Raw genomic sequence first — 113,505 nt, forward strand, 5'->3', positions numbered from 1 at the left:
TGCTGCAGCTGGCGGCCGGGGCTCTGCAGGCGCAGAACTTGGAGCTGTCGGGCGGCGGCCTGGGGCCCGAGTGGCAGGTGCTGCTCCGGCGGGCCGACGCGCTGGCCTTCGGCGGGCGGCTGCACGAAGCGCTGCCGCTCTACCAGCTGGCGTCCCGCCACCAGCAGCTGCGGGCGGAGCAGCTGGAGAAGCTGGTGGAGTGCCTGGCGCAGAGCGTCCGGATCAAAGAGGGGCTGCCCGCCGCCGCCGGGAGCGGCCCCCCGCAGCCCCGCGAGTGGGACGTCTTCGGGTGCCGCAAATGCCAGGGCTTCCTCTTCGAGCCCGTTTCCTTGCCTTGCGGACACACGTTCTGCAAAAAGTGCCTGGAGAGGGACCGGGCGGCCGAGTCCCGCTGCGTCCTGTGCAAGGAGGAGGGCAGCGCGGCGGCCGGGCAGCTCCTGCGGGTCAATGTCATCCTCAGCAACCTGCTGGCCAAGTGGTTCCCCTGCCAAGTGAAGGCTTCGCAGCTCCGGCACGAAGGGAACCTCCTGTACAAGGAGAAGAAGCTCCAAGCCGCCCTCCAGAAGTACAACGAAGCGGTCAGCCTAGGTAACGGCTTCCCCGACCCGGCGCACCCCCGAGCGCTGCGCTGCCCGCCGCTCCGCCCGCGACGGCGGGGGACACGATCCGTCACCGGCCGAGGCTCCGCCGGTGACCGGCCCGGCCGGGGCAGCGCCCCGCGCCTGCCGCTGCGCCGGGGCCGCGCTCCCGCCTGCCACCGGCTCCCCGCGGGGGGCGGCCGCCGGCCGGGCCGGGCCCCGGGAGGGGAGGAGGGGGGAAGGGGGATCCCCGGGGAGGGGTGGGGGCTCTTCGGCCCGCGGTGAAACTGGGTCAGGAGAGCAGCGGTTGCGTAAGCTGAAGCCCGCGGTCCGGCGGGGCTCCCCCCGGCCGGCGCCGTTGTGTAACCGGCGGGGCCAGGCGGGAGCGGCCGCCTCGGCCGGGGCCCCCCGCCGCTCCCCAGGAAGGGGCTCTCGACGGGCGGGCCCGCGGGGCGCAGCCCGGCCCTGGCGACCGGCGCCAGGCACGGAGGAGCCGCTTCTCGGGCAGCCCGGGGCGGGGGCAGCGGCGGGGGGCCGCGGCCGGGGCCGGGGCCGTTCAGGGAAAACTTTGGATGCGCCCGTTTCCAGCCTAGTGTGAGGAAAGGCAAGTAACGCTGCTCTCGGGAAGTGGAGAGTAAAGGCGAGGTGCTGCGGGTAAGAGTTTGGTTTAAACGAGAGAGTGCTCCGGACGCAAGCGTACAGCCCGCACCCAGCACACGCTTTGCCGTGATGCTACAACCGGGAGATCACGTTATCGGCGCTGCCGCGGCGCTACCGGATTCTTGTAGTTGTCACTTGTTTTCCTGTGTTGAGCTACGGCACGAAAAGATCCCTATGTATCCTTTAAAAACTTTGATGCTAAAAATTTTGAAACTCCTCCCTGCAGTATGACAGCATTCTGCTTGCCGCCTTAAATGTCTTCTGTATGTTTCTATCAACCGTCTGATCCTCAGAGCTGGTAATTTATTGTGTGAGCGTCTCGGCGTTTATTTATGCAATGTTCCCTGCAGTTATATAATACATAGCTGACATTTTGTTTGGAGTTGCCCAAAGAGGTTTCCGGATTTCATTTAGTACATAGTTACCTAAAAACTAGATATTTTGTGGGTTTGTACAACTGGAAAACACCAACATGTGGGTTTAAAAAAAAAAAGAAAACAAAAAACCAAACCTTATGTAACTAATTTTTAATTTACTTCAGTCAAACAATTTTTCTGTTTCCTACAGCTCCAAATGACCACTTACTATATAGCAACCGGTCCCAGATTAACTCTACCTTGAAAGCTTGTGAAGATGCATTGCACGATGCAGAAACAGCATGCAGGCTCCAGCCTTACTGGCTGAAAGTAAGTTCTGACTCCAGTTGTACTTTGTTTTAAAACCTTGATACTACACCGACAGAAAACTGTCAGACAGCTGAATCTGAGGAAGGCTTTAAGTCCTGTAATTTCTTGGATGCCTGTGACTTAGACATTTAACCATAATATTCTTGAGCTTCATGGGGTGAAGGAGGAGAGTGGTAATCCTGAAGGCTAACGCTCTTGTCATTGACCCGGATGAATCTCAAGTTCATGAGCTCTGTAAAATTTGAATGCTGTGCTTATATAAATCTACCAGGATGTAATGATTATTTTAGGAGATTAGTGTAGGGGAAGATTTTCTTTCTCCAAGATCAGCTGGGCTCAAGGGCTGTGAGAATCATACTTGCTTGAGTTAGAGAATATCCCAGTTCTGCCTCTGAGAGTTTTCAGGACAGTTGTGGTTAAAAACCCAGACACTGGTGGTGTCTAGGTATAAGAGACTGTTACAGTGATTCTCCCTGCCTAACAACTTCTTCTCTGGAAAGATCTGTTGTAATTTCATCTTGCTTTTATTACATATTCTTATGACAAAAGAACAACAGCTGCAACTATGGATGTGTTTCATTGCAGGGTCACTTAAGGAAAGGACAAGCATTAGCTAATCTGGGGAAAACAGAAGAAGCTTTAAGAGAGTTTCTATTCTGCCTTGCTCTAGATACTGGGAACAAGACAGCCAAGTCTGAGGCACAAAAGGTGAGTTCCCTGAATCTTTTGGAACTGCATCATTGTTTTCAGTGGCCTTTTGTAAAGGAGGCTAAGAATTTTTCTTCTCTCCTCCCTCTCTCTCATTACTTCAAAGAGCTGGATGGAGACAGATATCCAGGCGTTGTTCAGATTTGAGTGATGTGTATTGCTTACTTGAAGACAGGGAGGCAGCAAGAAAACATACTCAGCAGGTGCTACGTGGAAACAGTTACAGTGTTAGCATCAGCAAATCTAAAGTAAAACCGAATTCTTAATAACTGCCATGCACAGACCATTGTGATTCTCTGTAGTCAAATTTCTAATCTGTTTCCTAGCCTGGCAGTGTGTTACCAATGACAGAGTGCAGAGGAGGGGGGGAGTTGCTATTGAATGTTGGATCAGGCCGTTGACTGGCAGAATGCAACACGCAGCACCCGTCAAACTCCACTTGGGAGCAGCAGCTCTCTTCCTACCGCCAGTCGTGCTGAGCCGAGTATCAGTGTGTGAACGAGGCGTGAAAGGAAGCAGTCAACAAAAGAAGAGCTGGTTTAAAATAGTTTTTAAAGGTTGCTAATAATTAATGCTAAATAAGCAACAAAATGGATCTGCAGTGAGGCTTATTTCAGTAGCAGCCTACAATGTGGTTGTGTGGATTCTTAAATGGCTTTTGTCAAAACTGCCGTTTTGCACACCCCTCAAATCTCTGATTCCCGTGAATCAGTGTTGTGACATTTGACCTTTGTTTTTGTTGTCGTAGCTAAAAGGCTCAGTGTCGCAGCGATAGTTTATGGTAATGAAAATGTAGTAGTTCTGTTTTTCTTGCACTGAATTTTCTTTTATGGCAGTGCATTCACACTTTTCTCCATCACTGGTGGGATGGGAACTTTGAGGTTTGTGTGCTGTAATACATAAAGCTTTCTAAAAGCACAGTAGAATTCTTACAGAAAAGCACTGTTGATAAAGGTAACAGAAACCTGGATGGCTGTCGTGCAATCAAGTTTTTATCTCATTTTGCATATGGTTGAAATTTCCATCTCCTCTGAGTTTTTTGGCACTGATATTTGGCACTGTTGGTTGGTTTTGTTGTTTTGGGTTTTTTTTCCCAGTAGGTTCCATGCAATCTTTCACTGCCATTGTGTCATGATTTGTTCTCATAGTCATGCTGGGAGACTTCCTGTGCAGTAGAGCAAAAAGAGCAGGAACAAACAGATATGTTTCTAAATTCTGATTCCAAATAGCCTTATCCAAGACACCTAATTTCTGAGCAGCGGGGTTCTGGGAAAAACTAGGCTTCTTATGACTCAAAGAATTACTCATGCACTCATCAGACACAGAGTTCATCCATGATGCAATATTCTACTGGGTCATTTCCAAGGCTGTTTGCATAACAATGACATACTACATTTTACTAAATTCTTTGTGTGCAGCTGTGATGTTCTGCTTGTATTAACTGTCTGTCTGTGTTAGTTTTGACATAGTGTGATCCTGTGGAATCCTTTTTGGCTTGAAAAAGAAATCTTGGCTGTCACATGGCTTCCTCAGGCATCAGCAGGATCACCTCAGTAGTATGTTGAAATTAGTTTTTGAAGCGTGAATCTTCCATTCAGCTCTGTTTCTTTCCTTAAATAATCATCTGATAAACTATGTCGCAGAAGTGGCTACAAGCTGCTACTTGAAACATTCACTTATTTTCTGATAGCAAATGAAGAAGTAGCGTTTTTCTACTGCCTACTTTTTTTGTATTCTCACATAAGTGAATTTAAAAATAGCTACAGTTTACAATATCAGAGACATTTACTTAACTGAACTTGGATTAAACCTGTGAGATGAGTGCTTTCTGTACTAGTAAACTCCAGTGAAAGCTTCTGATGGGCAGCAAAAACCATATTTAAAACGTTAGTAATTTCTGGTGAGCTCTGAACTGCGGGACAAAGAGGACAAAGGCATGTGTGTGTCACATCACAGAGAATGGTTAATAACCTTATGGGCTTATTTAACTCTGAAAGTGTCTCTTGCTGTCTGGCCTATATTGCATTAGCTCTTGCACTTTTTGTTCTTACCCTAGTTTAAAGGGCTCTTTAAATGGTTTTAACAAAATCAAGGATGCTTCTTTTGGTTATTCCCTTACTTGCTTTTTCATTTAGAGGTTGCAAGGAAGGAACTAAGCAGTGAAGTATTCTGTTTTATATCACAGCTTCTACTTAGTTTGTTTTCACTCATCCCGGGAAATGCTCAGGAACACTTACCCGATATCCTGCAGCTGTTGTCACATCACTCTAGATTAAAGGGGAATCTCCTAAATTCAGTGGGATCTGGAGGCACCAGCCATAACCTACAAAGGTTGCTCAAGGTAAAGATCAAGTCTGACGTGTGGTTCTTAATTTGTTGTGTGTTGTATGTTCACATTGGGAAGCCTTCTCTCCTTTTCACCTCTGTGAGACAGGGGGATACCTTTTCTCAGATTTTTACTGAGTTTCAGAAGATACAAAACAAATGTTGATTTACTGAAGTCTCTTTATCGGATGACTTTCTCTTGAATAGAAGTCCTCAGTTGTTGTTCTGATAAATTTTATGCCAGAGTTGAGTGGGTTCTCTTCCTCTAACTGTCTTTAGCTCTTCCATGTAGTTGGTAGTGGGAAAGGGTCTCTGAAGATTGGATTGAGATACCCTCAAAAGCTGTGAAACGCTAAAATCTAGAGTTTCAGCTTGAACTGTAACTGATGATGTCAGTGACAAAATCACCCTGCATTCAGATGCTATACACTGCTTAGAGGTTATTTTAGAGCCACTTAAGATGTATTATCCAGTAAGTTTGGTTTCACAGCTGTAGTTTTGTAATGGCTGTAGAGTTTTACATTCATGGGTTTGTAAGGACCACTTCTGCTTCACCAGAATCTGAACTTGGCGGATAAGTTTTGCCTATACTCTATATGTAGGAGAAAACTCCACTAGTCATTACAAACAAAATGGTAGGTTTTGAGCAGCCTTGTTGAGACTGATAAGAACAAGCCTTCTGGAAAGGCTATTAGGATATTCTGATGAGAATTTTTTTTGTCTGACCCTTTCATGAAGTCATTTGAGGGACAGTTCACTCATCTTTGTGCATGTTACACATCACCACAGCTCTTGATCACAATCCACAGTATCTGCTTTCAGGTTCATCTGGGGAGTTGATGTGACAAGCTGATAGGTGATGTTCTGTGCAGTGGCTGCCCACAGGTGGTTCTGTAGCCACAATGGGATAAAGACTGATTGTTTTATCCTTTGCAAAAGAAATCTGTCTCACTAAAGGAAGCTCTGTGCATTTTCTCTGTTCTAAATTCTGCGTGTTTATATTGCTTCCTTAAAATAAGCTCACATTGTTTTGGTGGTTTTGATGGTTAATACCATCATTATGATATAACCAATAGGCATTTTTCCATAGGTTAAGGGATAACAATATATTTAACCTGAGATCTAGCCATATTTCTGCCTGAATCAAGTTTCATGACCAAGCTAGAGAGCCACACATCAGGGCTGAAAATATTCACTGCCATGGCAGGGCTTGGAGGGGTGGGGAAATAGTTTGCTTTTTTTCTTCCCGTTAAAATCAGGCCCTGACACAGCAATTCTCAAACTGTTGCTTCATGACCTACAAAGCCCTTCCTGGTGATGCATAATATTAAAGACTTGTGACAGGTTTGGGATTTTTTCCTTACCAAGTTGTTGGAAGATTGGTCTAACGTCAGTCCTCTCTTCACACAGGTAAATGTGGAACAGAAAAAGGGTTTTCCCGTTCAAGAGGAACCAAATGTAACTACATCTGGTAGTTTGAGGAAATCTGTACAAATTACAGAGAGCAAAAAGGACTGCTCAGAGGATGAGAACAAACTCATCTCCATGCCAGAGTCTACCTTTCTCTTTTCCGAGAAGTGCAGCCTCCTGAAAAGGAAATGCTGCTCAGAGGAGATGCGAAATGCTGAGGTACCCTGCAAACTGATGAAGAAAGGTATGTTTACACACAGGCTAAGTTCCATGGCACGCAATCAGTGGAAATTTTGCTTTTATAAACCTTAGAAGAAGAGGGTCCAAATCACCTTTGACTTTTATATTTTCTCTTTGGCCTAGTCAGGGCATGATGTGGAATCTTTGGGGGGGGGGGGGGGAAACAATTATGTTAGTCTAAAAAGAGGGCTAAGAAGGTTGGGTCAAGTGCTTGTTTATCAGCACAGCCCTGAATCTTTTAAGGAACATCAGTGTTGCGCCTGGTCTTAGCTTTCTGGATCAATTAAAAAAAAATTTAAAAGCACAAACTGTTTGTTCATGATATCTGGCCTTGTTTTCATGCTGTGGGATGTATTTACAATGGTATGACACAAGAATTTGTCTCACTTTAGACTTCCAACACTAATAAAAAATGTTTTTATGTTAATTGTTAATGCAAGGCTAAATTCAACCCTCTAAGTGGGTATAATGTCACCAAAATTAAGGGGAGATATGCTGATTTGTGCCAAGGCTGCATTTGTGCTTTGCATAGAAATTACTGTAATGATGCTTAATGGTTCAGTAACGTACAAGTGTATACAATACACATTTAAATATCAGATGCTGCTTGTAGATACATGGAATACCATTGTGTTTACACAGTTCTGTTCAATTACGCTATAATATGTTTTTTGTTATTGATAGATACAGTTGATCTGAAGGGAAATAGTACTGGACAACATATTCCATTTGAATCTGTGGATCCATCAGATCTGGACTGCTCCCTGTGTATGAGGTACCCCTTGTTTTCTCATTGATGTCTTTAGCCTTTAGGCTCTATCTCTTTCCCCTTCATGACCTAGAGATTTTTCTAGCTTATTTGGTACTTACCTTTCCCTCTGACTTGAAATGAGTTTTTATTATAATTGTTACTCCAGTGATGCATTTCTAGATCTCTGGTTCTGAACACTGTTGATGAATAGGAACTTTTTGACCTGCTCTAGGCTAGTAATTGTTTCGGAAAGGGCACATAAGGTCACATGAGGATTAAGCGTGTTAGTGAGGGTGTCTGAAAGATTTCCTCTCCCCACTTACACGTGCCCACCCACTGACACATATTGTGCATGAAACCACAGTTTGTCCCATGGAATTTGTAGAGCCACGTATGATGTTATATAATGCACGAAATAGCTAAAGACACCACATTCAATGAATATTCCAAGTATGTAAAATAAATACTGCATGTAAAATAAATACCGTGTTGCTGCTATTGCAATAGGAGGATCTTGCAAGCAAACCAGAGCATGTTTTTCCTCTACTGCTTAAGAGGTGTGTTCCTTAGTTTACCAAGGCCATTGCTCTGTTTGCTTGATGATCTCTCCTTCCAGTTAAACAGTAGTTGTTCTTGGTGACAGCAATGACTTGATAAAACATGGGGTTTATCAAGTTTTAGATGGAGTTGTCAACTACATCTGTTCCACTCCTTGTTTTGTAAAAAACACTTTAACTTTGGCAAATACACATGTAGAGTTTTGTTACTGATTTAGATGGAAATATTGGGCAGGTGTTTAGAGGGGTCTTGGCCTCTGCACTGAGTAGAGATTAGGTTTGTCTTTTGCATTACCCAGATTTATCAGTAATGAATGTTGGGGTTAGTTTTGCACTATATTTTAAATTCTTAAATAGAGATAGCCTCTTCCTGGATTTATTTCTGAAAGCCTGGGCTTTGAGAAAGCTGGATTTCTTTTTGTTGTTTGTATGCAGGGAGGGGCAGAGAGGGGGCAGGCTTCAATTTTTCAGACAAATTGAAAACTTTGGGGCAACAACTGCTGTGTTGTCTGATTTGCTTCTGCTTGGAATAAATCAGATCTACCCCTCTCCCTCTGTCTGCCTACAGCTGAAACGTGCTCCAAAAGTTTACACAGCTGTCAAAACACTTGATACTGCTAAGAGCAAAACTTTCCTCTAACAAAGCCACACAATTAGTCTTAGCTGGTTTTAATGAGTCTGCATGTTTATGATCATTATGTCCACAAAGCACTTTTCAGATGTTTTTAATAAAATTAATTAGGCCTACTTCCTCATCCTTTATGTTAAATCAGAAACAGCCAGGCTACAATACATTTGTAAAGGAATTAGCTCAAGGATTGCTGATTCCCTTACTGTCTAGAGGATGGTGATGATGGTCTTGTAATTGCCATCACAGATGCAGGCCTCGCATCAAGAAGGATGTTATCTTTGTAACATCACTGCAACAATGAAGGCTGAGGGAAGCTGTCACAAGATCTTTTCCTGGCTATTAATGCAGATTGATTATAATTATTTCCTGCCGTGTTCTTCACAAGTAGTTTAGGGATTTGGATCCTGAGTTACTTGAACTAATTACCTAGTAACCTACTGACCTGTTCACAATTAACTGCAGGAGCTGTTATTAACCTATTTGTCTGACGGAGTGGCCAAAATGTTATTGATCTGAATTCACTCCAGCAGCAAGCAGAAAATGAAAAAGGAATAGTCAAAGCAACATACTCTTGAGAAATAAAGGAGCATTACTCAGCAGGAGTGAATATTTAGTGTTAAGATAGTTTAAAATGATGTCACGAGAAATCTTGGTGTATAGTGCTTCTTTCTGCAAGTCATGAGGCTTGGTCAAGGTCCCCTTAGAGTTGTCAGGAAAAAGCTGCTGCTGGCTTTTGTGAGAGCTAGAGCACAATCAGGCATTTTAACAGGAATTTCTTGTCTTTATGCTAGCATTTCAGATCAAGTCACTCACTGCTAAATAATTAGATATGCAAACCAGTGCTTAATGAAACATATTGTAGAATTCAATACTTTATGTAAACTTAAAGCAGTAAGGTAGCTAGCCTTGGTGCAGTGAGGTTTCTGTTCATGGAACAATGAGGGCTTTCAATTATACAGTCCAGTTGCAGTAAGATAGGTGAGGTATTTTAGACACTTGCTCATATGTTCCCTTGCTTAAATGTCAATATTTATAGTAACTAATGACATTTAATAAACTGGCTATGGTAATTTTGTTAAGAGCCAATTATGTTCTTAAATATACTCGTTAAAGATGCTAATCAGTATGAGTTTACATATTTATAATTTGCACATGTATAATAAAACTTAGTGTATTGTTTTGATAAACCAATATTTTAAAGTAAACTTATTAATTCACTTATATTATAATTAGACTAATATTTGAAACCTTAAAATGCTTAGACAGTATGCTGTGAAATAAAGCATATGCCAAACAATTTCTAGTTTTGAATGTTTTCTATTTAAAAAAAACTAATTTCCATATTATTTAGGTCTCCTTAAGGTACTTACTGGCAAGGAAAAATTACTTTGCAATTTCACATAATCATAATAAGTAAAAAGTCCTTACATGAAAATAAGTGTCACAGAGGTACTTGAAATGGGTAGAGTATCATGATACTTTGAAGACCTGGCCTTATATGTTTAAATATTTGTCTAGATGAAACATGACCCTAATATCACTCATTTTCCAGAAAAGCAGCAATTTGAAGGTTAAAACCCAACTATTCCAACAAAACTGCTTTCCAAGCCCACATTAGAGTTGGCAATAATAGTTTATTGCAATCACTTATGTGGGCTATTACTGGAAATAGCTATTTTGTGCTTACCTCTACACATACAAGTAATCCCATGATTTGCACAGTAATAGTTGTGCAAGTATTGCTCTGTTTCATTGGAATGTCAGATGGTCCAACTGCTGCTTCTATTTATTGCTCACCTAGAAGAAAATTAAATCCTAGCTTGTTGGAAGTTAATGACAATATTCTCTCACGTTCACTGAAATCAGAATTCATGGGCTGCCTTTCATGTTAAGTGGCAATATGAAAGTCTAAGCTGAATAAATACAAAAGTTGCTTGAAGAAATGAAAAGCGAGGAACAGCTTTATCCCAGGAGTAGTTAAGTCAATTAGTGAATGAATACAGCTTTTTTTCTGATAACTTTTTCTTTTGCTTGGGTACACGATATTGTTGTCTTTTTGGTTTGTGATGTTTCAATCCAGGCTCTTCTATGAACCTGTCACTACACCTTGTGGACACACCTTCTGTCTCAAATGTCTTGAGAGATGCCTGGATCACAACCCAAAATGTCCACTGTGCAAGGAAGGACTCTCAGAGGTAATGATGCTTGGATTTTCTCAGCGTAAATTTAAGGGCACAAGATAGGATCCAGTAGCACCTTCAGAAACCTTTGATATTTCCCAACTCAAAAGAAATATTACATAACTTAAGAATGTGACTTTTTAAAATACTCCTGTGACTTACAAAGCACAGACAGTCTCCTCTGTTCAAACCTTAGAGTAACCTGTACTTAGAAAATCTGTAGGTGATTTTACCTCCCAGATTTCCCAAGATGATGACTGTAACCTAGGGAATAGTTCAATAAGCAACTCTTTAGTGGCAGTGCAAACTTTAAAGATCATTTCGATTTGCTATAGAAATAAGCAAATGGAGCTAACAAATGTGCATAGGCACCATGCACTTTGAAATGCTAAACATTATCAATAACTGCTCGCGTGTGTCTTTACTGCAGTGCTTGGCTATGAGGAAATACTGTAAAACAGTACTAATGGAGGAGTTAATAGCTAGATATCTTCCAGAGGAACTCACTGAAAGAAGAAAGATTTATGAAGAGGAAATAGCAGAGCTTTCCAAGTATGTAATCCATTTATGTAAAATCAAACCTTTAATACTGTTGCTGTTAGCTAATGAGTGACTCCTGCAGCAGTGGAACATGAGCTAAGATGCTGAAAAGGAGCTTCTTTCTTGGTATCTTGTGATTTCAAAGAGAACAGGGTCCAGGTGAAATTGTGCTTTGAGTTAACATAAAAACTGGACACTGATAAACAATAAACAGAAGTAGAAGAAATCCAGAAGGTTGCTTTATAAACAGAGTATAAAGAAATGTGGTTGCTTTCAGGGGCTCTCCATGAAAGCCACAGAGGGAGACAATTGGTGGAAGTAGTCTCACAGGCTGGGGGGTTGGAAAGTACTGGATAGGGAAGAAATAGGATTAAAGAAAATCAAGTAAACAAAAGCAATAGTAGAGATGCATTAATGCTATGACAAGCAAAACCAGAAAGCATAACTAAAAATTCTTCTGCTAGTAAGTGATATATCACTTTCCATAATATCTAGTCAATTAAGGGGAAAAATAAATTTAGTTTTTACTTACTCTGTTAAGAATTTTATTCTAAATATGTTATAGTTTCTGTTTTAAAAAATAGTAATTTTAAAGGATATGTTTATTGCATAAAATGTATTTTATACCTTGTCGGTAGTTTGGTAAAGCATCATATCTGATTTGTCCTTCCTTTTTTACAGCCTGAATAAGAATGTTCCTATATTTGTCTGCACAATGGCTTACCCTACAGTCCCGTGCCCTTTGCACATCTTTGAGCCGTGTTACCGCCTGATGATTCGAAGGTGCATGGAGACTGGCACCAAGCAATTTGGGATGTGTATCAGTGACCCAGTAAAGGGGTGAGTGAGCAGCACGCTCGGACCACGTGAGGTACCCCTCTGAGGCTGGAGAGGGGCAGAAAGCCCATGGCTGTAACATCTGTGATAGCTTCCCGGTAGAGAAAGTTTCTTCCTAATCATGCTGGTAAAAGACATTGAGAAGACTGAAGTTTCTCTCTTGAGCACTTAAATTCTAACATGTCTGCTCATTTTTCCTGAAACACACATAGCCAGGGTGTATTACATGAAGTTGAGCTGCAGATCTCTTGTAGTACTTGAAAAGGAAGTGTATTTTCTACTGTTTTGAAATCTGAATGCTTTGGCACAAGAAATCAAATTGAAATGGCAGTAAGGTGTGGTGGGTTTAGTTTTTTTAAATTATGAAAAGAATAGCAAAGCTATTGGGATACACTTATACCTTCACTGTTCTGCATATAGTGGAGGCTGCAGAGGTACAACAGGACCTTCACAAGGACTGGCTGAGCGTTTACACTGAGCCACTGCAGTCAGTCTTGGGTAATGACCTTAATGTCTGTCTCTGTATTTAGCTTTCCTCCCTTTTTATGGTGTATACCTACAGGGTAAGTATGCACCATAAAAAGTACAATGTACACAAAATACATACCTACAAAGGAAAATCTGCTGAAATTGTGGGAAAACTTTCTTCTTTATAGATTTCATAGTCCTTTAGTAATTTTAATATTCTGAATTTTACTTGTTCTTCTGCACAAATTGACTGAATTTAGGATTATGGAGAATGTGGTTCTGAGCTGTATAACTTTCAATTTCATAAGATGTTCCCTGTATTCCAAAACATGTGGTTAGTGTTATAATCAGATTAGACAGCCTGAATCTTCCTGATAGTTTTGAAAACAATTGTGGAATAATTTGAACTACAGCAGGTCAGTACTATGAACAATAGAAATGAGCTGACACTGGTAAATACCTTTGTGGTAGGGACTGGCTGTGTATGGCAGTTCTGTGGAGCTAAGGGTGGAGAGAATAAGACTTGTTTACTTGCTTTTGTTCTGATTTCAATAGGTTTGCAGATTATGGCTGCATTCTGGAGATAAGAAATGTTGAATTCTTTGCTGATGGTCGCTCTGTTGTAGACAGCATCGGCAAGAGGAGATTTAAGGTGATACAGCACAGCCAGCGTGATGGCTATAATACAGCAGATATTGAGTACATTGAGGATCAAAAGGTAAATTTAGAAATATTTAATCTGTATTACATGTGAAATTCTAAGCACATATGTTTTCAGTGAGTTTTTTTTTGTAGAACAGTTTCTAATAAAACAAATTTGTGGTATTTACTAAGTGCTCATGGTTAAAAATGGGAAGCGTAATAGCTACCACAAGCACACAATGTGCACCGCCCATATACTGAAGAGTGGTTTTCCTAGATGTTTTTAGCAGAAGACAAAGCTAAGTGAATCCAGGATGAGGTCTTACCGCTCTTCTAGACAGAATAACTGCAATTTATAAAGGGGTGGAGGGGAACCTGCCTCCGTTTGCATGGAAGCCATTTAGAACACTCACCTTTGGGTAAGAAGGAGCAGGATTAGGTCCACTACACCTTCAAAATTATTTACATTAATTCTTATTTTTAAAAAAAGCTATGTAGGCAGTCAAAGTATTCTGGGTGATCTAGGAGCTTTTGGTATACGACGGGAAGATAAAATGTCTAATCTGAGGAGCTGCTAATAATTTTCTTTAAAAAAAGCTTTGCATAATCTTTTCTTGTGTATTGTATGATGTTTATGTAAATGTTTTTTCATATAGCAATCCAGAAGGTTCTTGTTCTGAAAATAGATTTCTTTGATTTAGAATATAGGGTAGGAAAGTAAAGGATTTGATAGACTGGGATGGGGAAGCAGAATATGGGACACCAAACTAGCTTTCAGGATTTATCCCAGAAGTCCCTTGGCATGCTTTTGTTTCTTTTCCTTTCCCCTACCCACCCCAGAAAATCCTAAAAATTAATGTTGTGCCTTCCCCAACATGCAGACTAAACTAACAGTAACTTTCCCCTTCTTGTTACTCATCTCAGGTGCAAGGACAAGAGTATGCTGCATTACTTGTTCTCCATGATTCCGTCTATGATCAGGCATATATGTGGTTTAACTCCCTCAAGCAAGCACTCAAAAGTCGAATTCTCAGTCATTTTGGTCAAATGCCAGCTAAGGATCCTGACCCACAGGTATTGAGAATCTGGCTTATGTAACTTTTAGAGACAGAAATAGCAGGGATATCCGATAAGCCGGGAGGCATTGTGTTTTAAGATGAAAATATGAATACTCTTCATTTACCCTGCATAAGCTAAGTATCTAAGTTATGTTGCCATACACCAGTGGTAGCACTGTTGCAAACAAAAAGCTCAAATTGGTAATTTCCTGAGACTACTTAACCGACTGGAGTAATCCCAGGAGACTTAAGTGCCTTTTGGCCTCTGCTTCCCCAGTTAAATGACTGAGAGAAAATAGACAAGAAACTTGGTACTCTTCTTCAAGGACTACAAATGGTAGGGATCCTAAAATAACAGAATATAACAAAAAAAGCTAAATATGAAGTAGTGTCATAAAGTATGAAGGGAGGCAGGAATCCCAAAGAACTGGGTCAGTAATAACATAGGGAAAAAAATACATTAAAAAACTAGAAGGCCCAACCTAGAAACTGTTGCTAGAAATAGAAATGCATCTTGTTTCTGCCTTCCACATCCTATTTTTAGGAAAGGTTGCAATTTGTTTCAAGCCAACCTGTAATCACAAGCCGTTAGGCTGGCAATGAAATGACCTGCTTGCTAGACAGTTATCAAAATACTGCGTTTTCAAAGTTAAATCTTCAAAAACAAGACCTTAACAGATACACGTATCCTAATTTGTCTTTTTTTCCCCCTTACTGCAGGCTAACCCTAACGGACCAGCCTGGTGCTGGTGGGTCCTAGCTGTCCTTCCACTTGAGAACAGAGCTCAGCTCCCTTTCCTTGCCATGAAATCCCTCAAAGACCGCTTGAATGGCATCAGACGTGTCCTTACATTCATGTCTCGTACAAGATCACGGTGATGGTGAGAAGGAGAGCTGTGAAGTCTCCCACAGCACTTGACTGTGGACTGTCTCTTGTAACTTCATCTAACTGCAATAATGTCTTACAGATTTGAGTGTCAGGATGCTTCAAGCCTGAGTTTCAAAGAAAATGAGGTATAAAGAGCAAGGGATGTTTATGGATACTTCAGTAGTTTCCATCTGGAACTCTGAGATGATTATTCAATCACTGCACTGCTAAATTAATAACAAATGTGATAGAACAAAAAGTGATCTTGTTTGCCATAAACCTTTTAAAAAGCTTAAGGGGTTTTTTAATTTATTTTTTTTTAGTGGATAAAGGATAAACTGTGCAGTTTAATGTGAAGCAGAAATAATAATGTTAATGCATTATTTCAGTGAACTGCAAAGTCTTTTATTCCAAATGGTTCAGGTTTTATATAGCATTGTGTAAAATAATGTTCACAACTTCCGTTTGATAATTTATTTTTGCACTATGATTTTTTTGTTTCAAAATGTATATTATTTACGTGTTCATTCTCTAAAGGAAAGTGAGCTGCTCTATTTATTTATAGTATTTTTACCCTGTATTTATGACTGGGGGCAAAATGATGATTCTAGCAGTGCACGAGCAACTGCTTTGATAATTTTTCAGATATTTGTGTTCAAATACTCTTAATGTTTTTCTACTTATCCCCAGTTCTACTGTAGCCTAAGAAGGATTTTTTTTTTCCCCCCCTGAAACAGCCTGCCGTGAAGTCTTTGAAAACACAGATTATTTCTGAGATAATTCAAGCACAGTTGCTGGAGCTTGATCCTGTGCTTGCAACAAGGTTCCTGATATCACAGAATGGTTAAGCACATGCTTAACCTTAAGCCTGAGCGTTAAAGCGTTTGGGTAAATTCAAGTATTTGATCAGTTGATGTCGGTGGGAATTGGCCGTAGAGGTGACAGAAGGATCTATCCCCTAATTTTTCAAAGAACAGATAATAACTTGAAGTTGAATTTATATCCCAACTCTTTCTTCCAAGAATGAATAATGGCTACAAACAACTGTGAAGAAAGAGCCACGATATATGAAAAGCGGCTTCTAAAGCAAACTGGAAGTACTGATTTCATTGTAGGTTACTGCATAGTTTATTTTGTTTTTTTACATCAACTCTTGTTGCTGTTAAGATCAGTTTTATTTCTTTTAATTGTTTGGTGGTATTTGGCTTTGGAGTGTGTGTATGTGGGGGGGAAGGGGAGTGTTATTTTGAACTGTAGGACTCAGAGGGCAGTTTGTGTCACATGAGAAGGAATATGTTGTAATAAATGCGATTTATTTCACCCCAATCTTCAGGTTTCTGTTAGCTTCAAATCTCTACCCAGCCATTGCATTTCTCTTAAGAGATTGGGTAGTGTTTACTAATACGAATTAACTCCTAAGGAAAACAAGTGAACTGTAGTGTGATTACTTCTAGCTATAAAGCAGGTAAAAATAAGACAGAAATGATAATAGGAATTGGGTTTATTTTTTTCATTTTTTTCACCAAGCGTTCATACTTGTGTTGCTGCTTTTACTGCTTTCAGTGTACTGCTTTCCGGGACTGATCTTGCCTCTGTCCGACTTTGACTTTCACTGATGTCAATATGAGCAGAACTGGGCCTTTTATTCTAAGCTACGGTTTTCCTTTTCAGTGGGGAAAAAATAGATTGAATTGAGAATGTTATGGAATGCTACAAATTTCTTTGTTATCTTACCCTGGATAGCACACTCTGCCATTCCATGCCTTTATGAAAAAATGCAGTACAATTTAATGTCAATTTTGTGTGTTTTTTCCATCATCATCTCATCAGAAATATTTTAGTTAAAAGTAATTTCCATATTGTTAAATTTTCATAAAACTGCCTTTGTTCCCCCTCTTAAATTCTATAGAACTTTTCCATAAGGGTACCAAAGAAACGAATGGAAGACAAACATGTTTCAACTTTGTGATGCAAATGGAATATGTATCCAGTGTTTGCACCGAGCTACTTTAGAAATGCTAGAACTTATTTCCATACTGCTAGATTGCTGCACTTCTTCCATAGGTGGTACTTTACATGCTTCTCTGTAAACAATGTGTAGAAATACATACATGTTCTGGACAACGACGAGTGTATGGTGGCTGACACCTGCTATGGCATTTGTCTTCATAAGTCAATAACAAAGTGATTTCTACTTGTTTGGAAGTGAAGCTGCATTAAATCCAATTCTTACTTAAACCATCATGGATCATTGCATAACATAAGGGGCCCATATTGCTCCCATAGAAAAAAGCTGTCACTTTGTTACTCTTAACTGTGAGAAAAGGAACTTAAATATCTATTTTGAACTGTTTTCTCACTGACATCATTGTTCTTTTTTCCTGCATGCTATGTCTTCTACATACTCATATTCTGCCTATTTTGTTGACTTAGAAATTGGCATGGAAAGAATCCTTGATTTTTAAAAGTGAATATTGTCTTTTCTATTAGCCTTGAGTAAAGCTGCCAGAATTTCCTAAGCAGAAACTTGTGTACATGCCCTATATCATGAATGCCCAGTGCATTTGTGGCAGCCTGGAAACACTGGACCTACTGCATGTAACGCATACAGTTGATCTGCATATGCACAACAAATCAAACACACCAAGAACGTTCATCTGTACATGTACAGTGGTATTCTGTCTGGGACTGCTCTGTGGCCACACATCCTAGATTAATGGCTAAAGTCTTCAAATTCCATCAGAATAAAAAAAATACTGAGAAACAGATTTGTTAGAGAATATAAACATGTCCAGGAAAAGCTCTCATGGACTAACCTCAGCCTTCAGTGAGTTGAGACGGTAAAGTTTCAGTAATGTGTTTTAAAAGCCAAAAAATCTAGTTATGCCACAGTATTGGCTGGGGGTTTTTTCAGGTTGTATTAATCAGTACGAGGATGTAAATGCAACATTTATTACAGGCATGAATAAACAGCTGAATAGATTTTAAAATACCTTCACTTTATAGCAATGGCATTGATCAGATGAAATACTAATTGGGGGACTCTTTTATTTAAGCTTCTCACATATTTCTAGACACCAAACCCAGTCCCATAACTAGTTTTGTTCATCTGTCTAGAAAAAAAATCTCAAGCTTGTGTTTCCTGTGTGGCCAGAAGTATTGATTAATCTGTTGTGAGGGACTAAGTAATGCACAGGCTTCCTGCTACTTCTTCAAATAAGTCAGTTTCCATTGACCCTAGATCACTGAGTTAGCATTACTAAAATCAATATAATTTTTTTTCATTTCCAAGGAAATGAAATTTGTTCCCCTTCTAAAAAAAAATATGGGGAGAGGAATACAAAAAGCAAGTCTTCTGTAATGGGGACAGAGAGAACCAAGAATAGATCAAACTATAACTGAGTCAGTGCCAGTCTCTTGGGCAGTATGACCTAAACATCTCCTAGAGGTTTCTTGAAAGTTTTAGACTTGCATTTGTAAGATAGGGTTTTGTTAATTGGAAATCTCTTTCCTTTTCTGTAAATTAAGTATTTAACAAAATACATTAAATAACAAAGACTGGGTGTATTGCCTTTCCAAATCCCTGTACATCTATGTTATATGATTTCTAATTAAAAACAGTCAAAGTTTTCTACAGGCAGTAATACTAATTTTTCATTCCCATATATAGACAGACTTACGACACTCACAATAACTTTGCTTTGTCTTATATGCTCCTTTGTCTAGCAACAACTTCAGGGGATATGTTCCCATGAAAAGACCTTGGCTAGCATGACTTGGTTGAACGTAAATCTGAGACAGGACTGGATTAATCAGGAAAAATCATGAAACCTGACAGCAAACTCAGACACAGTTGTGGAAAGCAGTTCAGTAGTTTTAATAACAGAATGATAAAATAATGTGATAAGACTTAGCATGATAATGGCCTAAGTGACATTCTGGTGTTGTAAAAGTTCCTCTTTGTTTTTGTTTTTTATTTTGTGGTCATACCTTATCTCCCATTACCTTGTAGCAATAAGAGATGCCAGCTGTCATGCTAAATGGCTGACCTATTGCTTGGCCAGTCCTTCTGTCCTGTATGTCTAGTTGCTAACGGAACACCTGAACCATGGATTTCTTAATCCAAAGATTATTTTAATCTAAAAAAAATCGTGGATTTGGTTGTAGCAGGTCTGGTTTAATCTGTGCTGTAGAGAAAGAGCTTTATAAAATTAAGTTTTGTTTTAGATGGTCCTTTCATAGGATCACAGAATCCCAGCTTGGAAGGGACCTCAAGGATCACCTGGCCCAACCTTCCTTGGCAAAGTCTAGACAAGATGGCCCAGCGCCTGTCCAGCTGAATCTTTAAAAGTGTCTAATGGTGGGGAATCCACCACTTCCCTGGGGAGAATAGTCCAGTGGCTGATTGTTCTCATTGTGAACAATTTTCTTCTTAATTTCTACTTGGTGCTGAAGTTTTACTGGTGTTTAAATTAATGACAGACAGGAGTTATATTTAAATGCAGTGTTTAGGAATGGAGAACATGTTCACAAACTCTTATTTAAAAAAAAAAAAAAAGTGTAAATGAAGCACAGGGGTTTTGTGTGTAAAAACCCAACGGGACTACATGCACTTAGGGTAGCGCTCCCCCTTCTCGAGTCCTACATCAGATGAACTCAACCCCTGCTTAGTTCTCATTTAATTTGTCAGCTTCACAACCTAACTTGTAACTGGTGCAGCACATAGTTTAGGATCTGGGGTTTATTCCAAAGCCCAGTAAATCACTGGAAGTCTTATAGCACAGAATAATGGTAGTTTCAGCAAAGTCACTATTCTGAAACACTTTGCTAAATAAATATTGTCTGGGTACAAGAAACTAATCTGCTTAGACAGGATTAAAATGGTGGATAATAAAAACCTGAACTATTACATTGACTTACTCATCCAGGTATCATGTGAAGTGCTTACTAATGTTGGAGTTTCATAAGGTCTAAAGTAACCCTCACATAGAAGTGCCTGTATTCTGTTATTGCCATTCTTGAGCTTTTTAATAGAGTCATAGCCATATATTTTATAAATATAAACATATGCACCTTTAAATCTTTACATTCAATTTGCAGAACAAAGGTTTACAGAGCAGAAGTGTAGCAAAACCAATGTAATAGCTTCTATAATTCTCTGGTGAGGAACGGGAGAAGTACAAAAATGAGGAGCAAAAGACTATCTGTGTAAGATGTCTTAATTTGGCACCATATACTTGTCCAATTTAATTCCATCAAGCTATGTGGTTACAAGAGTGCCAGAAATATATCTATCAAGCCATTTTAAATAAAAAGTTTTGTGGACTTGTATATTCCATTTGTTTGTAAAACATCCTTTTGTGCACTGTAATGAACTTGAAACGAAACTTAAGTTATACTCTCATATCACTGAACAGCGTACTGTTCAGCTACCTCTACATAAGGTTGAATTAACTTGTTTTTTCCAGATTTGTTCACATTGTCATATAAAATATATTTTAAAAAAAAATCATAGTCCAAAGAACCTGTATGTGTTTGTAGATGTACTTATAACTATGTTGTACCTACAAAGTCTGTGTGGAGAGTTGTTTGCTAATTAAAATTTTTGTGTTCTTTACTCTTTGGCTTGCATAACAAAGAACTACAGAGGTGAACAATTATTACATGTGAGCTACTTTTTTAGGTGTTTCAGATGAAGGAACAAAGAACAAACCCTAGATCCTGCAGTCACACAGCAACACTTGGTGTGAAGGAACCAAACCATAGAAATGAAGTTGTCCAAACCTCATAATTTGTAAAGGCCATCAAGTGCTTTTTTTTCCTCTTTGCTGTAGTAAAGTAAGACTAATGGGAAGTGAAGAGGGCCTGGCTTACAGCACGACCATGCATTTCTCTGGACTTTGGTACCCCTCATGCATTACTGTTTGCTTTACAGGTTTCTGGGGTTTAAAACTATAACCAGGATGCCTTTTCACTTACAGTCTCAGGCAAGACTGAATCCCAGCCACATTTAAGCTGCATCTGTGAGGTGATGAAAGGACTATTTTCAGTTAAGATCCCTTAAAAAAGTTCCATAGAATTGTCAAAGTCCTTAACTTCTACAGAAAAAGCTAGAGAATAGTTTTATTCATAAACCTAACATTGAGAGGAGTGGCTCCATATCTTATTCTACTAAAAATGTGTATGAGTTGCCAAAATTTTTATAAGTTACATATGTATGTTCCTTTTGCCTTGTCATTTAAGCAAGATGTGGCATGCTTGTGACTTGCTGCCTAAGTCCCAACCATCTCTGGTATCAGAGATTGGCTTGCTGGTCTCTTATGTAAGCTTGTTCAGGCCCTGTATTTATTTTAGAATCCAGGGCACAGGCTAAGACTGTATATGGTAAGTCAACAACTAATTATGTCAAGACTGCTGTTTTCTATAACAAAATACATTTGCATCTGAGTAGAGGATGTGTTTTGGTTGAAGTGCTTTTCCATCAGGAAATAGTAAATAGCCAAAACTGAAGCTTTGCTTGGGAACACGTTGATTTAAACTATTCCTTTAAAGTCATTATTTTAGTTTTGAAAGCTTTAAGAATGGTTATAAAAAAGTGGTATTTAGATGCAGTATAAAGCAGAGAAAATTTTAACCAAATATAGAATAGCAAATTATTTCCCAACTACTTGCTCACTGTGTTCTCATTTTATAACAGTGTACCTACACAGATTTATTCAAATTATATTTTAAATATTCTAAAGTCATCTACACTTACATAATGCTTCATATTAAAATGATCATCCAAAACTGATCTCTATCATATAAAGCAGTTCAAGGGAAACTATTTATTCTAGTCAGCCTTTGCTTCCTGGTATAGTTCCCCTGACACAAGAACCTGCACTGACTTCCCTGCGACTTGGATCAGGGCTGTGTGCCGAGCTGAGCAAAGGCAAGGACGTGCCACACCATAGCCCCTGGCTGTTACCTGCCACAGCTTTGACAGTTTTGTCATTCAGCTGTAATACTGCTTTTTATTCTGTAAAGAAGATGCCACAAAATCCTGGAAGATCTCTTAATGTGCTGTGGTTCTCTGTATGACTGAGTGAAAGGTATGGCAACATTTTTGTCTTCAAAAGATGTAGCTGACTTCTTAATTTAACAGTTATTTAGGCTTTGCTATAGCAGTCGTGGATTGGTTGACTGGCCTTTACTCCGTACTACTCACAAGCAGTAACAGTGTAAAGTATGAATCCTCTATCATCCTCCTGGCCACACATACAGATGAAGGAAGAACAGAAACTATTACTCAACTATTGCAGGGTTTAAGTGTATTTCTAATTTTCAAGCAGATTTCTATCAGCAGTCACTAATACCAAGTTCTCCAAAAACTACACAATAGAAGAATAGATTATGTCATGCTTATTAGTAAACAGTAATGTCATGGTTTTAGCTAACCAGATAAATTGTATATCGATACCAAAAATTAATATATGGACCCTCCCTGAAAAACAGAGCACTGACATAAAGAGCAAGATTTGCTATGAAGATTAGCCTTCAGCTGCCACATACTTTACTTAACAGTTTATATCTTTCTTATGATAGGATGGCTTTCAAGTTGTTAAAGCAGAAAAATTACTGGCTGAAAGAATCTATATAATGAAAGCCCGCACATGCTGTCAATACTGGTTTTATGCCAGTGTAACATCTTTTGTTTCAGTAGATCTGCTCTTGATTTATAATGCCATAAATGAAAGGAGAATTAAGCTATTTATGTAAGTGACTTTATTTATATAACTGACTTATGCTGTGTTATGTGATGGAAAAGAAAACCAAGCACATGCCTTTTTTGTTTTCCATGAGCTACAGAAAAATTTTGTTAAAGTAATGCTAGTACTAGTTTTCTCTATGTGACATATTAGAAATCCAGTCTCATCTGCATGGAGGTTTTATCATGAGTAGAATACATGGCAAATAGATGACATGATAATGTGGAAAGATTTTAGCAAGTCTGCAGACAGTCTAGAAAATGTGAATGCTGAACATCACAATTTAGACTGTAAGTTAGTTCAACAAAGCAATTGTTATTCAGGCTCATCCTTGGATGAGTCAATGATTTGTACTGTGACTATTAGTACTGAATGTACCATCTAAAATTCATTTTGAAAGATTACTGAAGCATTAATGATTTAAAAGTGGTTTCTACAAGTATTTTTTATCAATGAGAAGCCAAAGCACTATTAAGGCTAAGGAGCATATACAAGGATTTTCAACATAGCAGAATTAGGGGTTTATTCACATGCTTTTACATTGTTTTTTACTCCTTGGTGAACGATGACTATATAATATTTAGGAAATCAGGGTCAGTAGAGTAAATGTTTCTGTAGCAATTTGGCAGACACACCTTTCATAACTCATAAAGTCACTACTGGAAAGGCACAACTGGGTCACAGAAGTGCATGGTGGGATGCTGCTTTCCAGTTATGCAACCAGGGTAACTAAAGGTTAGAGCAAGCACTTGAATAACGAGCTTTTTGCCAGAAAGAGTAGAACAGAAAAACACAGTGTTTTTAAATGCTGGCTTCTGAGCAGCAGCCGCCTAACGTGTCTAGTTAGGAGTCATCAAACCGAAATAGAACCGGATGCGTCAGAACTTTGAAGAATGGCAGTTCAACATCCCCAAAGAAAAATACATCTGCTTGTGTTCCAAAAGCAGATCCTACCGGTTCTCTCATTCCCATAGATGATACTAGAGCCATTTGCAGCGTGCTGCTCAGCTTTTGCTCCCGGCCCACTGTAAGTGGCTTCATCACTCATCTCTTGCCTTTTTACTTTCTCCATCATCCAGCAACATCTTCAGTTTTAAGGAATTCCACAGTTTGCCTCTGTTCTCTTTCCTGCTTCTATATGTATGTTACTGGATTAATTCTCATAACTATAATTATTGCAGAATTCTTACCTAACTTCTGACAGAAGAAAGAAGAGAGAAAGGAAGTTGTGTTTCCACACTATAAAGATTTTCCAAGGTTTGAAGGGCTAGGACCATAGCCCAGGGGCACAAATTATGACATTAACTAACAAAGAACTCCAACCAAGTTTGGGGATACTAGTTACAAAACCAGAACACTATTGCAAAGAGACTAAATAAATGGTGCTCTTTTAATCACAATTACATCTCCTGTTACAGCTGCACGCCAGATAAATATATTAATCAAAATGACCTCATTTTAGGCATGCGTGGCAGTGTGTTATATAACCATGTTAAGTATGCTATTTTATTTCCCTCCTGCCAAGGAGAAGTGGTGTTTGTCTTACAAGAGTTCCAAATAAGTCTGGTTATAAAGTGATGGGGAAAAGAACAGGAGGGAGAGACGAAAGTGAGAGAATTAATAAGCAAAATGACTCATTCCCCAAGTGCAGAGGTGATGTTGCACTCCACTTAAATCTCAGTTGCTCTATAGGAAGCTAATGTTGCCACCAGCAGTCTCAGTATTCCTAACATGCCCAACATTTCTCAGGATGGGAAAAACAGATGTGTTACAAGGATGGAAACTACGTTTTTTCAGACCTCATGGGTTCACAGCATTCCCGTTTTGTTTTCAAAGCTGTTTGTGAAGGCTGCCTCCACAAACAAGGAGTTTGCAGAATCCCCTGCCACTCTTTTTGTTGCTCACTTCTTTGGTGAAAAGTGGAGTTCAATTAATTCTTTTCTAGTGCTACTAATGATGCTTTAAACAAGCTCAAAAGCACCCTTAAAAGTAGAATACATCCCCCCCCACACATAACAAGGCTGAGACTCATCTAGATTTATCCTGCACTACAGAAAAAAGGACCAAGAGGCGTACATTTTTGCAATATAAGATCACTCAGCCAGAGAACTCTGATAAGTGCTGAAAATGTGAAAAACAAATGGCAGGGTATGCATTTCCCATTTGCTCAATACACACACATAAAAGAAACACTGTGTAGGCTTCACTGCAGCATACCAGTGCGTCCAAAACTCAAAGGTTAGTTACATAAATGATAAGGCGTGGGCTTAAATGCTTCATTCAGCTTGTTAATTACTTGCTTTGTGGCCTGAGCCAATGTTCTGAAACAGGTTCATCCAATATTGTGTTGGTTCCTCTAAATTTTCCTTTAGTGTATTAAGTGCTGGGAACAATTTGTTGCAATACCTAGGAAGAGTCTGTTTTCTTTTCAAGCAATTTACAGAACAAACTTACTCAGACTTAATCCACAGATGCTCTTCAAATGTCCTTGCTATTTCAGAAAATTATGAAATTTAATTCTGAGAGCATTCTCTTTAAATAAGGGAACTTCTGGCTGCATAAACATATAAAAGAACACTTCTTAGTGTTCTTTTTAATCTACGCATCCAATGTGTGGAAATGAATGGCAGCGTGTTAAAAACCTCTCAAAATAAAATACTTAATATGTCTCTGCAGAAAACTAGTAGAAGCTATGTTTTAATAGTAGATAGAAATATTTCCACCTTCAATTCAGTTAACTGGGATACCTAGTCGATGAGGCTCTTCAATGCTGTGCCTATGAACAAGACTTCATTAATGAACAGCCTATCCTAAGACAGACAGACCACCTATCTGTTTCATGAGATGTGCAGGCAGGAACCAGAGGATTAGAATTCCTTAGCTCTGTGGAAATAAATCATATTGTATTTGGAGCAAACTGCAGTTTTACCATGAGATATCTCATCAAGATTGTACCTGGGAAGCCCATGTAAGATTTACTTCAAACAACAGAATTTGTTCTAAAACTAAAACTTCATAACTTGCCTTGTTTTCATCACTGTACACTTGCAGACATCTTGATTTCTAACTCAGACATGGGCTAAGAAGCCTACTGAGACTTTGAATTTAACAGCTACAATGAAGTGGAAGCAAACTGAATGCAAACATATCAGAAGTTTTTGACTACCAGAATTTTAAAAGACCGTAATGAATATCCTTCAAACCTCACCTTTCTATTTCTACATGAAGGCTTCATCTTTTTCCTCTATGATAAGGATGCCACTTAGAGATTTCTGAGTCACAAATGCAGATTAGCATTTGGATTTGAATTACAAGTCAAAAAACGGAGGTTGACTGAAACAGAAATCTCATCCGGTCCATTACACGGACCGACTGCAAAATATAGGTTGCAGCTGCAAATCTGGGCTGAAGCTATTTGGCAGTATGCACTCCTGTGTGAAAGGTGATGAGATTATCACATTGCCACTCTATGTATAACCTTCTTTCTACATCATTCTCCAGATTTTTCAGGAGTATTACTTCTGAGGTTTGTCATTCCCTTTGGTTCTGCATTTCATATTCTTTTCCCTACTTGTACTGGCTTACTTAACTTTCCACATTTCGTTATTTCCTGCCCATGGGCCATATCATATCATTTCATCAATATTTCATCAGAATGACTCCCTGCTGGAATCAGTATGGATTTCTGCTTAAAAATTGATACTGCAATATGGCCCCACATTTCTATCCTTATGCACCTGTTCCTCTTGAGTTACAATCCCTCTATGTCTTAATACTTCCATTCTTCACATTGCTCAGAACATCGGAGTATTCTTAACTGTATTTAAACTATCAAATGAATACAATTTCTGACTTAGAACATGTATAAAAATGCCCTTTCTGTTAGCAAGTGAGACTAGACCACACTGTTTAGCTGATTTCACTACACAGATCACTTTTGTCTTCAGGCTAAACATTGTTTCTTCAAATTGAAGATGAAAACTGCAATTAAATATAGGCCACAGATGTTCAGGATGCAGAGGACAAAAATATAGGTTTCATAACTCGACGGTTATGCAACCAGTTGCTTTTCACATATTAAAATGAACATTTAATTTTATGCTCTTATTTACCCTTAATCTCAACACAAATAAACCTGTAAGGGGTCCTTAATATGGTGAGACTTAAAGAAAGATGTTTATCTATTTTAATCATTGATACTATTTTCCTCAACATGTTCACTGTTTTCTAATTTAACTAGAGATCCCCAAGTACTCCAACATCCAGTTCTCCATTGCATTAATGAGACATCTAAATAACTTCGAGGATATCAGCCTTCATTTTGTCACAGATCCAGTAGAGGCAAGGTCATTATATATAAATGGTATTTCCCTTACCTACTGAATCTCATTTAAAGTGTCTGCCCTGATAGTCAAAGTCCTCTCCAGGACTGGCTGCATGACACCCTGCAGCAGTGAAAGTCTCATCTAATACAGCATAGTCATAGATGCAAGAGACAAAATCTTTAGAGCGGCTGAATCGAGACTATGGAATTTAATCCCTTAGCACATAAAAATGATCAGGGGACTAAGCACTTTCTGTACTTACATAAAAATTCTTTTCTTCTATTTACTTCCCTCTAGTAAATCACACATTAATTCTGTCACGCAAAAATAAAGCAGCAAACCAAACAACTTGTTCTGTTTGCTGACTGTAAATGGAGAATGCAAAAATGAGAGAATGTTGTTCTTACAACTATTTATACTTTAAGCCTGGTTTTCTACGGAAACTTCACTTACAATATGACGCTGCCTGTCCATCATCTCTGATAAGTTTTGAACAAGGTGGCTGATTTTTAACCCATTTTTTTGACATATCTACCACCTCCTTTCAAATATGAAACTGCCAGCCAGGCACCCAACATGCACGCACACACACCCCCAGAGGAGGCGGTGAGCTTCCAGGGGGCTTTGGACTCGCTGCAATGTGGAGTGGACAGCACAAGGGATGGGGGGACAGATGCGGTGGGAAATATGGAAGGGAAGGTACACAACTCTATATGAGAGCAAGCTTCTTCGGTTTCAGCATTCACAAAATGAACTTCTTAAATATTTAGGAGGCACTTGGATACTTTGGCAGCATGAGCACAGTTCACAGAATGAGAAAAACAAACAGAAAGGCTTGCTAGGTATTTATCTTTTTCTTTTTTTTTTTTTTAAACTAAGGCCACAAAGCAGTAACTTCATAGTAAAAACAATAATAGGAATACAACAGGTTTGCCCAGAGTCGATAAAGGCAGTCATTCCCCAAACAAGTCATTTTTCGTGATGAATGAGATAGGCCATGTAGGTATCTCAATTTGTATTTTACATGACAGTGAATATGCAGAACTGGTATGCTTTCATTTCTAAGCTAAAGAAGTTTAATCCAGACACAACACAGAGCCTCACAATACCATTCTGCAGCCATTTTAGAAGCAGGATTGCACTTTGGAGAATGCAGATAAGAGCTAAGAGCCTAAGATTTCTTAGAACAAAATCCATGTAAACACCTAGAAGTGCTGTTGACCCTTTTGCAATGTCTGAGGAGCTTGAAAACTCCACAAACAAGACACTTAATAAACTTGAATTACAGCTGCTGGTATAAAAACCTAATGTGTGCATCTGTTCATTCTGGGTCCCCACAGCCTTGCAAAGGCAGAATCAGTTGTTCCCAACCCCTGAATAAAATCTTCATTAATCTCTTCTAAGAATCTGACGAGTCATTTGAGTTTGTCAGGTTCAGCCAAGCTACATGAGTCGGGTCACACGAGTCAAGAATAGAGTTTCACTGGTAACTTAGAAAGAGAGAGACAGAGAGATGGTTGTTTTAAACCCCCTATAATAGCCAGTCTGAATCTGGCAGGCCAGTTCCTCTCCACAGCACAAAGCAAGCTTCTCACAGTTTCTAAATGAAGCACAAAGTCCTTAATGCAGTTACTAAATGAGAAGTGGCATCTCAGTGGGCTGCCTCAGTGGATTAATTTTAAATGCATAATTCACTATAGACCCACATAAACCTTTATGAATAGAAATAGAGGTTATATAAGCATGTTCTTACAGCATATACCGCAAATTTAAAGGCCAGTTTGAGTATAAATCAACTCTATCTTTTATTAATATTTTCACCTTCCCATTGGTTCATTTCTCTAGCAAATGTGCTAATCAGATTACTTTGCTCACTCATACATTGAGATGCCTAAAATAAAAACAGCCGTTCATTGCCAGAGACCAACTTTTTTCCTCAATCCTTTAAGAAAAGTTTACGTCGGGCTTGTTTTGTGGAGGCAGGTTTCATCAGTGATAGTTCACCAAAGGCACTGAATGTGAAACATCATTTCACATTGGTCAAAGTTAAACATCCACTAGTCCTGCAGGGACCTGCACGTTTCATGAAGACTTGTCTCACAACAGCAGAAAAGATGCTGGACAAGCTTCTACAGAAAGCCAGTGCTAGGAGGCAAATTTGCCCTTTTATGTCCCAGGAAACCTCCTTGGGCAAGTTTAACAAGGTATCAGGTAAGAGCAAAGTAGGACACCTCCTAAAAACAAGGCAAAAGCTCTATGCCCATTCTCTGCCTTCTCTGGAGCCAAAACACACACACTCCTCAGGGAAACCAGAATGGAAACCAGCTTCCTATTTTCAGCCCTTCCTAGCTAGACAAAATTGGCTTGCCAGCTTTAGACACACAGGCACTTTGCTACTTCTGCTACAATAAATGGTCTCAGGTTCATCAGTTTAGCTGTCATTTCTGTGCTTTAAGCATACAGCTGTTAACGGATCAAGTCAAAGACTTCAGAAAGCCAAAATAAATTAAAACCTACCTCAAAACTATTTTTCATGTGGTAGATGAACCATTTCCCATAAATCAATTTCTTCGAAACCAATAATGGCATACTTCACTGCACTACAAAAAAAAAAAAAAAAAAAAAAAGATTAGTTTGGTGATCCCAGAAATATAGTCATCATCTTTTTAGCCAGGGATTAATACTGCCTACTGCCTTCAAGCAAGGTAAATCCCTAGCCCACTGAATGCCAGTTTTGCAAAACTGACTGGCAGCTTCACCAGTTAAAAAGCATGTCCAAAGCGTTACTACAATTTATTATTAAACATAATCAGATTAATTAAAGTCTGAATGTCAGACTTGGGCTAATAGTAGAAATATTTATGATTACGTGTTGATAGTAGCAGCTATTCTGCTATTAGGCTGGTTATTAACAGACTGAGTCCAAAGTGAACATAGTTTATAAGAGCTAGAAAACTGCACAGGTTTAAAAACAAGAACAATCTTCCAAATGTCACCAAGCTCTGAGGAAGTTCAGATCCAGATCTGAACCAGAGCAATGCATCCGAATTACAATTCCACAACACAGAGAACCAAAACCTTGGTTCATATACTTGTTGAACTCTGGAGAACTTTGTATCTAGCTCAAAACATAGCTTTCTATCTTGGGTCCACCACCAGTGTAAACATAAATGAAGAACATGCTGTGATGATTGTGGAAATGCCTACGCTGTGTTTTGCAAGGAGTTGTGAGCTTGCTCTGCTTTCTCTCAGAATCAGGCAGACGTCAGGCAGTTCTAACTTAAAAGCCATTACGCCACAGGCACGGTGTTGCATCAGTAATCCTGTACAGCAGATGACGTGTGGTGGCACGCAGCCTGATGCCAACTCACATCTCCACAGCTTTGAACATGAGCCGAGTTAGCTGTGGTTGGCTTATGAAATAGGATCATAGAATCATTTAGGTTACAAAAGACCTTTAAGAGCATCAAGTCCAACCATAAACCTAACACTGCCAAGTCCACCACTAAACCATGTCCCTAAGTGCCACATCTAAATGTCTTCTAAATACCTCTGGGAATAGCGACACAACCACCTCCCTGGGCAGCCTGTTCCAATGCTTGACAACTCTTTCAGTGAATACATTTTTCCTAATATCCAGTCTAAACCTCCCCTGGCACAACTTGAGGCCATTTCATCTTGTCCTATCACTTGTTACTTGGGAGAAGAGACTGACCCCCACCTCACAACAGCCTCCTTTCAGGTAGTTGTAGAGAGGGATACAAGCCTCCCCTGAGCCTCCTTTTCTCCAGGCTAAACACCCCCACTTCTCTCAGCTGCTTTAGACCCTTCAGCAGCTTCACTGCTCTTCTCTGTACACACTCCAGCACCTCACTGTCTCTCTTGTAGTGAGATGCCCAAAACTGAACACAGTATTCAAGGTGCGGCCTCACCAGTGATGAGTACAGGGGGACCTTGCCTAGTCCTGCCGGCCACACTATTTCTGACACAAGCCAGGATGCTGTTGGCCGCTTTGCTGACTCATGTTCAGTCAGTGTTCACCAACACCCCCAGGTCCTTTCCCACCAGGCAGCTTTCCAGCCTCTCTTGCCCAAGCCTGCAGCGTTTCACGGGGTGGTTGTACCCCAAGTGCAGGACCTGGCACTGAGCCTTGTTGAACCTCATACAGTTGGTCTCAGCCCATCAATCCAGCCTGTCCACATCCCTCTGTAGAGCCTTCCCACCCTCCAGCAGATCCACACTCCTGCCCAACTTGGTACCACATGCAAACTTACTGAGGGTGCACTCAATCCCCTTGTCGAGATCACTGATAAAGACATTAAACAGAACCAGCCCCAGTACTGAGCCCTGGGGGACACCACTTGTGACCAGCCACCAACTGGATTTAACTCCATTCACCACAACTCTTTGGACCCGGCCAGCCCAGCAAAGAGCACACCCGTCCAAGCCATGAGGAGCAGCCAGCTTCTCCAGGAGAATGCTGTGGGAAGTGGTGTCAAAGGCTTTACTAAAGTCTAGGCAGACAACATCCACAGCCTTTCCCTCATCCACTAAGCAGGTCACCTTGTTGTAGAAGGACATAAGGTTTGTCAAGCAGGACCCACCTTTCACAAACCCATGCTGACTGGGCCTGATCCCCTGGTTGTCCTGTACATGCCGTGTGATGGCAGTCATGGTGACCTGTTTTATAACCTCCCCTGGCACTGAGGTCAGGCTGACAGGTCGTAGTTCCCCAGAAGCTCCTTCCAGCCCTTCTTGTAGATGGGCATCACATTTGCTAACCTCCAGTCAACTGGGACCTCCCTGGTTAGTCAGGACTGCTGAGGAATGATTGAAACTGGCTTGATGAGCACTTCCACCAGCTCCCTCAGTACCTCTGGGTGGATCCCACCTGGCCCCATACACTTGTGTATGTCTCAGTGGTGTAGGAGGTTGCTAACCATTTCCCCTTGGATTATGGGGACTCCATTCTGCTCCCTGTCCCTGTCTGCCAGCTCAGGGGGAAGGGTACCTGGAGAACAATTGTTCTTACTATTACAGACTGAAGCAAACAAGGCGTTAAGTACCTCAGCATTTTCCTCAGCCTTTGTCACTGTGTTTTCTCCCACATCCAATAAAGGATGGAGATTCTCTTTAGCCTTCCTTTTGTTGCTAATGCATTTATAGAAACATTTTTTATTGTCTTTTATGGCAGTAGCCAGATTAAGTACTAGTTGGGCTTTGGCCTTCTAATTTTCTCCCTGCATAACCTCACAACATCCTTGTAGTCCTCCTGAGTTGCCTGCCCCTTCCTCCAAAGGTCATAAACTCTCCTGTTTTTCCCTGAGTTCCAACTAAAGCTCTCTCTGTTCAGACAGGCTGGTCTTCTTCCCTGTCAGCTCCTCTTTCAGCACACAGGGACAGCCTGCTCCTGCACCTTTAAGATTTCCTTCATGAAGAACGTCTGATCTTCCTGGACTCCTTCTGCCCTTCAAGACTGCCTCCCAAGGGACTCTGTCAACCAGGCTCCTAAACAGGCCAAAGTCTGCCTTCCAGAAGTCCAAGGTAGCAGTTTTTCTGACCCCCCTCTCCTTACTTCTCCAAGAATCAAAACCTCTTACCATTACATGATTGCTGTGCCCAAGATGGCCTCCAACCATCACGTCACCCACAAGTCCTTCTCTGTTCACAAACAACAGGTCCAGGAGGCACCTTCCCTGGTTGGCTCACTCACCAGCTGTGTCTGGGAGTTCTCTTCCACACACTCCAGGAATCTCCTAGACTAGTTCCTCTCTGCTGTATTTTATTTCCAGCTGACATCTGGTAAGTTGAAGTCCTCCTCAAGAACAGGGGCCAGCTGCTTACAGAATGTTTTGTCTGCCTCTTCATCCTTGCTGGGTGGTCAGTAACAGACTCCCACCATGATATCTGCCTTCTTGGCCTTCCCCCTGATTCTTACCCATAAACACTGAACCCTACCATCACCATCACTAAGCTCTAGACAACCAAAACACTCCCTAACATACAGGGCTGCCCCACTGCCTCTCCTTCCTTGCCTACCCCTTCTGAAGAGTTTATAGCAATCCACTTCAGCGCTCAGTTGTGGGAGTTATCCCACCATGTTTCCACAATGGCAACTCTGTCATAGTTCTCCTGCTGCACAGTGGCTTCCAGCTCCTCCTGTCTGTTGCCCATGCTGTGTGCATTGGTGTAGATGCACTTCAGTTGGGCTATTGATCCTGCCACCTTTCTGGGGGGAGAAGCCCTAATTAAATCTCCCATCTTGTGAAAGTTCAGTGGAAGAAATGTCTGCAGTGACATCAAGGAACTCAAAGAAGCCAACAAAACAGTATTTTTGGTAAGAAACAGCTATTAATTGCAATTCAAGTTCTGAAAGGGCTACCTAGGAAACACAGATATTTATTCAACAATTTTTTCACTATAGACTATCAGACAGTGTGAATTTGGGGCAATTTCCCCCACCTTCAGCATAGTTCTGGCATAGCTAGGAGGAGACTTGACCACAAACTATTTACTGAGATTTATTTTTGAGCAATGCAGAAACAAAAAGGCCCAATTATAATCTTATTTAGACCAAACTAATTTCATTGGCTTTAGTAGATTTTTTTCCTGACTGACAGAGCTGTTCCTGAGATGTGAAAGAAAGCACAAAGCACCACTTAGCACTGAAATCCCTGTTATTTTACATTTCTTTGGAAAATTGCATAAAGTCTCTTGTTTAAATCAGTCCCTGAAAGAAAAAAATCTTTGCTGCAGTACTGTGGTTACAGACCCATACTGTTAATAAAAACGAATGCAAAAGCCTAGCAAAAGCATCAGTTCTGTCTGGAAAGTTGTTGGGTTTATCTGCTCAGTCAATACAAAAGTGTGTGCGCACACTTCTAAAATTCCCATTATTAAACAGAGTGAGAAGACTGACAGGCTGCCTGTCCAAGGCAAAGAAATCACATGTTCCAGCAGCTCTGGCTCTGGACATTGCCAGCATTGCTAGCTCAACTTCTTTAATGCGGTAAAAGCTGCAAGAAATTAACTGTGAAGACCAGGTTATTCCACAATGGCCTTGGTTACATCAGCACAGCAAGGGAAACACTAGGGAAGAGTAAACAAATGTCAAGGCTCTGTGCCTGTGAGACAGCTGCCGCCTGCAGAGAGCCTGCAGCGAGCCGAGGCACTGATCTCAGCCGGGCAGAGCACAAGCAGCACCCGGGCAGCACAGGCGCTGCCACCCTCCCGCAGCAGCACAGCTCAAGGCTGGCACAAACCGTGAGACTCTGGTATGCACAGCAGCTCACAGCACAGGGCTGGGGCTGGATGTGCCAGCCCCCTGGTTCATCCCGTTGCACCCAAGCCAGGTTTCAGCACTGCTGGCCAGAGCAGAGGAGGTGAAGCAGGGAAGGGGACATGCTCTGATGCACCTGAAGTCTCCACAGATGGGTCCAGGCATTCCACTGCTCCATTCCAGCTCCCTCTGCTATGCCATTAACTTTCCAGGGATACAAACTGTCCTAAAGGAGTAGCATGCTCTAAAAATAAAAAAAGAATTAGTCATGGCAGTATGTCTGTGTCATTTTGAGCCACTGCCTTCAAAGGAGAAATCCATAGGAAAAAGGATGGCATAAGATATAAACCAGCATTAACAAATTACATTCCCACCCTATTGCAGTGACCTTAGTGAAGTCACAAATGAGACTGTCGCTACACATGAACTGAACATATTGGGCCAAACCAGTGGTGTGCAGTCATACTGCCACCTGTGCTGCAGGAAACCTACTGAACAAAATTAATTAAACTTACTATGAAAAACACCAGAGATCATGTCTGGACAATGACTGGCAGCAGCTCACTCATGACAGCCCTTAAATCAAAGCTGCACAAACATTTCTCTTGCTGTATCGCAGTAGGGAACTTCTGTCTGAAAGTAAAGCAAAATGTACTGTGGAGCAGGGTGCCTGTTGGCACGGATGCAAGCACGCTGCGTGAAGCAGCTACTCTTCATTTGGATTTAATAGACTCTCAAGAGTGACTTATCAAACTTGGCTTTAAAAAAGATGCATTTCCTTGGAACTTCTGACTGACGTCATCAGCTCCTTCAGATAACACCATCTGGGGGTGCATTACCTAGGAATAAGTGAAGACCTTCACACGCAGCAAGTCTAAACCAAACACGTCTCCTAGAGGCGTTAGACTGATCACTGCCCCAGAGCCACACCAACCTGGTTACCAGACTTGGATTCCCAGGAGCGAGTGGTAACACCCAACCTTCCCCCCATCCAAGGGTAGGTGGACTCGATGGCAACATTACACTTTGTCACAACAGCCCGTGCCTTTTTAACCCCCAAATTATACTGCTTGAATTTATATGACATGACTGACTATCAAAAAAATAACACTTTTCTGAAAGACTTAATTCCAGTTTGTTTAAACATCTCCTAAAAGGGACCAAATCCAATCTCTACTGTGGCCAGTCAAGAATCCGTATTCTACCTTTCAATAGGCCAGACATAGTCAGTCCAAGCCCCAGCCCATACTGATCCATGCTAAGGTACTTTGCAGAATTTGGCCTTCAGTAGCAAGTCATGCTCTGAAACTATTCAATAAATAGCAAGTAAAAGGTGATGTTGATTCTTTTAGCATTTTACATGTAACGTACATTTCCCAGTTGCTATTCTACCACAATATATAGTACTTCTCACAGCCAAAGCTCTTATTTTATAAATAATGTAAAGTAAGGAGACAGTTATTTTTATAGGGGATCATAACACTAAGAATGCTTATGTAATAAATTGCCCTATCAAAATGGAAAAAAAAAAAAACAACAAACAAACATAAAATGAGGCTCTGTTCTGATGTCCTTTCATGCAAGTACAGATCAGGTCACTCATCTAAAACAGATATATATTCCTCCTCTTTGAAATATGTATGATTCAGGATCCAAAATGAGTAAATGTCTCTTGTGTTTAAAACACAGCTCTAGTTTAATGTAGATGTATCCTAATTTGTACATCTAAATGTGACAGAAAAGTCACATTATTTACTCCTGTATGAATGAAACATACTTCCACAGCTCACGAAGTCCAGTGAAGCTAGTTCATCCCACATGCTGAACTGGTGCACCTCCGGGGGGCACTTCACGCCTCCAATGCTCCTCAGTGACTGTCACTTTACCCCATTTGCCCACATCACCAATGACGCAGGTATTTAGCACAGCAGGAACAACGCACTCACTAGGAGCCAGCCAGAAACATCTCCTCCTGCTTTGTTAGCTCTCAACGGTGCAGATGACATCATTAGGGAAGGCTGCTGCATGTAATTTAAACTCTATGGAAACACAACAGAGCCCCAGGACTTCGACCCTTTCCCACACATTGCTGCAGTGGCTACAGAGAACCTACTATGTAACTTGGAAAAAGTTACCTCGATGCCACAGAAGCATATTCCTGAGCAATGTGGAAAGCTTCTAATTTTAAAGCAGTTAACCCCATCCTTCTCTGTTGGAAAAATACCTGCAAATCAAAACTCATTTGAAGCCAGAATGGTGTAATAGGGAAAATGTAATGAAGTATTGGCTTAACATAATGAAGTATTAGCTTAACAAAGTAGGTTAGGGAGAACTTTGAACAAGGCATTGTTGCCAGTATTGATAAGTATGCAATCCTGGATTTGTCAGCTTTTCCTCAGATTTCTGTAAAATATGGCGGACTACAAAGCAAGTTAAGTAAAATGTGGTTTTGAACCCACAAATGAAAAGTAAGAATGTTTAGAGAGAGAAGCTGTGGGGTTTTTAACAGAACTATTTAAGGCAGATAGAAGAAAGGCTGGAACAAGAGTTTCAGGTACTAAACAATCTTTTCCATTCAGGTTATTTACATCAATCAGTCCCTTCTTGCTGCATTTTTATTTCTACACCATACAAAATAGTATCAATGAAATACTCCACACCTCAGTCACTTCCATACCTGTTTCTTGTTTAGTGCCTAACCTGTTTATTGATCAGTCTAAGAACTGACAGATAATAATCCTGTTTAGATAATCTGCCTCTAGATTTTTCTTCTTTTAATTGCCTCTAAAAAATAGCTTCTTTATAAATCTCTCCTAGCACAATAATAATAGCATCTCACATTTTCCACAGTCAATAATCTGCCCCTCAAGTCAGGGGAAGCTGCTAAACTTTGGCTCAGTTCACTTCTGAGAAGCTGCATTTTTAACACACAGCTCACACAGCAGTTCCATTTAAAGCACTGCACTGCTGTCGCCTTGACCAGCAGGTCACAACATGCTTTGACTTACAGTGCAGTCAAGGTGCTCACCTGCTTAACGTGGTTCAGAATAAGGAATGAGGTCTGGTAACAAAGAGTCACCTCTCCTGGACCAAATAAAGTGGAAATGTATGGACTGCATAAATGAGAGAAAAGGAAAATGGATGGCAGTGGGGATCTCTGATGTATTTCCATTCATTTACAAGAACATATAAAATTCTGCTTCCTCATGTGCAGAGAGAAGAGATGCATGAAGAGCTTCTCTACGTAAAGGCCCCTTTCAATACCTTTCCCTAGGCTTAGACACGCCCCCCTATGGAAGAGTAATGTCAGTTGTAGCTTCCAACTCCAAGGCTTTTGTCTCTCAGCTTGAACTGCATTCTTCCCCAGTTATTCACCTTCATCCAGCCATGCCCCTGCATCCATCCAGCTGGAAATACATGAGCAACCTTTTTGTTCTGGGCAGGTTTTTGTCTTCCAAGTTCAGAATTTACAGTTTATGTCACCTGCTTACTTCCATAAAAGACATTTAAAAAACATTTTCAATGAAAAACAGCGGTTTCAGTGAACCTCTGCAGCAAGAACTAGCCCAGACTGTAACAACAGCCTGTAACAAATATTGAGGCTTTGGGTGCAATACTTCCTGACAACATGGAAGAGACAGAATGCAACTGCAGCAAGCAAGAAATCAAGGTCAGAATCCTGAACAGATGCTCAGATTCCCCAAATATGAGAGGTTTCACATCATCATTACTAACATTTTGGTGACAGTTGATGAGAGAAGTTTGTCAAATCTTACAACTAGGATAAATATCTCATAAAAACATAGGCTAACACACACTAGAGGAAAAGACAAAGAGAGATGTTTGCCTTATTTATTAGGCTGCTAATCACATCCCTCATTACCAGTATCCTTCAGATGTGTCACCTTCCAGTAGCAGTTCTGAAGGACAAAGCATCTTCACAGGCTAATGTCTTTTCTGTATTGATCTCAAAAGCACTTAACAGACCAGGTGGCACAAACTCAGGAATTACAGCTTTTCTAAGATGAGAACTTCTACTATAATATTTCAGAACAAATTGTGTTTAATATTTTAGACTACAGCACTTAAAACCACATAAGGTAATACTAGGTAGGGGCCCCTCTCTATCCGAACTTTCTAACATGAAAAGGGCTAGTGTTTAGTGTTTCCAATATTGTTAGTCTTTCCTCACTATCCTGAGTCTTTCCTTCTAAGTATGGCAATTGAAATGAGTAGGGGCTCCTCAGCTATATCTGAACTTTAGAATTTATTCTTTGGGTCTATTTGAGGACATGTGTACACATGATTCTTGCAACAAAAGTGTTGTCAGAGTTGTGGTAGAGCAGAAGTGTGTAGTTTTGGGAATTTTTGAGTCTTTTTCCCTCATTTAAATTGACTCATTCCCTCTTGTCCACAAACCCACTTAATTACAAGTAGACTCCCAGCTGGATGATAACATAAAAGATTCTGGTTTAGCTCAAACCTTTACAGCTGACTGTTAAAGCAAAAGGAATCTTTGTAATCTACAGCTAGGTGCATGCCAAGTTGCTGTTTGTCTCTCTAATCTCTTCTGTAAAATCACTGGATTCTACATCTGGCTTGGATGAAGATCAACCTCTAGCCAGGCAGCAGTTGTTCCAAGCAGCAGTTAAAATGCCAAACTGCAATGCTCTTTTTGGACCTGTTCACATACCTTCCTGCATGGCCCCACTGCAGGACTGAATTCACCATGTAACTTACCTCTCCCCGTCATTGTCACCAATTCTCAGGGGCTTCTTGCAACAACAAGGCAGGGGTTTTTCCAATACTTTATAGCTCCAAAACCTCCATCAAATCTCAAACAGAAATATACCTCTCTTTCAGACCTCTCTGCATTAATGGAATAATGCATAATTCTCTGCATTAATGAAAGTCTCCGTTCTCCTCACTGTAACAGAGCATACAAATGCATACTGAAATCTGCTTTCTGCACACCGAGAACCCTTCTGCGCTCCTCGGGGACGGCACCAGCACCCTCTGCTGTCACACAGCAGCACCAAAATCAGCTGAAACCGGTCGCTGTACTGCACACAGGGAACTTCAGGGACAGCTTTCTACATCCTCCACTAAAGATCCCAAGACATAAAACCTCAGTGATACTCAGCAATGAACTCTGCACTTCAAGACAGCTTATTTTCAAAGACAGTGACTATGTCTAGAAATAATGACTCAGAATGAGCTTATTATATTGGTTACTTGCACTGACTGAACACCTAAAAACTATACTAGGACAACATAAAATCAAAGCCATACTAATAGAGCTACCAACTTCTATAAACACATCAATAAATCACTAATATTTCCATGTGTAACTTAAAACCCCATCTTCTAAACTCTTGTGATTACAGGAGACTCAGTTTTTACTTTTCCTCTACATGCTTTTTGTTCTCTTGGCTGCAGAGATAAACTTGAAAACATTCATTTCAGAAATCCAGAAGGCAAGTAAATTTCAAATGTAGCATCACAGGTCCTCATGTGGTTTTCTTATTTTTTAAAGCAACCCCAAAATGTCCCATAGCAGCTGGCTAGCGATATCAAAACACATTCAAACAAGTATTTACAAGGCTTCCTGTGACCACAAGCCTTCAAGCCAATCCTGTACTGAAGAATAAATAGCTCCAGAACGAAGGGAGAGCCATCAGCTCTCTGGTGATGTTTTAAACTTTTAAATAGCTAGATTTAGAAAAATTCATTAGTCTGACCAACTGTGTTGATCAATCCTAGGCCACACAAAATAATTTCAAAACACACACTAGAGGAAAAGACAAAGAGATAATTTCAAATTCTATGCAGTATATCCATATATAGGGTCTGTATTGACCAAAGGTCTCTTTTTATTTTTTCCTTAATGAATGCGGGCCATCTATCATTCTTCTTTTCCCAAGAATTATATCATCACCACCGGCAACAATATTTAATCATAAACCAAATATGGGAATGGAATACAAAAGGGGTTCCTTCAAGACAAGGATTACAAAAACATATATACATACTAAACATAAAAGACAGAAACAACATTAAGATCAAAAGCAAATACAGGGAAAGAGAGACTATAGTATCATTTGCAGTACTTTGGGTGAAGGATCACAATCCACACTAATAAAAAGTTTGCTGAATATAGAAATGCACGTATTTTACACAAGGTCAGTAAGCTTGTGATGGGATGGCAGCTGTACAAAACTTCAGGAATCAAAACTGAGTATGTTCATTTACATTACACTCAAAAGTTTCAGAGAAATACAAACATTTCAGTCCTTTGTAAAAGAAGATATGCTTCCTAAAATAGAGAAAAATAAGTAGTAAAATTGGTGTGGATTATCAAACCAATCTGAAACTCTTACTCTTTCTGGTGTTAGTATAAAATAAACAGTATCTATAGCTTCAATGAGCCTACTTGGGTGAGTAAGTTTCACCTATATATTAAAAAAAAAAATAATCACAGTCTAGATCCTAATTAATACTGTTTTCAAATTGCAAGAGCTATATATTAAATTCAGGCCAAGACTGGAAGATTAAAGTCTTGCCTCAGCTGACCTGCAACCAAATTTTCTGTTTTGCGGTTAATTCTACCACTAGATAATATTTTCCTTAAAAATACCTACCAACTTTCCAGCTAAAAACTGTCCATCAGTCAAGTCAGCCTTCAAATTTTGCACTGACTGTAAACAAAAACTACATAAATGTGCAATGCTGCAAAAACTGAAAAGGACCCTAAGTGCCACTGCCACTTAAGCCACTAACATCACTTTACAAAGCTTCTTTTTCAAACATCTGCTTCCTTCAAAGTCAATAGCAAAACTTCTGTCACTTAAGTTATTAACTTGAGTGTCAACTTAAGGGACTGCAAGGCCAGGCCCTGAGAGAACAATCCTTTCCCAGCTGCACATTCTTAGACTGATGTTGAGTTACTCGTTAAAGACTGATCAGGCAAGGAGAAAAGCAGATGCCCCTTTTATCACTAATATTAAATACAACTGACTAAATACACATCCACATGAACATGGAGAGTAGAGTAGCATTTGTTGAAAACAAGATGACACCTTCTAGGTAGCAAATAGTTCCCATCCCCAACACACTCTTTAAGAGAAACAATTAGCTGAGGAATCTCACAAAAAATAAATCCCTATTTGCCATAATTAAAGAAAGCACTTCTTTTGGTAGAATGCCCAAATTATCCCAGATTTCCAAAGGTGTAACCAAAAGCAGAGTATATGCTAGAGTGTGGTGGTTTTCCAGTGCATGGGAGAGAACAGGTACGTGGCTCTGGGCTATTCCAGCAGGCACCACTGAGCAAATCACAAGACCCACAGTGTTGTGACTTCAAACCACCCAAAGCCAGAGTTACTCCAACTCACAATTTTGATCAGATCTTACAGCTATCACAAAACAGATCCATTAACAATCAGAAGCAAAGTCAGACTGCCCATCCCAGAGCAACAGAGAAAGAAGTGTGGTGACATCAATGCCCATGAGTCATGATGTGTCAGTGTGCAGCATTATATCTATTTTATAGCATACATTAATTTCTTAGCCAAAACCACACTGCACAAAATACTGTATGGTCTGTGGAAACTTTAAAAACATTTTGCAAGGGAAATGTTTCAAAAGCCTGAAGCACGTCTTCTTAGAATATCACTGACAGATGTGTAAGGATATAACAAACTGATCAAGTTTTCCTACTATTTGGTAGTAGGAAGTGCTCAGCTTCCTAACACTTCAAATTAAGCCTGCAACAGCATTTCTTCATTGTGTATTTACACACAACAGTCTGATCAAAAGTTTTAAGGCTCTTATTTCTCAAAAAAACGGTCACAGTAAAGAAGGGATTAAATGGAGTTAACGCAGCTATTGGCAATACAAAGAAGGATGCTCATGTCGTTTCTATTGTACAATCTGGGGCATTTCACTCCATGCTTTGGCTTTCTTCTTGGCCAGGGACAGCCACGGTGGTTCAGCAGTGCTGCATGGTGCCATTGGCAGGTTAGAGGAGTGTCTTGCTTCCTTTTCAACAGCAGGAATCACAGATGCTTCCTGAGCAATAGGTCCAACTTTACCTGCCAACAACAAGATATCCATCACTCATCAGAAGGCTAGAGAGTTAAACACTGAAGTTCTGCCAATATTTCCTTCACACTAAAGCAATTGTTTTATAGCCCAGAATGTCTGTGACTCTAAGTCAGAGGAATTGTTAAACTGAGTATTGCTAGCACTATCTGGTCCAGCTACAACAATGGCCAGGACTAGCTATTGTAATGGAAAAATTGATACTAAGCTGTTAGTGACTAATCCGCCCATAAAAGAATCTTCTCAGTCTCAACAAGTGTCTAAACTCTGATAAATGAAGAAGTTCTTCAAAATTCTTCAAGTATGTGCAGACTATAGCCCCAGGTATTTTTATAATTCATATTCTTGGCTAACTCATTTCTTAATCTTTTCGAACTCTTTAATTTCCATGACAGTGCACAGCAAGGAGTTCCACAGGCTTATTCTGCTCTGTGAGCGCAAGAAAATCTAGGAATAAGACTCCTGAGTATGCAAGAAAATGGAAACAAAATATCTGCAAGGCAAGGATCACCCCAGGCTTGCTGTGGGGTTAAAAGTAACTGTATATGTTTTACAACACTGAGTACTCTTAAAGATCTTTTTCTGTCTTAACTGCTGGCACAAATATTGCTCCAGCAATATTATTAAATACTAGGTAGGGATCAAACCACTGCTTTATGTTCTTGGACTTGTAAGCCAAGAAGGTGGGATTCTGGTGGGGCTAGGCATTCCTCTTCATTCAGCCTAACACAAGCCTGTCATCCTCACAAAGAATGGAGGAATACAGATAACACTCCTTGTATGCCTTTCAGTTACAATTTAGAGGAGGTCTCCTCCATCCACCTTTTTTGAAAACTTTCAAGATTAATGTCTTCAGACAGACAGGCTGGATTGGGGCTTCACAGAAATCAGCTCTGAACAGATGCAGCTCTCATTTCTCAAGATACGGTTCACAAGTCTTTCAACATCGTGCTCTCTCCATCCATTTCAATCCAGGCAGTACTTTATGTCTGTGTTTAAGTCAAACTGAAAAAATTCCAACTTTTTCTCATACTTGATTAGTCTGTGCATGGCATGTGGCAGGCATGATGAGGCTGCTGTGCTCCAGCACAAGAACAGAGGCCACATGGGGACTTAAACAATGTTAAGTACAAGAAGTTTGATCTTGCTTGCACTGAAATCAATGGAAAATGTCCATCAGCTCCATCAGTCACACTCCTGAGCAAAGCCAAAGAAATTCTCTGTCTCCCTATCTCAACTCAGGAGGTCTCTGGTCTTTTAAAAATCCTTGCTCATTGGTAGTTCTTGCAGGAGGCAAGTTATACTTAGGAATACTGGAGAGAGTATACTACCCATTACAAACAGGCTGCAGGTCAACACACAGAGTACATTTTCAGAAGGATCTAAGGTGATGTAGCAATTTAAGTGTTACAGAAATTTTGATTTTGGAAATTAATTTTACATCTTGAGAGACTTCCTTCTTTGCAATAAGCAAAAGCAAGTCTAAAGCCCTTTGCATGCTCTCAACAACACAAGGTAAAACAAATCCCAGAAACGGTGGCTCATGCCTATTTGAGGAAGACAGGCTTTTGGACAAACCTCACCACGCTTAGGGTGAAGTGGCAGACAGAGAGGCAAGCTAAGTAATCTTCCCTTGGTTATGACACGGGCTGCCATGCAGCAGTAACAAAACAGTAACGCTCAGTAAAGTAAGGATCTGATTTCTTGGAATTCTCTTCCAAACTTAGCTGATCTGGAGCTGTCCTGGCTCCTGCTGGCGTGTGAGGGATGTATGCATTGCACAGAAAACCTCAACCATCCATCAAGAAAACTGCTAACAGTTAACATAAGCCAAAAAACATGATCCAAATGAATAACTCCTCTGGATATTAAATCTACATCCTTTCCACCACCAGCGCCTTCAACTAGACAAATTGCTAGCTGTGTTAATGGGAACCAAATCAGAAAAGAGGATAGTTTACATTTGTGATTCCCAGTTTCCTACTCATGTGCCGACAGTGCTGAACATTTCCTAAACAATAGGGCATGGTTTTCTAAGCAGCAGAGGAGTAGTGTTTTCCTTAAACATCAGCACTGGTCAGAGGTCTTTGTGATATTCAAGGAGTGGAAGACTAGAATATGCCTATAAATGCTATCCCTGGAGAGCAGGAAACAGCCATTGCATGTCAGGAACCCAGCCAGTTGTTAGGAAGAGGTGACGCAAAAATCTTTTAATTCTGCTGCAAGGACCACAACTGGTGTGAGTTCTAGTAAATGAGTAGCAGACTACTTTGTGGAGTTCTGAATTTTGCCTGAAGGCTGCTGGGCTTCCAAGGTTTAGATCATTCAACACACAGAAATACAGTCCGATTGTGCCAGCCTGTCAAAGAAAGACCTTCTAATGTGAGCAAAAATCTTGGGCTGTTTACCTTTCATCTCTCACTTTGCACCTAAAACCACAGGACAGGACAAAGCTGGTCTGTAACAGAGTCCTTTTTAAAAACTATTCTATTTTAAACACACACACACACAGAGTTAGGCTGGCAACTGACATCAGAGCCTCTGTGTTGGTGCACATCATCGGCTGGTCAGCTACCTGTAGTAAAGGAGAAAGCATATTTTGTGGGACCCGTAGATTAAAGAACGGATAACATCTCTATAAGCAACTACTACAGGGAGCAGGCACAGAAGTATGCCCTAATATCTCTAATACAACAGTTCCGGATGCTGGTGGATTATAAGTGGCCAGATGCACATGCTCTCTTTAGACAGCATCTCTTACTGACAGTGTCAGCAGCAGGAACCTGAAATGGAAAAGCCACTGCTCTGACACAGTGGGGTATTTCTTATCTTCTTAGGCATTATCTGAAATCAATAGCTTTCAGCTAGCACAATATGCTTTTACAGCTGAAGAACTGGCTTATCTATATCTAGCTGGAGAGTGTCTCCAAGGTTTGGCACCACACTGAGTAAGCAGGGAGGGAGAAGATGCAGCCCAGCAGTAGCGTTGGAAGAGGAATGTGAGTCACGATGTCTGAGTCACTATTCCACTGCATCTTTCTTATAGAGAATCACAGCTAACAGGGCAGGAGAGGAGCCATTGAGCCTCTGTGCTCACCTGAGGGTGGAACTGACTCTACCTAAATTATTTTTGATACATATTTATCTATTAAACACATCCAGCAATGGAAACTGCACACAGTCTGTAAGCAACCTATGCTATACCACACTTCACCATTCTTACTGTTAGAAAGTATTTCCTAACATCTAAGCTAAACCTCCCCTAGTGCATTTTAAGCTCATACAGGGCATAAAGACTAGTCTTGTCCTCTGCAGCAAATTAAGTTGTCTTCTCTAGACTAAACAACTCCACTCCCATCAGTATTTCCTGCCTGACTGGAGGTCTAGAAGACCTGACCTTTTTTGTTGCTCTCTTCTGGACACTCTCCAACTTCAACTGCTACTCTTTAGTACTGACATTTGCCAGTACAAATCACCACTCTGTTTATATGTCATTCCATGAACTGGCAGTAGAGATAAAAATTCCTTACTTGCTTTCTCTGCAGAGGGAGCAAGACAATACATTGACTTATACACAAACTATCGTCTGAACAGGCCTTATATGAAGTGTGCCGATTATCAAAAACATAGCCATGTCCCCACATCACCTGCCACCCACACCACTTGCTGGTGTAAACTGTAGCCACTTATGTAAAGATGTAAAGAAAGAGAATACCTGCTGCAGCAGACATACTAGTACTCATTTGTGTTTTCTTGTCCTGAGAGCTCAAGCTGGAAGGCATGTTCTTCTTCAGTATGTTCTCACTAGCACAGATCCCTTGCTACAAATGGAGGAGAAAAGAAAAGAATGCAGCTAAGAAACCCACTAGCCACTGGCACTCATAAAGCTTGCCCTGGCAACATCTCTAAACCTGACTGTGGAAATGCAGCAAGAGCCAGACAAGGATGGTTGGGGACATCCTGTGGGAGGGAGGGAGAAGGCAAGAAGGAAGACAGCTGCTACGTATGCAGGGTTACTTCACATGCAGGCAAGTTCTCCTCTCCCTCTTACAGATGGGAGATTGAAGAACTTGCCCAAGCTACACAAGAAACCTGCACAAGAGCCAGTGGAAAAGCCAGACTTTCAGTATGCAGTCTCCAGAGCAGAGCAGTGAATGCAGTCTGTAGGTCACAGACAGTGAGGAAGCTAGAGCAACTCAAAGCAGCTCTTGGGCTACATAAATACACCCTGGGCAACAGGCAAGCTCTGAAAAGTTCAGGTTTGAGTAGTGCAGAGGAACATATAGGAGGATTACACTCTGAAACTAATCACTGTGACAGTATAGTCACACGTGTGTTCGCACACTTACATCAGTTGTCTGTCTCAATACATTTTAGAGGCCAGCCCTGAAAAATCTCTTTGAGTAGTGCTCACAATGCACCCCCCATGAAGATGATACTGAACAGTGTGCAGAAGTACCCAGGCACTCTGGTGCAGGACTCATACCCATGCAACATTACTTGGTACTCTACCTCCTCTTGATCCACTTTAGTCAAAGCTTTGTCTTCAACTTTATGTTCTTTGGCAAGAGGGTGGTCCTGGAAACCCTTTTGTTTTAGTTTTGCCATGGAGACCCAAGCTGGTTCAGAGGAAGCAGTTTCCAAATGCAGAGAGGTGACTTTTTCTACAAAAGAAGTATTTTTGAAGTAAAGAAGGGATTTAGGTCAAGTCAGTCTGAAGCTAGAGTTTTGTGGTTTAAATCCTTCAGCATCTGTAATACCCTTTGAACACTGCGGAGATAAAATTACCTTCCCTGATGATTCTGTCCTTGGCAATAACTCCTTTTCTGTTTATTCTGGAGTTTTTGACCTTACTCTGCTTCCGTTTAAGCCAATGGCAGAACTCCCTCTGAGATCATTGTGAATCGGATTTTGCCTTTGAAACAGCATCCTTACATTGCAGGTTAAATGAGTATGATAACTATTATTCTTTCATGTAGGCAGTAAAATACAGACTGCTTTTTCTCCTTTTAAATATTTTAAATGAAGTGATTGTAGAAAAAAAAATCACCACACCTATGCAACTCCTAAGGTTTGAACTGCTGCAGGCTGGAAAATTAACTTCAAAACAGCAACAAGTTTTTTAAAACTGTGTTAAAAAACCAACTATATGCACAAGCAGGTCATACCAGAAATGTTCCAGAGGCCCTTAAGCTATTACTCTTTTGCTATTCTTGCTGGAACACACCCCTCATTAAGATAAGACAAGAATTCTCTTGACTGGCCAAATCATGAAGCCATTAAGTTACGGTGCTGATGAACTCAAGGCTGAATTTAGTCCTCGTCAAGAGGATTTTTATCTTTTATTTTTTGTTTGCTACTCTGCCAAGGTTCTTAGATGACCACTGTTTTCTACAATGTCTGGATAAAAATACAGCATAAATACCTGAAGGTTTATGACCATTTTGTTTCTTTGCCACTTCTTCTGATCTCGTCTTGGGAGGATTTTTGTCTTCTAGGAGATCTGTTCTTTTACCAAATAATTTTGTGCTGACAGGAAGGCCCAGAGGTGGCTTCCCAGCGCCCACTGATTTCTGATCCTCCTTGACTGAAGCAGAAGAAGCAGTGGGAACAACTGAGGAGATCGGCTTTGGAGACTCAGCACGGCTTTCATTCTGGTATTTTAGTAAAGAAGATGTTCTCCTTAGTCTGACCCCAAATGGGTTTTCAACATTTTGTGCTTCATGGTCAGCCCACTCCATAGAAAAATTCAAATGCAAATCACTGTCCTTACAATCTCGATCAAATCTATCTGTGTTGCTTTTTGCTGATTCCTGGATGACTGCATCAAAATGTGCATGTTCTTTTGTCATTGCTTCAAACAACTCCGGCCTTATAGGGGACGTTGGCGAACTTCTGGTATAGGAATCTTCCTTTGAATTTGAACCCCCTGAGAGAGATCTTTGCCAAGCTGGTGCAATTGTAAACCTCACTGGTTTAGCAGAAGAAGTCTTCAGTGGACTTTTTCCATTTTCATCTGAAGGTCGATAGCCTTCCACTGTTTTTCTGTGAGAAGCTGTACTGCTTATCTGGTACTCCTTACTGTCATCATCGGAACAGATACTACTCTTCAAGCTAGCCAGACTTGAAGAGGCAAGACATCCAGTGGAAAGTTTGTCAGAAATGTGTGATGTGTTGGCCTGTGGATTGCCCTGGTTACCCTTCAAAACAGAAACAGTTTCTGCTTTAAAACATACTTCCAATTTACTGGGAGGTACCGTGCAATCTGCTTCTGAGACAGATGCAGCAGTGTCTATTTTTTTTTCTGCATTGCCTTTGGATGACTGAAATTCGATTATTTCACAAGTTTCTTTGTCGTGTCTTGTTACTGAACTGTTTTCAGGCTTCAAAACTGCCACTGTCTTGATGTCAGAAGATGACTCTGAATCAGCTACTGCAACGTGTGAAGGGCTTGGTGCAGCATCAGAGACAGTGTGGCTGGAGTGATTCTCAATAGTACCTAAGCAGGCTTCTACTTTGCTAATCAACAGTGGATCCCCCTTTCCCTGGTCATTGATCTTTGGGTCCACAGAATTTACTGAGGACATTTGTGCAACATCTGCCAATATATCTATGCCCTCTGTTTCTGCACCACTGCTAACCAAGTCAGCTGCTAGTACGCCTGGAAACACAACAGCTTCTCCTTCAATTTGTTGCAATTCTGGAAGCACAGATACTTCAGTATTGGTATTTTGCTGATGTAATTTCAATTCATCAGCAGACTCATCTGAACAGTGTGACACTTTTGCACTGTGGTGTTCCTCCAGGTTCACTGGAGAAGGTTCAGGTCGCAGAGAGGGTGCAGCTGCTGTGTAGTGATGGTCCATGTCTGGAAGGCATGCGTCCTCTTGCAGCAGAGCACAAGAGCCTTCTGCCACAAGTGTGCAATCACAAGAGTCACGGGCAGCATCAGTGGGACTTTTTAAACCCAGCGTCTCCTTAGAACCATCTCCCTTTGCACAATATCCCACCTGGGCTGATAATCCTGTATTACACAGAGAGGAACAGTGTGCACTTAAAGGTTACAATTCAAGCACCATCTGTATCAGTAATTCATTCCAGACAGTGCAGTCATTTAGCGTGAGTTCCCCATGTCTGGACACTGTTGTCTGATAAATAAGGCTGTTAAAAGTGTATTTTGAAATGGGCTGTCCAAGTGAGGAGACTGACAAAGTGTTTAGTTTGAACATACCTAATCCCAGGAATGACTGAAAGTTGTTGTCTGCTTAAGGTGTACCAAATCAGTTGTTGTTCACTTCTTTTCTGTGCATACCCCCAGTTGTAAGACTACTAGCCAGATTTCTCTAGACATTTCCTCATCACATGCATGCCTAGAAAGGCTGTCTAGAACGATCTGGAGGATTTTCTATATTTAAGCAGAATATCTCAGCATCAGGTAGCTCTGCCTCCTGCAGCTCCAGCAGGATATCTTAGATGTGGCTACACACAGAGTAACTCTGATGTATGACAGCATCAGGTCCTGAGTCTGCCCTGACAACAAAGTGCCAAAATTCCCACTACACTATAGCATTACCAGCAGCCAGTGCATTTGTAATGCAGTGCTAAAGAGAAAAGTCTTTGGTGCTGTTTTGGAGAAATTTCACCTGGTTTTACAATTACAATTGTGTTACCACTGGTAATTAGCTATTATTCAGATGGTAAGGGCGGAGGTGGCAAAGGAAGACCTAGCAAACACAAGCCAATTACAGTCACCTTACACACATAACAGATATAATGCTGAGGCTAAGGTTCTTCTGAGTTTCAAGGAACTTGGATCCCCAGTCAATGAGATCTAGTCAACAGTGTAGCACAGGTACTTCTGAACATGGTACTTTCACCTCATGTATTTTTTAACGCTGCCCTCAAAGTTCACCATTACAGCACCACCACGTTGAGTGGAGTACCTGACTTTTTCCATTATAACACCTTAGCTGCCAGGACTGGGTTTATGACATAAAACCAAAAGATGCCTAGTTTGAAAGGACTTAAAATTCAAATAGGTCCTGTCAGCCTTATGTAGAAAAGTTCAAGCACCCGAAGTAGCAATACATAAGTCTTCATTACCTTCCCAATCACTTTTATCCTGGTCATTCTCAAGTAATTGCACTGAATTTCTCTTCTCTTCTGGAGTTGCAGGAAGACATGCTTCATTTTCCAGCTGTTCCACCTAATGAGGTACAAGAAAGATCTTTCATTTAAAGAATAATGCACAAAAAATTGTATTTTATACACATGGATGTTTATGAATACTCAAATACTCTAACTCCAGGATAGATTTTCACACACAACTCTGGTGGAGAGGGGAACATGCAGTAGAGAAGCATTATTCCTTATTTCTGTCACGCTCCAGCTCAACAACCTTTTCTATCTGGTGAACGTCATCTTCACAATGTGTTTCCTAGAAGCCAGAATGAGAAGCATCTCATCCTAATTTCCCACATGCGGAGCCACGTTCCTTCCCAAAGTCCTCCAGTCTTTCCTTTGACATACAAAGAATTAACTTAAAGCTGATCTGAAACTGTCTGTAGAAATATACTTAGGCTTCTTCAACTGAAAACTAGCTTTTCAAACAACAGGACTGTTTTTACAACATGTAAAAAGTGTAACCCACAACTTTTTTGGCTAACTAATGAAAAACCAAAGTTGCACTTTTCTTCAGCTTCCATGATACAGAAGTTTTCTGAGCCTTTTTTGGTTGGTTAGTGGAAAATAGATGCTTTCTTCCAATGGAAGAACAAAAAAAGTAAAGGATTGTGTATAGGAAAGAAAAAAGAAATTTAAATATTTAAAATAATAATTAAAAATTCACATCCATTTCCTCCTACACAATGATTCTTTTGCAGAAAACACTTACCTGGGGGATTTGCTGATTCTTGTTGGTAAAGCCTTTCTGTTTCCGGGGGTTTATGGCAATCCTGTGCCTGGCTGCTGAGGTGTCCAGGCAGCCAAGGGGGCTGGCAGGGATGGTGAAGTCGACAGGAAGGGAGCTGCTGCCTCGTGAGCTGGAGGCCCCCAGAGTGGCAGAGGATGAAGGACTGATGGGCCTGGAGGAAGCTCCAGAAGGTATCTGTAAAACACAAACACGTCACTATATATTTTGCTTGGTTTACCCATGTCTGAAACAATTCCTTCACTAGCTCACTCCATTTCAGAAGCCTGAAATGGCTGTATTTTTGGACATAAATCCTCACTTTAAAATGCATACCTAATGTCGTCTCTGCATAGAGATTACTCAATTCTGTGTATGTTACACAAAAGTGAGAAATATGTCTCTCCCTCTCCCACAGTAAGAGCCTCAGCTTGACCTCTTCCCAGTTCTTATCTGAAAAACCATTTGCAATATATGTATGCACCAGCAGGAGACACTGGTGCAGTTTTTATAGCTGCCTTTTCATCCCAATAATGTGACACATTGGAGGAATACGTTATTAAAAAGCCACAAAAGTAGCATGGATGCTTGCTTGTCATTATTTCTAAGAAAGTTACCATAGCTGCTTTGCTCTTTTAATATCCACTCTCCCAGGAAAATCAAATGATTCTCTCCCAACAGGTATCCCAGAACCATCTTCCAAGACTGATGTGGATCTCATGCTCACAGCAATGCTGCTCTAGGGAACTACCAGTAACCTTAGATTAGGCTATCAACATAGAGGGTTTACAGAAGTGTTTGTAGAGAAACCCCTAAACATGCAGTTTGACTGGTTTTGTTACTGTTTTGAAATGTAGACCAGACTTTCTGGAACATTTGCAAAATTTCACAGGCATGCCAAACAAGCTTCATTCAGTGTAACATACCTGCTGTTTTGGCTTTGGCCATAAAGGTAGGTGAAACGCAGCCATTTAACGCTGCTTGGCATTTAGATTTTAGTTTTATTTAAGCTTAGGATATAACACAGCATTTAACATATGTATGCTGATGAAGTTTTAGAGATAATGCAAACATTTTCCCATCTGATCTACAAAAATTGTCTAGATACATTGCTTTGTGTTTAAGGTACCTAAAATTAATTTCCTTATTCTCCATTGAATTTTTTAAGTTCCTAGATCTGAAATAAACCATAATGTATTATGACAGATACAGGCTCTTCTCATGAAAAATTTACACATTATGAAAGAGAAAAGGAAGAACACAGCTAATAAATAAGCTGATTATTGTTATAATTCTAAAAAATTAATGATAAACCTGTAAGGATCACTAGAAATTACTGTAATAGTAACACTGTTACTTGTTTCTACATACAAGTTTTTCTGCATTTCAATTATAAAATTACGGTTGTACTTATTTAATATAAAATCACCCAAAGTTAGTATCTGAGCTACTGCTGTACATAAATGGCAAATTCCTGACTCTACTGAGGATTTAGGATTTTTTTTCTCTGAGCACTGACAGTTGGTATCTTCTCTCAAAGACAGTGGAACAGGCACAAGATTTCCACATCAGTGTTCAAGTGCAGGATATATTTGGTGCTTGTTGGTTACTGGACAGAGGCAGGAGCCTGCACAAGGAGAATGCTGCAGCGAGGAGGCCCATTTCCAAAAGAGTGTTTGTGCCAAAACACTGTCCTCAGCCCCACAGGCTGAGACCCTGTTTTGCTTTTAATCAGACTACACTGAAGGTGCCAACAAGAAAGCAAGATTTCCATAAAGGCTATCTGGCAAAGGCAGGGTAATGCTGCTTAATGTCTCTGTGAAGTCACTTGCTGTTCGCTTTGAGTGATAGCCCCACGTTTAGCTTTAGATTAGTCAGAAAGTGGGTATTTATAAACATGGAAGGCACTGAGAAGTTATATGGCTGACACATAAGGGTTTCACACAGAGGTGACCCTGTGTGTAACTTCAGATTGCTTAGGCTCAAATCATCTTTTCCCTTTACTAAATATACAACACTGCTAAATGGAATAACTGGTGTAGATTTCTTGGTGCTTTTCACAATTTTTCTCATCTTTGATATGAGGTTATTCAGTTTAACAACTTGCGTTTTGCTAGCTCAAATCCTGGTATTACATAAATAGTTTCAAAAGCTACTGAAAAAAAAATTATTTAGGAAAAGGCTTTATATTTTAGATAAACATATTGGCAAGATTTCTGCTAAGCCAAACTGCTGACTAAGAAAAATGTTTGGGTAAAGGAACATACACAGTATTGTAGAGAAGCTAGACAGATTCCTAGTGTGTTGGGAAGAAAAAGGAAGAGCCTTTAAATGGGGAATTCTGTGCAATATAGAAGAGAGAAAAAAAGTTCTCCTGTCTCTGTCTGTCTCATAGAAGATGAGGTTACAAGACCAAAAGATTTAAAAGACAGCAGAACTGGGCAGAAAAGGGCTTTTTGCACAGTAAGTAAAAAACAATATGCAGGCTTACAAAATGGAGCATTTTAGTCAAAATATGAAATGGGAGATGAGTTAATAAAATGTACATTGAAGTAATGATAAAATATACACAAGAAGTTATTAAAAATAATGACAATCCAGGCTACCTAGATCACTTGGGCCTCTAACATTGTGTGACTAGTAGTCTACTATGAGTGGGAGACACTGCTTTAACTTTCTATCTCTAAAGCAAAAGATCTCAGAATGACTGAGCAGGAGCGTGTCTGATCTCAACCACAGACAGGAAAGTTGAGCTGGTCTTGCCCAAAGTTTGCTCTCTCCCTTCTCAAAGACTGGCCAAAGAGAGAGTAAACGGGAAATCTCCCTTAGCAGTGGGGTTGGCACCAACTGTTTGACCCTCAAGATGCTGCCTTGGCTCCTTAAGGCCCTCTTCATCAGGAAGGAATCTTCTAGGTACTCTGCTACCTCCCCTTTACTTGTGGGCTATTCTCAGTGTCACAAAGCATGAAACTGCGTTCTCTCTGGTGAGCTTCTCAAGCAGGGATTCTGTATGGAGGACTGCAAATCTTGGGCCAAAATGGCCGGTAGCTGTTCTGAACACATAAATACTCCCCTTCTCAACTAAATGGCAGATTATTTTGCTTATACAATTGCAAGAGCTATCCCATAAATCGAATCAGCTCTGTTGGAGTGGTGGCTGCCTCTGTCACTGGCATTTGAAGACCCCATTGGCATAACTGCAGTCTGACTGGCCTTTTAACACTAAAGACAATATAAACAAACCTTGCAGGCCTGCCTTGAAAGCATGAGATGGGCAGGAACTCAACTCAGCTTCAAGCAGAAGAGACAGTCAAGGTGAAGGTTCCCTAGGCTCCACTCCAGAAATATGACCTCTGTAAATTTTTCCAAGCTGGTGAAGGAATAGACTGTGTTGGTCTGACAGCAGAACCTGATGCTTCTGATAGTCACTTACCATCCAAAGAAAATTGCAAATTAACACAGACCTTTTCCTGTGGAATATCTGCCATCAGAAAAGGCTGATCCTGCAATTATTTCCCATGATAAGAGAGATGCAGGGCATTGCTCACAAGTCACTGCTGACAAGCAGGTGTTACTAAGCTATTACTGCTGTTGGGTAGCTGTTGGCTATTGGGGCCCTGGGATATGGAAGTGGAAATGAAGTGCTTTGCCTTGTCCAATTTTCTGCTGTGTAACTTTACAGATTCACACTGTGTAACAGAGCTGACTGTGCCGTTCACACAAACCACTTACCAGTAGATTTCTGCTTCTCCTTTTTTGGTTCTTATTCAAAATTCTGTGAGAGGCACATTTTCAGTATCATTTGCATCACTCTGGATTGTTTATGAATTCTTTGCTAGGGTACAATGTATCCAGAATAGATTTTAAAAATCCTCAATGATTGTACTGGCTCCATACAGACACCACACATGCTGTCTCAGGAAAGTTTATTAGCAGGAAAAGTAGCTATTTACCTGTTCATCTTCACTGTCTGTCCCGCCTAAACTCAAAGAGCTATGACGCTGAACAGGGTTGGAGGACTGTAGGATAAAATAAGGAAGAGGGTAAGTCCAGGGAAGTATCACATTGAATCATCTGGGCCTGGATATCCAGTGCTACTTATGAGAGAACACAAGAGGAAAGATAACGGAAGGGTCACTGAGTCCCTGCCTCACAGAGTAGGTTTCATTTGTTCATTGGGATCAAACATAAAGTAGAGGAGCTTTAATCTGCTGTGAGATACGTTGTAAGGATTGACCACATGAGTCAATACATTATTTATAGTCACTTTGACATACTTTTTAATATCTTCGAATTAACAAATGCTCACATGCTCACTCAAATCCAAATCATGTATTTACTGCGAAAAGGCAATTCCTAAGAAAGAAGATAATCCAAACCTCCTCTGAATGCCATCAGGACCTGTTCTCCTCAGACTCATAAATTGTCACTTTCCTGTCAATTCAACTAATATTGCCATGGTTTTGAGCTATTTCATTCCAAAACCAGTAACTGTTTAAGATTCTCTCGCAGTCCCCATTGTTTTTATTTTCCTCACTAGCTTTAAAACACCCAAAAACTCTTACCCTTTCACAGATGAAGGAAACTGCCAATCTCTCCAGCTCTTTGAAGCTGGAAGACATGGGAAATTAATTTGTGCAGTGCAAGTACCTCGGCTTGTTCTCACACTGGAAGTCACAGTAACACAACCCTCACCCATCATTAATTGAGATTTTATGCTTTCTGCCATACAGATCTGTCAGGAGAGAGCACCTTGTCCAAAGGCACTGAGAGTTGTCACATCAACTGAATTTCTCTCCTCTTTCTCTAATGATACAGGTCACAACTGCCCCAGCCCTGGTCTACATAAAAGAATAGAAAATTGTACTCAGAAGGGGTATCTGTAAGGTCACTTACTAGGTACCCCTCATAGTGACAAGTCCACAATCCACCTAGGTAATTTGTTCTAGTTCTGACTGATGTGTACCATCAGATTTTATCACAAGCAAAAAGGTCTTCCCCTTCTCCAAGCAGGTTTTCTTTTCTGTACAGGTGGTCACTAAAGTGACATAATAATTATACCTTGCTTGGGGAATCTGTCAGAACTTCATGAAGGGTTGAAATTTCAGGAGGGCTTCTAGGTAAACCATCATCTTCAGAAACAGCACCTGCATCTTCTAATTTCTTTCCAGTTATGACAAGAGGAGGAGATCCAAGCCTGATGTTCTGCTGCAACTGAAGCTGTGGTTGAAAAAAAATTTAGAATATACACTTTCAATGGCTTTATTTATAAGGGACATTCTGGACACTTTTAACCCAGTTGCTCCCATTAGGCATGCAGAATCTCTTAGTTAACAGAAATACTTGAAGAAACAGAGCATTTACAGACAATAGCCATTAATAAAATTTTATTTAGTTACATTCATCAAGGACCCATCATTAGAACTGGCTTTGGTACAAAATTAAAATCAAAATCAGTTTTAATAAGTTGTTACCAAAGACAGAAGTTTCATGATTCCAGAAAATGTACAGCAGTTAAACTCAGTTTAAATTTAAAACTTTAAAAATTCTAGATTTAAGTATTCTTTAAGTAATTACATATATCCTGATGTCCCAAACAGTCACACAAAGTATTGTCAGCAGCAGCTCCCAACCCCAGGTTTATGTGGTCAGCTTTCCTTTGTAAAGTCCTTCCAAATATAGAGAACTAGTGACCACTCTTTCCCGCACAAGCAGCTGAGTCCCACTTTTTATACAAAGACAATTTAATTCGGTTTCTGGTCCACCCTAATGAATTCTTTGTTAATTTTCCCCAGCATCACATCCTGGTCCTGTCCACAGCAAGAACAGTAACAGCAACCAGGAACAACTTTGTTTGTACAGGAGTATGGGGATTCTTTTCCAAGATTGCACAAAAGAATGCTCTGGCAGGCCCTGACCCTAGAAAAATAAAACAAAGTCTGCAACCTCACAAGCAGCCAGATGTTCCCTCAAACTAAAAAAGTTCAGATCTCAGGAAACACCATTACTAAAATTCTTGGCTTAAGTCTGACAGCCATGTCAAAGCTGGAATAGAAACATGGTCTGAACAGAAACTTTGTCCTTCAACTCAAAACATCTCAACCGAATATTCCCAAGATAAATATGCAGACCTGCTTTTTCTGTTTCTTTGCTTATTAAACCAGATTGGGAAATTCTAGGCCTAATTATGTGCTCTTCTGCAAGCTATGCATTCATTTATATCTCTGTAAAAGAGATCTAAACAGCTGCCATTCTTATTCAGCAAGATTGACTTGCAATGTAATTCCTATAGATGATCTAATAGCCACACAGGGTAGCACAATGTCACCCTTTAATCCTCCAGTCCCCCAGTTCAAACAGTCTTCTTACCCTCTTACCCACAACAATCAAAGAAGTATCACCAATACAATCTGCAAAAGCAGGACTGATGACAAACCGAACAAAGATTGCAATATATGGGCAAAACAAGACATACAACATACCTGTGCACCTCATGGGAAGGAAAATACAGAAATTCAATTTTGCTTTTCTCTCTTTCCACGACTTCACATCTTTGATTTATTAAATTTGTTACATGCAGACAGCAGTGCGTTGTGGGGGAAATTCTGAATTTACAGTCTGTCTTCTACTGGTAGAAGTTAATTTACATTGCTAAGAAAATAACAGCTTTTATTACTGCTTGACTTTTATTCTGACGAGAGTCAAGCTCACAGAAAAAGGCTGTCTTTTATGGCTATAAAAATAGTGCTGGCAGTATTACATTACCATGCAGGATAATGGATGAATGAAGAGAGGGCACAGTGGACTGGAGATAGCATGAAAAGAGCTTTTTTCCCCCAACAAATTTCTGTCATATACAAACATGATTTCTCCTGCTACTCTTATTGTTACACAAAAAATACCCTCACTTGAAGCTTAGCCTGTTTTGCAGTCTTATGGAAGAACAAATCCCTCTGTGCATCTTCTATTACTTAACATGTGATCAATTGTGTTTTGCAACGTGAAGCTCACACTGAGCAAAGGAAGAATTTCAATGGCCTTTGGCTGCTTTATCAACGGTTTGTTTTCAGTCTCTGGAAAAAACTTAAATTCTTATCTCAGTACTCTGAGCTAGGCAGTTATTTAAATGCAATTAATATAACCAACAGTTGATAGGAAGATGTCAAGGAGGGTTCAGTATGTGCCTTGGAAGAAGGAAATGACCTAGCAGAATACAGTATCCTTTGCGGGCAGAGACTGGAAGAATAATGATATAAATAAAGCTGTCACTAAGAGTGCCCTGACATATCCATCATCCCACATGCTTACACAGCTGCTGGTGTTAGCATGTACAGTGAAAAGATCATAGCCAGAATTGCCAAAAAGGAGAATGTATAAATAATGTACAAAGAATAACAGTGCAAGGGACACGCTACAGTATAAATAAACGGCCTTAATCCAAAAGCAGTAGCTATGAAGCAAAGAATGGAAATCCCATTGGAAGAGAACATATTCATTAAGGAAAGTTTCCAAGAATCCATGAATTGGATTCATGTCACTTGCACTGTGAGACCTAAGCAAGGCTGAAAGCACCAGAACTGCCCAAAGATGCAGCTTCCAAGAGGCAGAATAGATCCAAAAGTAGTAAATCTGGCTTTGCACACTTTAGTCAACAAAATCTTAAGGCACACAGCAGAGGAGTCAAGCAACAGAGTTTCCTAGGAGACAGCTAATACAAAGCAGCACCAGGAATGAGGGGACGATGTTCTCACCTGCAAAGTTTTCACTCTTCCAGGTATGTTTTCCTGAGACAATGTGTCACCTGCCACATTTCCTGGTGCAGACTCAAAAATGAAGACGCTGTCATGGGACAAGGCTTTGTTTCCCATGCTTCCTTTGGGCCTGGCAAGAAAGAAAGAATGGTCAGTGCACTTGGTACAGCCCTCCAAACAGTTCCCTGTACTACTTGATGAGGGCAGAAGGATCATAAAGAGGTCAGGGTGGGATGCATCTCCCTTAACTTCAGATTTGTGCATGTTAGCTGTCTAAGGTAGTCCCTGCTAGCTCCTTTTATACTTAGAAGGAAGGAAGAAGCACTTTTTAGGATGCTGATCAAATGCAGGTGTCTCTTTTCAGATGTATTCAGCATCTGCATTGAACACACAGGCCAGTCTCTGTGGACTAGAGAGTCCAGGGTGATCAGGTCAGATGCTGGGATTTAGTTGGATGCCTGCCACCCTGAGAGATGTCTACAGTGCAGTGGGAGACAACAGGAGTCCACTGCCCTCCTTTGGTGGGAATGTGCCTGGCATGAGATATTCAGGATACAACCTTTGCAGCCTGGTGTTTCACACCTGCCAAAGACTGTGGATTACTTTTCCCCTTCTTGCAAATGCAGGCAGAAAATGAAATTTCACAACATTAACAAACTTAATTCAAAACTTCTCATGTCCAGCAATAAAACCAGTTCTGTTCACGTGTATCATGAACATTGTCACATCCCAAGCATATTAGAAAATGTAGATGGGACAAGCGTCCATGGCCACAGTTACCGGCCTATCCATGGCCAAGTTAAACTACCCAGGTAAGATATTCTTGCTCTGCTCCGTGCTCACTGGGTGTTTAGCCCAGTGAAGCACAGATGAGTTCCCACAACAGCTGTTAACTGAGTTGAAATCAACGGAGGTCAGTTGAGGTTGGGCTATTAGGTTGTGCAGGGCAAATTTTGCACTTGGGTGGCACAACAAGGAAGGCTTCAAATCTTTTATTCGTCAAGTTCTACCAGCACACACAGGCACTGTCTGTACACAACTTTGTCCAAAAGACCACAAGGATGGCCTCTACCAGGATTTCATTCTAGCATTTACCTGGAAAACAACAGAAAATACTCTCATGTTGTTGGCTGCCAGACTCATAACTCTCAAGTTACAAGGATTCCTTGGCTCTGCTGCCATGCAGGCAATGCTCATTGCCTCTGAAAGTTTGACTCTTGGTATCAGGGAATGATCAGGAACAGAACTCTGACAAGGAAAATCCAGTAAGCCTAACACTCTTCTGCAAGGAAAGCAAATAGAAGAGGTCTCTGCTATTTGCCTAACCCCAGAAGAAAGCCCTGAAAGACTGTGAACTTTCATAAAGTAAACACACCATGTAAAAAAACCCAAACAAACGACTCTTCTTCCTCCTGCATCTCCCTTCTTTACATCTCCAGAAACAACATATCCTTTATCTGCTTGACTAACCCTCATGTTACCCCAAAGGTATAGTCAATCAATGTACAGTTATGCTGAGTCTCACAGCAGAGCAAAATAATTTTGCTCTATGTTTATGTTGTGTCAAAGACAATCTGAGCTCTTTCTTTCAACAGTACAGGTCAGAGTTCGTGCTTCCTCCCATTATATGTAATAGCTAAAGTCTGTGTTATTTTATAGGACAGCAATTCTACACACAAGTAAGGCTTGCCTTGTTTCATCATCAGAGCAAATGAAGTCATCCCATATTTTTGTGTGTTTGTTATTGGAGTATTTTTCAGCATGAAAGACACCCTATATGGGCAAGACAATTTTACTGCATTCAGAAAGACAGTGTCATGCAACTTTTATTTGCTGTAATGTATATACATTATTAGTTGGCATATTTTATTTACTGAAAAGAATGCATGTGTGTTAGGATGTATTAACCTTTCTAATTTAGGATTTCCTCACTTCCTTTAATTGGAATTCTTTAGCACTAAGAGCTGAGGTTTACTTGTTCTTGAGACTGCCAGTACAAGACCTATTTCTTTCTTTCTTTGCATATGTATTGTATGGGGTTGCAAGAGAATCACTGTATTTTCTTCTGGCAGTCACAAAAAGAGCATTGGATTAAATATAGAATTAACTGCAGCTTTAGTACAGATGAGTCTCTTATGTGCAAATATATGTTCATGTGTAATTCCAGGCAGTGTATTTATATTTGCGCTGAAGATAAAGATGCACTGTTAGCCAAACCCCCAGATATTTTAGCCACTGTATCTCCACACTGATTTCCCTACACAAATGCTCAATTCATTCATGTGTATCAACACTTGACTGAGGAAATGACAAGACTCTACAGCCAGCAATAAAGTCGCTCCTAAACTCATCATGGCCTGTGCTATATTCCACTTCTTACTGCTGCAACCCCACTTTATTAATGCTTGAGGTAGGGTGAAGAAAGGTGACAATTCCTTCAGGCAGCCGCTCTCAAAACCAACTGCAGCCTCTCAAAGGAGTAAGTGTTCATTACAAAGACCAGGACAATTTTATGTATTGTCCCAGCAGTTTTTCCTGCTCAAAGCTTTTTAACTGGTAAGACTATTCGAGACTCAATTTTCCTCTATGTAAGGTCTTTTATCCTTTTGATGATAGAGAAAGAAGTAATCCATGGCACATGCTTTAACTTTGCCATAAAGGTTTTTCCATTTGCATTCAAAACTCATGCCCCTTGGATGATAGAGGCAGTGGCACATAATGTTCCCTTCCCCTTCACAGATGCCCAATCCCGTTGATTTCCTACAGCATCCTCACATCTGGTCACATCCCTTTGGCTGTTACAAGAAGTATCTGGCACATCTGGGGGTTTGCTCTCTGGCTAGTATTCAGGAAAGTTAAATTTTAAAAAGATTACATGGGGGGAGTTTTTTTAAAAAAAAAAAAAAAAAGAAAGAAAAAAATATAAACAGTGCTTCTTCCTCAAGAAGAAAGCAACAGCAGCATTGTTCTAGGATTGGTTTTGATATTCTGCATGACAGAAATTGCAAAGCTCAGGGTCCTGCAATAAATCCTTCACAAATTTTATTTCCACTGGCTTTCAGGATCATGTTTTCCAAAGGATTATGTAGTTCAGTCTCTCTAGGTACTTACAAAGTGTGCTTATGCCATGCAGGGTCTGGACATGATACGGTTTTCAAGTAGTGCAAACATATGCTCTTATTTTTTTAGAAAGGCCATCTAATCCTATCTCTAAGGGTTTTACTCACTTCCTGATCTCTGATCTTGCAAAACTGTTCATAATCACTGGAGGATAGCACTGAGGTAAACAGCAATTGGACCTGAAGTACTCGGTTAAGGGCAAGAGCAAGAGTTCGCACCCACACTGCCTCTGGAGAAGAGAGATGATTCTAAGCCAGATCCCTCCTATGGGCTGATGGGGTAAGCTCAGCTGTTCGTAAACTTTTTGGACTGGGTTAGCTGAGTCACTCTAATTCCTCTTACCCCAGGGGACTGGTTGTGTGGTCATTTACTCTGTTGCTGTTACGATAACAAAGAAAAATATTGTTGTTTCATTCCCAGATCATTTCCATGATGCAGTTGCATAAACACAACAGAGCATGTAGGAGGTGGGGTAAGGAGGAACAAGCACCCATGAGAAAGTAAGATCTATAAGCTGTATCACCAGTGGAAACATAGCACCCAGCTCCACCAAATGCCTTATTTGATGACACAAAGCATTTGGCGGCAATGCTGATTTCAGCATGTCCCACTCCAGTCACTTATTCATGCCCTCTGCAAGTGTCACACCCATCCAACGTCCCCTCCAACAAAACACTGCAAACCATAGGATGTGGCTGGTGTTTTGTCACACTTTGTTAGTCTGCAGCTCCACAGCCTAGGCCTAGGGTAATCCATAGAGAGGCCTGGCTGAATAGCTAACAGGGGAGTACAAGGAAGGTGGGGAGTTGGAAAACAGCTAAATTACAGGTTGCCAGATATCAATCCATGACACCCCTGGAGAGAGACATAAGCATGTCCAGAGGATTGTCCCACCCCAGATTCAGTCAGAGATGAGCAATGGAAGTGTTGTGTAGCTTGATGGTCTAAGGTTATCAGTAAAGCTATGCTAGTAGCGCAAGCTAATAGCTTGTATTAACGCTAAATGAAAAAAGGGCAAGTTTTTGAAATAACATCATTCAGGGATGTAAGAATTGCTTGAACACACACCTTAAGGCCTTGCAAACCTCACTCAAATGCACAGCCCTTCAGGGGTAGCTGGCACAGAACTAGAGGCCTTCAGTTGTTATCCATACCTAAATGGCTACGTAAGTTAAAGCAGCCATCTCATACTGATGATACAATAAAAATACTTCTTTCCCTTTACCTCAGCCATGATGGAGGGCACCACCCATGCTAAAACACAGCAACTCAACTTAACATGTACTCTCTGTACTAGCACGACTCGATCATCAGTCTCCTTTAAAGCTCCTGCTGATCAGACCTTCCAGGACAGATTTCAGACACTAAAATCAATCAAAACAATCTGGGCTATCTGCAGTTTTAGAGTAAGAGGTTGGATCACCTCTGCCCCTGGCTGCCCTCCCCCTCCTCTCCATGCTGGCTTTTGAAGCATTAGCAAAGAAAGAGGAAATTCCTGAAATTCCTACATCAGCATTAGGGCTTGTTTTGCACAAACTTGGACAGAGGTTGCTCCTAAGGGGCCAACTCATGCTTTCATCCTACTGCTGTGAGAGGTCCACTTTTATTTATTTATTTTCCTTCCCCGCCAGCTTACCCAGCCTCCTTCGGTGAATGAAGTGCAGTAGTGTCGAGCACTGAGATGCTGACATCGCTGCTGGACTGGCTAGGTTTTAAATTACTTTCCCCCCTGGGAGGTGGAGGCTCTTTCCTTTTCTTCTTGGCAAAGAAGTTCTTGAAAGTCTGAAATTTGGATTTTTTCTTTCCTGCAACATGAGAAAAATGAAAATTTATGGAAATTGGAGGTGTTGCTTGGCTTGGAGAATGTTATCTCTTAAATTCTGGATGAAGCCTCAAAGCTAGAGCAGCCCATTCAGTTTTAGTCAGCTCCTTTGTAAATAATTCAGCGCTCGAGTCCAGTGAAACGTGAAGCTGCAGTTCTTACATTTGCTGCCTATAAAGCTACATTGGCATCAAGCTGACAATAGTGGTGCCTACTTAGGTTCCAGTTTATGAAAAATACACCTTATAGAGATAATATATCTACCTACAACTGAACAGTGATCATGCCAATCATATTTGATATCTTTTCAATACAAAAATTGATGCCAATATCTTTAACTCTTATTGCATTTACTTAGTTTAGTTCTGCTTTCTCTTTACTCAGTGCTGTAAGGAGACAACACTTGAAGGATATTCAACATTTGGCAAAAAGATTGAAATTGGCAAAATAATCTGTAATATGTAAGAATTTAGAAACTCTAAAACCAAAATACCTGTTTCCACTTTAAATCACTGCCCCAAAATAAAATCAACAACTCCTCCAAGGACAATGGAGCAAACTTAATTTAAGACACTGCCCTGTAGGAAACCCCCAAACATAGCAGCCCTAAGAACACAATTAGAAAACTGTTAATCTGGTTTCAGATTTTTCCGTGGTCCAAATGAAAATACAAAAAGAACAATATAAACCATACAAAATATCACTGACTTCTTTAATTTTTAATAATCTATGATACTTTAAAATTCTTATTTATATTTTCTTATAGCACACAAGTGCTGCATTTTGTCACTGACCCTTACATTGAGGGGTCAGTATGGAGTGGTTTGGGCCAAACTATTGTACTAAGACCCCTGTGATTGACTGAAATACATATGCAGAGCAGTAACATCACTGCATATCTGAGCCAAATTCATTGTTCAATTAATACTTTACAGGAGCTGGCATAATAAATGCCCACAGCTGGAGGATTCCTTCATAAGCAAGGCATTATTTCAACACAATTATTGTCTTCCAGCAATGATTTAGTCGGCGTTGCTCTGTCTCAACGTGTGCCCTGTACGTGTGGGGATCTCTGCCAATGGGCCTTATCTGGGCTGAAACTGTGCCACCACACAGCTGCATCAGACAGTAGCCACTTTGAGAAATAAACAATGATACTGAGATCTACTCACCCTGCCTCCTCCCCGCTCACAAGACCAGTGCCAGCGTCATGCGTCAGGACACATAAGGATGCTGCTACACTGTCCAGCATGGACTGATGAAACGGCTACCTCTCTGCAGAGCAGTAGCAGCCAGGGAAGACCTGCACATTGCCTTCCAAGTGACTTGGCCTGTCACTGAGACCAAACTATCTTTCAAACCATGTAGAGCAAAACTATCAATGGAGTCTCAATCACCTGAATAGTAATGGGATGTTGTGCTCCTATGGAGGGTTTATCAGTGGAAGACCTTTTTCTCTTCCACCGCTGCTTACCAGGCAGTAGGTCACAGAAAACATACAGGTTATATTGCCTGCCCCAGACTACCCAGCTGACCTCAGGGCTTTTGGATTTGTTAAGACTCTCATGGGGCTCAATGAGTTTCATGCTGCACCCAAGAATTGGTAAGAGAAGACAGGTCATGCAACCAGAAGACCAAAGTGCCTCTCAAATAAAACAGGGGTGTTCAGTGTCCTTTAGAGAGTCTTTAGAAATGTCTCCCTGCCATTACTGCCATTCATATCAGCAAGTAGACAACATATATGGTATTCTCCCAGAAAATTCTCCAAGATGAGTTGGTTTATTTCAGATAAGCAAAACAAAAGATTAAAAAGTTTCATGAAAGCAGTGCCCTAAAATTATCAACTCAGCAATGTCTGCTAACACAGTCCAATGACTCCAAGAACAAAATGGCAGACATTGCTACATGCAGAGAGCTCTGCAACTTAAAGGCAGTCTAAATGAAAAACAAGGACATTATCATGTAAACTGGTCAGCTGACAGTGATACGGACAGAAAGCAAGTTCAATTCTTGTGCAAGTATTACCAATGAGCTTAATTAGATGGTGGGAATGTTAAAAAAAAAAAAAAAATCAAAACACCACCACAACACAATAACAACAGAAAAAGAACTGATCCTACGGACACTTAAGAGAAACAAACATAAGTCCTACCACAAAGGATAACATTGCCAAGGTAATACTTGAAATACTTGTTTAGATCAGAAGTGGTGCTAACTTTAGAATGGAGGCCATGGAAAGGATTTGCAAACACGGCCAGTGAGTAAACCTCAGCTGGCATGGGACAACACTTGGGCACCGTTGCGCAACATCCTCTGATGCAGACACATCAATTACTTCAGTGCTTTCCCTAGTCTCTAATTTATTACTGATGTGCAGGGCACACCCCCTCTAGCAATAATTCCTCTTCAGCCACACTGTGCTCAGCTGCATGCCTTCAGCTGTTTCAGATGAATGAGAAAACAGTAAGTGTTCCTGCAGTTCCAGAAGATGGGCACTTGCCGTATTATTACACAAAAAAAGATAAAATCACTACTAGACACTTAGTGCTGCATGCAGATGAAAACTGTGGGACTGCTCTATGTGAGAGCATTTGTCAATAAAGACACAGTTTAGAAAGATAGCGTTAACATTCATTTCCTGATGCGTAAGTTGCACGCTGGTTTCACACACCATTAAAAGGATGTCACATTTAATTAAAAGGTGCCTACATTTCAGTGCACTGTGAAGTAGCCCAGCGTATCACTAAATTGGTAGAGTGCTCTATGATACTTGAACCAATAAAATACAAGAGGATCTTTTTACTTAAAATAGAAAAAAATCATTGCATAACAAAAATCCTGCCAAAGCAAGGAGAGAAGACCCAAGCTCAGACAACTATGCTTATTTCCCCTTCACCCACTAATGAATAATGATTCATGATGTTTGAATTCTGATATAAAAGATTAAATTTAAAGGCTACTGCCCTAAAAAGCAAAAGCCTTCCCAAAAATTAGTTGCTTATGTTAACTATGATTTAGCCCATTGAAACAGAAAAGGAGCAGGAGTAAGCATTTTGCTTTCTCTGTAAAGTTTGTTTATTCTGTATTTTTTACTGTTTGTGTACTGCCTATTTCATTGTTTCTCCTGTGCATAAACAGCACTAATGCATGTCCTTCTGCCCTTTGCATGGTTCTTCCCAATAACAAGATAGGAAAGAGAAAGATGCTTTTTCCAGTGCGAAACTGAGACCATAAAAAGCACTGGGAACACCTGATCTGGGAGCTCAATTATCATATTTAAATTAAACAGTTAATTTTGAGATCTTCTATGCTCTCTGACTTCCTAAGGTGTGTTCAAGACACATTTTCCATTTTTTCCTCAAATCCAAGGACTAGATACTTTCACCACTAAAAACACATTGTAAAAAAACTCCACAGACAAGATTCTCAGAAAATACCATGATTCTAGCTTCATAAAAAATACCTGATATTGCCAGAAAGGCAATTAAATCATAGAATTCCGCAAGGCTAACATTGAGTACTGACAGTTTTTGGACAGTGACCTGGTTACTGCCATCAAGAAGGAGCAGCAGGCACTGGAAGCCCTCTACTACTAATTAGACAATAAGGTAAACCTCAAGAAATTAATCTAATTGACTAGACTGTGAAGGCTGGGAATTTTAGCCTCCTAGAGCCTTTACATCACAAGCCAATTAAGGCTATAAAAAGGAATAGGTGAGGCAATCCTACATTACACAGGAAAACAAAAGATCCTAAAATCCAGGTCCAGTCAAGTGTCTCGAATACTTCAGCAATAGTGCTGCAGCCTTTAACTTTTTTAAATTTTGGTTCAGTTAGAGACAGAAATATTCCTGGTGGTTTTAGGATCAACACTTAAGACAGCAAGCCATCTCCTGCCTTTCCTGTCACCCGGGTCAGAATTTGATCCATTTTCTGAATCTTCTAGTGAACCCAAGTACAAAATTTGCATGTGTCGGTTTCACACAAGTTCACCAGTTTGCCATTGATTGCACTGGACTATGTGATAAACTAGATTATAAATTTAAGAAACCAGCTGCTGATGAGCATCCATCATTACTCTTTCTTCACCTCCATCTACTTGCCATGCAGAGTTCAACAGTCACTTTGCCATTTGCTTCTCTCTTCTACCAATATTCTGATGGTGGCAAACAAAATTCTAAAGGATAAAGCAAGATGATGCTTGAAACAAATATTTAAGATGATTGTGAGACATTAGCCAAAGAAAAGAAAAAAACCCCAAGTGATATGACAGCCACTTCTCCTGAAATGCCTCAGCCATGATGCTATTCTTCATATTCTATCTCCTCCAGAATAGTCTGAATACTGGCAAAGGGGATTTCCTTTAACTAAGGCAACTCTTCGCCTTAAGTAAGATATTTTCCTTTCTTGCCTATTATTCCATTCCCTCGTGGCTGTTTGCATCAGCCCATGCCACTAGATTAAAGAGCAAGTTACAAGCGGTTGTGTGTGGCCAGAAGCAGAGAATGAGGCTGCAGTGGGGGCACCCATACAGCTCCCACAGGCAGAGGCTGGCTAACAGGCTCAGCTACCACCTCTGCAGGATCCATCAAAGCAGGCACAACAATTACCCCTTCAAGCTCTAACATCCTGGTTTTGAAAATCCAAGCCAGAATCTAAAAGAATATCCTCCATCAGGTTATGACCCTCCAGTTCGGCACATTAAAAGACCCTTCCCATAATATTGCCAGCTGACAAAGCCACACAGAATTATTTTTTTTTACAATACAAAAACCAAAACAACACTGCAAAACAAGTTACTACAGATCCCACGACCTGAAGAAAATTAATCTTGACTTCCAAATCAGCTATACATTTGGAGAACAACTGCTTACCTGTGCACTCTTCAACTGTCTCTCCTGTTTCAGGTGACTGCGTGACCTCTGTTGGCCCTGTGGCCATGATATAGTCACTGAAATAGAGATTAAAGCATCAGTTAAATTTTAGTCCACCTTCCCAGCAGAATATGGTCCCACCCAGCATGAAGAAAGAATATGGCTAGATCCCTTCTGAAACTGCACACCCAAACACTTACCACAAACATGGCTTGCACACTTTTTTGCACTTTGGTCACAGAACTTTTCCTCATTTTTCAGTAACACTTATTTCTCCAGCTAAAACTAACAAATCAGTCAAATTTCTTGCCACTACCTCCCTTTTTTTAGGAAACCAGGATCAAAGTTTCCATTAATGAAAGATGTCATTAAACTTGCTCAGCAAAGACTGTAATGCTTCCCAGTCTCTGAATAATCAGCCTTTATGATTGCTCTTTGCTAGAGAATGACAGCTCCATGCTACTGCAAAAAACATCTTAAGTGCTCTACTGTGTATTACAGTGGCCTTACTAGCACCAGGCTAGTCTGTCAGCATTATTAAAATTAGTTAAGCATCAGCACTGAAGCATCATCCTGGGCTATGCTACATTTGTGGAAACCAATAGATCAAATTTATTTTCGATGCAGTGCAATCAGCTTTTAGCCACAAGCTTTGAAACCTTATCGCAAGCCGGGCTATTGATCAACCAAATTAGCTGATGGCATCATCTTCCTCCACGATGAAAACAAAAGTTCAGCCTAGTTTTAAGATCATTCAATGTTAACTGGCTCCACTTTGTATTTTCCAAGACTCCTACATGGATGTCTGTTAGAGACAAAGGAATTAAGTAGCGGACCATAACAGTTAACGGTACAAATGTCGAGCAACAATGGAAATGTGACAGTTTAGCAGGGCAGCTCATAAATACTGCCCTTTGTTACAGAAGACATCTAGGTTATACATTTACATAGTTAGCAGTGCCAATATGCTGTGTCAGGACTTAAAGAGTACGAAATCTTTACAAACAAATGAAAATATACAGCAACAAATCCTGCTTCCTTTTCTGCATAGACCTCATGTAACAATTTTTCACCTGAGAGTGGTGCAACAATACTGCTAAGTTAAGTATTTTAACAGCAAGCAAGATTATGATTCTATACTGATTTGGCCAGTCAGTAAAATATTCTATTTCTTCTTTATTACCCACACGTTCTATAATCTGTCATGCTCAAAAGCACTGGGACTTTCCTACGAGCCCACATCCTCAGATAACCTTAAAAAATAAGGTGCACAAAATCAGAGGCAGAGCCGATGGGGCTGTCAAAAAATATAAAAGGGAGCAGACCATAGAGGTAAAAGAGGCAGATCTCCTGCAAAAACCAGACCTTGGAGTAAGCTTTCCCTGTACTAGCCACACAGATATGCAAACTGTCATGCTGCTGAACAGTAGGTAGAAATGGAGGAGATATAAAACAGAAGAAAACTGCGGTCTAACAGATCATCTATGAGCAGTGAACACAGGAGTGCATTAACACACTGTAGTTCCAAATAATCTCATCTCAGCTTGCTAAAATCAATTAAAAAGTCATTGCAGCAACCAGGACTGATTATAACTTTTCTAAATAAAATGCACTGAGGATGTTTTTGAAACAACTGTTGGACCATATTGAGAAGCAACAAAAAATAAGACTTTCAAGATTTTTGCTTTTAGATGATCATTACTATTCAACTCTTCTCTCTTTTTTTCTCCACATGTCATCAATTATCCGTGAAAATGTCTGCATTTCCTGCATATTTTGATTAAAGTGGTCATCAGCAGACGCTCTCATAGACTCTGTATTAAAAAGAAATTTGGTTCCTATTTTCCCCCTCAGCTTCATACACCCTGCATACTGATTGTTAGATTTTTCTTGAGGGAAAAGCATTTGAAACAAAACATGAAGAAAGCACTCAACAAATTTGCAAAGACAAACTGGCAAGTCCCCAGACTTGAGCTTATTTCCACAGAATGTGAGTCGGCCTGACACCTCGCTCATTTAGACCTCTAACTTCTGCTTTACCCACTTTCAAAAAAATCAAAACAAGAGAAAATGCTGCTTTCAGATCCAGCCTTGTTTTCACCAGCTCTACATTTATTTAAATTACTTGAACATCTCAGCTGCTCACTCAGAATCCTTCTGGCCTTTGGAGACATTTTGACTGTTGTTTTATTATAACTGCAAGTATTTATTTCCAATTGGTGTATCCTTTACACAAGTAGAACTATAATTGCAAAGCAGTTCAGCTCCGAGGCAGTCTCTTCACAGTCAAACCAGCTCCAGCGTTAACTCGATTTTATAGCTGAGTTCTCTGAGGCATACAGAGGTCAGGTGTCAATTGCAAGGGTGGATGGGTTGTTTGCAAATGTGCTCCATTTAAGACATAACGGCTTAGTGCCTTTGCATACCTCCTCACAGTATCATCGTTTTCTGAATAGTGACTTGAGGTGAGGAAAATCACAGATTTTTCCAAGGTTTAAGTTAACAAGTATTCAATAACAACAACAACAAAAATATTTACAGCGAAGTATAAGTTCCATCCATGACATACCTAAAGGAAAGTTAGCAATCAGACAACATTTAGACTTCAAATTCTGGTGGCAGTGAGTTGTACAGCTAGCAAATGTTCTGAGCCACAAACCCTGGCCTGGGGATCAATGTAATGGAGAAAAAGAGGACAAACACCCATCAATACAAATACATGTGAGTGCACAGGCATTAATTGATTGAACCTTCAGACATTCATCACTTCCAGGCCTTAATGACAGCTGACAGACGCAGTGTCAGGACATATCCATACCATGTACATTCAATTCAATCAGCTGTACTAACCATGTGCACTCTGTGAACTTTCCCAGAGCATTATGTCATTAGAGACAAAGTTTTAAACAAATACTGTATGCATATTGATTTTTAGTGATAAAAATATCAGGGTAAATGAGTGGCCTCTTAAAGCGGTATTTCTGATACTCTTCAAGCTAGGCGATGCTAGAGGACAGCTGGGAGAAGAAGCTTGCAGAGGGATGAAGGTGACTGTCTCCTCAGTGGGGGAGCTGTCAAGGCAGAGCAGCGACAGATTGATAGCTGCCGGTCAAGACCCAGATACTGTTTCCTTCCCACTAGAAGTGGAACAGTGGGCACATTTCCTCAGTCTACAACTTTCTAATCATGTTCTCTCTCAAACAGCATCTGCAATCCCTGCATACGTACAGGCCTCCTGCTGCAGAGGTACAGTAGTACAAACAAGATGTCAAGTCTCTGCTAGATACCTTAAAAGCCAGGCCTGGCTCTCTCCAGTAAATCACTGCAGCAACTCCTGTGTAAGGCCATGGAAATGACTGAAAGCTTACTGAGAACATCAAGGATTGACTACATGGTGTTTACCTCTCCATGCATAGGGTGGTGGGCTGGATTATTACACCTATGAATTAATTACTTACAAACAGTGAAGCGGCTTTCTATACAGGTGCAATCACAACAATCAACCTGACATTACTAGATCCTGTTTGCATTGTCAGAGTGTATTTTAAAGCCATAAAACTCCTACAAGGTTGCAAGGTTTGACTTACTTTCAAAGCAGGCAACGGGACCTAGTTCACAATCGTCATTACCCCCACCTGGTTTGATGGCTCCCTGCTATCCCATACACAACTTCCATTAATAACCCCACTGTGTTACATTCACTTGGAGCTCTTCAACTCATTAAAGGAACTAATGAGTCTTAAGAGAAAAAAGAAATCTCCAGGATCAGGAGAAATATCCTTGCCTCGCTTTTACAAACTGGGGCAACTGGACAGACATTTGGAGTGCTCCATGGGAGGGCAGCGAGAGGGCAGAAGAAATACAGTCCCAGCGTGGTGTTCTGACTATGGCCTTTCTCCAGCTAAGTACATTACTGAACATAGACATCATATGGGGGGTGGGGAATGCTAGAAGAGGAAAAGACAATTCCCTTTCACTGCTTGGTTTGTGTATTTAAGGACTCCTGGGAAGTTAACATCGTACAGGACTCACATTTCCTGCATTTAACAAAGACCCAAGACAAACAGAAACACTTTCTGCTCAGCCTCAGAAAAGGGACACAGCCTCCTTGCTGTCTCTCCAGCGGAGCAGAAGACTTGGAGACTGCACAGCAGGCAAGCGCCTACCCCACCTTTAGTGTTTCTTCAGCTTCAGTCCCATGCTTCTCTTATAAGCATTCCGGAAGGCCTTTATGACAGAGAGATCAAAGGAGATGTTGAATGCTGAACAGCCTCTTTCCTATCAAATAAACCCTTGAGGAAACAAAGACTCAAGAATACAAGGCACTGCGTTCAGTTAGCATCTTCATAGCCTCTAGAAGACAGCCTTGGCAAGCAGCCAAGAGAAAAAAGGTGAAATTTTTGCCTGGAGCTTTTAAAGACCAATTTCTGTCATGCTCCAAAAATTATCTGAAATCAAGCTTATGCTCCAGTTTTCAGGACACCCACTTTGCACAGCAACATGGATCAGCATAGGAAAATTCAAACCCCTCATCCAGTCCTCTAGGCCACCACCCTGCAGCCAGCCTCCCCCCAGAACACACTTCAAGCTACTGCAGGACCTCAGGGAAAGCCTCTCTATTTCTCCTGAGCACCAAGTTTCAGAAAAACCCAGAATGCAGGATGGTTTAGTATTCAGATTACATTCTGCAGCAAAAGGTGACTGACAGGTTAAATTTTTACTCTGTCTTAATAAAGCACATTAGAGGACTTTGTTCTGATAAAATGTGGTTGATTGCCTTCCTCTCTGGGAACCCTACAAGCTACCTATCAATGAACTCGTTAATCCAACAACAGTTAAGCAAAGTAAAGTTTACCCTCTGCAACTCCATGGAACAGGATTTCAGAGTCAATCATAAAGCAATAACAGCGCCAGCAAGATTTCTATTCAATTTTCATATCCTTTGAGCATATCAGAAACTTGACAAACAAAGCTCCCTTTGCTCTCCCTGCAATGAGCCGAGTGAGCTGCACTTCAAGGTCCACGTTCAGGGAACATGCTGAATAGCGTGGGATCCCACAAACGACTTTGCTGAAACAGGGTACGACCCAACATGACAGCAGGAACTGGGATCTGACCCTGCACAGCCGCTCCCATTGTACTCTCCTAGAGTGCAGTGTTTCTAGGATGAAATCCCCAGGGTTTTTTGCCAGCCCCTAGCTGGTATGTCCCTAGCCTGACTATGACTGGTTTAGGTAGGCATAAAAGAATAGCACAAACAGCAGTTTCCATTAGGACTCTTGTTACTGCCTCCACTGATAACAGTGAGGGGAGGAGTTTACAAAGTTAATGAATATTTTTTACCCTTGTAAATTAGTCCTGTAATTTTCAGGGAAGGAGGAAGAGTTTAAGAAAGTTTAAGGTCCTTTCCAAGGATCATAAATAATACAGCAATAGTAGCCATCAGGAAGTCTGGATAAGCATCTAGATAATATTTAATAACAATAAAATACTCTCCCAGGATCAAGTAGGGGGTAATAATTCCCCATAGCAACAGACAACATTCAGCTCCTACCCTTGACGAGATACCCAGAGCAAACAACCGTTCACATAAAGAAATCTATTCACAGCTTTCACACTTTGCATTCGGATGACACCCCCTCACCACCCTCTGTCCCCACACCTTGGCTTCTTCAAGAAAGTTTGCCAGAAGACAGGTCCCAATGTGCTGAACTCTTTTTACCTACGGTCTGCTTTGAGAAGCCTCTGTCTGACAGCGATTCTGAAGGATTTCTGCTAGTCAGCAGTGCCTGAAGCATTATGTGCTGCCCTCCTAGTGAGTGTGTGTGTAACACTAATGGAAAGCAGCTGGTGGGCTGAAGCAGACTTTAAAAAAAAAAGTAACAGGAGGAAATGCCTTTCATACAGTCACACAGGCTCAGTCTGTAATTGTGTGAGAAGCCAAAAGGCTAAGAAGGGGGAAGGGCAGATGAGACAAAAACATTCATAAGCTACTACAGAAAAGAGTGGAAATGCACTCTGTTACCAGTCCAGGAACTGAGAAAGTAAATGCCTCTGTTCCCTGCATGCTGTTCCGTCTCCCTCTCAGCAGTCATGCCATTTGCTAAATCACTGCAGAACTGTCTCCCTGCACATGGGGACACGGCTGCAGCACATACACAGACCTGCGTTACCTTAAACCTGAGGCAGGTACCAGTAGCAGAGCACCTCTTTCTTTGTACTCAGCTAGAGAGGCCAAACTGAAGTCCAAGTTACCACAGCTTTGCAACACTTGGCATCCATGCCAGACAGATTAACCTGGTTTGGACATGCCACTTCAGGCTGCCCTCATACACCTAATTACTCTGCAGTTCTTATTAGCATGACCTTGCATAGCTGCTGTCAGTGAGAGGATCTCCCCTGCAAGTTTGTATCTGCTCAGACAATAAAGCAAATATCTACCTGTTTGCCAAAAGCTAAAATGTTTCTGAATAGCCCATCCCTGATAATAATTTATCACATAGTTTTTCCAGTGCATTTTCTGATCTGCACCAATCAGGAGAAATGTGACAGAACTTTGCTCAAACCTAGACTGGCACTAACATAGTCATGATCTAAGCACACGCAAGAGCTCAGACAATATTTTGGGCCCAGACTGCCTCCATTTTAAAGGAATTTACATTAAATGACTCAGTTGAATTGCACCGTTTGGCATTAGCATAGGAATAAGTCAGTGCTTTTCCCATGTAGTAATTCTTTTTCTTCACACTACCACGCTGGGGAAATTTCAGGAAACAGCTGGAATGAGGATCTTCTTCCACTCTTCCTAAAAAGAAGTAAATGAAGCAGCACAGTCATCCAGCAACCGTGCTAAGGAGCCAGCAGTAGAAGAGAGACACTCTCAGATCTACTTGACACGGATATATTTGGAGTAGTTGGAAGGAGGGGGAACACGCATTTAAAAATCAATGAGGACGTAACCAAAGGCTGCCTTTGCCAGTTAGGGAGCTACACCCAGTAAGCATTACTGCCTTTAGAAACAGTTTCAAGAGCAAAGCAACAGGAAATGTCAAGCCACTATCACTAAACAGCAGACACGCCTCATGCGAGCAGAGTCAAGATGTCAGAGTCAAGTATGGGAATAAAAGTAAAGCTTACTGTCTCTGCCTCTCCATGTGGCAAATTCAACAAGTATGCATAATCTTCCATCCCACACCTGGGTGGTGAGCATATTTGGACACTGTTTTCTAGCTCGTGTGTGTGCTTTTTACTCCCTCTCCAAACTCCTAATTAATTTTATTCCACCTGTGGCCTCTCAGCAAAAAGTTAGATGACTGATATCTGACCAGAGATATCTGTGCAGAGCCCTGGGAGTCCACGGGCTGCTTCATGGGGATCAACAAAAGGTAGCTAAGGAAAGTTTACCGTCAGCTGGCTTCAACATGCTCTACAGGGGCTTGAAAAACTGCATGTCTGAGAAAACTCCATGGAAATTGCCAATATGTGCAAACTGTGAAGGTGACAATTATTAGTTTAGACAGTAAAATCTTTGAGACAGAGCTCATCTTTTAAACATATCCTAGCAGACAGAAACTACTGAGCTGGGACTTGGAGAATTGGCTGATTTTCCTGGCTCTATCACTGGAGAACAGGGCAAATTAATGGATTGCTGACACTGGCTGAGTTATTTATCGCTCAGCCTTCAGTTTCTTTACCTGTGGAATGGCAATGGTCACACTGAATGCCTGGAAAGCTTAATGAGCACTATGGAGGAGCTAAGCACTTCCTCCGCTATGGGAGACCAGCATGCTGGAATTGTACCAACTGACACTGCTATCAAGTACTCCCACTACACAAAAGATAAATAACAAAACCCATTAAATTTCGCAAGAGTAGCCTGCATATCTGCCATGCCCCTGTATTTGACTCTCACGCTGATTTCCAAGATCTTATTCTCACAAAATGTGAAGAATCATTACATCCTGGGCCTGAAAGACAGACTCTGGAGACATTTTTACCAAATTAAGCTGTCTGAATATTGCAGGGGAAATGAAGCTGAAACAATAGCAAACTGAATGCCAGAACTGAAACATGGGACTTCAGGCTATGTGTAAAGCTTTCCTTTTTTTAAGGTTTTTCCAAAACAGATATTTATCCCTTAATTTGTGGGTTAAAGAGCAGCTTAAGGATGAGAAAAATAAAAAAATTCTTCAGATAGATCAAACTTCCCAGGACACATTTCTCCCAAGAGGAGATAATATAGCTATTTAATGCCCAAGAATTCAAAGCGCACTGAAAAAAAGGAGAGGCTAACAGAAATTTCCAGGGCAAACTGTGTCACAAATTTTCACTCTGAAGATCAAACTGTCATAAAAACAGTCAGCCATCTTTGGCTATAAGAGAGCAAATAAAATGCAGGCTTTGTGGTCTCAGAGGCTGCCTTTGGCAGGAAGCTCAGGAAATATCTCTCCATGTGAAGTCCCAAAACCTAGTTGGGGCAACATCTACTGCCTGTACACACACAAAAATAAAAACAAGGCCAGCTCCTTCCTATGTTGAAACATACTGTGTCTGTCTGGCTAAACCTCCTGAGATCCCACTGCCTGTGGGTATTTCTGGAATTCAGACCCCATTTTGGCTCCTGAGCAAGGAAGGCCTGGGGTGACTTCCACGGTTGCAGAAGGAGCTCTTGTGGAGCTGTGTGCAAAGTTTTAGGGCCTCCCTTCTTTTGCTCTAAAGGAAACCTCCTGCTGTCCCTGCTCATCTCTCCTGGCCACTCTCTCTGCAGCCTCAAGTTAGGCAGCTTGGTCTTGAAGCACATGGAGAACTGCTAGATCCGAGGGAGATCATGCATGTGTCTAAAGCAATCCCTGAGCCATTTGTGTCCCAAGGGCATCTACTGACTAAACTAAAACCATTAAAAAGGGATCCTACTTCTCTGGGATTCCAGACACAAACACCTCTCTAAAATAAGATCATCTGAAATAAGATTTTCCGAGGTAATGCTGTTTTGCAGCAATAGAATATCAGCTGTATTCAACTGTGTTTTAAGAAGGTGGTATGGTAGCATCAGGGAGCAGAGAGGGTACATGACAGTAGAAAAACCCAGGAGGATGAGACCAAGGGCACCAAGGACTGCAAGATGGGGTACTGACAAGTAGGCAATGGCAAGGGTGGGGTAGGGAATCAGAAGAGCATAGACATTCTGTAAGGTCTTCACAGGCCAAGGCTGCAAGAAAAGAAGCAACAAGACAATTTGCATTTCTTGAAGGAAAGGAATGAAATTTCAACTTCTGGAACATTCTTTTCACTAAACTGAGATGATGAAAAGCAGTATCACTGCTAGAGTGAACCAGCAAACAATTCCTTTGCACCTCTGTCAAATCTGTATTTTCCCACAAACACAGATAGCTTGATGATTAACATGATGTCTGCATCATAATTCTGAGCTAGAGTATTCAAATACATCCCATTTGCATCCGAACTACTGTGTGGATCAGAACTGCGTTGTTAGATGAGTGATACTTACAAGCCCTGGCAAAAGCACACAGTTACATATTTCTGAGAATGAATAAGCATAAATGAATTCATCATGAATGTAAGTCAAACATTTAGTTCACTAATTAGCACCAGATCCTTGAAACTCAGAGGCCAAAAGAAACAACCACCACAAAAATTTGAAGCTGGAATGCCGCCTTAGCTCTGGCTAGATGGTTAAAAAGCAAAATCAGGAGGCTTTGTCTGCACAGCCAAGTTACCCTACTCTGACTGAGAATGCTACAGTCCTCTCTTAACAGTCACAAAGATACAAACATGCTATAGCATGGTGACAGGATACAACAGATCAGAGTACCTTGGCCCCTGTATACCTGTATGAATGCAGCAGCACACACTGGATTAATGACACAGTTAAAAAATTAATTATGATGTGTGTGGCCCAGGTCTTAGCTTTTTCATGTACACCATGTTGGAAATGTTGAGCTATTAGCACAGCCTGGACTGTTATGAACAGTGACAGCTCAGCATCTGCAAGCAAGATCAGACAGGCTATCAACTGACTGACATTTTTGTGTTGTTTAAATAGTGACTCCCACAACAGAGCTGTGGAGGGCCACCTGCTATCTTGATACAAATAATTATGAATAATATAACAACAAGATAAAAAAAAAGTTTGCAGTTAGTATTTGTTGTATTCAAAATACCGCTTAAAACTCCTTGATCATCATAGTTTTACCAACCTTGAAACTACAACAGATTTAATACAGAACTATAAGCTTGGATCACATGAGAGCAGAGCAACTTGTGCTCAACTGTTTTCCTATAGCAGCAATCAGGAGAAATTGGGGGGGGGGGGGGGGGGAGGGAATCAACCTTGGCATTACCTTGGAGGTTTTTTTCCTGTTTCCCCACAGACAGACTTTATCTCACATTTTCCCAAGTTTGGCTGGTAATCAGCTAGGTAGGTTATCTACTGGAAGTACAGCTTTGACCTACTACATTTTTGTCCCACATATCTATAGCCAGATTTCAGCTTCTAAAGCCAATTCTAGGCCTTCACATCACAGCTATTAAACTTTCTAGATCTCTGTATGAGGAGGAAATGACAAATTAATCTCTCCAGCTGGCTGTAAGGATACAAAGCCAGACACTTTAAGCAGAAGAAGTTTTTGTATAAGAAGAGAACACAAAGCAAAATTATGACATTTTCATGGCTCAGTCTGGCAAAATAATGTAGACAAAAAATCTGACAGCCAAATGGTGCAGAAGAGTGAGAATTACATTCAGCAGATTGTCCCAAACCAAGAAGCTTTTGCTCCAGTGCAAGAGGACGGGCAGCATCAGAGGTGCACATCTGTTAAATACTCAGCACCTTGGTGATAGGGAAGGGGCTGTTCTGCTGAAACCAAACAAAACAGGCATGTCTGCTTGGAATTCCTCTGCCTACAGCCAGCAAATGCACCACATCACTGTGGCTGCTAAAACAAACACCATCCAGAGAGAAGCAGGAGAGAAGCGAGGAGGACTGGGAGACGTGGAGTGACTCACTGGCGTATTAAGCCAGAACTGAACTCCTTGTACAGAAATGAGTCAAATGGAATGAATCAACAGAGAGAAATAGTTGATCTTTTTGTTAATAATACAGCACCATTGTACTAACTGTGCTCAAGTGCCTGCAGTGCCATGGTTCTGCCACCTCCTGACTGCTTTTGTTCACCCTCTCTCCTATTCTTGAGTAGCAAAACAGGACTTAAGCCTCCACACACTTAATACCAGGCATAGCACTAAACAGTCCCTGTGGTCTGAAGACAAAATGCTCACAAATGTCCAAATACTGTGTATAATTGCCACGTACAGGAACATGCTCATAGGTTGTGTATTGGAAGATTCCCCTGAGAGACTCACAGTGACCAGGGAGTCGTGTCACCTCAGCTCACCCTCTCTGACTTGTTCCCAGCTGGGAGAGCTCTCCACTTTCCACAAAAGCCCATCTCTTCTTCTGTTTAGTGCTTTGCCTCTTGCACCCTCTGTAAGCTGTTTCTTGAAACTCAGTATTGTCACCCTTGTGTGGATCCAGGGATTGTCTCTGCATTGGTGAACTTGTTTTGTTGGGCTGGAACCACCTTTCATCCTCAGATGTTTTCATCTCAAAAAAACCCCACTGAAAAACTGTTAATGAGTGATTCTGGCTCTCACTGGGAAATACCATGTTAAAGTTGTATATAATAAAGACAGGTAAATTAACGTATTTCAGGATACTGAAGTGTTCATGAGAAGCATTCTACCTCACCAGAATTCACTGGCCACACAGACAGACCCCCAGGTCACCACAGGACCGTGGCACTAGTTCCTCCACAGCTCCCAGGCAGCACCCACTGACTCCAAGGCCACATGGCCTCCTGAGAGCAGCCAGCCCTGCTGAGCCAGGACCACTGCAGAGCCAGGACCACTACTGAGCCAGGCCGAGCCCAGCTATGTTGAGGGATGCCACAGGCAGGGATGACCAGGGAACTCAGTGTCTTCCTTTAAACAGCCTCTGAGTCCTGGAGAGATGCCCCATGTCTAAAATTGTGCCAAAGAGCAAAGCATCATGTACTGTAGACAGTCAGTAAACACTCAGACCCCGCAGCGACTACATGACTCCAAAAAGTGAGAGAGGACACGGGAGGTGAACGAGCTGCTGACAGAGAAGAGCCAACAGTTTTAAACTGCCCCATTCCCCACAGTGCCAAGTTGCTACTTCAGTAGCAGTTGATGGAGCTTTAAACCACTTCCAATTCACTTGCTAGTGTCCAAGCTAAAAAAGCAGCTGCTTGCTGTGGATGGGGGACCAAAGGCTCTAAGGACCCCGCACATATAAAAGCTGTAAAAAGTGTATTACACACCAAGGATGACAGAACTTCTGGCACTCCTTCCACTCTCCCCTGTGTTGTGTCCCAACAAGAGAGCTTGGGGCAAAGGTGTGGGAGGCAGTGGACAGACATCTCAGGTTAGTTGGTTATCCACCAGGTGCACAGCACTACACCATCTTTGCAATAATCCCAGCAAACACCAAAATCTCTTCCTGACACTCATATGAATAGGCAATAAGGCAAGCTACAACAACAGAGCAACAGCATCTAACCCAGAAAACACATTTTACTCGATTTCATGGTCATACTATCATTTTACATTTGCAATGCCTTTCATCTCAAACAATCTAAAAATATCTTGAAAATTATACTGATGCATCCCTTGATCAATTTATTTTACCCAAATGCTGAACTTCTTTGCAGGATAAGAGTGCACATCAGCATTTTTTGACAATTTCAGACTGTAAGAAAAGAACACAATACCCCACTGGAAGTACAAAGCTTGGCATAGCAGAAGACATTTAAACTGAAATATGTCCATATTCTGGGACTGCTTGTGAAAGGCACCATTAAATCCTGACTGACCACATTAAGTACAGATCAGCTAAATACATTTCCTTATAGGCTGTTATAGAAACCAGTTCTGAGCTGGCATGCAAAGCCTTCAGCCAAGTATTTTATATAGCTGCTAACACACTATATTTGTCCTTGGAAATTGGCAGTTTGCATTGACCATCAGTGAACCCTACTATTCAAGCAACCACATTTTCAGCTCATAACTATGCATTTGGCTAGTACCAAAAATTGAGCAATGTAGGGAAAGGTTCCTCCACAAGCTTTAAAAAACTCCATCTTATCTGTCCAGGTCTAATATTTTAGTCTGACACCATACTAGGACCAAGCACAAAAAAACTCTGCAGCAAAGGTGATGAGCTATAAACTTACTGGAAGAACAATTTAAGATTATTCAGGATACAGAAGCTGGTTGAAGAGAAATATGAAAGCAATCTACAACTTTTATTTCAGTGGAATAGCAGCCAAGATTGGGGTTGTGATGAGGAATTAGCTGGATTTGGCTTTGGGCTTTTTTTTTAATGTGACATCTCATAAAAGAACATTAACAAAGCACGGGGACAGGACTCTGTAAAAAGATCAGATTCAGCCATACATTAACACAGTGGACCAAGGTAGAGCCTTTGCTTCCCCTTGGAAAATGGGGGGGGGGGGGGGGGGAGAAGCTGAATGTGACAGCAGCACAGGACAGCACTACCCAAAGCAGCTTTTAAAAGAGTCCAGGTGCTTCAGCTGGACCCAGCAGCCCAAAGCCCTGGATGGAGCCCTTTCCCAGTGTTAGTGGCAGATTTTATGGCCTGCACTGAGCTCTTTGGCTAAATCCCTACTGGTACCCAAGCCAATTGTTTAAAACAAAATGTTGTTTCATTCCAAAATAGCTTTCATTCAGAAAGCAGACCAACTCCTACAGGTCAAATGACCACACGAGGATTTGGGGAAGCCATTCCAATGACCCATTTGTCCAGAAAGACAAACACTTCAAGTCAAACTCCAAACAAATTTAATCCAAATTAATCTCAGGCTAAAAACATCACTGCTACTGCAATTGGTGTCTTAGATTCATTTTAACTGCCAATAATCACAACCAAAGCAGCATATAAAATTTGTAAAGACTGCAAAGTATTATTAGTTGCACCAATCCTCTTGGGAACATATCACAGGACTGAAATAACAGGTTATCTGTATATATATCAAGTGTAGAGACCTAAATGAAGAGTAACAAGAAGAATATGTTGAAGAAAAAACCCCTGTTCCTCACGAATCAGGTATAGATCCATCAGTAAAGAAAAGATTGCATGCCACATGAATGAAGCTTCATCTGCTCAGCCTTTATAGCCTCTCTCAGACTTCCAAGTTTGTTTTAACTGTATTAGATGCTGGAGGATTTGAGGGAAAAACAACTTAGCACAAATCAAACAATGTAAACTCTTTTTTTTTTTTTTTTTTGTCAATTCAAGTGCCAATCCTCCTGCCTTCATCAGGTCTCACTCTTAGCCATTTTGCTAGTTCTCATGGCATCCTCCGCCTTTATCTAAGGCAGACTTACTTTCCAAATAAGTCAATATGGGATGGAAATGCTAACTGAAATCCAATAGGAATTGCATGCCTTTGCAAATGCATATTTCCACCAGAGTAATGCAAGATAAACTGTTGGTATGAGGGATACAACTTTTGGGAGAGGGAAAAGGAGAAAGAGTGAATTGCCAGCTTCACTTTTGAACTATATTTTTAACTCTCTGCTAACCAAGACTTACCCATACATTTAAATGTCAGCATTCACATTTTAAGCCTCAAGACACAACTTTGCTTGCCTTTCACTGTGCATTTTCACTTTCTTTAATCCCAAACTGTATGCAAGAATAGAGCCCTCTACAGTCTGCTGATGCAAAGCATTATCAAAAACCACTGCTCAGTTTTTGCAGCAGAAAATTTTGTTCCATTCCTTAGCAGGGAGAATGTAAAAAGAAAAACAGAATGTATCTTCATGGTGGTTTAAAGCACAAATACTAACGTGCATTGTCCCATTCTCTTCTCCTTTTACGTCTACTCCAACAGAAGTATGTCAGTGAAGCAATAAAAAAATATTTATTTTAAATACAGCTAAATCTCTCAACAAGGAGTGATTACAGAAACAAACCTCAGGTTGCTTATACAAAAACTGAGCACATTAAGTTTTCAAAGAGCATTTACTGCCAGATTTCTAGCTGAATGGTTTTTAAATCCAATGTGCATTTCTGTATTTCTCACTTTTATGTGTTAGCATATAAACAATATAGCTAATCAATAAGGAAGAGGACATTTTCCCTCTTGCTATAATTAGACAGGAAAAGGTTCTTAATTGCTTATTCAATATTTCATGTTTATACCTCTGAAGGAAAAAAACACAACCAATTTTCACTGATCTGGTATGTCTGCCAGGATTGATTTTTTGCACTTCTGTACTCAGAATGGTACTTCAGTCTCAAGGCATGATCATTTTGTTCAGTGCTGCTGCTGAAATACAACAAAGACAGAATTTCAAAGTACCCACTAGACTCAGCTCACTTTGGAAAGGTGGAGGGGAGGGCTCAGCATGGCACTTACTTTTTACTTTTCAGGCAACCGTAGAATCCAGCCATGGTCCTTCCCGGGAGGCGTGTGTGCATTTAATTCATCCTTGTGTGTGCATGCCAGCACAAAGATTCTGCAGCTTCGTATCCTGCTCACCAAATGCCCACACACGCACACAAGAAAGCCAGCATGCTGATGCAATTACTAGCCAGATAAAGTTCCTGATCTGAGGCCCTCAGACTCCGCTGAAATGGGTCCAAGGAGGGTTGTGCCTGTTCCATAAATGGTTATGAATTGTTAACTCCCCCTTTTCCTGTCTCCTTCCAGCTCTTGGTAAGCACAGCATCCTAAGTGTAAAATACCATATGGCATTTGATTCTGTCTCCCTGTGGGACTAATGAGAGGCTTGGTTGTAATTAGGATGTGAAGAAGCCCTGAGGAGATTAATTGTTATTGTTATTTTTTAGACAGAGAAAGACTACAGAAAATACTTGTAACATCTTTGAAATAACCATTAAAAACTGTAGTCATTCTCCAGCACGTAAGGGGTGCGTGGGACCTTCTAGAACAGGCATTATCCCATCTCACTGTAAACCACCATCTATTCTAACAAGCTATTCTGCACATTAACAGGAAAGAAATACACCCCTGTGATACTGCAAGGTCAGGCAAAAAGCTCTGGAGTTTAAAGTAGCCAGCACACCCATATGAGAAAAATACTGTCTGGTGATGCTCTCTGACAATACACTAACACTTGTTACTCACTACCACAACTAAGGAGGCCCTCAGTGGGTGTGGAAGGAGGAAAATGGCTATGGTTTAATGTTGAGGAACATAAACCTCAAGCGGTTTCATTCACAGGCGTGACCCAAGCACTGGGGACAACATAGCTGCACACCTTTCTGACATTATATTGCATTAAATGAATATAGAAATTAATCTGCATCATGGCTGTTAGTGACCTCTGTTGAGGTAAAAGCAGAGTGGTGAAGCAAGACATTGCTTGTGCTACCTGCACACAACTAGAGTGTCAGCAGCCACTAGCAAAGTGTTAGCCTGTTCCTGGAGTCGCATGTCTTGGTAAGAATGTCAGATCTTGATTAAAAAAAATGCATGAATATTTAAACGTAGTAAGTTCATAACTCTCATAATTGCAAAGGAAAGATTTACACTCATTCCTAAAAGATCAGAAGAAAACCACATTTACTTGTATTTCTCATCTAGTACATAATATTTGAATACTTGGGTCTGGCAAGCCAGTAAGAGAATTACAGTATTTCTACATGAGTTCCTCTTAAAGGTGTTCAGTAGCAAGAGCAGATCGAAGGTAGAGAAGTTCTTCTGGAATAGTAGGAAGAAAATATTTTATTTTAACACCTTTCCCATAAGAGAGACATGAAGTTTGAGAAATGCACCTCGGGTGAGAAGTCCCATAACTGACTCGCCTACGGCAGTTTCATAATGGTGCAGAACTTTGAAATCTGTGAACAGACACCTCGATTTCTCTATTTTCTATAAAACCCCCTACACAAAGGAAAGCCATGACACAAATAATAAAGGAAAGCAAGTGCAAGGGCCATCACAAACAAGAACCAAACCATATTCTAGTTTTGTTTCCCACCTAGCAGGAAAAAGAAAGCCTCTACAAGCAGCCAAACTCCAATGCCATCCCCAGTAGAGCTGCAAATCAAACCTGACCTCAAGCAGATACACTTTCTTGCTCTTGGGAAAAGACAAAGAAGCAAAAACACTGTAACACTAGTTGAAGTTTTACCCAAATGAGTTTTGCTGTAGTTCTGAACTACTGCATTTGTCATGATGACTTTGCACTGAACTCCTAGTCCTAACAGAAAAAGGGTAGCTAGAGAGCATTAGGGTCCACCCATCAGACAAAGCCCACAGAAAAAAAAAAAAAAAAAATAGTCAAAATCAAGGCTCTGGTTATTGGGTAACAACCACCAAGAAGGAATTCCTGGAGATTACTGGAGAAACCTTCTGACTGGCTTAATGTACAAAACCTTGGACGTAGGAGTGCATCTGAAATCTGCCTGGCATTTATTTCAGAAAATGCTGCCAATGGAAACATTTATAGTAAGAAATGAAGGAGACTTCATGAAAAATTCACAGTTGTATTTAAAAGCAAGAAAGATCAAATGGCCTTCCAGTGGGAAGGTCCAATCCCTAAAGCCAGTAGAGTGCTGTAATCCTGATGACTTTGGAAGAGTTTCATCACTTTAACTGGTCTAGAATACAGCTCACAAGCTTCAAAAGATCAGATTTTTTGCTAACATGAAGCAGATTCCCTGTCTGCAAATCTCCTTAGAAGGTTTGTCTTCAGAACATGCTTCCTTTCATTATTCTTTTTTCTTTCATGTATTTTTGTCTTGAAGTTACTTACTTGAACATGCAAATCTTCATCTGTTGGGTTCCATTTAGGTCAAACATAGTCCTTGTTCCCAGGAACTGGCAGTTTAGCAACACACATTGCACCATCTAGAAACCCCCTTACTTTCCAAGAAGCACAGTCTAGTAAACAGTCATTAAAAATAATTACTCCACCACAGGATTTAATCCTTTTTGATTCTCTATCTTCGTATCAGTCTCCAAGCCACTTCATGGTAGCATTTATTATTCACTGCTCTGTCTCTTTATCATTAGCACAGCTCCAAATAGTTACACACTGAGCTCTTTGAGTATAGATATGAAATCTTAGATGTTGATAAACATCGTGGCTCTACTTCCACAGGTAAATCAGTGCAAGTAAGCAGTTATGTACTGTACCCCAGGTCTGACAACCAAACAGTTGCTGCGCTGACATTAGCCCTTCGCTTGTCAAGTGCTCAAACTGATCTACTGCCAGTTAATTAATTAAAGCTGTTTTCAGCTTGGAAAGTGGATGAACACCAAATAACCACAGAATACAGACCTTGGCAAAGTAAAGATGGTTCTTTAAAGATAAGGAAGACAGCAAGTTTTAAACACCTGTAAGTTGAATCAGATCTGGACTTCCTCTAAAGTTTGTGGCTTGGCTTGATTGAAATGGCCCAGTCTAGGCCCACTTTCATTTGAAAATTATGGCCTTCTGAACTGACTTCAAACTCAACGTCACTGCTTACCCTCAGCAGCCCAGCATTGCACACCACATACCCCACCGTGATCACTGCGCATCCAAATCCGCCTCGCTTCATCTTCTCCGTCTGCAGGCAGAACAAGCATGCCAGGTGGCAAGCTGCCCTCCTGCAGTGGCACTGGCAGCCATGAAGAGGTAGCAGCAGAGCTCCCAGCACCTGGTAAACTTCCCAACAAGTTTCTTAACTTCTCCAAAGGGAATGACGGAGGCAAGTCTGAGCAAGGCCCAGCAACCCAACCATTGAGAAATGCTTGCACCAAAATATAGCTCCTAAAATCAGCAAGTTACTTGTTTCACAGGTACTTTCACCTGTGTCATTGCAAAAAAGGCCTCTTCAACATAAGCAACCAACAGTAGCTAGTAATCCAATGGGGAAAACTCAAGTGAGCTAAAAAACACTGGCATGTTTCCACAGTCACTTCCTACACATATACACGTACACAGGGTACATGCCAGCAGCCAGACAGCAGAGGTGTTAGGAGCTACACACACAACCAGCAATTCAAAATATGTTTCATGTCCAACAGATCTACTGCTTTTCTTGCAGCCGCTTGCAGCTAGATCTCTAAGGCCTAGCCTTGCCTCCCCGGCTCACTGATAGTGAACACTTTGCAAAATGTCCATTCAAAGTTGGCTTGCATGCAACCGGGACACATACACACTGCAAAGCAGCAGGGATGGGCCAGATGTCACACAGTTAGGAAATCCTATGATTCACAAACTGTGTTTAAACATGGATGTTTGATTTATAATTTTTTAAAATTTCTTTTCAGAAAGGGACAAAAGTTTCATGTGAATTTGTCACCAAACAAACGTAGGGGTAGGAGTAGAAATCCTACCGCAAACTGATAGACTGTAAGATTTCCTGTATATTTTGGTGTCTCTGAACTGACTTCTTGTTAACAAGGTAGCCTTTGGTCTCTCACTTTTAGCCTTTAGCCTCTACCAAAATCCAGTCTCTCTCTCTCATAGTCACCATAACAAAGTCATATTTTGACTGCATTCCTCTGGTAAGTTTTCCTGTTGCAAAAAAACTTACCAGGTCTATCAGGTGAGAACTCACTGAAGAAGTTTTGCAGCTCCCCCTATCACCATTGCAATGGGGTGAGCAGTCATATACTGATCTATATGCACTTGGATTTTATATAATGACGATTCTGTGTATTTCTATCCTAGCAACATTTTGCACTTTTCAATTATTTTGCCTCTCTCCACTTTTCCCAGCTACTGTCAGCCTGAGCACCACATGCCCTCCTGCATGCTGCAAGGCAGTTGAAGCCATGCAGCTGCACAGACTCTCCCCTCCTTTTAGGGCAGGGCTGCATACCCCCAAACAACTGATACTGTCTAGTTTAACTCTTGAACATTGCCTGTTTAACTCTGAAAAAGTAACCCTGTCAGTGTCTGGACATCAAATGAGGTATCTGGGGCAAATCCAGCAGAATCCAAGTCTAGCTTCCAGTTTTCATGTCTTTACTATTGAGCAATAAAGACTAGATTGAGAACCTTCAGACTAGATTTTATGCTGCACTTAATCTTGCCCAAGTATTTCTAAAAATGTGCCATTCCAGCTGAATTGCATGTAAAGCACTCCTTCCATTACAACCTGGAATAAACCCTGCACAGAAATCTAACCATAACATTGCAAGTCACTCTTCCCATACCACAATTCTCTCGGCATTTGGCATGTGGATTGTTTACCTGTGTGCTAATATAAATGTGATTGTCATGAATCACCTTTCAGAAGCAAAAATGGATTCAGCTTTCTTAAAAGTGAGCTCTCCCAGGCTGGCAAATGGGCCTGTCTTGGAAATTTTCAGTTAAAACTCTTCAGTACTAAAGAAACAACTAAATATGCATCACTGTTAAAAGCTGCAGTATCAGAGCTTTAAACAAACAGCGTTGGAATCAAACACAGTACTCTGCAGAAAACAAAGTGCAGATAAGAGAATTTCTTCCTTACAGAGTTCATACATCCATCTGTGATTAACAATAGGAGAAAAACGAGGGTCAAAGCCTATCTCTGAAACGGAAAGTAGAGTGTAGTTAGGGGCCTCTAACTATACACTGTATCAGTTTTTTATTCATGCATATAAGCCTGAAGAATATGCCATGATACTTGCTCTGGAGTCTAATTACTCTATGTTGCTCTAATTATGCCTATTTTTACACTTTGTGTACAATGTGTGGGATTTGAGGGATTTTTGTTGTTGTTATTCCCTGCTAGAGGACTTCCTGCATGCTCCTTCAATAAAGAGTATTTCAAGGAAAGCAGCCATACATATTCTCTTTGATTCCAGTGTTTGGTAATTCTGAGTCTGAATTGTTTCTTGCAGTTTATCAGAGACACACTGTCTTCACGTCTGAAGGAGTGAAGATAAACTTTGGTATGGGGTATCCAGTGCCTTACTGAATTCTAAAATATGGCCAAAAAGATACTGATGTGCTAAATCTGTCCCTTGTGTCCCCACAGTCAAACGTAAACTCTTCCTGGATTATCTGGAGATGGAGGTCAGGCCAAGTGTCATTCAAAAGGTAATTTCCCGTAGATTTGCAACAGGATCATGGATGTAACCTCAGACTTCAGTGTCAGAAAATATCAATTGCCAAACAAATAATAAAGAGATAGAAGTGGTTTTTTGACATTTTACAAATCTACAACAAATCATTTGCATATAAATATGTCATTTATTTATAAAGTAACAGCATCCCTGTATACAGAGGCAATATAGACAGGATGTGCTGGCTCTCACATATCTGCTTTTTTCATCCAAAATCATAAATCTAAAATCTAAGATTTTAATGAGTCTGAATGAGAAGCAGATTATTTTTGACACAGTGGAAGAGCTTGGTATTTCCTGTGAAAATACTAGCATGGTCAATATTTTATATACTGGGAGACTGTGGTTCTTTTGTCTAAGAGGGGGTAGTGCAGAAGCTGAACAAAGGAGCTCTATTTCTACACATTCTGACTTAAGAAAATACCATGTTAAAAAATATTAAGTTCCAACAACACAACTTTTCCTTCTCAGTGTCCAGGCAGGCACCAATATACAAGACCATCTGGAAAGAAATGTGAGAACACAGTATGTAGCTACAGGCACATGGACCAGTGCCTAGTCTAGATGTCGAACATCAGAGGTAACAGTTACTGAGTCTAAACAAATATCCTGAGACGATGTGAATAATGAATTGAGTTTTCTACACCCCATTCTTCCCAAATTCCCTCTAGGGATAGATCCAGTCAATGTCCTTGCAACACTCTTGCCAAGCTCCCTTGGAGACAGATCAGACCAGCATTGCCACTAATGCTTGTGCTGTGAATAGCAAACAAGTTTAATGACTTCCCATGTATATTAGTTTTGCACTAATGTAGGCTCACCTCTTCCACAGAATTGCTCCCAATTTGTTTGTACAGGTATAAGCAAGAGGAGAAATAGGGCCTCGCACATCTGGAATAATATTCCTAAAACCATCAACATCCTGAATTTCAGCTGTGACTGAAATCAAAATTCAAAAGTGAAGGTCATCTCTGATAGCATCTCACTGGCTGTCAGCTGAAGTAATAATACGGGAAATCACAGAAGCACAGCTCTGGGGAAAAGGCTGTCTGACTCCAGTGCCTGCAAACACAAGGCTAAAGATAAAGTGACCATTAACCTTCAGAGAAGGGCAGTGAGGTCCCACAATGTCCTGCCTGCAGGCTTTATTGCTCCAAGGGGAAATGAACAGAAAAATAAAAATCAAAACTGCATACTCTTGACATTTAACGCAAATTAGTAGGCAATGGCACCACTGCACACACTTTGTTAGCTTTCCTCTGTATAAAGGCACGAATACAGTACCTGGCTCTACAAACTGCTAAGTAAGTAGAAAGCACTGAGTAATAACAAACTTATTCCTACTACTTGATATCTCCAAGATTAAACACAAGCACCAGACCTGTGTCCCTCTGCACAGACTATAATGTAACTCCATACAGCAGATACAACTGGGGGGAACTGAGGGAGAGTAATTCAGTGACTATTTCAGAATCCATAAGATGCAACTGAACTCAAAAGTTCCTGGTGCTTGGAATTGTGTTTTAGAGTCTTTCCCCATCCTCCCCTGCTCAATAAGGACAGCCAGAAAGACCCTACAAGAATAGTCATCCTATAAATATCCCAAGATAACTTAAGTTCACTAGCCAGCCTTCAGCCGTGGGAACTCTTACAGGATCACTGGCATCAAAATGCTGAGTTAAATTAGAAATCAATGACTGCACTATATGATTTGGCACAGATTGTCCAGAATTTTAAAATCATCACATAATAAAAAATACCGCATACTGAGCCAGTTTCACCAGAACAGACCCATAGCACAGCAGAATCCTCACAGGGCAACCCAAAGCATTACTCAGATTCAAGTTCTGGGAATCTTTAAATATCCCAGTGTGTTCCCAATTGTCTCTTAAATATGCTGGAGCTGTTCCCATCATAATGGGAAGGGAAAATATCTAATAAATATCCAGAGGCAGGAAATAAGCTAATTGCAGAAGAATTTTACCTAAAACTGTTGAATAAACTACAGTTCTGTGTCACTAAGTCATATAATCACATGCTTAAACTGGATCTTTCCCATTTCAAACAGTGCAACCACAGAGCTGGGCAGACACTTAAGTAATGCACCAAGCTGATTGTCTGTCTATCATCCCAGGATCAGTGGTATCTGAAAAAGCTACAGTTAAGAGTCGTGACAAAGTTAAGTCCATTGCCTCAGTGTCTTTCTGCTTTCCCACGGAGATTAGGGGATACCTACAGCTTTCCTAGGATAAATGCCACTTTCAGCCTCACCACTCCAGCCCCGACTGCTAGCCTTTAAACAGAACATCCTTGGGATCCACTGGTAGTGGCTTCAGGTATGGAATCTTTGCTATTAAGCAGTTCCTCCCATCTAGGTAGTTTCCATACAGTGGAACACCAGCCAATGCCACAGGTCTGAACAGAAAGAGGAGCAGCTGTCACCATGCACCATGTAGCTGAAAAGTCACCTACCCCTTCCTACAGGTTTTATCAGCACCTACACAAGAACACAACCTCAGATCCTCTAACGAAACAGCTCCTATAGCCTGGAGGCTAACAGAACTAGTACTGCCTGGCACGATACTAATTGACTCCTCAAAGGACTCAATATTTCACCTGGAGATTAGGTAGTGTGAAGTCTAAAGATGAGTTATGCTTGTTCTGTATTCAGAGAACTCCCTTTGGTCATGAAAATACTAAGCAAGCCCTCCATCGACTAAGGAGTATTTATACATCATGTGTATAAGACTAGATTGTATTTAAAAGAAACTAAAGATCGATGAGCTAAGTTAAAAGATGGATTTGCACTGCTTTTTTGATTACACAATACCTATATTGTAGTATTTTCTCACTGTGGATGAATTCTAACATTTCACAAGGCAACTGCAAGCGAGTACAAATGCTAAACGCTAATAAGACTTCTGGATTTTCTTCCTAGTTTGTGCCAAGTTTTCTCACCATGAATTCATATGTAATTGCTAAGTATAATGGGATATTAGTAAAAACCATCCAAAGGAAACGCCATTGAATGTTGCAGAATAATCACTGGTCATCAGTAAAAATGGTATTAGTGGTGATATGATCAAGCTTTTATTTTGATCAGAATCAGCCACAAAACCAGCAAATACACTATCTCTGAAGAGTCCCATACACACTAGAAATGTAACACCCCTTCAACCAAAATGAAAACCTGTTCAAAATCTGAAATATTTTTTCATTTGGAGGAATGAGGATACAGGATTGTGCTGAGCTGTGCAATGTACAGTAGAATAAAATTTAAGTTACACCCTATGACTGTTTTGACCCCTCTTGTAACTGCAGAACAAAAAGCAGTGGCAATGGCCACAGTTTGAGGGCCAGCAGAGCAGAAGAAATGTGATCACCAGAATCAGAGCATGTAAATTGCCTGTATTCCTTTTTTAACTCTAATCCAATCAATAAAAGTTGTGGTGGTATTGTTTTAACATAGTTTCCTCACACTCATCCCAATAATAATGGTTGGTTTGCTTCTTATGTTCTTCTTTCCTCTATTTAACATGATTTTACACTGTTTTGCATTAAAAAAAATATATAAAACCTTCTGCATAGCCTAGCAGCTTGACAAATCAACTAAAGCAAGAACTTCTGAGATAAACTATAATCTTTCCTTGACTATCACTTTAATCTGATTTATTGTAAGAACCTTAATATTTTCATGTATTTTCTTGTACAATAGGATACCATTTTTAATTATGGCAGAACCCACAGCTTTAGGCATTTAGCTCTCATTAAACCCACTTTTCAGTCAACACAGTAGCAACAAAGTGATAATGTAAAAGACAGATCCAAAAAAAGAAAATAAGGATTAAAAAAATAAATGCTTAAAGAAGTACATGCTGGTAGTTAACAACAGGTATATAAACAGTCTAATGTTCTTCTGCTCACTGTGTTGCTCTTGAACTCTTCAGAGCACAGAAACATGTTGCATTGCGGTTTTGAGATTTACTCTGATGTGGAATAGCTGCATGCTATGTCTCTTTCAAAGGACCAAAATCTTTAAAAATTTAAAGCTTTATGCATCTGTAAATAAGGTCTTTCTTAATATATCTGAAAAGAAAGAATGAAGGACTTTGGAAAGAACTTTTATTACTATTGTACACAAAGCAATTCTGAAGTGGCATCTCCAGCTGAGTTTACTCTCCTAATGCGCAGGAGGTTTTCTATGCTCCATTCTCCATAACATTGTGTTGACATCTCTTTTTTTTTTTTTAACAAAGACTTAAAGAATCAATTACACAAATCCACATGCTCTCTATGAGGTGTAAAAACCATTTCCTGGCAGACCTGAATATCAGTATAGATTTGAAAAGGCAACAAAAACAAGCAAGCACCATTCATACACACTCCCTGCTCATAGCATGTTCCTGGGAAATTATACTACAAGTCTATAGCTTAATTTATAGAGAAACTCTCAGACCATTTCTCAAATGTCACACAGCCTACCTCCCCTGCTTTCTTTCCTTTGCCCTTTCACTTCCTCCTACTGCTGTAATGAAATGTATCATATAAGAAAACAGAGGGTAAATTCAGGAGAACTCAGAAATCTTGACACTGCTTTGGAAGAAAATAGGATGAGAGAACGTATCTTCTCTAAACCTTCCCCCTCCTCTCATCACCGGTGCTTAGGAATAAATGAATATTTTCTTGAACCACAGGGATAAAATTTATCCTGACATTGCAAGGAAGAGCCTTAAATCCCGTTTTAAATCCAGTTACGTGGCTGTAGTCATGTGCAGCAAGTCGGCAACAGGCCTGGGAAAAGATGCTGGTTTGCCAGTTACCATGATCCAGATCGAGACAAATGTCCCCAGGTCGCATGGTAAGGGCTACAGCTTCAACTCCACTAAGATGGGAATCTTAAAAAAAAAAAAGCCTTGGCACTCAAAAGCTGACTGGCAAAGAACCAGCCAAATTACAGCAGCATTAACCTCTGATGTGCTGGCAGGTATCCTTCCCATGTAACCTACTGAATACAAAAATGGTCTCGTAAAATGTAAACTGGGAGAAAAAAAAAGGACACACTTGACTGCAAGCTACTGTAACATCTTCTGGCAAATTACAGCAATAATATTTAACAGACTTCAATGAATAATGGCAGCCTCTTCTTACTAGTAAATATCAGTTAAATTTAAGAAATGCATGTTCAGCAGAAAGAAGAAAAGGCTGGAACAGCAGATGAAAAGCCAAAGAATGGTACTGAAAGCAGAATAGGCTGTATAACTCCTTGACATACTATTTTGCTGAGGTTAGCTCTAGAGAGGGCGTCAAAGTTGTAAGCAAATAAGTATGTGCACTAACCTCCATTTTCTCCCACGGGCTTTTAAGCAGTAATTTAAAAAGAACCTGTGAAATAAGATCCTCATTACTTGCTACAGTTTTTAGAGCTTAGAGCAGTGCAGCCACCCCAAATTCAGAAAAACTATGCAGTGGCTTAAACAAGCAGGTATATTGGAAATAATATTTTGTGCTCTCTTAGTTTTCAGTTTCTGAATCATTAAAGATCCTGCTTGCAAGTTTTGTGGCTGAGTATGTATTTTGGCAGTTTTGTCTGCTTTTGGTTGGTCAGAAGAATGTTCAGAGTCTTGCATGACTGCTTGGTTGTGTGAGCTATGACCTGACGAGATCTCATGAGATTTATGGGGGAGAACTGCAATAGTCAGCAGGAGTGAGGGAGGAATAGTAGTTAAAATGATCCTTGTTAATAACATCAGCTGCAAATGTCAGTGTCTGCTGCTCGCCAAAGAGATGGTTTCAAGTTCTAACCTGTAGCACTCCTTCCATTGCACATATAAACTGCCAACTAAGATATGGAGATAAACCCCTCCAGATGGAGAAGAATTTATTTGGCTTTATGCTTAAACTGCACAATAGATTGACCTTAAACAGACAGAAGAATTGGCATAGAAATTCATCTGAGGGAATGATAAGGGGACAGGACTGCATTTCTACGAAAACCAATGTCAAGTATAAAAATTCATGCAATGTGTTTGAATTCATTTAGAAGAAACTGATGAAATCCAAATGGCATCTATGCTTGTGGCATTGGCATTCCTTTTGAAAGCTATTTTAAACTTCAAGAGGATTTATATGTATCTGTGTGTGCATGACTCAACATGATGCTGGTGGCATTCCAATAAAGTCAAGCCACCAATTCTTGAGTTTGGGCCATATCCAGAATTCATTAAAATCAATGACAGTCTTTCCACTGAATTCAACTTTTCCTATCATAGCCTAGGCTTGCAGTCTGATGTACAACAGGGACTACAGTCACACTGCTTTGTCCCCTGTTTGACCTACTGCACAGCTTGATCTTTATGTTACATAACTAAAGATATTGAGACCAACCACACCACGTACACTGTCCACAGTACAAACATAAGGATTACTGAAAATCCCAGGGAAAATAAATAAATAAATAACAACAACTCTCCAGTTTGCTAAACCAATGGATACTTTTCATTTAGAGAGAGTTCATATAAATAAACAAATAAGAATGAATCTCTAACACAAACAGTATCAAATACAGCAAGTATTCTGGTCAAAGTTGTAGTGGACTTTAGTAGAGATTAAGCAGTAACGATTAAAGATGTGTTTGTTGGTATTAAACATATTAGACTCTCTCCCATGTACACAAAGTATTGTTCACTGAGCGCCCATTTTCACAGCTGTTCAAAACTGAGTAACATCTTAGCTCTTCTCTTAATGCTTATGCACGATCTCAGTATTTGCACTTGCAGCCAGAGCTTTCCTGTGAAATATTCTAAGTAATCATTGATCGCTAAATAAGTTTATTCAGAATCTAAATAAATGGGCCTGTATTAAGCAGGTCTTTGGACCAAGTACAATTTCTCCTTTCTTCTTTGACTGTCATACATCTTCTGGTAAAAGAAAACATAGCTGTGCATTTGTCTGCAGCAAATTCTATGACTGGTAAAATAAGACACATTTCAGGTGGAGACAAATATTAACTTTGAAACAGAAGCCAATGCCAGTAAAACTTCTTGAGTTGTAAATCTTAACTTCTGCTGGTTAAGTCTGCACTTACTGGCTACCAGGAAGACTAAAAAGAAGTCTAAAAGGGGATCTACTTCCCAAATGCGTGAGTACATCCAAAAGCCTGTGCTGTGGGTTCCAAAGAGATTTGAGCCATCAAATCTGCACTGGGCTTATCTCCTTCTTTGTGGTCAGAAGAATCTGTGACATTTCATTTTAAGAAAACTTCCATCAAGTCTTTGATGGAAACACAAGCAAACAGCTCAAGTGGAAAAGTCTTCCAACTCACAAGGATCTAAAAAAAGAGTTTACTTTTGGTTCATGTAAAATCCAAGTAACTTGGTTTTGCATATAGAAAAAGTATTTGTATACATACATAATCACATAGAGATATATTTACCTACACTAAACCTGAGTCAGTCATAAAGTCCAAAGTAAGAAAAAGTGCTTTGCACTTTCTTATACTACAGTAAGAACCAAGCCAACTTTGAATTTTGCAGCTATGGACCCAAATTCTCTGTTGGGCTGGACAGTTCTGGAATCCTTGCAAACCTCACACCCCATCTGTGCAACTGGGCTGCATTCTTTTATGTGGGAGCTCTGTCTGGAGAACTGTAACTATGTTGATCTTGTGATAAATCATCGATTGATGTTCTTTAGAAACAGATGAGCAATTTCACTAAGTCAATGTGCAATATTCTTCAGGAATTGGCCTGAAGCACTAGCAATGTCCAAACCATAACCAATCAATCAACCAAACAATGCAAAAAGTAATTTCATGCCCATGAAACCACTGGATTAATTTTTCATTGTATTTGTTTTACAACAGTAAGACGTATATATTTGCATTTCTCACCTTCTAATGCAACTGTAAAAGTACTGGAGTCCTAATTATCATTCATTGTATTGTGTGAGAGAAAAAGAAATAGAAAACCCATGTTCATGAAGCTGTTAATAAAAAATAATGCCATCAAACTTGTCTGTTTTTTCAGAAGAACAACTCAAACTGTAAAAGATCTACTGTGACTGTAATCCCAGTAAACTCAGAATATGTGCACTAGGCTACCTCTGTCCAGTTCTCCAATCTGCTACACCAGGTCTCAGATTAATAAAAACCCATCCAAATCTGCATCAGACGAGCTCTGATGATTGCGTAGGTCTGAGGACAGAGATCTTCGTAGGATGTGGTGCTAGGACACGGCACAATGGCTGGAAGGGGAAAGGGACATTTCAAACGACATTTCCAAGAAAGCAGTTGGACTAGACTATGGAAAAGACTGGAGGTGGTTTACTGGGATTCTTGCGTGCTCCATGCTCATATCCTGCCTGCAGCTTGTTACCTTGATGAAAGTCCTTGCTCTCACGCGAGCCACTCCTACTCGCACAAGGAGCGTGATTAAGGCTTGACTCTTGCACACAGCTGTTTGTAAGATCTACCTCTTCAGCTATGGAGTGTATCGGCAAAATAATCATGACAGAAATGACACAGTGGGTGTCTTTTTGTTCTACTACAGGTTGTGGATCCGACCCGCTCCCTTGGCAAGACCCTACACCGCTCCTCTCCCGCCGGCACCGCACGCTCGCTCCGGGGTCCCCCGGCTTCGCCCCGTCCCCAGACCCGTTAAAGCCTTCGCACCCGGAGACAGCCACAGCAACCGCACTGACGGTGAGAGACACAAAATAAAGTCCAGCTCTTACCACTAACCGTGACTACCCCAGCTAACGAACACCCGTTAAAACACTGGCTTAGGGCATAAAAAGCAGAGCCGTGACACGGCCAGACGGCGAGCCTGTCGAGCAGGGGGAGGGGGCCGGTGCAGCCCCCACTGGCGGGAGGGGCGAGCAGGCGGCGGCACGGAACAAAGAGCGCACCGCGGCCGGCTCACGCCGCCGCAAGCACCCCTCGGCGCTGCCCCGACACCGCCAGGCACGGCGGCTTCGCCTGTGCGAAGCCCGGCCCGAGCAGCTCCCACCGGCACCGGCCCCGCTACGCCGCTGCCGCGGGGCAGGGAGGGGCGGAGGCGGCGGCCGGGAGCCGTTCCCCCGCCGGGAGAGCGGGTAGGGAGCGCGGTTACCGCCTGCCCCCGTGTCGTGTCCCCCCCCCGGGTCCCCCGCCGCCACTCACCGGCCGCCGCCCGGGCGCCCCGCGCCGCTCCGCCGCCCACCGGCAGCCAGCGCGCCCCGGGCACCGGGTCTCGTGCCGCAGGTAGCAGGCCCCACCCCCCGCGCACCGTGCTGGCGGCGGCGGCGGCGGGGGGGTCCCTGGCGGGAGCGGGCGGAGCGGCGCGAAGGGCCGGGAAGGGCGGCGGGGGCCCGGCGGCACCACCGCGCTGAGCCCGCCCGCCAGAGCCGCCTCACGGAGCCGCCCTCGGCCGCGGGAACCGCGGGAAATAACCGGTTCTGGCTCTTTCTCTTGCCTCGGCGGGACGGGAACTCAGCGCTGCCTCCAGGGTCTCCCCAGTGCCTCGGGGTCCAGGGGAGGTTCCAGCCTCGGGCCTGCGAGCCTGTCCGCCGTGCGGGGCCAGCCCGCGGCGGGCGGTTCGGGGGCCGAGCGCCTGAGGCCCGGCGGGGCAGGACGACGCTGCCTTCGGCGGGCGGCCCGGCCCGGCCACGGCCTTCTCAGCCTGCGGCGTTTGTGCAACATCTCTCGGGCCGCGGGATGACTTTGAGGGTCTGAAAGATTTTCCCACCGAGGACATTGCATAACTAGAACAGCTGGAAGTGCGTCAAGCTGGGAAATCAACGGCGTGTTCCCTTAACGTGCTGAAAACTGGATTCCGCTGACGCATTACTTAGCAGTCTAAGTTTGTATCAAACCAAGCATGACCAAACCATCTTCAAGTGCTTAATAAAATCAGAGAACCAAAGACAAAAGGAACCATTTGTGGAATAGACAGAAATTTGGCTTGCAACTGGGAGTGTATCTAACTAGATACTTGGGTGATTTTTGAGAAAAACCTTCTACATGTCTTCCTACTGTGGCTTTCTTCTTTTTACTCAGTCACCCCCATCTCGCGTGTCCCACTTTGGATTTGACCACCTAACTAAAGCAGACCAGAGAAAGGCAGCAGAAGCCCTCCTTGTAATCAACGAGGGTGTTAGAAGCACATTTCACCTAAATAAGCTTAAACTGAGATGAGAATCCATGCCTATCTTGTTGCATTTCTGCCACTAAAGTACTGCAAGGTTACAGCTAGAAAACTAATTTATCGATACTTCCTTTTAACCTTTAAATCTATTAACACCGAAGTTGGTTGTCAATGCACACTGAAACACACTGACCTGCCCTGTAGCAGACAAAGCACTCCATCATAGCGGCAGAGAAATAACAGGCCCTACTTCAGGGATACAGAGACATGTGTGAAGACAGCTCACACATTCCAAAATGCAAAGTGAACGTCTCCAATGTAAGTAAAAATCGGCCCTTGTGAAGAACACATGTACATGCAATGGATACCATTTCCCTATCCGACACTAACGCAGCACAGAGAACATTTCCTACTCCAACAGTGCTACTGATTTGACTCAATCTGAATGCACCAAGTTTCCTTCATGTCATCCAGTTATATTTGATACATAAAACCCTCCTGGCTCATCAGACCTGTAAACAAATCCAAGGAGTTATTGTCAGGAAGTCAGGGATTTTATTTACTCTTTCAGCGTCAATCAGTGTGCTTTCTAGGGATACTGAGACTGTTACATTGCAAGAATCACATGCAGACTTATGTTTTCTTTTTTCCTTGCCTCTGCCAGAAGTATCTACAGCTTGTCCAGATTGTTTTTGACATCTGCTGCTTTTCAAAAAAAAGAGCCCATATTGAGAATTCACACCCGGATTTTCATCTACAGTTAAAAGACAAGACATCTCCAAATCTTCCCACCATAGTTGCCATACATACTTGACCAAGCAATCCTTCTTGTCACGGTGACTGTCAGTCCCGTTCGGCATGACTGAATCAAAAAAAGTGGTCCTGGCAGCCTAAGAGACAAGCAAGCAAGGAAGGGGGGGGGGGGGGGGGGAGAAGATTTTAGTTGCAATCTCACATCATTATGTTTCTGAGGAAAGCAATTCTCCAGCATGAGCAGTCTCTGCCTTTCCAACCCCCCTCTCTGACACATTTTCTAAAACTTGGTAAAAATTCCCATCTGGAGCTGTTTTATGCTGCAGATGTTTACACATACATCTCCAGGAATGACAGGATCTTGATAGCCTTCAGCATAGTATCATTTTCACATTGCAAAGTTCTTTCTTCTTGCACTTAGCTGGATGAAGAGCACAGCTAGAAAGTCAGAAGAAGCAACTGAAAAATAAACAGAAATGTGCCAGAGATGGAAATAAAAACTAAAAAAAGGAAGTCCAGCAGAAAGATGGTCTGTGCTCTTGATCTGAGGACTAGATGTAATTCAGGGCATTCCTAGGCCAGGTGCCTGCTCTGCACCTGGAACAGACCCACTCTAGCTACAGCTTAACATACTGCCTGCTGCCAGCTTTAGGAGTACATTTGACCTGCTGGACCTCTGCACTTCAGGGAGGGGTTGGCATAGATATAGGCACAAGTTAGCAAAAGAAGAGTAAGATTCCAGCATCTCATTATTCCTGTCTTTTTCCTTGTTAGTAAGTTAAATTACCAGGAGGGGAAAAAAAGAAAAAAAAAAAAAAAAAGAGAGAGAGAGAGATATTTTCTTAAAAAGAGGGCGAAGTAATAGCTGTGTTACCCTAGCTGTGAGAAACAGGCAGGTACGATAGAGCCTGCCTATGTACATGTATTGGACGGTCTCATATAATATGTTGGCTCTCTCTAGAAGGCCTGAATTCCTTGTCTCCTTGTAAGGCACTTTTTAAGTTTCTTTACTTAGAGATGTCTACAGATTCCAAGACACCACTGGACCACAAGGCAAAAACTTCTCTCTATGGCTGCGGCTTGGTGTTCCAAGCTGTTTGTAATGGCAATCCTATGGTACATTACTGAAGTCTCTCAAATTCTCAGGTGGGAGTTGCAAATCAGACTTTAGGCTGGACAGTAAAGACCTAACTTGCCAGTGGTTTTATTCATCACCAGTTCTCAGTAAGCTCAAAGACTGAGATACCTCATCTGTACTTCAGAAGTGCTGGGTCTTGGCAGGTCAAATGAAAGCCAGCAATAGTTCCAGGTGACCAGCAGCTCTGGGAATCTGCTCACAGGTAATGCAAATAAGGCATCGGTACCTTTGCAAACTTCTGAAAACTTTCTTGCAGTCATAGTTTGAATGTAAATTGTCAATCAGGTAAGTCAGAGAAAGGAATTCCTGTGGAGGGCTTCCAAAGGAACAGTGAGAAAACATGAGGACTAAAACCAGCTTGGCAACAATGTTCCCCACGTGCTCGGCCAAGGTAAAGTGTATCACGGGGAACCTAGGCAAAGCACACTTTGTTTAGAAGCATTAAATATGCTCTAAAAGATTAATTAAATCTACCAGACAAGTTCCAAAGTAGAGATAGAGCAGTAAGAAGAATGCTGAGGTGTAGTAGAGCTAATTTTGCTTCATTTCCAACAGATTTATGCTGATTATCAAAAAAAACCCACAAGTAGGAATATTTTAAAACTATTTAAACTACTCTGATTTGCAAGGATATGAAAGTTATCTGAGTTCTGATGTTTTCTTCAATAAATAAGAAGAGAGCATTGTATTAGAACTGCTTTATCAACCCATCTCAAAGATGTTGTTATCAGGAGTGTTTCAAGGAGAAAACTATTGTTGTCTATAGAATGGAGAGAAAAACCTGTGCGGGAGCATAAATACCTGTGGTATTTAACAGGAGCTGGGGCCAACTCCATTCTGAGTAGAACCTCAGTTATTTTTAAAGGTATTGCCAAGTAAGCTTGCTAGCAAGAAATGTATAACAAAGTGCTCATGAATTCAGATAATTCTGACTGATGTATCATCATTTTATTTATGCCAATTTATTTCTGTTATTTTTTTCTTAAGAAAGTTGCATTCTGATGCTTATGAATGTTTTTTTATATGCTGCAAGGTAAAAAAAGAGCTTGAAGTTTGACAGCTATAACTTGCAGTACTAGTGCTCGTGTGGTAGATAACTTGAAATTCTATCAATCTTGGCAATGTTCCTGGCCCCTCTTTATCTAAGAATGAACTGTCCTTGGATGGTTCTTCTAGGATACTAGGCATAAACAGAGCTTCTTTTCCCCTCCCTTCAGCATCTGGTTCATGGTCAAATTCAGGGTTGATGTTGTTTTGGAGTTTGGGTTTTTTCCTCTCTTGAGCAAAATGTATTGCAAAAAATGAAAGAAAAATCTCCCTCCAAATTTGTTCTTTTTCTACATCTTTTCCTCTAAAATCAACACAACGAAGTGTGATAGCGTCATGTCTACACCTAGCAGAATGAACTGTCATCTGGGTAATACAGCTCCTAGTTTGAATAATTCTGAAGTTTCAGAGATTTACCTAGTATCCTAAATAGGTGAAAATGCAGACCTAACTTTATTACCAAATACAAATCTCAGTCATCAGATCAGTGAAACAATGAGTTTTTCAAGTTACACAGCAGGTGGAAGCAAAAGTCAGTGTACACCCTGAAAGGACAGATGAAGGTCCAAATGCTGCTCTATAAAACAAGGAGCTTCCCAAATCAGACAGCAGGTGGAACCAAACACCCGACCTTGCAAGAGCCAAGGTGTTTAAACACCTTAGTACTCAAGAGGCCCTCAATGTATTCCAAAAGGCAAACTCTATCACTAGCCCCGGTGGCCCACAGAGTTAAATTTTCTCTAACACTGAGAACTAAATTAATTAAATAAGTAAATTAAATGCGCTGCTTTCGATTTTATTTAACTAAATGTTCCAACGATTCGGTAAAAGCAGCCTTCATCCACTGAAGCAGTGATATGAAGCACCAAGCTGCAGTGCAAGACCCAGGCTGGTACCTGCATTTCCCCCTGTGTGCGCCCCGAGTGATGTCACTCACTTGCGTAGCAGGGAACGATGACATTCTGACCGGGCGCTGGTTTGTGTTCTTTTCGAAGGACGGCGAGGATGCAATTTGCAGACACAACTACTTCAACCCAAAACATCACTTCTGCTTTCTCACACCTGACACCAAGGAGTAGATGACACCAGGAGTACTTAGCTCTATTCAGGGCTCCAGCTGCTCCATGTGAAACCATATCGAGTAGATACATCCAGTCAGTACTTCATTCATCTTAAGGTTTACTTCCCCAAAATTTCTACTGAAAAGTAGCCTGAATGAAGAAGTCCGTGACTGGACACTTTTTCGTGTTACAACAGTACCCTGGGGCTGCTGCTTTTGTGGGTTTTGGGGTCCAGGGAGTATTACCTGAATGGGAAAAACCCGCAAATCTGGCAATTTCCTCCCTTTTCTCCTACTTTGAGTTTGGCACGACCGCCAGTAAGCACTCCAAAAATACACTGCCCGGTCAGGAAGGTGAGGATGTGCCCTCGCACAGGAGGAGCGAGGCAGGGAAGGGGCCGGCTGTCTCCGACACGGGTCTAACGCAACTCCAAGGTTATTTTTGTCAAAATTCCGGTCAAACCTTGTGCCACGGAGCCGCTGCAGCGGCCTGACCTGACCTACTGCCGCCTCGGCGAGGAATGGCGGCCGGCGGCGCCTTCGCGGAGCTGCCCTCACCTCAGCTGCGGGCCGGGCGGCGGGCTCTCCGCCACCGCCGGGCTCTCACACCTTCGGGCTCACACCACCACCTACCGTCGGAGCCGGGCGAGGCGCCGACCGGCGCCGCGTCCCTGCCTGGGCCCGCCCTGGGCCCGCCCTTCCTCCCGCCGCCGCCGGCCCCTCCGGGCCGGGCCGCCTCCTCAGCCCGCCCGCCCGCCGGGCGGCCGCGTCCCGCCCCCTCAGCGCCCCGAGGCGGGCCGGAGCCTCCTCCCTGCCGCCGCATCGCTCCCGGAGCCCGCCGCGCCGGAGCGCAGCCGAGCGCGATGGCCCGCGAGGAGGTGGCGGTGGCCGGCGAGGAGGCGGCGGCCGAGGGGGGCGGCGGCGGCGGCGGCCTGCTGCTGGAGATCGTGGGCTCCCCGCTCAACCTGAGCCTGCTGGGCCTCTGCCTCTTCCTGCTCTACCAGATCCTGCGGGGCGAGCGGCCCGCGGCTCCGCCGGGAGAGGCGGCCCCGCCGCCGCTGCCCAAGATGAAGCGCCGCGACTTCACGCTGGCGGAGCTGCGGCCCTACGACGGGGTGCGCGACCCCCGCATCCTCATGGCCATCAACGGCAAAGTCTTCGACGTGACCCGCGCCAGGAAGTTCTACGGGCCCGGTGAGGGCCGGGGCGGGCGGGGCGGGCCCAGCCTGGGAGCCCCCGGCTCTATGCGGCCGGGGGGATCGCGGGGGCCACCGCTCGGCCCCCGCCGCCCACCCAGGCCCCTGCTCGGGCGGCGGGAGGGGGGTGGGGGGGTGTCGGGCCCGGCCGCGCCCCGCCGCCGGGCCGGTGCTGGCGGGGGAATTTGCCCCCCTGCGGCGCGGGTGTCGGCGTGCCCCGCGTTGATGCCTGACCCGCCTCCCGGCCGCGGCGGAGCGGCCCGTGCCTCGGCGCCGCTCGCCAGCCGGAGGTTTGGGAAGGATTCGGCTATCGGCGCAGCCCGCCCGCCGCGCGGGGACACCGGCCTGCCCGGGTGAGGCGCGGGGCAGGATCACCGCCACTGCCTGGCCTCCGGAGTCGGGCCTCGGTGTTGTACAAAGTCCGGCTTTGCCAGCCCGCGTTGCTTCATTATTGTCTTTATTTTCCCAGGGCAGGCTACACGTACCGTAAGGGGTTGTGCCGCTGCTGGGTTGGGCGGTTTCGTTGGCCTCGGGTGCCTTTGCCTGATGCCAGGCAGCAGAAGTGAAGTGTTGTCTCAGTGTTTACATTCTCAACTGTAGTGGACATCACTCTGTTGCATAATACTTCTACTAAATACTTAGCAATTTCCATTAAACCAGCTTTCTGTCAGGGGTGTAGGAGTTCAAACATAGGAAAATCTATGTATAAATAAAATATATAAATCTATGTATAAGCCATGCAGAGCAGCTAGCAATGGGGTGGGTGGGAGTATGTGCACCCAGGTGTAAGAGTTGAATCACCTCCACTACAGCATGGATTTTGATTTTTAACAGAAGCATTCTATTAAAAAGCCTCACTGAGGCTTGCCAGTTTGTACCAGGATCTGTCTGGTAAAACCACTCTTTGAGCTGTCCAGACCGCTGGTAGCTGCAGTAGTGAGCTGCCCATGCTACTCAGAGAATAGTGCAGGAGACACCACGTAGTTCGAAGCACGATGAGATTGTATACTTTTGGTCCAAACATGGACTGGAGACTGTTGCTGAATGATGCTGGACCATAACTTTGCATTCTGCAGCAGTCAGGGTGGTATATACAGCTGCATTAGATGTGCAGTTTTGTATTTGTGCAAACTAAAAGCCACTTAAAGACTGCTTTGGATGCTACCTTCCTTGACATTGTATCTAGTTTGGTAATTGTTGAATGGTTCATCACTGTGTCTGGTTTTCATTTTAATGGAAAAGTAAGACACTTTTGATGAATTTAGCAAAAAGCTCACTCTGCGAGGTGTGGAAGATTGCATGCTCTCTACAGTAACCAGAGTTCACATCTAAGTTCTTCAAGCTCCCTGAAGAAGAACTTTCAATGTCTAATTGCAACATGCAATATCTCCATTTTCAGCTTGTCATGCAAGCAAGTTAATCATTAATGAAGTTTAGCAATACCCTGTCTTGATAAGATATCTGATCTACTGTGAGTTGCATGTTTTGGTCATTTGAGTTCATCTTGTATTTTGAAAGTTTTCACAGAGGTTTCTCCCAAGTTGGTAACTTCTGGTATCTCCACCACATTGTCTGTCAAGTTGGCCATTCAGCTCTTTAAGTCAGGAACATCTCTTAGAAAACTTCCATTTCACCTCAGACTTACAAATCCTTCCTCTGTTCCTCTTTCTGAGGATGTGCTTCCCAATTTGTATGCTTATTCTTACTGTTGTATGTTCCATGCACTGTTGTGTGGTTCGTTGTCCTGTTGTTTCAGCAAACTCAGTATCTCTTCCCATGGTTTTGTTTCTTGTCCTCTTCCTCAGTTTTCCCTTATTACCAAGTAGAATAAAACTTAAAAACATTTCAGAAGTTTGAGGTACCTCTGACCCACAGGTCAGGGTTGGAACTCATCATCTGTTTCAGTTTGGGGACTCTGATCCATGAAGATCATACAGCATCCATTACCTCTCTATTAAGGCTGCTTATGTTTTTCTTTTGAAGAGGGCCCATATGGGATTTTTGCTGGAAGAGATGCATCCCGAGGGCTTGCCACTTTCTGCCTGGGTAAGGAGACTCTGAGGGATGACTATGATGACCTTTCTGATCTCAACGCTACACAGCAAGAGACCTTGAGGGACTGGGAGTCACAGTTCACTTGTAAGCAATTTTAAACCTATTTACAAAGAAGTAGCTAATAAAGTGTACGATAAGGGAAGCAATGGTTACCAGCTGGAAGCATCAGTCTGAAAACTTACTTTGAATAATACCTCGGTTTACTATTACTAGAATTATTGTTACTCAAATGAATTAAGAGAAATGTCAGGTTCTCCTGTGTTCTTCCTCCCTCTGCTCTTTACAGAACTATAGGATAAAGATGGAAGCGCTCTGTCAGAGGATAAGGTCTGTAAAACCACCCAAAAAGTTGACAGGAATTGGAAATTAAGAGCATGGTTTTGCTAGAGTTAACACCCCATCTATAGAGACAATTAGATTTTAATGCTCTTAAAAACCAAGTTTCTGTCCCCTTCCGCTTCTCAGAAATAACATTTGAATTATTACTTCTTGGGTTTTTTTGAGTTTTTGAAGACTGTTTAAACTAGGCCTTTTCCCCTTGGAGCTCTTGATATAACTTTTTTTACTCTAATAAAGTTACTCTGCATGGCCTTGGTGGTGGCTTTATCAGATTCACAGACAACTGTATCCAGCTGACTTTCTACCCCAGAAGGAGATCAGGAATGGGCAAATGCCACCTCTGGGTTTGCAAGCAGCCTGGTCGTTACCAGAGTGGCAGAGGAACAAAGGCAGCTTCCACACTTGAGATGTTTGTTCTAAAATTAACAGAAGGAAATCACTTTCATAGTTGCCTTTATTTTTCTATGCTTTGTATTAGAAGTTTAAAAAAGGCAATTCCAGCTGTTTTGTGTTGTGCCTCAACTTGCTGCTTAGGAGAACTTCAAACCACAGTTTTATGGAAATTGCTTATGTTGACCTTGTACCAGGGCATGCCCACTGGTACATTTTTTTTTCTCCTATTGTGTATCTTGTTGATGAAAAATAATTCCTCCATATCTCATGATGCCTTTTAGCAAGTGAACATCAACAGGATTATTTCTACTCAGATAAAGACAAAAAATAAATGTATCAGTTGTCTTGATTAATTTTTTTTTGAGAGAGGGAAGAGATGATGGGAAAAAAGTAGTATAGTGAAATACATCATCAGGATTATTTCTACTCAGATAAGACAAAAAATTATCAGTTGTTTGTCTTTTTTTTTGAGAGAGAGAAGAGAGATAATGGGGAAAAAGTAATATAGTAAAAATAAAATGGTTTTTGTTTTTAAATCTAGTGTTCAGTATTAATGGTTTACTATCACTAGCTAGAATGGAGCTTTCCTCTACATAACACCATTAGAACATCCCAGTTCTGACCTGATGTGCCCCTACTATTTTGGCGGTCTTCCTGTGTTAATCAAGACTGTTAATCATGCCACACTGAATGGCTGTTTTATTATGCTAACAAGTATGTCGCAGAAACCAGAACTATACTACCAAGTATATGACTTAAACTAGCGTGTAAATCTACCTTCTCAAGAGTTAGGCATCAGGACTGACAGTGAACTGCACTCTTTCTACTCCTGTGTTTCTAGTAAGTAAATTTGATAATTAGTTGCTTTCAATCCTTATTAATTATTACAACAATGCTATTCTGAAATACCTGTAGTCAGAGACATACTTTGCTTTGTTGAAGTTGACAGATGGGCAACACAGCACAGCTCTGTTCTTACACATATATGATCTTGGTGTTTTCACATGTTCAGAAAGAGATATAAGGCAGAAGCTTAGCTGCATAATCGGATAACAGATCCGTCTTTATCTTTGGGAGAAAGGATCCCTCTTCTGTCCTACTGGATATTTTCAACATATATTACAAAAAATAAAACCCCTTGAAAGTTGTGTACATGTGTGCACATACATGTGTGGGTATAATACATAACATATTCTAACAATGCCATTGGTTGAAAAACTAGCTTTTTTGACATTGGCAAGAGAAATAATCTAATCCAGGATTCTCCTTCTTTAGCTGGATGAGTCCCTCAGTTTACATGCGTCTTTACATTCACTTATCTTTTGGCTTAGGCAATAGGAGAATTATTATTGTTACATTCACTCTGCACGTTTCTTACACTTACAACAACATTAATAGTTAGGTAGTTGATTTTGTCTTTTCTCCTTCCCCCTAGTGCTTGGAACAAGTACCTGAGAGCTGTTTTAATATAGTATATGTCTGTTTCCTGGATTAACAAAATGCCTATGAGTTAAAAAAGGTACATCTTCAGGACACAATAATGACTTGGATTCCTTTTCTTTTTCTCCCCAGTTAAGTATCACCATGTTGGTAAACTGCTGAAGGAAGGGGAGGAACACACTGTATACTCTGATGAAGAAGAAAAAGATGCCCAGGATGCAAAGAAAGACTAGAGAGTGCAGTGAGGAACAATCTAATTTTGAATCATAAAGGATCATTTGTAACATTCCACTTCTGTTTTACAAGTTGCAACAGCAGCAGTGCTTACAAAAGGTCCAGAGTTACAGTGAATTGTTTCTTTTCAACGGTTTCCTTTTCAAATTCAGTGGTAAACTACTAAAGGTCTAAGATGTCTTCCTTTAAACCTGCATAATCTCAAGTATGCACAAAAAATGTCTGTGCAAAAGTAAACTGCAATTTTGGCAATAAAAGACTCTTACTGTTTCTCTTTTATCACTATTTAGTGCAGCGTACGTTGAAATCCAGTTTTTCATTAACAATCTAGCACTGTGGACGCAAGCACAAGAGTAACTTCACATATGCAACACAAATTCCACTAAATCTTGTTTTAACTTCTGCAAGGTCTGTGCCTTGGGTTGTTATTCCTTTAGAAAAGGGACTATATTTTATTTGTCCATGAAGCATCATACTCATTTGTGGTGCACTGTAATTCAATATCGCATAAGATAATTTGGCTTTTAAGGAGTTACACAGTGGCTTACAGATGAAACACTAACTGCTTTAGAAAAATACAAGAGTTTTTGAAAGTTTAAATCACTTTTAGATACTTAGAAAATTATTAAGGACTGATGAATACTTGATGCATTCAGTCATGCATAATTATGCATGGATTAATATTCTTTGTTTACTTTTAAAGCACATCTAAAGTGTTACAGAGTTTTAGATATTGAGTGTAACTAGACATCCCTAGAAACCAGGTACACCATGAAGTGTAACTTGACTGGACTACTATTCGTACACTTTTCCTCTTGGTAAAACTCTTCTGTGAATTTTAATGAAATTAAACAAGGAAGATCACCTGCTATTGATTCCTAGGCCTAAAAAAGAAGGCTTGCTGGTGTAGCATGATTAACAAGTGCTCTTGTACACGCAGCTTTAGCAGAAGAATGTTGCTGGTCGATGAAACTTATACAAGTTTCCTGTACAAAATGAAATAACATGGCGCAAGCCGTTTCTGTGTTCAGGCCTTTGTTGCTTTGGAACACTGCCATTACAAGAAACAGCACAATCTCATGCATAACCAGCAACGCTCTACACAAGGAACTGACCTTTGAATTGCTTTTTACTTATTTGCTCTCTTTGCTCACATCTCTGCTTAATTACTAGGTTTGTTCTGACTATGTAACCTAGTCTCCTACCAGAGGGGGCTGGGCAAATGGATTTGAACAAGGACAAATGTAAATATGCTCCTTCAACCATCCAAAACACTTCTGCAAAACCTCCTCAGAAATTCCATGGAGATAACTAATGGCTTGCTGATCACTCATAAACGTGTTTCTTGTCCAGGTGATTCTGCTCAGGTGCCTGGCTGATATAGTTCCCACCATTTAGTTTCTCTGATTCAGCTGTCCAGCCAAGTTGTTTCAATTTGTCAACACAATGAAAATGATGAGGTGAGTCCTGAGTAGGAAGGTGTAAACTAGACAAAATTATTCAGAAGTAGTGCATTGCACAACAGCAGCTTTCATAATGAGTTGACAACAACATGTTAAAGTGCCTGAGACCACCCATGGTGAGAGCAAATGACTTTCCCTCAGCCCTAAAGCTGTCATTTTTGAGTTACGCTGGGCCTTCACATGAAGAGTGCAGTTGTTCGAGCCATTTAGCTTACATAAAGTGGTATTGTATGAACTACCTAATTAAGGTCTAGAAACAAATGTAAATCTTGACACAACCTTTGTGTTGCTACTTTATTTTTAGAGACATTTATACTCTTTGCAAACTATTACTAATGGTTTACCTCAAATCAGAAATGTGCTTTTATTTAAGGCAGAAAATAAACCACTCTTGCATAATGGTGGTGTTTGTTTTTATTTACTAGAACTAAATCTGATCCTTAATCCTCCCCCAATGTTTCAAGTTTTATATTATCTTTCTCCCATGTCTTTCTTACATGATCCAACACATAGATCGAGTATATATTCTAACAGAATGCCAGTTAATACAGTCCTGTTAGTATAACAGAATATTAAATATAGAACATGTTCACATTGTATAATATGCTTTGCTGTTGCAAAAACGAGTTAGGCATAAAAAGGCCCAAGTAATTGTTAAGACTGACAGCTTTTAAAAGCTCCAGCTTTTGTTCATGTAGTGGAACTAGACTAGGCTGTAGCCTACCCTTCAGTAGACCCAACCATCTGACTCTTCAATAACACATCCTGAGGAACCAAATGCTATTTTAAGTATTAATCTGTACCATTACAACATGATGCATCACAAAGAACGGTAATAAAAACTACACAGAAATCTGTGAATAACACAAGACAAAGCTTAATGTTAAACATCTGTGCCTCTTGGGAAAAAAAGTATTCCACTTCAGTAAGACTACTACTTTTTCAGAGAAAACAATTTATTGTGAAAGGGGAAGAAATGAGTCATAAAGCAGTGGTTTCATGAAGCAGCAGCCATGGATTTTATTTTCTTCTAAAGTGCTGGAGAAAATGGATGGGTTTTACCTTCTTTTTTACTCTGTTCATTGCAACTTCATCCCTTCCTTCAGCAGTGACTGGCCGCAATGACTAAGCAAGAACCGTGTCAGGTAGCTTATCGGACTGTACATTAACCAAGTAGGGCACGATGACCAACTAAGAGCAGAGACTATCAGCAACCTCCCTCATCTGAACTGTCCAAACACCCGTTACTGCTGTGTCACCAAGGCATACTTGAGGAGCTCTGGGGCAAATCACAACAACTGAATAGCATCTCATTTCCAACCAGTGCTGGCATACTGACAACTGCTTTGTAAAATTCAGATGCTCTTTTATCTGAACTCTACCTGTTCTTAATCATCTTTATGAGCTCTTACTTCCTGCTCTTTCAGTTAAACAAAAAAAGTTCAGCAATAAATGGTTATGTCAAGAGTTATGTAAGGGGTTTTACAAAAGGTGAGGTGCTTTTATGGATTGCCTGGAATCTCTGGATTAAGAAGAAAGGGCTTTCTATCTTAATTGCTGTATTCTTGTATTTCAAGCAGATGGACTGATGTAATAATGGGCATTGTGTACTTCTGCTTTAAAAACAGCCTGTAGGATTCTGACTTCAGCATTCAGCACAAAGTACAACCAATGGGCCATGTATTTCCAACAACAAAGCTTAGCTCAGACAGCTCCCCTGAGAAGACTTCTGTTCTCACTAGCTCTATGAGGATGCATTTTCATTAGTTCTGCACAAAAAGTCAAATCTGATTGCAAGATCGGCAGTCTCAGGGCCCTACTTCATACATCAGAGTAAATAGTGTTTCCATAAAAAACCCCCACAACCTGTTGAAACACCAAGTACAACAACACACGCCAGGCTCAGACTGAAAGCTGTGAAATTATGCCAGCAATGTTTTAGACTTCCTTTGCTGAACTATATAAATGCTGCATGTAATTTGTCTAAATATTCTGTAACTTTCACACAAGATGTGACATTTACTCCTGTAACTACTGAAATTTTATCTATAAAG

The 113,505-nt window shown here is 41.2% G+C and overlaps 3 protein-coding genes across 9 annotated transcripts in view; 2 read left to right on the forward strand and 1 right to left on the reverse strand.

The window, feature by feature from the left end:
* LONRF3 (LON peptidase N-terminal domain and ring finger 3) overlaps positions 1–20,756 on the forward strand; it is a 20,825-nt gene extending 69 nt beyond the window's left edge. The window contains exons 1-13 of the mRNA XM_074914780.1: positions 1–588; positions 1,806–1,924; positions 2,510–2,632; positions 4,818–4,973; positions 6,368–6,611; positions 7,292–7,382; positions 10,627–10,741; positions 11,157–11,278; positions 11,948–12,106; positions 13,127–13,289; positions 14,138–14,287; positions 14,992–15,152; positions 15,877–20,756. The exon at positions 1–588 is cut by the window's left edge and continues 69 nt beyond it. Of these exons, the coding sequence (XP_074770881.1) occupies positions 1–588; positions 1,806–1,924; positions 2,510–2,632; positions 4,818–4,973; positions 6,368–6,611; positions 7,292–7,382; positions 10,627–10,741; positions 11,157–11,278; positions 11,948–12,106; positions 13,127–13,289; positions 14,138–14,287; positions 14,992–15,150 (2,189 nt within the window). The 3' untranslated portion in view covers positions 15,151–15,152; positions 15,877–20,756. The remainder of the gene's footprint in view (positions 589–1,805; positions 1,925–2,509; positions 2,633–4,817; positions 4,974–6,367; positions 6,612–7,291; positions 7,383–10,626; positions 10,742–11,156; positions 11,279–11,947; positions 12,107–13,126; positions 13,290–14,137; positions 14,288–14,991; positions 15,153–15,876) is intronic.
* A 19,577-nt stretch (positions 20,757–40,333) lies between these two features.
* KIAA1210 (KIAA1210 ortholog) lies at positions 40,334–99,461 on the reverse strand. Of its 7 annotated transcripts, none has more exons than XM_074915313.1 (12): positions 99,370–99,461; positions 69,070–69,146; positions 64,010–64,178; positions 59,254–59,383; positions 56,564–56,722; positions 55,456–55,521; positions 51,488–51,700; positions 50,698–50,800; positions 48,020–49,618; positions 47,107–47,258; positions 46,310–46,415; positions 40,334–42,584 (listed from the first exon to the last, which is right to left on the reverse strand). In XM_074915313.1, the coding sequence occupies exons 2-12, from the start codon at positions 69,134–69,136 to the stop codon at positions 42,412–42,414; spliced, it is 2,937 nt and encodes a 978-aa protein (XP_074771414.1). In that variant the 5' UTR covers positions 69,137–69,146; positions 99,370–99,461; the 3' UTR covers positions 40,334–42,411. The 7 variants fall into 7 exon arrangements, with proteins under 7 accessions (XP_074771414.1, XP_074771411.1, XP_074771416.1 ...); XM_074915310.1 differs by lacking the exon at positions 99,370–99,461 and adding an exon at positions 84,555–84,686; XM_074915315.1 differs by lacking the exon at positions 99,370–99,461 and adding an exon at positions 84,338–84,409.
* A 5,597-nt stretch (positions 99,462–105,058) lies between these two features.
* Positions 105,059–111,850, forward strand: PGRMC1 (progesterone receptor membrane component 1). Its single transcript, XM_074914771.1, has 3 exons — positions 105,059–105,525; positions 107,511–107,666; positions 109,887–111,850. Exons 1-3 carry the CDS (start codon positions 105,195–105,197, stop codon positions 109,985–109,987), a joined length of 588 nt encoding a protein of 195 aa, XP_074770872.1. The 5' UTR covers positions 105,059–105,194; the 3' UTR covers positions 109,988–111,850.
* The last annotated feature ends 1,655 nt before the right edge of the window (positions 111,851–113,505 follow it).

This window comes from Athene noctua, chromosome 11 (genome assembly GCF_965140245.1).
Source record: "Athene noctua chromosome 11, bAthNoc1.hap1.1, whole genome shotgun sequence".
Taxonomy (NCBI): Eukaryota; Metazoa; Chordata; class Aves; order Strigiformes; family Strigidae; genus Athene; species Athene noctua.

Coding starts and splice junctions, on each gene's coding strand:
- KIAA1210 (XM_074915310.1), bottom strand. CDS start 84,616: ATGCACACACGCCTCCCGGGAAGGACCATGGCTGGATTCTACGGTTGC. Junction 47,259..48,019: donor AAATGGTCATAAACCTTCAG/GTATTTATGCTG, acceptor CTTCTTTTGTAG/AAAAAGTCACCTCTCTGCAT. Junction 46,416..47,106: donor CTAAAGTGGATCAAGAGGAG/GTAGAGTACCAA, acceptor CTCCATTTGTAG/CAAGGGATCTGTGCTAGTGA.
- PGRMC1 (XM_074914771.1), top strand. CDS start 105,195: ATGGCCCGCGAGGAGGTGGCGGTGGCCGGCGAGGAGGCGGCGGCCGAG. Junction 105,526..107,510: donor CAGGAAGTTCTACGGGCCCG/GTGAGGGCCGGG, acceptor TTTCTTTTGAAG/AGGGCCCATATGGGATTTTT. Junction 107,667..109,886: donor CTGGGAGTCACAGTTCACTT/GTAAGCAATTTT, acceptor TTTTCTCCCCAG/TTAAGTATCACCATGTTGGT.